Here is a 144,179-nt window from a genome sequence, read left to right as displayed (position 1 = left end):
CTGGATGTACTAGAATGTATCTTCTGCATGGAGTAAAGAGAGACTTTTATTCTTCTACTTCTAGCCCTATTCCTTATACCACATTTTATTGCACCGATCCCCAGGGAGCAGCGGCCTGAGGGAATACACAGTGACACATGATCTCATCAGGGTCACTACCACTCCCATCCTCTGCTCTGACTCCTCAGGGTTCGCTGAAGTAGGATCTGGATGAATGGAGCTGTATAGTTGCAGCTTCAGAGCTACTGCAGAACAGCTGATTGGCAAGGGTGTTGGATACCTGCCAATCAGAAAGTAAATCTGAAGACAGGCTATCACTTGTAAAGGGCTGGACAACCATTTTAAAGATTTTCTTTGTTTCTATTGCAGATAGTTGGCATTGGGGGGGGGGGGGGGTTCTGTTGCTGCAAGCTACCTTCTGGCTTTAGACAAAAACAACCAAAACAAAACTTTTTATATGCTTATCTTGTTGCATCTTCTCTCTCTCAACTGTAAGATTTTTCCCAAGCTGCACTATTATTACAGTGACAATAGTACTGTGTAAAGATTTATTTTGATCTACAATGACATGTATAAATATTGATTTATGTATATGTGTTATTCTTTTTGTATATAGGCAAATAGTCTGATGAAGGTCAAATAATTAACAACCAAAAATGCTCTCCTGTCTGTCTTATCATTGAGCATTATCCTCAATAATAAATAAAAAATATATATAATTAAGTAAATAATTTGATCTACACAGATTACTGGGTTGGAAATCTACAGCCAGCACCTTCACAAATGACCTAATGTTCTGTGATTAATTTCTTATCTTGCAATACCATACACAACCTGTGGACAAGAGTGGCACTGTTTTTGGAACAAAGCCGTTTAGGCTACTTTCACACTTGCATTCGGAGCGGATCCGTGGTGTCTGCACAGATGGATCCGCTCCTATAATGCAAACGATGGTATCCGTTCAGAACGGATCCGTCTGCATAACAGTTTTTTTCAGATCTGATTTTTCACTTAGTGAAAACTCAGATCCGACAGTATATTCTAACACAGAGGCGTTCCCATGGTGATGGGGACGCTTCAAGTTAGAATATACTAAAAGAACTGTGTACATGACGGCCCCGTGCTGCCTGGCAGCACCCGATCACTTACAGGGGGCTGTGATCCGCACAATTAACCCCTCAGGTGCGTATCATAGCCCCCTGTAAGAGATCAGGTGCTGCCAGGCAGCAGGGGCAGACCCCCCTCCCCCCCCAGTTTTAAATTCATTGGTGGCCAGTGCACCCCCCTCCCTCCCTCCCCTGTATTAAATTCTTTGGTGGCCGGTGCGGCCCCCCCCTCCCTCCCCAGTATTATATTCATTGGTGGCCAGTGCGGCCCGCCTCCCTCCCTCCCCAATATTATATTCATTGGTGGCCAGTGCGGCCCCCTCTCCCTCCCTCCCCTGTATTATATTCATTGGTGGCCAGTGCGGCCTCCCCTCTCCCCCCCCCCTAATTAAAATCACCCCCCCATCATTGGTGGCAGCGGAGAGTTCCGATCGGAGTCCCAGTTTAATCGCTGGGGCTCCGATCGGTTACCATGGCAGCCAAGACGCTACTGTAGTCCTGGCTGCCATGGTTACTTAGCAATTTTATTAGAAGCATTATACTTACCTGCGATGTCTGTGTCCGGCTGGGCGCTCCTCCTACTGGTAAGTGAAAGGTCTGTGCTATAAGCAATGCGCCGCACAGACCTTTCACTTACCAGTAGGAGGAGCGCCCGGCCGGTCACAGACATCGCAGGTAAGTATAATGCTTCTAAAATTTGAGTTAGATCGTGAAACTCAGATCCGACAGTATATTCTAACACAGAGGCGTTCCCATAGTGATGGGGACGCTTCAAGTTAGAATATTCTGAGAACTGTGTAATAACTGCCCCCTGCTGCCTGGCAGCACCTGATCTCTTACAGGGGGCTATGATACGCACAATTAACCCCTCAGGTGCGGCACCTGAGGGGTTAATTGTGCTGATCACAGCCCCCTGTAAGAGATCGGGTGCTGCCAGGCAGCAGGGGGCAGTTATTACACAGTTCTCAGAATATTCTAACTTGAAGCGTCCCCATCACTATGGGAACGCCTCTGTGTTAGAATATACTGTCGGATCTGAGTTTCACGATCTAACTCAAATCCAATGGTATATTCTAACATAGAGGCGTTCCCAAGGTGATGGGGACGCTTCAAGATAAAATATACCACCGGGTTGGAGAAAACTCTGATCCGATGGTATATTAATAGGTACTCCTGACTTTACATTGAAAGTCAATGGGGGACGGATCCGTTTGCAATTGCACCATATTGTGTCAACGTCAAACGGATCCTTCCCCATTGACTGGCATTGTAAGTCTGGACAGCTGCAAGCTGCGTTCAGGTGTCCGCCTGCTGAGCGGAACGGAGGCCAAACGGTGCCAAACTGAGACATTCTGAGCGGCTCCGCATCCACTCAGAATGCATTGGGGCTGTACGGATCCGTTCGGGTCCGCTTGTGAGAGCCTTCAAACGGAACTCACAAGCGGAACCCCGAACGCAAGTGCTAAAGTAGCCTAAATTTATCTAATTCTGTAAAACCCCTTTAAGTTTGGTGTTCTTTTTCTACAGCCTATACTTAATATAAATTATTCCCTATAATCCAAATCTCCTTTATCGTATTTTTTATAAAGTTATTTTTGTGTTAACTTATCAGGCTCCCTCATTTGGGCAGTAGTAAAATATTATGTTTCCAATAACCAGCACAAACTACATGACATTATGAACACCTGTAAATTAAATTTTTTAAATGGTCATTTTTGTGTAAGTTCTGCTGATCGCATTTTTTTTATTAGATCAAGGACAAATTCCTTTTTCCTGACTGATATTTTTGGCAAGAGAAATGAGCGTTCACTAGATAAAAACATCTGAAGTATGTGAAGAAAATAAACAGAGCATACAGCTACCAGCTACAAATATTATCCTAGTGCAGATTAGTAAAACTTCAAGAGCACATTCAACACATAGCAGCGTCAGCGGATCTTTATAGAAACATTTTCTCAGGTCAACAGAGCGAGAAACCCAATTTTCAACATGTCTTAGTTCAGTCTAAAATATTTGATAGAGATTCAGGAATCAAGCAAAACAATATCAAATCTTTGATCTATTTAGGCCTATATGTAATCTAATTAAATTTCCATATCACTTCTTGGCTCATCATACTTTTTTGTTTGTTCAGGCATTTGAAATTTTGGCTGTGGCATTGTTAGGATATTTGAAGCTTAGGGACACAAGCTCACGGAACACACTTTCTCCTCGCTGCAGGAGATGGAATCGAGATAGGCTCATAGACTTTCTGTTGAGCCCATGTCACGCCTTGACCTGTAAATGTGAGGAGGTCTGTCAGACTGGCTGCACATGTCTGACTTCTCTGTTTGTTTTGGTTTGGGTTTGAGCTGGATCCACCTTCCCTCAGGATCGTCTGCTCCAGCTCTGCTCAAGATAAGTCCTCTCCATTATTTCCTATTGTGTCTTTTATCTAGGCCTCTAGGGAGACGCTTGCTTACTCCGGGTTTGAAGAAGCAGGTTGCCTCTTCTCTTTTGCCTACAGCTTAGGGTTTGCCCAGGGTGTATAGGTTTAGGCACAAGGGCATGTGCATATCCACCATTAGGGCATGCACATGGGCACAGCAGATTAGGGAAAACTTTTAGGGATCGCTAGGAGGTGACCCTTTTCTCCTTAGCTTTTTGGCCTAGTCATTTGTTCTGTTTGTTTTCCTGTATTTGGTTATTTCCCCGCTTACCTACCTATCGTGCCATTATAACCCGCCAAAAACTGTCATTGCCCTGCTATTTGCGAAATGGAGGCTATGGATGCTTTGGTTGATTGCATACAGGGATTATCGCTGGAGGTTGCTGACCTCAGCAGTTCTGTTGCACGGTGTCAGAATGTTCTGGCGTCGGGCGCCGTTGAAGTAAATCAGGTCTGCTTAGATCCTACAGTCGCTCTCCCTGATAGGTTCTCAGGGGGTGGTGATGACTTTATTCGGATCAGGGAGTCCTACAGGCTGTATTTTCGTCTGCGGCCGAATTCATCTGGTGACGAGAATCAAAGAGTGGGGATCATTATATCTCTGCTCAAAGGGGACGCACAGTCCTGGGCTTTTTCTCTGCCGACCGGTTCACCATCCCTCTGGTCGGTGGATGAATTTTTCAGAGCCTTGGGCTTGATTTATGATGACCCAGACCGGGTCTCTATGGCTGAATCTAAGTTGCGCAGTTTGTTACAGGGAGAACGTACTGTAGAGTCGTATTGTGCAGAATTTAGAAGATGGGCAACTGACTCGGGTGGAATGATCCTGCACTCCGGAGTCAGTTTTGTCAGGGGCTATCTGAGAGATTGAAAGATGACCTTGCTTTTCATGAGTATCCTGATTCATTGGAGATGGCCATGTCTTTGGCAGTGAGGCTTGATACACATCTTAGAGGGAAGTATAAGATTCCTCACACTCTGCCTTCAGAATCCCTTCTTCCTTTGTCCATCCCGTCTCGTCCTTGGACGCATTTGTCCATGGACTTTATTACCGATTTTACGAGTTCGCGTGGGCAGTTATAAATGCAATCATGCCCAGTGCAAATGCTGTACCAGTATTTCCAACTGGACCAAAAAATTCAAGAGCAATGTAACAGGTAAAGAATTTCCAATAAAGAGCTTCATGAACTGTTCATCTTCATTTATCGTGTATCTCGCTGAATGCGAATGCGGCCTACAATATGTGGGCCGCACTATACAGTCACTCAGAGAACGCTTAAATAAGCACCGGTGGAACATCACACATGGCTTCCCAAAACATAGCATCTCGAGACATTTTCTCTTATGTCACGATAAAGATCCATCTAAGCTTAACATCATACCTATTGAATTTATTAATGATGCTTGCCCCGATAGATTCAGAACATTACAAAAGAGAGAAATGTTCTGGATCTTTAAACTTCAGACACTGTAACCACATGGTCTAAACGAGAGTCTGGAGTGTAAATGCTTTTGATATTATTTACAATCATTTTGGGACACTCCCTATTCGTCCCCGTCCTACCTCTCCCGCCCCCACCTCCCCTTTATCCCTTCCCCCCCATTCTTGGTCATTACGTCCCAATACACCTATATTGACATCTTTTCATGCTTAATCAGAATAATTAATACATTGTTAGTGACCACTATCCCCCAGTGTCATTTCCAATAACTTCATTCTCCCTCCATTCAGCCCCCAATTCATTATACATGCATTTAATTTGCATTTTTTCACTCATATATTTAATTATTCTGTCTACCTTAATACCAGAACAATTCTTTTTTCTTCAATCCTTTTTTTAATTATGTCCTACTCCCACACCAGTCACCCCTTCTCACTTTCCTCCAGCATTCATCATCACATCAGGTTCATCCCCCCCTCTCCCCACCAGTCAATTCCCTTCGCATCAACTCCCTCCGTTCTCCGCGAGTGTAGCCCCGCCCACTTGCTATGCTCTCTAATCAGCGTGCCCTTCGCCCCCCACGTTGGTCTATTTACTTCCTACAGCCAGCACGCTGTGAGCACACATCGATCCAAACGCCCCACGCACTGGTGAGCGAACGGCTGCGCCTGTCTCCGGCTTACCTTCAGGTAATTTTCTCTTCTGCACAGCCCTCCAGATATGACTTTTACCTTATTGCTAATCACAGGACAGTTCCCTCCTTTGCTCACCAGTGCATTCATAATGGTCTAACAATTTCAGTCATTATTTATTAATATAAATTTACACATATAATAGCCACATATATTAGTTTCTTTATACATTACTATCAAACCTAAATCCAGTTATAAGACACTCTTAGATGGCAAGTGACACAGGCTTGTTACCTACAGTGGGTGACATCCTGTGGGATTATTTTATTTATTTAATTGGCTTTCATATTTTCTTTTCTATACCTTTTATTCATATATATATATATATATATATATATATATATATATATATATTAGTTGCAAGAAAAAGTATGTGAACCCTTTGGAATAATATGGATTTCTGCACAAATTGGTCATAAAATGTGATCTGATCTTCATCTAAGTCACAACAATAGACAATCACAGTCTGCCTAAACTAATAACACACAAAGAATTAAATGTTACCATGTTTTTATTGAACACACCATGTAAACATTCAGTGCAGGTGGAAAAAGTATGTGAACCCCTAGACTAATGACATCTCCAAGAGCTAATTGGAGTGAGGTGTCAGTCAACTGGAGTACAATCAATGAGATGAGATTGGAGGTGTTGGTTACAGCTGCCCTGCCCTATAAAAACCACACACCAGTTCTGGGTTTGCTTTTTACAAGAAGCATTGCCTGATGTAAATGATGCCTCGCACAAAAGAGCTCTCAGAAGACCTACGAATAAAAATTGTTGACTTGCATAAAGCTGGAAAGGGTTATAAAAGTATCTCCAAAAGCCTTGCTGTTCATCAGTCCACGGTAAGACAAATTGTCTGGAGAAAGTTCAGCACTGCTGCTACTCTTCCTAAGAGTGTCCGTCCTGTAAAGATGACTGCAAGAACACAGCGCAGACTGCTCAATGAGCTGAAGAAGAATCCTAGAGTGTCAGCTAAAGACTTACAAAAGTCTCTGGCATATGTCTACATCCCTGTTAGCGAATCTACGATACGTAAAACACTAAACAAGAATGGATTTAATGGAAGAATACCACAGAGGAAGCCACTGCTGTCCAAAAAAAACATTGCTGCACATTTACAGTTTGCACAAGAGCACCTGGATATTCCACAGCAGTACTGGCAAAATATTCTGTGGACAGATGATACCAAAGTTGAGTTGTTTGGAAGAAACACACAACACTATGTGTGGAGAAAAAGAGGCTCAGCACACCAACATCAAAGCCTCATCCCAACTGTAAAGTATTGTGGTGGGGGCATCATGGTTTCGGGCTGCTTTGCTGCGTCAGGGCCTGGACGGGTTGTTATCATCGAAGGAAAAATGAATTCCCAAGTTTATCAAGACATTTTTCAGGAGAACTTAAGGCCATCTGTCCACCAGCTGAAGCTCAACAGAAGATGGGTGTTGCAACAGGACAACGACCCAAAGCATAGAATTAAATCAACAACAGAATTGAATTTACTTCTACCTTGGTTGTGGTTCTGCACCCTCCATTGTCCGCATATCAATTGGACTTCCATGGTCCAGCAACTCTACAGTTTTACACAAAAAATGGCAGTATGAAATACAAACATGGAGGCTGAGGACACAACATGGAGTCTTAACCCTCTTAGCCCTGACCTCTAGGGGCACAGATGAGCTAATCCCCACACTGGACATTTCCTTAGTCACCACATCAGCTTCATATTTTACAACAGTTTTGTCAACCTCAGGTTTCACTATCCTGCTTCCTCTTACACAGGTTAGCATCGAATCCTAGAGTTTAGCTATCCCACAGTTACCTTTTGTAACTGACAATTTAGGAAAAGCAGATAATTTCTCTCCACCCCACACCTGTGAGGGAGAAATCTCAGCTGGCTTACCTGCCATTTCACACATTGCTTTTATCTGATCAGGTTTTGTGCCTATTTCCTGAAACAAAGGCAGGTTAGACATAGTATGAAAAAGCCTGGACATTGTGTAATACAATGAAGGGAACTCGTGATGGCATGGTTCAGTTCATGGTATTTATTATTTAGTAAAGTTATTCTTACCTGACAACAGATGTCCTCATTGGCTGTGGTGTCGTCCTATGAAGTTCATGTGAAGTTGCAGGTGCCATCTTCTCTTCTTCTATTGGATGTCCGTCCAACGGTGATCTTGAGGTACCTATAAAAGAAATAGCATAATGGTTAAGGCGCATTCAACAGCTGGACCTATTTGGACCTATTTTACTGCCAAAGAATGGAGGAGCTTCTTAAACAACTAATTTTAAAGCAGAAGACAAAGGGGGAATAACCTGGTTGCAGAAATCCTTATCTGAGGATCCTACTACATTGGACGAAGCTCCTGTATCCTCTAATCAATCCTGCTGCGCAGTCTTATGTGTGAGCCCATAGCTGATGAATATTCCAGGTGTCATTGGAGCGCACATCCGCAGTGACAGTCCAGGTAATACTCTACCAGCGAAGCGGGATCAACTCGCATATTCTCCTCCTCCCCTTTTGGACAAGAAATCCAGGAATGAAAAGAAGCAGAAATTGTCTGAGTCGCATACAAGATCAACGATGGTGAGAAGACATCTATTAACTGTCAAGGTGGCAATTTAGTTATGCACACCTTTTCTCTACAGGTTCCCCACACTTCAGAAGAAAAACTTGTATTATTTAATGAATTTTTAAAATTCATGGCTTCTAATGTTAGGGAGGATTCTCCTTCTATCGCAAATATTTGGGTGGATCATTCAAATACTATTCAACAGAACAGTATGCTAATATAAGTACACCTCATGATTATACAGCGGATACTGTATCTGTGATTTAACCCTCAATTATCCAATCTGGAGGGTATTAACGAATCTTGCCTCAAATAAGCTTTAGTTTGTCAAGTGTCCCCTCTTGGTTATCATCTTTCTTCAGCAGTCAAAAATTTGAAACAGGGAGTTTATTGATTTATATTCTTTACCCCCGTCCTCAAAAGACTTGACTAAACCTGATAACAAAGATGCCAAATCTGAAGATAAATCAAAAAGTTTCAAAAACAAATCCATTTTTAATTGGATACAAACCTTCTCAATATTTACTGCAGTTTTAGGCGAAAAATTTTCAGAACTTTGCTGCAGCTTGTTTTATCGTATGGATTCCATACTTGAAGCTTATCGCAGTTTTGGTGGATTAGCATGAAATACATATGATGAAATGTTCAGAAAAAAGTTGTCAGTTTACCCCAACCTTCAATGGTTAAACCTTATGTTACCACAGAAGAACTCTAATTTTCATCAATTCAGAAATCCTTCCCAAAATCTTAAAAGAGGCCTATGTTTTGCATTCAATGAAAACCATTGTAAATGGGCAGCAAATACTCCTCTTGCAACAGGTCATACCCAGTCTTTAAATGTTACAAAAAACTCGGTTTGTCTGGCATCTCCAGTATTAAAGATTCTCATGGAAAAAGCTCTGACACCAGTAAAAATAACAAAATTAACCCCTTGGTTAAAATGTTATCCAGACAAAACAATGTCTAATTTATTACAGTCCTGATCAAAAGTTTAAGACCACTTAAAAAATGGCAAAAAAATCATATTTAGCATGGCTGGATCTTAACAAGGTTCCAAGTAGAGCTTCAACATGCAACAACAAGAAATGGGATTGAGACAAAACATTTTTTGAGCATTCAATTTAATGAAAACAACGAATAAACTGAAACAGTCTGTTTTTCAGCTGATCAAAAGTTTAGGGCCACACCTCCAAAAAAAAAACCAGAAATCCAACTTCCAAAGATGAACTCAGTAATGAGTAGCTCCACTGTTATTGTTTATCACTTTCAAAATTCGTTTCGGCATGCTTGATGCAAGCATTTCCATGAGGTGAGTGGGAACATTTCTCTAAGTGGTGAAGACGGCCGCACGAAGGCCATCTACTGTCTTGAACTGTTGTCCATTTTTGTAAACTTCCCTTGCCATCCATCCCCAAAGGTTCTCAATTGAATTTAGATCAGGGGAACACGCAGGATGGGCCAAAAGAGTGATGTTATTCTTCTGGAAGAAGTCCCTTGTCCTGCAGGCATTGTGTACTGTAGCGTTGTCCTGTTGAAAAACCCAGTCGTTACCACACAGACGAGGGCCCTCAGTCATGAGGAATGCTCTCTGCAACATCTGGACATAGCCAGCGGCCGTTTGACGCCCCTGCACTTCCTGAAGCTCCATTGTTCCACTGAAGGAAAAAGCACCCAAGACCATTATGGCGCCCCCTCCACTGTGGCGCATTGAAAACATCTCAGGTGGGATCTGCTTGTCATGCCAGTAACGTTGAAAACCATCAGGACTATTAAGGTAAAAAAAAAATCTCATCAGAGAATAAAACTTTCTTCCACCTTTGAATGTCCCATGTTTGGTGCTCTCTTGCAAAGTCCAAATGAGCAGTTCTGTGACGTTCAAGGAGACGAGGTCTTTGAAGACGTTTTTTGTTTTTGAAGCCCTTCAGTCTCAGATGCCGTCTGATGGTTATGGGGCTGCATTCAGCACCAGTAAGGGCCTTAATTTGGGTCGAGGATCGTCCAGTGTCTTGACGGACAGCCAATTGGATCCTCCAGCTCAGTGCTGATGACATTTTTTTGGGTCTTCCACTTGACTTTTTTGTTCCATAACCCTCAGGATCATTTAAGAAATTCCAAATGACTGTCTTACTGCGTCCCACCTCAGCAGCGATCGCGCACTGTGAGAGACCCTGCTTATGCAGTTCAACAACCCGACCACGTTCAAAAAGGGAGAGTTTTTTTGCCTTTGCCATCACAACGTGTGATAACCTGACAGAAAATGACAATGAATCCACATCTTTGCACAGATTTGGCCTTTTAAAGGCATGTGGTCCTAAAATTTTGATCAGCTGAAAAACAGCCTGTTTCAGTTTATTCGTTGTTTTCATTAAATTGAATGCTCAAAAAATGTTTTGTCTCACTCCCATTTCTTCTTGTTGCATGTTGAAGCTTTACTTGGAACCTTGTTAAGATCCAGCCATGCTAAATATGATTTTTTGCCATTTTTCAAGTGGTCTTAAACTTTTGATCAGGATTGTATTTAATGGTTTCTCATTTGGTTTCTTTGTTCCTGAATACAAAGGTTCAGAATGCATTTAGGTTGAAAATCTAAAATCTGTTAAAACAAATCCTGCTATCGCTCCATTTTCTTCCATTTTCTGTTAAAATAAATCTTGCCATCGCTCCATTTTCTTCCCCACATTAGTCAATTTTCATTTATCCTCTTTAGGTTTAGTTCCTAAAAAAAAAAAAAAATTCTTATCGTTTGATTCATAATTTATCTTATGCTTTAAATTCTTCATTAAACGATGAAATCGACAATGTTGTATCGGTTTCATATTCTTATTTCGATTTAGAGCTAAGTTGCACTAAGGAAGCTGGTCCGAATGCGCTTTTAGCTAAGACAGACATCAAATCTGCTTTTAGATTACTTCCCATTCACCCTTCTGGATTTAACTCTTTAGGATTTCAATTCAATGGCTTTTATTTGGGGTTTTACCCTTTCATGTTCTTATTTCAAAGCATTCTCATCCTTTTTACAATGGGTACTAGAACAATTTCCCATTGAGGGTAAAATAATCCACTACTTGGATGATTTCCTATTCATAGGGAAAAAAACGATACTGATGATTGTTTTTTATTACTCAATAAATTTTTTCCTTTAGCTTCGGAGAAAACAGTTTTCCCAGTGCATAAATTAAAGTTTTTGGGGAATTACAATTAATACCTTAAATATGGAATTTAGAATTCCCATGGACAAAATTATTAATATTAAATGTTAAATAAACAATTTATTATGAAAAAATACATATTTTTTTGTAAGGAACTACAATCTATTCTAGGTTCCTTGAATTTTATTTCTCGTGTCATTCCCATGGGAAGAGTGTTCTCAAAAAGACTTTATGCCTCTACAAAAGGTTTAACTTCTCAGTTTTCTCAGATTAACTAAGGAGTTAAAAGATGATTTGAAAATTAGGATTTTATTTTTGGAAAATTTTAACGGTAATATTCTATGGCAAAACAAATTTATTGATTCTGGTGGATTACATTTTTACACAGATGTCGCTGGCTCTATTGGCTATGGTGCATTTTTTTAATTCTTTTTGGTCTGCAGAAGTTTGGCTTCCAAAATGGAAAAGTTCTGGTTTTATTGAACTATTTCCATTTCTCGTTGCTTTGCACATTTGGGGGTCAAATTTCAAAGATAGAAGAATATCACTGTTATCTGATAATAAAGGAGTCGTCTTTGCTATAAATTGTCTTGCGTCAAAATATGAACCTGTTATTATCTTACTTCGAGAACTAGTCTTATTTTGTCTAGTTAACAACATTTGGCTCAAAGCAAAATATATTACTGGTAAATGTAATTTGATAGCAGATGCTTTGTCTCGCCAGAATTTCAACCTCTTCAATTTTTTTTATCATTCCATAAATAAAACATTAGCTGGACTTTCCTTTTTTTCAAAATATTAGGTTTTCAACCTATTAAAACAATTTTTAGCATAAACCAGGTTTTAAAGGGTTTAAATAAATAATCTGTTACCAAAGAAAGAATCAGACCGATTTCATTAAAATTTTTATTTCAATTATACCATAGGTTACCTTTTATTTGTTCTTCAAAATTCAAATCTGAACTTTTCTGTACAGTTTTTATTGTGGCCTTTTTTGCTGCTCTTCAGATCAGTGAGTTCACAGCTGTGAATAAAAATAGTACATCACCTATCCTATTTTCAGACACAATAGTCAATACTTCTTACATACGAATATATATATATATATATATATGTATATATATATATATATAATATGAAAATCTACCGGCAGCACCACTTGTGAAAAAAAAAGCGGGTGCAGAGTCCAAGCACGGTAACTGGAGCTTACCCACTAGTAGACAATGGAAAAAAAAATCGGACAGCACTCCAGACGGTTTCTTCAGTAAAGCAAGTGTCTTTAATCACCCATGTGGTGGCAGCAAAAAAAGCAACGTTTCGGCTCTACATGAGCCTTTCTCAAGCAATGACAAAAGGTGCTAAGCATACATATATCTATGAGCCAATTACACCAATTATATAACAATGTGATTAATACTTAATGAATACCAGTATAAAAACATATAAATACAGATACAAAATAGTCATCCTAATGATAATTATTAAAGTGCCAAGTGCTAACAGTGCATAAAATTTATGATCTAACAGACTGTCTTGTATTACAGTCTGAAAACCATAAGCATTATCAGCTGCTCATAATTAAACCATGATTATTCAAAAAACATTAATAGTGCACATGTGCGAAGGGGGTATATTAGTGAGGATTACCGGAGAAAGAGATGCGTCCCACATATACTATCGCGCCGTTCAGCGCGTCTCTCTGGTGTCAGTGCGCATGTTCCAGTCGCATATACTACGTCAGAGCGGCACCACGTTTGTTAGAGATGTCGCTCCTACATGATGTCACAGGCACGTCACCAGTGCTTCTCACTCTCCATGAGCGCTACCGTTGGAATAAGGAAGCGCATGCGCAATTCCACATTTGATGCCTATGATCACCATGTTATTAAAAGGAATGTGGCCAATATATGTATTTTTAACTACCGCATTTTCGGCTATCACTTGGCTGAAATCCATGTTAGGTCACAGTGGATGATTACCACCTAGTCGCAGCTAAGATGAAGGTCTCCACTTTTCCAAGATAGGGGCCATCCTCTAAGTATGGCCTCGATGCTGTCAGCACGCTAGTGTCACCAGCACCTTCGGTCAATTCCTCGCTGCATCTCATGACCTAGAGGATTCTCCTCTAATAATGGATCAGACCAAAAGAATTATGCGTTAGGTAATCAGCACTATATCTATATAATCCAAATTATGTCCAACGGGACAGTAACACCATTCCATAAGAGAGAAAAGATATACAAGAAAAAAACAAATAATTCTTGTACACAGGTTTGCAAAAACAAACGATTACTTAGTGGGATCCTCATCCACCTTCTCGGTTCATCCTTATTCTTTCTTGTCTTCCCCCAAAATTCCAATGTGTCTGAAATGATACATAATATTAGTGTTATATGTGACACTCAAAATTGATAATGACCTTGTTTTACACTTTTATGTTATATTTTTGTTGTTATTTTTTAAAAAGTTTACAATTTTTTTATAAGATATTTTTGTCAATGAACATGTCCTTCACAGGAGGTAATATTTGAGCACATCAAAGGTAGCACTTCAGAAGACACCCCTCCCACCTCATATCCCACCTCCATACCTGTAGTCAATATTCAGGCCATTAGGTTGTAAACTATTTAAAGTACGAATCCAATATGATTCTCTCTTTTTGAGCAGCAATACACGATCACCCCCCCTACGAGGCATTGGTATCTGGTCAATGATCCAGCATCTCAAATCCTTTTCGTTATGTTTTTTTTGTGAAAAATGTCTGGGCACAGGCAGATCAGTGCGACCCTTTCTGATGGTGAATCTATGGTTGTTGAGTCTAGTTTTTAAATCAGTGGAGGTTTCCCCTACATATAATACCTGGCAGGGGCAGGTGGAGGAATATGCGCAGTATAATGATGCACTACAAGTGCAGTTACAACAGCTGCAGATTGACCTCGAGGATGGAAAAAGGGTCAAATGGGCCCGTGATTTGGAGGACTATAAAAAAGGAGATATATACAACTGGCAACCGGTCAACATGGGATACAACAACCCTAGGGACTATAAAAAAGCAAGAAAAAATACACAGCCACAGAAAAGGAACAACAGAGCCTTTTTTAGGGCAAAAAATGGACATGGATCTGTCAAAAGGAGACGCACTAGGAGAGGCGGCCACCGATACCGACGTGGTCAAAAAAACCCGCAATGTAAAAACACGGACTCAATACACCAAAATCAAGAAGTAGCAGTCATTAATCTGTCTTCAAAAATTTTAACCCCTGCACAGTTAACTGTTTTGTCAAAAGGTTTATCGTTTTGTCCCAACTCACAGGTAAATTGGTTAGATTTGGAATCTGACTTGAATAACTTTTTTCGTTCTTTGAAACTTAAGGTTTGGTTCCATGGAACCAGTGGGGAGCAGATGAGAAAAGAGAGTGAGTTTACATGTCATATGTTTAATCTGTCTAACCAGAGTTCTTTTACTCCAATACTCAATGAGCCTGCTATAGAAGCCTATGCTTCGGCTGTTAAGGCGGAGATTGAGACTCTGAGGTTGCTCCCGCGGTCTGAGAGCTTCAGATTCCCTAATCTCACTGCAGCGGAAGCCTATGCACTTACTGAATTGAAAAGGGACAAAGAGCTAACAGTGAAACCCGCCGATAAAGGCGGAGCGGTCGTTGTAATGGATACGACCAAATACATCCAAGAAATTTTGAGGCAACTAGGAGACACTAAGGTATATAATATGGTATCACATGATCCCAAATTTCAGATTATACGATCAATTGAACAATGTGTTACTGATGCCCTGACTGCAGGGATTATAGATCAAAAATTGTCTGAATATTTGATTGTTCCTCATCCTATCACCCCGGTAATATATGTATTGCCTAAGGTCCACAAGACAATGGTGGACCCACCCGGGCGACCCATTGTCTCTGGGACCGATTCAGTATTTGGCCACGTTGCAACCTTTTTAGACAAGGTTCTGCGTGACTTTGCCATTGGAGGACAATCATATATCAGGGATACTTCTGATTTTTTGATAAAGCTAAAGGAGATCAATTTGATAGAAACAGAATCCATCACCTTAGTGTCTTTTGATGTGGTATCTCTATATACTTCGATTGAACACCAGAAGGGCATCACTGCAGTTCGGAGCATGCTTGAAATGTCCTCATTGACTCCTGAAGCTAGCTCATTCATTATTAATCTCCTTACTATAGTCCTTGAATTCAATTACTTTCTTTTTCAGGACACCTATTATGTCCAAAAAAGAGGCGTGGCAATGGGGTCCAATGTGGCCCCGACATATGCCAATATTTATATGCGCCGATTTGAGGAAGATGTCGTCTATGTCTCCCACCACGCCCAATATATCAAGGGGTGGTGGAGATACATAGACGACATCTTCCTCATCTGGACTGGAACTGTTCAGCAACTACTTGATTTTCATCGGTATTTAAACAGTGTGGATGATGAACTACAATTTACTATTACCTATTCAGATGTTTCTGTCCAGTTCTTGGATACTAATGTCTTCGTTTCCAATGGTTGTTTAAGTACGCAGCTATACACAAAACCTACGGACAGAAACATGACGTTACGATACGAGAGTTGCCATCCTCGCAGTATGATAAAACACCTGCCATACTCGCAGTTTTTGAGGGCAAAAAGGATAGTTACTGACAGGACCTCGTTGGATAAAACCATCGAGGAGATGACGGTTAAATTCAAACAAAGGGGGTATCCCAGTAAATTACTGGGGATACAAAAAGACAGAGTATTAGCTCTAGACAGAGACCTTCTGCTACAGACTAGTGACAAAAATAAGAAGATTGATAAGAGGGTGACATTCGTATCCACTTATTCTGAGTATAGTAATGATATCAACAAAATACTGAAACGACATTGGTCGGTATTAAGTGGTTGCAAAAAAGATGTGCCCGAGTTCAAGACACCACCCTTATGTGCATATCGGAGATGTAAAAATATCAGAGACCAATTAGTGAGGGCGGACGTGGGACCCAAAAATGTCACCAGACAAACTACATTGGCACCATCAGGCACTGGGTGTTTCCCGTGCCTGCATTGTGTCAATTGCCGCTTCATCTGCAGATCTAGGGCCTTTACACACCCCAATACAGGCAGTGTATACCCCATTAAATTCCATCTCACCTGTGACTCTACGTTTGTAGTGTATGTCCTCTCCTGCCCCTGCCAGGTATTATATGTAGGGGAAACCTCCACTGATTTAAAAACTAGACTCAACAACCATAGATTCACCATCAGAAAGGGTCGCACTGATCTGCCTGTGCCCAGACATTTTTCACAAAAAAAACATAACGAAAAGGATTTGAGATGCTGGATCATTGACCAGATACCAATGCCTCGTAGGGGGGGTGATCGTGTATTGCTGCTCAAAAAGAGAGAATCATATTGGATTCGTACTTTAAATAGTTTACAACCTAATGGCCTGAATATTGACTACAGGTATGGAGGTGGGATATGAGGTGGGAGGGGTGTCTTCTGAAGTGCTACCTTTGATGTGCTCAAATATTACCTCCTGTGAAGGACATGTTCATTGACAAAAATATCTTATAAAAAAATTGTAAACTTTTTAAAAAATAACAACAAAAATATAACATAAAAGTGTAAAACAAGGTCATTATCAATTTTGAGTGTCACATATAACACTAATATTATGTATCATTTCAGACACATTGGAATTTTGGGGGAAGACAAGAAAGAATAAGGATGAACCGAGAAGGTGGATGAGGATCCCACTAAGTAATCGTTTGTTTTTGCAAACCTGTGTACAAGAATTATTTGTTTTTTTCTTGTATATCTTTTCTCTCTTATGGAATGGTGTTACTGTCCCGTTGGACATAATTTGGATTATATAGATATAGTGCTGATTACCTAACGCATAATTCTTTTGGTCTGATCCATTATTAGAGGAGAATCCTCTAGGTCATGAGATGCAGCGAGGAATTGACCGAAGGTGCTGGTGACACTAGCGTGCTGACAGCATCGAGGCCATACTTAGAGGATGGCCCCTATCTTGGAAAAGTGGAGACCTTCATCTTAGCTGCGACTAGGTGGTAATCATCCACTGTGACCTAACATGGATTTCAGCCAAGTGATAGCCGAAAATGCGGTAGTTAAAAATACATATATTGGCCACATTCCTTTTAATAACATGGTGATCATAGGCATCAAATGTGGAATTGCGCATGCGCTTCCTTATTCCAACGGTAGCGCTCATGGAGAGTGAGAAGCACTGGTGACGTGCCTGTGACATCATGTAGGAGCGACATCTCTAACAAACGTGGTGCCGCTCTGACGTAGTATATGCGACTGGAACATGCGCACTGACACCAGAGAGACGCGCTGAACGGCGCGATAGTATATGTGGGACGCATCTCTTTCTCCGGTAATCCTCACTAATATACCCCCTTCGCACATGTGCACTATTAATGTTTTTTGAATAATCATGGTTTAATTATGAGCAGCTGATAATGCTTATGGTTTTCAGACTGTAATACAAGACAGTCTGTTAGATCATAAATTTTATGCACTGTTAGCACTTGGCACTTTAATAATTATCATTAGGATGACTATTTTGTATCTGTATTTATATGTTTTTATACTGGTATTCATTAAGTATTAATCACATTGTTATATAATTGGTGTAATTGGCTCATAGATATATGTATGCTTAGCACCTTTTGTCATTGCTTGAGAAAGGCTCATGTAGAGCCGAAACGTTGCTTTTTTGCTGCCACCACATGGGTGATTAAAGACACTTGCTTTACTGAAGAAACCGTCTGGAGTGCTGTCCGATTTTTTTTCCATTATAGATATATATATATATATATAAAAATCCAAGACAGATCAATTACATAAAGGTTATTGGATTACTTTAAAGGGAACCTGTCACCCAAAAATCGCCTATTAAGCTGTTTACAGTACCTTATAGTGCTGTATACTCGTTTCTTGATGCACTTTTTGTTCGTTTTCCCGCATGTCTGCTCATTCAGAAATCGTAGTTATATTCAGCTGCTGCCCCGTGCTGCAAGTCAGGCTTGAAGTCACGGGGGCAGCGGCCTCGGCGTCTTACATGGCCCTCTCCCCGCCCCCTGCCTCTGTTACTGACAGCCGAACTCCGAATCCGGGACCGCGCTCAACGGCCGCATGCGCAGTAAAGGGCGGCAGGAGCGCGGTCCCGGCTGCCGCGCGTACTACGCGCCGTCTTACTTTCGCCGCACTGCGCATGCGCCCGACATCCTGTATCAAACGCGCCCGCGCCCAGATGCCGGGCGCGGGCGCGTTTGATACAGGATGTCGGGCGCATGCGCAGTGCGGCGAAAGTAAGACGGCGCGTAGTACGCGCGGCAGCCGGGACCGCGCTCCTGCCGCCCTTTACTGCGCATGCGGCCGTTGAGCGCGGTCCCGGATTCGGAGTTCGGCTGTCAGTAACAGAGGCAGGGGGCGGGGAGAGGGCCATGTAAGACGCCGAGGCCGCTGCCCCCGTGACTTCAAGCCTGACTTGCAGCACGGGGCAGCAGCTGAATATAACTACGATTTCTGAATGAGCAGACATGCGGGAAAACGAACAAAAAGTGCATCAAGAACCGAGTATACAGCACTATAAGGTACTGTAAACAGCTTAATAGGCGATTTTTGGGTGACAGGTTCCCTTTAAATGCACTTAATGGCTTTCTCTTATGTCTGGTTTTAGCGTAAAAAAAAATTGGTTGGCTTCAAGACCTAATATGCAAGGTCCTTATTTTTACATTCAGTTTTTTCTCTAATTACAAAATTTCTATTTAATTCAGTTCTTAAAAAATACTTGTCTCATTTAGGTTATTCTGAATGTCATTTCTGATTACATTCATTCAGAATAGGAGCTGCCACATTAGCAGCTCAATCTAGTTTAGATGCTTTGCTAATAAAGAATATTGGGACATGGAAATCTGATAGATATACACTGAACAAAAATATAAATACAACACTTTCCCAGTTCTTGCATGGCCAGCATACTCACCGGACATGTCACTCATTGAGCATGTTTGGGATTCTCTGGATCAGCGTATAGGACAGTGTGTTCCAGTTCCTGCCACTATTCTGCAACTTCGCACAGCTATTGAAGAGGAGTGGACCAACATTCCACAGGCCGCAATCCACAACCTGATCAACTCTATGCGATGGAGATGTGTTGCACTGTGTGAGGCAAATGGTGGCCACACCAGATACTGACTGGTTTTCTGACCACCCCCCCCCCCCCCCCATTAAGGAAAAACTGTGCACATTTCAGAGTGGCGTTTATTGTGGTCAGTCTAAGGCACACCTGTGCAATATTCAGCACCTTGATATGCCACACCTGTGAGGTGGGATGGATTATCTTGGCAAAGGAGAAGTACTTACTAACACAGATTTAGACAGATTTGTGAACAATATTTGAGAGTAATGGGTCTTTTGTGTATGTAGAAAATGTTTCAGATCTTTGAGTTCAGCTCATGCAAAATGGGAGCAAAACCGAAAGTGTTATTTTTGTTCAGTGTAAGATTTATGTTAGACCAGACTTGTTATTAGAGTAGTTTTAATTGTATCTTGTAGGAGCTCACAAGATTTGGATTGTTGGAAATCCCTTCATTATTGGAGCAAAAAAACGGACATTGGAAAGAAATTATTTACAAAATGAATTCAAATATTTTAATATATTAGTCGGCTCTTGAATTAAAATATGTATGCTCTTTTTGTAATTCTTTAGCTTGTTACTAACCTTTCCCAAATATCCTGTATCACATGTGGGTGAAAATAAATTAGCTAACCTCTTTGCCAACCTCTACCTGGGCTGGTGGGAGAAAGATATTGTGTTTGGGGACCAGTGTGAGGAATTGTCATTGTGTATCCAGCTTTGGCTGCAATACATTAACCACCTCCCGACCGCCGTACGCGTATATGCGTCCGGGAGGTGGTTGTTTTACTCCTCCTGGACGCATATACGCGTCCTCTCGCGAGACACGAGATTTCCTGTGAACGCGCGCGCGCTCACAGGAACAGAAGGTAAGCGAGTGGATCTCCAGCCTGCCAGCGGCGATCGCTCGCTGGCAGGCTGGAGATCCGAATTTTTTAACCCCTAACAGGTATATTAGACGCTGTTTTCATAACAGCGTCTAATATACCTCCTACCTGGTCCTCTGGTGGTCCCTTTTGTTAGGATCGACCACCAGAGGACTCAGGTAGGTCAGTACAGTCCCACCAAACACTACACTACACTACACCCCCCCCCCCCCGTCACTTATTAACCCCTTATAAACCCCTGATCACCCCATATAAACTCCCTGATCACCCCCCTGTCATTGATCACCGCCCTGTCATTGATCACCCCCCTGTCAGGCTCCGTTCAGACGTCCGCATGATTTTTACGGATCCGATCCATGCATCCATGGATCCGTAAAAATCATGCGGAAGTCTGAATGGAGCCTTACAGGGGGGTGATCAATGACAGGCGGGTGATCACCCATATACACTCCCTGATCACCCCCTGTCATTGATCACCGCCCTGTCAGGCTCCATTCAGACGTCCGCATGATTTTTACGGATCCGATCCATGTATCCATGGATCCGTAAAAATCATGCGGACGTCTGAATGGAGCCTTACAGGGGGGTGATCAATGACAGGCGGGTGATCACCCATATACACTCCCTGATCACCCCCCTGTCATTGATCACCGCCCTGTCAGGCTCCATTCAGACGTCCGCATGATTTTTACGGATCCGATCCATGTATCCATGGATCCGTAAAAATCATGCGGACGTCTGAATGGAGCCTTACAGGGGGGTGATCAATGACAGGCGGGTGATCACCCATATACACTCCCTGATCACCCCCTGTCATTGATCACCCCCCTGTCATTGATCACCCCCCTGTCAGGCTCCATTCAGACGTCCGCATGATTTTTACGGATCCGATCCATGTATCCATGGATCCGTAAAAATCATGCGGACGTCTGAATGGAGCCTTACAGGGGGGGTGATCAGTGACAGGGGGGTGATCACCCTGATTACCCTGATCACCCCCTGTCATTGATAACCCCCCTGTAAGGCTCCATTCAGACGTCCGCATGCGTTCTGTGGATCCGATCCATGTATCCATGGATCCGTAAAAAATCATGCGGATGTCTGAATGGAGCCTTACAGGGGGGGTGATCAGTGACAGGGGGGTGATCACCCTGATTACCCTGATCACCCCCTGTCATTGATAACCCCCCTGTAAGGCTCCATTCAGACGTCCGCATGCGTTCTGTGGATCCGATCCATGTATCCATGGATCCGTAAAAATCATGCGGACGTCTGAATGGAGCCTTACAGGGGGGGTGATCAGTGACAGGGGGGTGATCACCCTGATTACCCTGATCACCCCCTGTCATTGATAACCCCCCTGTAAGGCTCCATTCAGACGTCCGCATGCGTTCTGTGGATCCGATCCATGTATCCATGGATCCGTAAAAAATCATGCGGATGTCTGAATGGAGCCTTACAGGGGGGGTGATCAGTGACAGGGGGGTGATCACCCTGATTACCCTGATCACCCCCTGTCATTGATAACCCCCCTGTAAGGCTCCATTCAGACGTCCGCATGCGTTCTGTGGATCCGATCCATGTATCCATGGATCCGTAAAAATCATGCGGACGTCTGAATGGAGCCTTACAGGGGGGGTGATCAGTGACAGGGGGGTGATCACCCTGATTACCCTGATCACCCCCTGTCATTGATAACCCCCCTGTAAGGCTCCATTCAGACGTCCGCATGCGTTCTGTGGATCCGATCCATGTATCCATGGATCCGTAAAAATCATGCGGACGTCTGAATGAAGCCTTACAGGGGGGGTGATCAGTGACAGGGGGGTGATCACCCTGATTACCCTGATCACCCCCTGTCATTGATAACCCCCCTGTAAGGCTCCATTCAGACGTCCGCATGCGTTCTGTGGATCCGATCCATGTATCCATGGATCCGTAAAAATCATGCGGACGTCTGAATGGAGCCTTACAGGGGGGGTGATCAATGACAGGGGGATGATCAGGGAGTCTATATGGGTGATCACCCCCCTGTCATTGATCACCCCCCCCTGGTAAGGCTCCATTCAGCCATTTTTTTGGGCACAAGTTAGCGGACATTTTTTTTTTGTTTTTGTTTTTTCTTACAAAGTCTCATATTCCACTAACTTGTGTCAAAAAATAAAATCTCCCATGAACTCGCCGTACCCCTCACGGAATCCAAATGCGTAAACATTTTTAGACATTTATATTCCAGACTTCTTCTCACGCTTTAGGGCCCCTAAAAAGCCAGGGCAGTATAAATACCCCACATGTGACCCCATTTCGGAAAGAAGACACCCCAAGGTATTCCGTGAGGGGCATATTGAGTCCATGAAAGATTGAAATTTTTGTCCTAAGTTAGCGGAAAGTGAGACTTTGTGAGAAAAAAAAACAAAAAAAATCAATATCCGCTAACTTATGCAAAAAAAAAAAAATTCTAGGAACTCGCCATGCCCCTCATTGAATACCTTGGGGTGTCTTCTTTCCAAAGTGGGGTCACATGTGGGGTATTTATACTGCCCTGGCTTTTTAGGGGCCCGAAAGTGTGAGAAGAAGTCTGGGATCCAAATGTCTAAAAATGCCCTCCTAAAAGGAATTTGGGCCCCTTTGCGCATCTAGGCTGCAAAAAAGTGTCACACATGTGGTATCGCCGTACTCAGGAGAAGTTGGGCAATGTGTTTTGGGGGGTCATTTTACATATACCCATGCTGGGTGAGAAAAATATCTTGGTCAAATGCCAACTTTGTATAAAAAAATGGGAAAAGTTGTCTTTTGCCAAGATATTTCTCTCACCCAGCATGGGTATATGTAAAATGACCCCCCAAAACACATTGCCCAACTTCTCCTGAGTACGGCGATACCAGATGTGTGACACTTTTTTGCAGCCAAGGTGGGCAAAGGGGCACCTTTCGGATTTCGCAGGCCATTTTTTACACATTTTGATTTCAAGGTACTTCTTACACATTTGGGCCCCTAAATTGCCAGGGCAGTATAACTACGCCACAAGTGACCCCATTTTGGAAAGAAGACACCTCAAGGTATTCCGTGGGGGGCACGGCGAGTTCCTAGAATTTTTTATTTTTTGTCACAATTTAGCGGAAAATGATGATTTTTCTTTTTTTTTCTTTTTTCCTTACAAAGTCTCATATTCCACTAACTTGCGACAAAAAATAAAAAATTCTAGGAACTCGCCATGCCCCTCACGGAATACCTTGGGGTGTCTTCTTTCCAAAATGGGGTCACTTGTGGCGTAGTTATACTGCCCTGGCAATTTAGGGGCCCAAATGTGTGAGAAGAACTTTGCAATCAAAATGTGTAAAAAATGCCCTGCAAAATCCGAAAGGTGCACTTTGGAATATGTGCCCCTTTGCCCACCTTGGCAGCAAAAAAGTGTGACACATCTGGTATCGCCGTACTCAGGAGAAGTTGGGCAATGTGTTTTGGGGTGTCATTTTACATATACCCATGCTGGGTGAGAAAAATATCTTGGTCAAATGCCAACTTTGTATAAAAAAATTGGAAAAGTTGTCTTTTGCCAAGATATTTCTCTCACCCAGCATGGGTATATGTAAAATGACAGCCCAAAACACATTCCCCAACTTCTCCTGAGTACGGCGATACCAGATGTGTGACGCTTTTTCGATGCCAAGGTGGGCAAAGGGGCACATATTCCAAAGTGCACCTTTCGGATTTCACCGGTCATTTCTTACACATTTTGATTGCAAAGTTCTTCTCACACATTTGGGCCCCTAAATTGCCAGGGCAGTATAACTACCCCACAAGTGACCCCATTTTGGAAAGAAGACACCCCAAGGTATTCTGTGAGGGGCATGGTGAGTTCCTAGAATTTTTTATTTTTTGTCGCAAGTTAGTGGAATATGAGACTTTGTAAGAAAAAAAAAAAAAATCATCATTTTCCGCTAACTTGTGACAAAAAATAAAAAGTTCTATGAACTCACTATGCCCATCAGCGAATACCTTAGGGTGTCTACTTTCCGAAATGGGGTCATTTGTGGGGGTTTTCTACTGTTTGGGCATTGTAGAACCTCAGGAAACATGACAGGTGCTCAGAAAATCAGAGCCGTTTCAAAAAGCGGAAATTCACATTTTTGTACCATAGTTTGTAAATGCTATAACTTTTACCCAAACCATTTTTTTTTTTGCCCAAACATTTTTTTTTTATCAAAGACATGTAGAACTATAAATTTAGCAAAAAATTTATATATGGATGTCGTTTTTTTTGCAAAATTTCACAGCTGAAAGTGAAAAATGTCATTTTTTTGCAAAGAAATCGTTACATTTTGATTAATAACAAAAAAAGTAAAAATGTCAGCAGCAATAAAATACCACCAAATGAAAGCTCTATTAGTGAGAAGAAAAGGAGGTAAAATTCATTTGGGTGGTAAGTTGCATGACCGAGCGATAAACGGTGAAAGGAGTGTAGTGCCGAAGTGTAAAAAGTGGCCTGGTCATGAAGGGGGTTTCACCTAGCGGGGCTGAAGTAGTTAATGACATACTTATACTTATTTTGTGAAAGGGAGATGCCCTGCAATTTCATTTTTTTTTTTTTAACAACTGAAAATGAATGATATAGGGCTGTTTTTCACTTCCACAATAGATCGCAACGCTATGACCTTCCTAGACATGACCATCACAAGGGGGAAGAGAGGGACGTCTCACGATTAATATTTTCAGAAAGCCCACAGCAACTAATAATCTTTTGCAGTGGGAGAGCTGGCACCTGTGGGCATTACGGAAAGGTATCCCCAAGAGCCAGTACCTTAGAGAAATACGTAATTTCTCTGATGCAATTGACTTGAAAACTGCTTCTGACAATCTGCGAGAGAAATTCAGATCCAGAGGCTACCCGGATACCGTCCTAAAAAATGCATACCATCACGCTCGATGCTGTGATAGGAAAACATTGCTGATCCCAAAACCAATAGACAAAAAAGATGAGGTAACAAGGATTATAGGCACATTTGATACAGACCACCATGAAGTAAGGGCAATACTCAATAGACATTGGGACATCCTCAAAACAGATCCGGATGTGGGTAACCTGGTTTGTGACTCCTCATCCATTACATTTTGGAGGGGACAGAATCTGAGGGACCGGCTAGTTCATAGCTTTACCAAACCAACTCAGACTTACACATGGCTATCTGCAAATGTCAGTGGTAACTACAGATGTAGTGGCTGCATTGCCTGCAGCTCTCTTAAAGTAACCAAGACATTTATCAGTACTGTCACATCTCAGCAATTTGACATCAGGTCCTTTATCAACTGTAGGACCATGGGAGTCATTTATCTCATGACTTGCTCCTGTGGCCTAGAGTATGTGGGCAAAACCACCCGTGAGTTTAGACGACATGTCGGAGAACATCTGGGGGATATACCCCAACAAGAGGGACACCTCCCTGGCCAGACACGTTGTCGAAATACATGACGGAGACTCAAATGCGATCAGCTTTCAAGGAATAGAACAAGTCCACCAATCACCCAGAGGAGGTGACATTGATAAAAGACTCAATGAGGAAGGAATTGGAGTGGATTTTTCATCTGAGGACTGAAAAACCAAAAGGTCTAAATGATAGGAGTAGTTATACGTGCTTTATTTAGACCCTCGCATGTAATGATCACCCTAATACCTATATCCCTAGACTACTAGACGCTCTGCATCATCTGTAGTTGTTTCCAAATGTGGCTGTACTAGTCCTTTATAAATAGTCCTGCCCTGATTTACCATTATAAGTGTGGGGACGTGAGAGCTTATGTTGCGCAATGTACACGTCAGTGCGACATGTTTCTGTCGCATACACTGCTTGTTGAAATCCCCGTTCTTAGTGTTCCTTGGCATTGGCATTTAGTTCTCCATTGATGTACTGCAGCCGCCTAAGGGTCCCCTTTTTGTGTGTATATTATATGGGAACAGAGGCGCATACCTGTGGGCAAACACGGCGCATCAGGACCTGGGACGTCACTTATAGTGATCACGCCCCTCTCTGTTGATTGGCCGCCTGAAACAGCTCCTCTGCCCATCCTCCAGGCTCATCCCTTCATATTGAGCGCATACTGGCGCCCGCTTACGGCCATACCAGGGCCGGTATGGCTGCACAATACACGTGCAGCGTCTTCCGCCAGTTATTAGGCAGCTTACCATTTACTCAGCATCCCTGTGCCTATTGCTCCTGACGAGGCGCCCGACACAGGGTAGCCAGAAACGCATTGAGTGAGGGCCGGGTATCTTTAGGTAGCTCTACTATTGAGGTAGCAAGGTGTCCTTTATTAATAACACAGGCACCAGCGGGCTCTTCCTTGAGGTCTGGTTGACAGAGACTCCTGCATTTGTAAAGTCTGATACCAACCTATATTCTCTAAGTTTTAGGGTTGGTATTGGCGTTAGTTGGTGGCATTACTGTGGCTTCTATGATATACACAAAAAAGCACAGCACATTGTCAACCGTAATGGTGTGGGATATTTGTGTGGATGGCTGTGTGATCACTGCAGACATCCATAAGCAGTGTATTATCAGCCCATAGCCATCGCATGAGGGTTAAACAAACCCATTTGAACCCTCATACAAGTGATATCTCAACTGCCTATCTCTCTATATCTAGAGAGGGATCAGCCAAGTTTTAACAAGTATTTATAATAACGTTTTGTTAGTTTCTATTACCGTCCTACTAGGCAGTGATTACAGTTTAAGTAGAGAGACGGAAACATTTGCACCTTAATTATTCTGTGACATGAAAATGAATTAGGTCGCATCAATTCTTTCGACCTGATTAGTAAATTGAAAAATACATTTATAAATATTTGTTCTTTATTCCCTAATTTCATACTTACCTTTTCCAAAATGATTCCAAAGTTGAGTTGGTCTCATAGAGATCTACGATTCCTGGAAAAAATTTGAAGGAAATTTTTGCCATCTTTAAGTGGCTATTCGTATAGACACGTTGACTTAGAGGGCTTTATCCAAGGTCCGCCGCTCTGACAGCTCCACTGCCACAATAGATGTAACTGTAAAGGTTAAGGGGAAAAAAGAGACGGGGGGGGGGGGGGGAGACCAATGTCTATAGAAATGCAATCTCTCTCTGAGGGAGTAGATTACATAAATAATATTATCTCATGGAATGTAAGGGGTCTTACAAATCCATTACAAAGAGAAAAGATGCTTAGACTCTTCCAAAGGTTATATGATGGTGTAAAAATAAGTAGCGGCACTCACCAGCATTTTACTGCAGCTTATTTTTTTCTTCAGTAAAATAGTCACTGGTGCAGGCACAAACACAGTTTCAAGCAACGGCCGTTGCTTTGTCAGGCCTCAGCAAGACTGGGAATTTAAAAGACTGGGAATTTAAAGTAAATAAATGGAATTGGTTCAAACAACGAACACACAGAGATAAGCCAATGCTTATTACCCACTGCAATCTACTACTCTCTCTAGCATTCATAGAGTTACTACATCACTATATTTAATACTTCTTTTGATGTCGTTTAGAACACAAGAAGGCTCTTATTAAAGTGAAGTTTTAAGATCCACAATTGGAGAAGTGCCCTCATGTTTCGCCTAAGGTCATATGATCCTGTTTGATGCGACCTGGTTGTGTTTGGGTGTGAGTGGTCAGGAGTGGTATTGTGTATGATGAGGGTATATGGATAGGAATCTTACTGTATTACCAATTGACTGTATAGTCCGATAGGTACTGTTATTTTCTTAACTGTATTCTTATATGATTGACCGAGGAGCGATGTATGGGGAAGCTCTGGTTCCTTTTTGTTTGTTTCTAGGTACACTGTAGCCTTCCTTTCCAAGTGACTGGATGAAGCTTTTGGATTCTCGGCTAACCCCAGTGGCGGGTTGTGTATCTCTTCCCACAGGCCTTATTTAGGTGTTGTAGTGGGACCTGCTTCTGGGGTGGCTGCTGTGCTGGGTGATACCTTGGAATGTTTGGGAAGAAATGTTGGGGGGAGGGGGGTGGGGGGGATGTTCTGTTTAACTTCAATGCACGTACTATATATGAAGGTAAAGGTATTAGTCTACTGTCTGAGTATGATAATATTCTCAGCTGGAATGTACGGGGGTTTAAGGATGTCATTAAAAGGCGGGCAGTCATGGACTGCATGAACCAACATCAACCATTGATCTGTTGTATTCAGGAGACTCATCTTACCCGGGACCAGACCAAGCTGCTTACCCCTAAGTGGGCAGGACACTGTTATCATTCCACTTTTTCGTCCTATGCAAGGGGGGTGAGTCTCTTAGTACACAAATCGATTGCGTTTTCCTGCATTGCTAAAAAGGTGGACAATGAGGGGAGATATGTCTGTTTGCACTGTGTGCTCTTCACAACTCCATGTGTCTTGGTGGGAGTGTACATTCCACTGCCATACTCACCGGCTGTACTTAAAGGTATACTACAATTTATAGCAGACGTGCCCGATATTCCAGTTCTGTTACTTGGGGACTTCAATAACATTCTTGATCATAGTCTAGATAGGATGGGGGCGGGACAAACACCTCAAGCAAATGGTTTAACGCCTTTTGGGGTTCTCATGCAAGAAGCTATGAAAAATCCGTTAGTGAGGCAGTTCTCTTGCTGCTCTAGCACTTACAACTCTCTATCCAGAATTGACCTTATTCTTGGGAATGCCCTTATGGGACAATTTGTGAGATATGTACAATATCTGCCGCGCAGGATCTCAGATCACTCACCAGTGATTGCGGAGCTTGACCTTCGTGCATCGCGAGTTCATAAATGTGGGGGTTGGAAGTTTAATCCTTATTGGCTACCTCTTTTACCAGACGCTGGCAGAATTGGAGAAAGGCTTAGGGAATTCTTCCAGTTTAACTTACCGTCCGCAACTAAATCAGTAGTGTGGAAGACTATGAAAGCGTTCCTGAGGGGCTTGCTCATAGCGGAAGTTAATAGGAAAAAAAGTGAATCTAGGGCGCACACGCAGAAGTTAATTCTGGAAGTTGAGGCAGCGGAGGAAGATTATATTTTGCACCCCCAAGACGTTACTAGAGACAAATGGAAAGAATCTCAACAAAAATTGAATGATAGGTTATTGGTGCAGGCGAAAAACAAGCGGTTCTTTTAGAAACAGACCTTCTATGAGGAAGGAGAGAGAGGTAGACTTTTGGCATTGATATCTAAGGCCCAATTGCAACCTACGTATATTGCAGCTTTGAGGCATGCACATGGCGTTATTCAAACTGAACTGCCACAGTTGCTCCAGGTCATGTACTCTTTTTATTCCACACTATATAAATCTAAACTGAGAGTTATGGATGCAGAGATTGATCAATTTTTGTTGCCCTTAGAACTACGTACCCTGTCAAGTGAACATAAGGCACTACTAGATGGTCCTATTAAGGTTCAAGAACTAGAGGTAGCATTAGGTACAATGTCTAATAATAAAGCCCCAGGAAGGGATGGCTTACCAGCTGAGGTATACAAACGTTATTCCAGCATTCTCCTTCCTCAATTACTAGCGGTCTGTAATGAGGCCAAGCGGCAGGGTCGGCTCCCTGACTCCATGAATGAGGCAGTCATTGCGCTGCTGTCTAAACCCGGTAAGGACGTCCTTGAAGCTGAATCTTATAGGCCCATTTCTCTGCTCCCAGTTGATATTAAACTTTTGGCAAAAGTATTAGCAAACCGCCTGAACTCAGTGATATCCACTCTGATATGTCAGGATCAAGCAGGCTTTATGCCCAATATGTCAACTGCGGTAAACCTCAGACGTTTGTTTCTAAATATTCAGGCAAACCATGTCCACGCCTCGACCGCGGCGGTCGCATCTCTTGATACGGCCAAAGCGTTTGATAGCGTGGAATGGCGTTATCTATGGTTGGTACTCAAGAGAATGGGCTTTGTAGTTGAATTAATATCATGGATTTAACTACTGTATTCATGCCCTAGAGCGGCTGTGAGGGTTAATGGCAATATGTCTGACCCGTTCATGCTGTTTAGGGGTACTAGACAGGGGTGTCCACTGTCACCACTGCTTTTAGCGGTGGCGGTGGAGCCCTTGGTGGAGGCTCTAAGAATGGCTGCCGCAGTCAAGGGTCTTCGGTATGGAACTAGGACAGAAAAAGTGGCCTTATATGCCGATGACTTGCTTTTGTTCTTGGATGACTGGGAGCAGTCTCTTCCTGCTGCAATGACAATCATTAATCACTTTGGGGTTATGTCTGGATTGGTGATTAACTGGTCAAAATCTGCTTTGTTACCCTTAGGTAGTAGTAATACACTACGTGCAGAATTATTAGGCAAATGAGTATTTTGACCACATCATCCTCTTTATGCATGTTGTCTTACTCCAAGCTGTATAGGCTCGAAAGCCTACTACCAATTAAGCATATTAGGTGATGTGCATCTCTGTAATGAGAAGGGGTGTGGTCTAATGACATCAACACCCTATATCAGGTGTGCATAATTATTAGGCAACTTCCTTTCCTTTGGCAAAATGGGGCAAAAGAAGGACTTGACAGGCTCAGAAAAGTCAAAAATAGTGAGATATCTTGCAGAGGGATGCAGCACTCTTAAAATTGCAAAGCTTCTGAAGCGTGATCATCGAACAATCAAGCGTTTCATTCAAAATAGTCAACAGGGTCGCAAGAAGCGTGTGGAAAAACCAAGGCGCAAAATAACTGCCCATGAACTGAGAAAAGTCAAGCGTGCAGCTGCCAAGATGCCACTTGCCACCAGTTTGGCCATATTTCAGAGCTGCAACATCACTGGAGTGCCCAAAAGCACAAGGTGTGCAATACTCAGAGACATGGCCAAGGTAAGAAAGGCTGAAAGACGACCACCACTGAATAAGACACACAAGCTGAAACGTCAAGACTGGGCCAAGAAATATCTCAAGACTGATTTTTCTAAGGTTTTATGGACTGATGAAATGAGAGTGAGTCTTGATGGGCCAGATGGCTGGATTGGTAAAGGGCAGTGAGCTCCAGTCCGACTCAGACGCCAGCAAGGTGGAGTACTGGTTTGGGCTGGTATCATCAAAGATGAGCTTGTGGGGCCTTTTTGGGTTGAGGATGGAGTCAAGCTCAACTCCCAGTCCTACTGCCAGTTTCTGGAAGACACCTTCTTCAAGCAGTGGTACAGGAAGAAGTCTGCAAGGTAAGAAAAACATGATTTTCATGCAGGACAATGCTCCATCACACGTGTCCAAGTACTCCACAACGTGGCTGGCAAGAAAGGGTATAAAAGAAGAAAATCTAATGACATGGCCTCCTTGTTCACCTGATCTGAACCCCATTGAGAACCTGTGGTCCATCATCAAATGTCTGATTTACAAGGAGGGAAAACAGTACACCTCTCTGAACAGTGTCTGGGAGGCTGTGGTTGCTGCTGCACGCAATGTTGATGGTGAACAGATCAAAACACTGACAGAATCCATGGATGGCAGGCTTTTGAGTGTCCTTGCAAAGAAAGGTGGCTATATTGGTCACTGATTTGTTTTTGTTTTGTTTTTGAATGTCAGAAATGTATATTTGTGAATGTTGAGATGTTATATTGGTTTCACTGGTAAAAATAAATAATTGAAATGGGTATATATTTGTTTTTTGTTAAGTTGCCTAATAATTATGCACAGTAATAGTAACCTGCACACACAGATATCCCCCTAAAATAGCTAAAACTAAAAACAAACTAAAAACTACTTCCAAAAATATTCAGCTTTGATATTAATGAGTTTTTTGGGTTCATTGAGAACATGGTTGTTGTTCAATAATAAAATTAATCCTCAAAAATACAACTTGCCTAATAATTCTGCACTCCCTGTAGTTTGCCGCCACCTACTGCGGGAGGACTACAAGTGGTCACATCCTTAAAGTATTTGGGGTGTGGGTAACTGCGGATTTAGGTGACTATGAACGTCTGAATCTGGTGCCAATGCTCGCTGAATTTCGGAAAAAGATACAAGCCTGGAGCAAACTACCCTTGTCTGTAATTGGTCAAGTCAATCTCTTGAAAATGATATTAATGCCAAAACTCTTATACCTTTTCCATAATGCACTAATCTGGATCCCGCTTAGGTTTTTGAATACTGTTAAAGCAGTTTTTAGAGACTTGATATTGAGGGGAGGTGTCCCTAGGATTAAGCTTTCAACCCTTCAACGGCCAAAAACACAGGGGGGGTTAGCAGTGCCGGACCCTTGGTCCTACTACATTGCAGCCCAGTTACAGCATTTCAGGGGATGGGGGGACGAGTCCCAATTGAACAATGCTGGTCGTATTATTCAATACTTAATTCACCATACTTGCTTATTGTCTGCTTTAGAAGATGGATCATTTCATACTCATGGTACCCAATATTCGCTGATAAGTATGATGCATAAAATATGGTGGAAAACTAAAGAAAGGATAAATATTAATGGGTATATTGCCCATACACCTATATGGCCTAATCACCTATACGCTGAATTAAACAAGGTTTGTGGAGTGCAACAATGGGATCAATATGGGTTGGGTAGAATGGCTCAGTTGTTCTCAGAAAAGTCATTAAAGAGTTTTGATATTCTGAGGCAGGAATTTGGCATTCTGCATAAGTATTTTTATATATATTTGCAACTGCGGCATGCTATTCAGACTCAAGAAAAACAGGGGAAGGTTCAACCGGCATCCAAATGTATTATCATTGATTACACAGCGAGAGCAGGTACCACAAGTTGGGTGATATCCCTTTATTATGACGCACTCAGGATAGAAGTTAATAAATCCAACCCGCTGAAACTGTATGAGACGTGGAAGACGGATATTGAGGACCTAACAGAGGAAAAATGGGAGGAAATCCTTGCTGACTTGCCGACGCTATCATTGAGCGAGTCATATAGAATTTCCCAATTGTATCTCTTACACAGGGTTTATAGAATGCCTGTGCTGCTATTCAAAATGGGCTATCGGAGGGATGATGTGTGCCCGCGCTGTAATGTCTCGCGAGCAAACTTGATCCATCTTATGTGGAACTGTCTGCGTTTGAGGAGGTATTGGGTGGAGATAGTGGAGCTTATAAATCAGGTTTTCCAATCTAGCCTAGAGGTTAACCCACTGACCTGTCTACTTGGCTTTGTGAAGGTGCCAAGAGTCATGCTGAATAAAAAGGTGGCTATTATGCGAATATTGTATCAGGCAAGGAAATGCATAGCATTTCATTGGATTGATGAATCAGCTCCTACAGTTCAGGAAGTAGTGAGTAGGGTACACACATTAGTTAAATTGGAAGAGTATGTTTACTTAACGAGAAACTCTATAAAAAAATTTGAAGCGATTTGGTCTTCATGGGTTTCACATTATAATCTGTCTTAGAATGTATTTGTGTGACTTGAATGTTGTGATAGGGGTGGGTTGTGATTGTTCATGAGTATGTCAGACGGTGGGTTTGCAGATGGTGAATGGATGCATGTGCATATGCATTATGTGAACATATTTTGAACTACAGAAGTACTTCAGCGACATATGCCATTTATCAGAAGAAGGACTGTGATGTCTTCAATCGGACTTACCAACAACTGATATGGACCGTACCTTTTGTCTTCTACATGGTCGTGCTTTGGGGAGGGGGGGAGGGGCAGGGGAGGGGTTGGGTGGGTTGTTGATGTACCTGTATTAATTTATTTTTTTAAATTTTATATAAATTATCTGATTTAAAAAAATGTGAAGTTTTAATATCCAAAGAACAGGGCGTACAAAAAATATAGTTATCAAAAAGCAAAAATACATAGACATACACATACAATGCAAAAATAACAGTTTGAAAATAAAGGGGATAGAAGAAACGGAACTTAATATGTTACGAGACAGTAGAAGTTCGATTGCCTGGGGGTAGCCGGAAAGTCAGCCAGTTCATCAAACAAGTTGTCACACAAAGAGATGTCAACTTGCTACAGTGACACATACACCTTAAGAAGGTGTCACGGACGTTCCCGCGTCAGGTGGCAGGAAATCGGTGAGACTGGCAACACGTGGTTAGATGTTTTCCGTTTGGATCAAATGACGTCTGTGTTGTTTTCGGGTCTTTACCACACCTTCTTTCCCCAGGTGTGGCTATTAGAATAATTTAACCTTCTCTATTTATAGTTGCTTCTCCCACAATGCTGTGCGGTTTACAGCTTCTGTTTGGACCTTTGGACAGATTGTGGTTGGATCTCGGCTAAGTTCCTGGTGCTTCCATTGCAGTTAAGTGTTTCCTTTCCCTTTTGTATTTTGTTTGGGTTCTGTGTGTTGCATTTCCCTATTGTTTGTATTAGGCCTGAAGGAGACTCCTGTTCGTTCTTTCTTTAAGAGGAACAGGTAGTCTCGTCCCTGCCATTAGTACCAGTGTCCTATAGAGCTTGATTGGACTCTAGGTATTACTGCATATAAACTTACCTACCTTTGGGGTTTGTTCATACTTGTACTCAGTCAGGATTTTGGTTAGGGTTTTCACTAGGAGGTGTCCAATTTCCTTCCCAGGCCTGATTCCCTGTTCCCCCCTTCCCTCCTATGCTCGGTGTGGTGTTTCCCTCCCAAACCAAAGCGCGACAGAAGGTCTGCAGAGGTCCCCACTAACCCCCTGCCTCTGATTTCAGGGAGAGGCTGGTGTGTATGCTAATGGGTTTTTACAACCAAGTTTTATGAGGTCAGTGTTTGCCTCAGAATCTGTCCACTAAGATAACTTCTGCTGCAGGCATCATAGTAGCGTTATACCACTTTCATTCAACCCGCCTTAATATTCTGCACACGTCCTTATCAAACATGGATGGATTAGAGAGAGTACATGGTGCGTTATTTAATTCCCCCCTCTTACAGAGCCCTGATTGAGGTGAGGTTCACACAGGTGATGCCAGTGGATGGCCTAATTCCAATCCTGAGGAGCACACGGCCAAGTTCTAAGTTAGGTCCAGTATTTCGTTGATGAATCTAAATCTGTATTGGTTTTGATACATGACCCCTACTGCAGGTCATCATTTCCTCTTCCTGACCATTTCAAATGGCACAAGGCCCAGGGGCTCTGAGAACATCTCAAAGGCTATGATAAGGTTTATGAAGTGCAATCTCCTTTGTGTGTGAACTTGTTCTGTGTCCCTGGTTTTGTATATACAGACCTGGTGTTCTGGTTTTGGGAATAAGGCATCAATGATTTTATGCCTGCCAAAAGAATGTCGGGGGTGGGGGGGTGTTCTCCTACTCTGATATGTATAATTATTATTCTATCTGTACCACCATAAATAGGTTCCCTACTCAACGGAGAACGGCAGATGTGCTGCGTCATGAAACATATATACAGACACCACATACATCATATATATGGTATACACACTTTAAGAAGGTATCTGGAATCATCGTAGATGGAAGGTACAGTACAGACCAAAAGTTTGGACACACCTTCTCATTCAAAGAGTTTTCTTTATTTTCATGACTATGAAAATTGTAGATTCACACTGAAGGCATCAAAACTATGAATTAACACATGTGGAATTATATACATAACAAAAAAGTGTGAAACAACTGAAAATATGTCATATTCTAGGTTCTTCAAAGTAGCCACCTTTTGCTTTGATTACTGCTTTGCACACTTGGCATTCTCTTGATGAGCGTCAAGAGGTAGTCACCTGAAATGGTTTTCACTTCACAGGTGTGCCCTGTCAGGTTTAATAAGTGGGATTTCTTGCCTTATAAATGGGGTTGGGACCATCAGTTGCATTGTGGAGAAGTCAGGTGGATACACAGCTGATAGTCCTACTTAATAGACTGTTAGAATTTGTATTATGGCAAGAAAAAAGCAGCTACGTAAAGAAAAACGAGTGGCTATCATTACTTTAAGAAATGAAGGTCAGTCAGTCCGAAAAATTGGGAAAACTTTGAAAGTGTCCCCAAGTGCAGTCACAAAAACAATCAAGCGCTACAAAGAAACTGGCTCACATGTGGACCGCCCCAGCAAAGGAAGACCAAGAGTCACCTCTGCTGTGGAGGACAAGTTCATCCGAGTCACCAGCCTCAGAAATCGCAGGTTAACAGCAGCTCAGAATAGAGACCAGGTCAATGCCACACAGAGTTCTAGCAGCAGACACATCTCTAGAACAACTGTTAAGAGGAGACTGTGTGAATCAGGCCTTCATGGTAGAATATCTGCTAGGAAACCACTGCTAACGACAGGCAACAAGCAGAAGAGACTTGTTTGGGCTAAAGAACACAAGGAATGGACATAAGACCAGTGGAAATCTGTGCTTTGGTCTGACGAGTCCAAACTTGAGATCTTTGGTTCCAACCACCGTGTCTTTGTGCGACGCAGAAAAGGTGAACAGATGGACTCTACATGCCTGGTTCCCACGTGAAGCATGGAGGAGGAGGTGTTATGGTGTGGGGGTGCTTTGCTGGTGACACTGTTGGGGATTTATTCAAAATTGAAGGCATACTGAACCAGCATGGATACCACAGCATCTTGCAGTGGCATGCTATTCCATCCGGTTTGCGTTTAGTTGGACCATCATTTATTTTTCAACAGGACAATGACCCCAAACACACCTCCAGGCTGTGTAAGGGCTATCTGACCATGAAGGAGAGTGATGGGGTGCTGCGCCAGATGACCTGGCCTCCACAGTCACCGGACCTGAACCCAATCGAGATGGTTTGGGGTGAGCTGGACCGCAAAGTGAAGGCAAAAGGGCCAACAAGTGCTAAGCATCTCTGGGAACTCCTTCAAGACTGTTGGAAGACCATTTCAGGTGACTATCTCTTGAAGCTCATCAAGAGAATGCCAAGAGTGTGCAAAGCAGTAATCAAAGCAAAAGGTGGCTACTTTGAAGAACCTAGAATACGACATATTTTCAGTTGTTTCACACTTTTTAGTTATGTATATAATTCCACATGTGTTAATTCATAGTTTTGATGCCTTCAGTGTGAATCTCCAATTTTCATAGTCCTGAAAATAAAGAAAACTCTTTGAATGAGAAGGTGTGTCCAAACTTTTGGTCTGTACTGTATGTGTCACCGAGGTTCTTGGCCTCGCTGAAGTAAGAGCCGTGTCAGCAGCAGCTATTGCCAATTGACACTGTGAGATTTAGCATGGCTGTCATAGCTGATCCGGGACAGGAGTTTATGGACTTTCCTTGTGTGTGAACAAACACCAAGTCACCTGCGTTTTGTGATACACCTTATCTGCATTTTGTTATACACTAGTGTGTGAATAAACACCGCTGTTTGATTCAAGAGCTGTGTACTTTGTCTCTATACTGCATCCACTAGTCTTAACTACCAAAGAGAATCCCCACAACACACATAAATGGCCATTAAAAATAGGAGAAATCCACAGCAACATTAACCCCTTAGTGACCACCCATACACCTTTTTACAGCGGTGACTAAGGGGCCTTAGGCTGGGCTGCCACTTTTTCACGGCGGCCCAGTCTAAGCACTGCATCGGTCGCCCATGCAGCAGGGAGCGGGGGGGTCAGCTCTCACATGACAACAACCTAGACTGGTAGGAGTGCTGATCCGGGCTGTTTAACGCTTTACATGCCGCCAGCCATGGCGCCCCCTGCATGTAAAGAGGTGACAGAGAGAGTGGACTCCCTCTGTCTCCCTATCGGTACTCGCAAATGTGATCGCGGGGTGCCAATGTTTTTAAAGGCTGGCTGGGGTCTTTTATAGGCCCCAAGCCAGCCTTGAGTATTTCCCAACAGCCTGCTGGTCAATGTCAGTATAGCACTGACATTAAAATGCAATGCACTATAGGGATTTAAAATCAATCAAAATGTTGTCTGTTATAGTCCCATTGTGGGACAGTTAAGTGGCAAAAAAATAATAATACGCTTTTCAATGAGAAAAATTGCAAAAAAAAAATCTCCCCCATATGTTTGGTATCACTGCATCAGTAAAGACCTGCACTACATAAATATCATGTAAATTATTCCCTACACCGTAAAAAATATTAAAAAAATTGCAGAATTGCTAATTTATTTCTTAGTTGCTACAGAATTTTTTTTATAACAAACAAAATTTACAAACAAAATTTACTCCAAAATGATACCAATGAAAACTGAAAGTTGTCCTGCAAAAATCAAGCCCTCACACCACTCCATAGAAAGAAAAGTAAACAAGTTATGGGTCTTGGGAAGTGGCGATGCAAAAAGATTTTCGTTTTAAAAAGAGGTTTTATTGCACAAAATTAGTAAAACATAAAAAAAACTATATGTATTTGGTATCGCTGTAATTGTATTGACCCTGACCCATAGAATAAAGATATTATGTTTTTTATACCGAAAAATGAATGCCATAAAATTTATAATTTAAAAACTCAATGGCAGTATTGTTGTTTTTCCCATCTCAGTCGTAGAAAGAGTTAATAAAAGTTAATCAGAAAGTTATGTGTACCCCAAAATGGCGCCATTAAAACTACAACTTGTCCCCAAAAAAATAAGCCCTCATACAGCTATATAGATGGAAAAATAAAAAAGTTATGGCTCATGGAAGGGGATGATGAAAAAGGGAAGAAAAAAGCTTGGCCAGTAAGGCCCAAAACAGGCTGGTCACTAAGGGGTTAAAGACATAAGAATTCCTTATTTTTAGTGCTTCATTGCAGGTATTACAAGAGAGACAAACACATGTTGATTGGCCTGCAAAATGCATCAGAGGACACGAAACAGCCACTGGCTTCCTACTGGCATGTGGAACTATTGATCTCAGCAGAGGAATTTGTGCATAATTACTGGCACTTCTGTAATGTTGACATTTCTGTTTTATGAATGTGACAAATATAAACACGTATACACCATGTATACTGTACATAAATAAAATACTCCCTCTGCAGAGGCAAATAAAATACTGCCGCCTTCATTGCAGTATTCAACTGTATCACTGTCCTGAGGTTTTTGCGATTTATGAATCTGGGAAGGCAAGGAGCGCAAAACGAAAACGCAAAAAGGAAAAAAAACTCTGGGGTAAAAAGGGTTAACATATGCGAATAACACAGGAGAAACGGGAGCATTGCCGTTATATCTACAGGCTCAGCTCTCTCTACAACTACTGTGCCCTCTGCACTTCTCTGACTGTCAAAGTCCTTCAAAGGACCCTGAGCTGTCTGTCCATATACAGGTGAAAAATTAGAATATCGCACAAAAGTCCATTTATTTCAGTAATGCAAATGAAAAGGAATTACATTAATGCAGCTTAAAATTCAAATTTTGTGAAAATGTTCAATATTCTAGGCTCAAAGTGTCACACTCTAGTCAGCTAATTAATCCATACCCCCTAAGCAAAGGGTACCTCAAAATTGTGACTTTGGGGTTTCATAAGCTGTAAGCCATAATCATCCAAATTATACCAAATAAAGGCCTGGAATATCTCGCTTTGCCTGTAATGAGTCTATCTCATATATTAGTTTCACCTTTTAAGTTGCATTACTGAAATAAATGAACTTTGCACAAAATTTTTGAGTTTCACCTGTATATATGGGCCCTGATCATGTCAAAGCAGTTACCTGTGATGTGATCAAAGGGGGTCTCTCTTGTGGTTCACTTTGAATGCTGGGGTGAGCATTGATCGCAGCTAAAAAGGGTTGAACAATGCTGTGATGGGAGATGGGAGATCTGTAATTAGAACAGGTTTGGGGCTACTGCAGCCACTGCCCCACATCTGATTGCACAGACATATTAGCAGTGACAGGTATGCTCATCATGATGTGGCAAGTGTCTGCTGCTCAGGACGAGCATCATCATGGATTGGCAAGTTACTAAACAATAATGGCTTCAATAGTCAGCTAATGGGTAACAGGCAGTTTGAAAATTAAAATGAAAGGTTTTGCCACAACTGGACAACCATTTATCCATAGTTGGATATATTTTAACATATTTAACCTGTAAAAAACATGAAAATTGCATTAAAAACGCACGTGAGCTTTTGTTGCAGTTTTTGCTGCATCAAAAATCAAAAAGTATACCCAGTCTGTGTGCCCAAAGCAGTTTTCTCTCTCTCCTACCCATTGGAAGTCATTTATCAGACCATTTTATGTGGTCTTTGATGTACTCTGTGTTGGCAGAGGATATGCCTAATTTATGAGGAAGAGCTCGCCTCGTCTTTAATTAGGAACATCCTCTGGCAGGCAGCCCATGCTGTGTGCCTAGATTGAAATCTACTGCAGCCCCCAGTTGGAGTAATTTCAATCTTTATTCACACCAGGAAACTGGTGTAAATGATTGTGAATTTGTGTGAGCTGCTGGCTCTTCCTCCACCACACCTCCACCTTGGACTGTGGCCTAACTATCTACTCTTCCTGGAGTCCTGTGCCTGCCCATAGAGTTGGTGCATGTGCTCTTTGTGTGAACACTTATCTTCCCTAGCTGGCCACCTCAGGGTACTTAAGTCAACTTCCCCTAGGGGAGGGTGCCTGAGAAATAGGTATTCTAGCTATCCAGAGGATAGATCATCAGCTAAAACAAACTGTAGAACCCCTTTAAGTTTATCAGTTTATTCCTTACTACAGCTCTCCCGGAGGTGTCGCAATGCCAACACTGTTTCTGAGGGTTAGATGGAGATTAAATTTATGTCACTAAATGTGAAAGGGTTAAACAACCCTCAAAAGAGAGCCTATGCTTGGAGGGAAGCATTAGCTTCAAAATCGGATGTCTTCTTTGTGCAAGAGTCACATTTGTTGCAAACAGACGCCTACCGTGTAAAGCATCACCTCTTTCCAACCATAGTGCATGCACACAACAACAAAAAAGCAAAAGGGGTCTTTATTGCTGTACGAAATATGTTGGCCTATTCAGAGGTTTCTCATTATATTGACCGTAAAGGTAGATACATTATATTGGTATGCTCGATCAACAATACAGTATATACCCTAGTAAAAGTATATGCCCATTATGCCCCTAATGCACATCCACTGAATTTCCCGAGAATAGTCATAAAGAAGGTAAATGGCATGAAAAAGGGCAGATTGATTATTTGTGGGGATTTCAATACAGTAGTGGACCCAACAATTGATTCTACCAACTCTTGTAGAATAGAGAAAGGCTTGTCCTCGGTGCTACATACAGAGGTACTCTTTGATATCTGGTGGGCGCAACACAGTACAGAAAGGGACTACGCTTATTTTTCCCCTACACATGTGTCCTACTCACATTTAGACCTGTTTTTGGTGGATTGCAATACCCTATTTTAGTCGCTGTCCACCACAATAGGTCTCATACAATGGTCGGACCATGCCTCGATAACCTTAGCTATAATGGAACAATCCCAAAGGGCTCCAGTATGAAGAAATAATACTTTTACAAAAAATACAGGGAGTGCAGAATTATTAGGCAAGTTGTATTTTTGAGGATTCATTTTATTATTGAACAACAACCATGTTCTCAATGAACCCAAAAAAACTCATTAATATCAAAGCTGAATATTTTTGGAAGTAGTTTTTAGTTTTAGCTATTTTAGGGGGATATCTGTGTGTGCAGGTGACTATTACTGTGCATAATTATTAGGCAACTTAACAAAAAACAAATATATACCCATTTCAATTATTTATTTTTACCAGTGAAACCAATATAACATCTCAACATTCACAAATATACATTTCTGACATTCAAAAACAAAACAAAAACAAAAACAAATCAGTGACCAATATAGCCACCTTTCTTTGCAAGGACACTCAAAAGCCTGCCATCCATGGATTCTGTCAGTGTTTTGATCTGTTCACCATCAACATTGCGTGCAGCAGCAACCACAGCCTCCCAGACACTGTTCAGAGAGGTGTACTGTTTTCCCTCCTTGTAAATCTCACATTTGATGATGGACCACAGGTTCTCAATGGGGTTCAGATCAGGTGAACAAGGAGGCCATGTCATTAGATTTTCTTCTTTTATACCCTTTCTTGCCAGTCACACTGTGGAGTACTTGGACGCGTGTGATGGAGCATTGTCCTGCATGAAAATCATGTTTTTCTTGAAGGATGCAGACTTCTTCCTGTACCACTGCTTGAAGAAGGTGTCTTCCAGAAACTGGCAGTAGGACTGGGAGTTGAGCTTGACTCCATCCTCAACCCGAAAAGGCCCCACAAGCTCATCTTTGATGATACCAGCCCAAACCAGTACTCCACCTCCACCTTGCTGGCGTCTGAGTCAGACTGGAGCTCTCTGCCCTTTACCAATCCAGCCACGGGCCCATCCATCTGGCCCATCAAGACTCACTCTCATTTCATCAGTCCATAAAACCTTAGAAAAATCAGTCTTGAGATATTTCTTGGCCCAGTCTTGACGTTTCAGCTTGTGTGTCTTGTTCAGTGGTGGTCGTCTTTCAGCCTTTCTTACCTTGGCCATGTCTCTGAGTATTGCACACCTTGTGCTTTTGGGCACTCCAGTGATGTTGCAGCTCTGAAATATGGCCAAACTGGTGGCAAGTGGCCTCTTGGCAGCTGCACGCTTGACTTTTCTCAGTTCATGGGCAGTTATTTTGCGCCTTGGTTTTTCCACACGCTTCTTGCGACCCTGTTGACTATTTTGAATGAAACGCTTGATTGTTCGATGATCACGCTTCAGAAGCTTTGCAATTTTAAGAGTGCTGCATCCCTCTGCAAGATATCTCACTATTTTTGACTTTTCTGAGCCTGTCAAGCCCATTTTGCCAAAGGAAAGGAAGTTGCCTAATAATTATGCACACCTGATATAGGGTGTTGATGTCATTAGACCACACCCCTTCTCATTACAGAGATGCACATCACCTAATATGCTTAATTGGTAGTAGGCTTTCGAGCCTATACAGCTTGGAGTAAGACAACATGCATAAAGAGGATGATGTGGTCAAAATACTCATTTGCCTAATAATTCTGCACTCCCTGTACTCAAGAAGAATACTTTAAATTTAATACAGACTCTGTTGCGGAGCCATACATAGTTTGGCAAGTGCATAAAGCATATATTATATTGGCCATCAGGAGAAAAAAAGCAAGAGAGAAAAACATGAATGATATCGTAACCAAAATAACCTCCCTGGAACAACTTAACAAACAGCAGCCAATAAGGGAACGAATAGCTGAAATTCCAACAGAGAGAGAGAAATGATATAATCTTTTCTCATTTAACTTTGAGAAGGCCTTATCTCGTACAAAAGCCAGATATTATTTACAAGGCAACAAGGCTGGTAGACTGCTAGCTGCAAAGCTGAAAACAACACAAGTCAGATCCCAGATCTCTCAATATTACACCCCCAAACCCAAGGGAAACTTACAGATCCTAGAGATATAGTGGATCAGTTCAGGTCATATTACCAGGGCTGTGGAGTCGGAGTCGGAGTCAATTTTGGGTACCTGGAGTCGGAGTCGGCAAAAAATGAACCGACTCCGACTCCTACTAAATTTAAATTGGAATAAAAAAAAAAGCAAGTTTAAATGTCCGAATTCATAAACAGTTATAATTAGTGACTTCTCTACTGTAAGAATAAAGGCCAATGCATGCAGTGCCTCACGTAACCGCAAAACAAACGCGTTCAGTGATGTGAAGAAGCATGCTTTTCATATGCTTCACTATATGGCACGCAATGCACAATTAGGAGTGGCAATACATATACTTTCCATTGTGTTGTGTTCTGATGTTACAGGGAACACAATGCCCATGGTTTACCTAGCCTCTCACTGATAAGGGATTAAGTAAATATGTGTTTTGCAGGACTAGAGACACTTGTATAAGTGAAGGGAATGGAGGGTCAATAGTTCAAGACTGAAGCTGTAAACCATTGGAAAAACTGCTGTCATTCAGCTAAGGCTATAAAACGTGTAAACTCAGAATGTTATCTTAAACTTTAAACATGACTCTGGGATTCTACTAGGGAAATCATGTTTTAAAATAAATGTCCCTTCCTGGATCCTCCCACTGCCCTATCTTCAGCAGAAGATCAGCACACAAAGGAGAAGGCAGCAGCTTCTGCCCAACTACCTCTCTGTGCTAGAAGAGCTTAGAAGAACTTCTTTCTTTCCTTCAAGGAATGTATAAAATACATTCGCATATTAAATACAGAGGAGTCGGAGTCGGGGAGTCGGAGTCGGAAGTACAAAAAACTGAGGAGTCTGAGTCGGAGTCGGAGCATTTATCTACCGACTCCACAGCCCTGCATATTACCAGCAACTTTATAACCTAAAAGACCAAATTCCATTACCCGAATCATTCCCCACGTTAGTTCATGACTTTTTAACTAATGCAAACCTTCCCTCTCTCTGAGACCCAGCTAGCAGATCTCAACAAGCCATCACGGAAGAGGAGATTGAGAAGGTGATCAAATCCCTACCAGCTGGAAAGTTCCCAGGCCTGTCAGGTGAATACTACAAACAATTTTCTTTAAGTGATGAGCGTAAATGTGACGCACAGGATCCCACAATGACCAAACAGAGGTGCACTCAGTAAAGTGGACTCACCCTGTCCACTCCGAATGACTGGGTAGATATAGTGAAAAAACTGGGCACTCTCAAGATATTAGAACCACACAGAAATGTATTGACCTACTAAACAACATTAATGGCAACAGTAATAAAAATACAATAAAAAGGATAATACCCTCGTGTTAAAAATGACTATAATGCTCGACAAATGATAGCATGTATTATAATAGCTGAATATATTGGTGGCATATAAGACTTCTGGTCTGGATAGTGCACCAGTATGTTAGATCCAAATGGCATAAAAAACAAATCAAGACATAAGGTTATGTGAATGCTATAAATCGATGAATAAATAGAAATGTTCGCATAAATAGCAGCACTAGTCGTGATATTTTCGAATATACAATACTCGCAGGGAACGTGATAGCTATAATAATCGTATAGCTCACTCCCTTCTCCATGCAGGCAGAAAAGGATTTTACTGTATGGGAAAGTTAGGGTATGGTACTTTTGTACGAAGAGTTTATATGAAAAAGTATTCCATATGCAAACTTCGATTTATTAGAATTTTTCCATTTTTAATTAGTGGTAGATGGCTCCATTTTTATAGAATCAAAGTCTAGTCCACAAGCTAATAGATATAGAGCAGCAAAAACAATTGATATGTGATGATTTTGAGAAAAAACACATGGGAACCGCATCAAAACCGCAAGGGTACCGATGCGTTTTTTAGTGTGGAAGAACCAACAGAGAAAGACATTTAATGTATTGGAAGCTTTTTTAGATATATTATTGCTTTATATGTTTTTAATTGTTTTACATGTTTTTTAAAGGCATATTTTATTTATATATCTGAATATTACTAATATACGGCAATGTATAATGGCTTGTATAAAGTTATTGTATTGGAAATGTAGGCTATAACTAAAAAGCACAATGAATTATAAGATTGAATGCAAATCCCAGAAAAAGTTATATTCCAAACAAAAAAAGATCCATGTCGGGTTTTGAGAATACATCCTCTCACTATAAAAGGAAGGAATTTATGGTGGACTGGTAGCTACTGAGGAAGGGGCGATTAAATGCCCCGAAACGCGTCTAGCTAAGACAGGACCCCGAACCTTTGAATACTGGAAATTGGAAGATATTGCCGGACTCTCACAGTAAATATTGTTCACCACCGCGTAAAGGGTAAATGACAAAGAGATTTAGAAAGACCACAGTTTACAGCAAAGATCGGTCTACACGTGTCAAACATTTACCAGCGTGGGAAGTGGAAACTACTACCGCTCGGACAATACTGGTTTCTACCTATATAGAATCATTCAGTAGAGCGACTTTGTGGTGAGAAGAGCAATACGGTAAGACTTTTTTCAAACTTTTCCGGCAGAACATTTATTAAAATCGCAGTGTTAATATTCCAGTGGGACGCCACTGGTTTGAATATATAGCGGGACGCCACTACATCTTGCTGGTTTACAACTTTCCAGTGTGGGACACAAAGCAATCGACGTTGCCAACTACATATTGTACTGGACTTATTTCGGGACATACGAAGTTTGTTGACATTATTCAAGTCTGGAACTATTTTGTGTCAGAAGGGAATGAGCTATACGATTATTATAGCTATCACATTCCCTGCGAGTATTGTATATTCGAAAATATCAAGACTAGTGCTGCTATTTAGGTGAACATTTCTATTTAGTCATCGATTTATAGCATTCACAGAACCTTATGTCTTTGTTTTTTTATGCCATTTGGATCTAACATACTGGTGCACTATCCAGACCAGAAGTCTTATATGCCACCAATATATTCAGCTATTATAATACATGCTATCATTTGTCGAGCATTATAATCATTTTTAACACGAGGGTATTATCCTTTTTATTGTATTTTTATTACTGTTGCCATTAATGTTGTTTAATAGGTCAATACATTTCTGTGTGGTTCTAAAATCTTGAGAGTACACAGTTTTTTCACTATAAATACAGATAAGTGTAGACAAGCTACAAATCCTCAAATCCAGGTATCAGTTAGACTGGGAGGACTCTAGTATTTTGTATCTGGGAATAAACCTTACGTACCCAACATCACTTTTATACAAAGAAAACTACTTACCATTACTAAATACCATACAAAAGGATTTTGATGGGTTTGCCACGAAAGAGATGTCATGTGTGGGCAGGGTGTCGTCTTTTCAAATGAGGACTCTTCCCAAGCCGATATACATTTTCCGCACCCTGCCTATCCAAGTTCCGAACTCCTTTTTCAATAAAGCCCAGACCCTTCTAAATAGATATATTTGGAATAGGAAAACACCCAGTATAGGGAACTCCATTTTGATTAGGAGGAAAAGAGCGGGTGGTATATGCTTATCATCAATCAATGACTACTATAGAGCAATAGGTCCGTCTTTTCTGAGAGAGTGGTGGATGGAGGAAAATCAGAAGCCTTGGGTGCGGATAGAGAATTCTGGTGGCCAGGAGCTCTTTGAGGGATTTCCTGATCAGCTCTATTTGGAGAAAAGAAGTCCTGAATATGACCCTGCACACGATACAGCACGCCCTGACCGTGTGGGCTCACATACATGCTTCACACTGGAAATCTGCATTGCCTCCAAAACACCTCATGAATACTTCAGTGTTGGAGAGGAGCATAGGGGATGCAGATTTGTCAAGGAGGCATGGGACATGGCTGAGGGATGTGTCACAATTGATGGAGTGGAACTCAGTGAAGCCTTTTGAAACGATTTGAACAACTTTCTCTTTACCACATAAGGAATTTTATAACTATTTGAGAATACGACACTTCCTGAATAAAACCCTTCTTTCCCCACCTAAGATTAACTTAAATGTAATACACAGGTTTGGGCAAATCCATACTCAATCCACTAACAGTATTAAAAAGATTTATAGTATTCTTGGGGACAAAAATATGTTCTTCAAAATTCCATCTATCCTGGCATGGGAAGCAGACCTCCACCAGAAATTTTCAGAAGAATGGATTAAAGCTTTAGCCTTCCTCTCCTCCGCATTTAAATGTACTACACATTTATGAGGCTGGGGTGAAGACACTCCTTCTTTGGTACTTCACTCCTAGCAAACTAAGTAAAATATACCCAGGGGCGTCAGCCTGTTGTTGGAGACAATGCGGCCAAACCGGCACCTTGTTACATATCTTAGGCCGAGTACACACAGGCGAGATTTCCGCGCGGGTGCAATGCGGGAGGTGAACGCATTACACCCGCACTGAATCCTGACCCATTCATTTCAATGGGGCTGTGTACATGAGCGTTGTTTTTCACGCATCAGTTCTGCGTTGCGTGAAAATCGCAGCATGTTCTATATTCAGCATTTTTCACGCAGCCCTGGCCCCATAGAAGCGAATGGGGCTGCGTGAAAAATGCATTGCATCCGCAAACAAGTGCGGGGGCGAAGCGTTTTTCACTGATGGTTGCTAAGAGATGTTGTTTGTAAACCTTCAGTTTTTTATCACGCGCGTGAAAAACGCATCAAAACGCATTGCACCCGCGCGGAAAAAACTGAACACAATCGCAGACAAAACTGCCTGACCTTGCTTGCAAAATGGTGCGAGTTTCACTGAACGCACCCTGAACGCATCCGGACCTAATCAGTCACGCCCGTGTGAACTCAGCCTTATGAAGTTGTCCGAAGTTACGTTCCCATTTACAATAATTTCAGATTTATACAATGAGAAAATTAGCCTGTCTCCAGCTCTGGTATTACTATTTATGAATGTCCACCAATTTCCGACCTCAATAAGACAACTAATTGGCCATATAGTGTTAAAGGGAACCTGTCACCGGGATTTTGTGTACAGAGCTGAGGACATGGGTTGCTAGATGGCCGCTAGCACATCCTCAATACCCAGTCCCCATAGCTCTCTGTGCTTTTATAGTGCAAAAAAAAACAAAAAACGATTTGATACATATGCAAATTAACCTGAGATGAGTCCTGTAGGTGAGATGAGTCAGGTACAGGACTCATCTCAGGTTAATTTGCATATGTATTAAATCGTTTTTTTTACACAATAAAAGCACACAGAGCTATGGTGACTGGATATTGAGGATGTGCTAGCGGCCATCTAGCAACCCATGTCCTCAGCTCTATACACAAAATCCCGGTGACAGGTTCATTTTAAGTGCCAAATTGGTGATCACTCGCCACTGGAAAGAGTTGGCTCCCCCAAAGTTAGAAGAAGTATACAGAAACCTTAATTTGACATGCCAATATGAACACGTTACCAGACGTTACCATTAATAAATAGAGGCAAGGTGGAGAGTGTGTGAGGACCATGGCTAAAACACCCTGGATATAAAAACTGAAACCCAAACAGTGGAGACATACTGTTTATTACCAAAATGAAACAAGCACACTGACAAGGAAAGAGTTGGTTTTTTGCTGTTATACTTTATTGTTCTCATTTTATATTTATTTTGTGGACATTTTGAAGACATCTGAACATACTTGAAGTTGTGGTCTAATGGCTGAGCTCCACGTTTGGCAGCATCCATACGGATGCCATTGAGCTTGACCCTGGGCTAACTGACATTTGTGATAAATCACTACTCCCTATGGTGTTCATGGGGAGTTTTGTTTTTTGAGGCTTAAATTGTACAACAATGTAATACTGTGGCTGCGTCCACTGAAATGTTGTTTGTTCTCTTTGTTACTGGAAAACAAAACCAATAAAAAAAAAAAAGATTGAGAAATAAAAAATATGGCTTTATTATGTGGGTCAGTACAATCAAAATAATGACAAATTTTTATATATTTTTAATTTTCCCCTCCCTGACGGCACCTTACTTGGAGATTATCCTCCTCCTACAGCCAGGCAGGGACAGGAAGTTTCAAAAGGGCCCGCCTCCTCACTTATCTTCAGTGTCTTCCTGTCCCTGCCAGGCGGAGGATAGGAGCTATCTTTGCACTCCAGTCGGGAGCTATCGCAGGATGGCGGGTGCATTGCGCCAGCCATGGGCTTACCTTGGGCAAGTAAGTTTGTTCCATGGAGTGCCTGCCGCTGTCCTTTTCGTTAAAACTTGCGCGTAGTGGCAGGCTGCGGCACCCGGACATTAAAAGGAGCACTTTCGGGTTCTAGGCCGTCCGCTGCCCGAGATTCTCGGCTCCGGCGGGTGACGTCATCCGGGGGCCTAATAGTGGTGGCTTGAGAATTGCCGGCCTGGATGACGTCGGAGGTCCTGGGGAGACTTCCGGCCATACGTCTTTTTAAAAAAACTGGCGCCCTGGTCAAGTCGGATGTCGGCCTCTGACCAGAGAAGTTACAAGCATTTTTGCAGCCTTGGTCATCCACACACATCGATCCGGAGGAAGCTATGGACCAACCTGTAGCACTGAGTTACATCCAGGTTGTGAGTATGGAATGCTGCTTGCACATGCTGTTAATAGGACTTTCTCATCTAAGATTCTTAGATGTCGCGTATGTTCCGTTAAACTCCCCAAAACTCATGCTAAAAAACTTTGTGAAAAATGCATTGATTGTCAGGGAGGAAGTCCCTTCTTTAAGACAGGAACTGCAGGGTCTGATTAAGCAAGAATCAAAGTCCGCTTTTTCAGATTTTTCTACAGCCGTTAGCGTACCATCAACATCAAAACAGGGGTCCAGGAAAAAATAAAAAAATAAAATAAAAATCGCCCTTAAAAGCCTCTACATCTTCTTCTTCCGATGTTTCTTCGGATAGCGATGAGAGTAGTAGTAACTCTGACGGCGATTTTAAAAATTACTTATTTTATTTTCATCTGACGATATAAACCATCTATTAAAAGCGGTCAGGGATACCATGGAAATTAAAGAAGAAAAAATACATAGATCTGCCCAGGATAGAATGTTTTCAGTATTAGAAACCAGGAAAAAAAAAGTGTGTTTCCGGTTCACAAAAATCTGCTGTCTCTTATTTTGAGGGAGTGGAAAAATCCAGACAGGAAAGTTTTCCTACCCAGAACAATTAAGAAAAGGCTCCCCTTCGATGAAGAAGAATTATCCCCGTTCTTAAATTGTCCTAAAATTGATGTATCACTCTACAAACTGGCTAAGGGTTCTTCCTTACCGTTTGAAGATATGTGGTCATTACGTGACCCTATGGATAAAAAGGTGGATGCTAACCTTAGAAGAACCTGGGATGCGGCCGCGGATTTATTTAAACCTAATAACAAATCCGTAGCTAGATCCCTAAAAAGTTGGCTGGTACAACTGGAAACATTACTAAAATCCAATACCCCATACAAAAACAAAAAGACTCCTTCCCTCTCCTATTAAAAGCCATACATTTTTTGTCAGACACACCAGCGAATTCCGTTAGGCTGACCGCAAGAGCTACAGCCCTAGCTAATAACTCTAGAAGGGCACTTTGGTTAAAAGCTTGGTCTGGAGACACAGGCTCCAAGGCAAAATTATGCAACATCCCGTTTTATGGTAATCTTCTCTTTGGTCAGGACTTAGATAAAATTCTTGAGAAAGCCTCCGATTCCAAAAAGAGTTTCCCGAAGGATAAAAAGAAAAAGGAAAACTAATTTTTTTCGTCCCCAAAAGAAGAGTAGTTTTCAAAATAAAAGGAGTAAAACAGAAAACTGAAGACCGGGAAAACAGAAAGGGAAGGGTTTTATGTTCTCTCTCCGTTCTGAGGAATCTTCCAAAAAAGGACGCCAGAGCCCCAGTGGGGGTGGGGGGGGTGGGGGGGGGGGGGTAGGGGGAGACTGGGAAAATTCGTGGAGTGCTGGGAAAAATACTCATGCAGCCGCTGGTTATTAAATACCCTCCACGAAGGGTACAGTATTCCCTTTGTCAAAAGTCCCCCCACTCTATTTGTTCAGACTCCAGTTTAAAGCTCGGAACATCTGCAGCTTTGCATGGAGCAAGAAATCGAACTGCTAGTTCAGATGAACGTTCTTGTTCCGGAACCGACGAAACAAGTCAATTCCAGGGCTGTTATTCCAGGGTTTTCTTGGTGAGAAAGGCGAACGGGAAAATGCGTCTTATCATAAATATGAAAATGCTGAACAAGTCCATAAAGTCAGAAAAATGGAATCAATAAAAACCACGGTCAAAGTTTTACAAGAAGGGGCGTTTCTAGCATCCATAGATTTAAAAGATGCGTATTTTCACGTACCCATTCATCCAGTCACAACAATTTTTGAGACTAGCGGTGTGGGTCCAAGGGCATCTAAAACATTTCCAGTTTCACGCACTGCCGTTTGGGATAACAACTGCCCCCAGGCTTTTTACAAAAATTATGCTAGCGATGATAACCCCTCTGAGAAAGGAGAAAGTAATGATAGTTCCATACCTGGACGACCTTTTGATAGTGGGGGGACTCCCAGAAAGACCTAGAAACCAATCTATCCAAAACGATAGACTGGAGGAACTGGGTTGGATTTTAAAATCGGGAGAAGTCTCACTTAGTTCCCACACAAAAAATAGTCTTTTTGGGAATTCTCAGACTCAGTGAGCCAAAAAAGCTTTTTACCAGTAGAGAAGGTCACAAAAATCCAATCCCAAGTAAAACAATTCAGACAACAGAAATCCAACACCATAAGGAAAACGATAGCCCTGATAGGATCTTTTACAGCTTGCATCCCGGCAGTGAAGTGGGAACAAATACATTCCCGTCTTCTTCAGAGATTTATGTTAAAAAAATGGAACCGGAAACAGGATTCCCTAGACAGACTTATAGCGATTCCGGATCACATTCTGTCCTCACTAAAATGGTGGGAATTAAGTTCAAACCTGCAGAAGGGAGTACCGTGGATAGTGAGAAATCAGTTGATCCTCACCACGGATGCCAGTCTCTGGGGCTGGGGAGCGCATCTCCAAGCATTGTCGGCCCCAGGGGAGTGGTCCCAATCCCAGGAAAAATACACCGGGAACTTCTGGCGGTGTGGGTGGCTCTAAGTTACTTCTCAGAGGAGCTAAAAAGGTTCCAATGTACAAATAAGATCCGACAACAAGACGGTTGTAGCGTATACAAGCCCTAACCAACAAAATTTTATTGTGGGCAGAGGAGAATATCCTCTCCCTCTCAGTGTTTTTTTTTTTAAAAAGGGACACAAAACATCCAAGAAGATTTCCTCAGCCGCAGGAAATTAGAACCGGGGGAGTGGAGTTTAAAAGAGGACATTTTTCAAGCCTTAACACAAAAATGGGGTCTTCCCCAGATAGACTTATTTGCAAACAAGTTAAATGCAAAATTACCAACTTATTTTTCACTAGATCCAAGGGATCCGAGGGGTGCAGGGACGGATGCACTGCCTCTTCCTTGGAAATTCCAACTGGCATATTGCTTCCCACCTCTGCCACTGATTCCAAGGGTACTCAGAAAAATAAAAGAAGAGAGGACCAATGTAATTCTAATTGTACCCAACTGTCAGAGTAGATCTTGGTTTCCTCTCCTTGCAAAAATGTCCACGGAGGAACCATGGATTCTACCCTGGTCAGAAGACCTCCTAAGTCAAGGGCCAGTTCTTCACCCAAAGACGCAAAGTATGCACCTCTCGGCTTGGATCCTGAAAAGGGCAGTCTTAAAATCTAAGGGTCTATTGGACAGAGTAATCAATACCATGCTAGCCAGCAAAAATGAAGTCACAAATAGAATTTACCGTAAAATCTGGAACAGATATGTTTCCTGGTGCTCAGAAAATCCTTCTAACTCAGCGGGAAGTATTTTGTCTATTCTAGACTTTCTCCAAGAAGGCTTTAATAAGGGTTTAAAACCTAGCACTCTTAGAGAACAAATTTTAGCATTAAGCGCCTATTTAGATGAAAAAATAGCATCTAACCCGTAGATCATTCGCTTTATGAAGGGAACCGACAGGCTCAGACCCAGAGATTACTGCGAAAAATTTGAAACAATACTTAATAAATGCTCGATGGACATTATTGTCCTCAGCATAGATTATTTACAAAAATCCATTCTTGAATCAAAAGATAAAATTGCGGCTATTGAGACACAGCTTTCAGCTACTATTTCCCCTCAGGAGCTCAGCGACCTCAAAAATCAAATTGAAAAAACCTTAGACGAGCATCGTAAATATATAGAACAAACCAAAAGGTCCAAATACATCCGTGATACAGAAGACTACCAGTTACACTGTGTATACAGATGGCAATGGCAAGAGCAGAATACATATGGACATTATCCCAATGCCGACTATGCATCCTCTTCCTCGGGCAGCGAAAGACCAAATTACCGCAGACAACGTTTTTTCAACCGGCGCGGGAATCGATCCCGCCGAAAACAAAGAGGATACGGAGGGGACGACACTCTAGCCGAAACAGAGATACCGTGAATGCAGACCAGGTCCCAGGTAGTGACCTAGTCATTAATATCTCTTCTAGAACTTTATCTCCCGCTGAGATATCGGTACTCTCAAAAGGTCTCTCCTTCTGTCCCATTTCCCCTTTACATCAGTTTGATCTTACCCAAGACCTACATAGATTTTATCGCTCATTGCGATTAAAAGCGTTTTTTGCATTATCAACCCCTACTGATAAGTCTATTAGCCATGACAATCTGTCTGTATTACACCTAGGTCTTAAATCCAGAAGCACTTTCATGCCCCCTAAATCTGATCATAGTGTCGAAGCCTATATTGACCTCGTTGACAAAGAAATACGACAGGTACTAGATGCCCAGAAAAAGGGTACATATCCAACATCGAAGAACCTATCTAATATTGAACATACAGCTCTCACGACTCTGACTAATGACTCCAACATTACAATCAAACCTGCTGATAAGGGGGGCGCCATAGTGGTGATGGACACCAAATATTATGTCCAAGAAATTCAAACCCAACTTTCAGATACAGCAACATATGAGCTAATTTCATCCAATCCTACTTTCAAAATTCAGAAAGAAATTAATTCATGTTTAGATTCTGCTTTACAACAGGGCATAATCGACAAGGCCACATTTGATTTTTTACACAATGATCACCCGATGATGCCAGTACTATATGCACTTCCCAAAATTCACAAAAACCTAGAAAAACCACCAGGCCGGCCAATCGTAGCCTCGACCAATTCACTACTTTCACCTCTATCTATTTATTTAGAAAAAATTCTGACACCACTGATTAAAAAAACGGACTCATTTCTTTTAGATACTAGCCATTTTCTGAATATCATCTCCACTATGGGTCCCTTACACCAGGATACATTCTTGGCAACCCTCGATGTTTGCAGCCTATATACCTCCATACCTCATGATGGGGGTATACAGGCTGTTCTCAATATCCTTCAGACCTCCTCTTTATCTCCTATACAACAAAAGTTCTGCATTGATTTATTACAATTAGTGCTACGATGTAACTATTTCATGTTTGGGGACGAATATTATATACAACGGAAGGGTACAGCAATGGGGGCCAACGTAGCCCCCCCTTACGCAAATGCGTTTATGGCAAACTTCGAGTCAACACATGTATATTCTTACCCTACCTTTCAACAACATTGTAAAATATGGCGCCGTTATATCGACGATATCTTCCTTGTGTGGGAAGGTACCCGCGATTCGTTCGACCAATTTTTTGACTTTCTTAACAACATCACAGCAGATTTACGATTTACGGTTACCATCAGTAAACATTCAGTTCACTTTCTTGATACACTAATAGTCAAGACTGATGGCAAACTTACAGTGGACTTATATAAGAAACCCACTGATAGAAACACCCTTCTTTTTTCTAGCAACCATCCTCAAAATACCAAAACATCCTTACCTAAGTCACAATTTATGCGGGTCGGACGAATCGTGAGTGAATCCCACACCAGGGAGACCCGTCTACAAGAAATGGCTCAAAGGTTCCGCACACGCGGTTATCCGCAATCACTTTTAGACAAGGAGCTAAAACAAATATCTTTACAGGCCGCCTCCATCGTTAGATCTAGCGACAAACCAAATCCCGTTCCACGAATACAGTTTATTACTACCTACCACTCTCTAGTACCAAAAATACATCAGATCATCCGTAAACACTGGCCATTGCTCAAAAAATTTCATCCAGAAATCTCAGAATTCTCTTATCCAATGAGAATGTGTTACAAGCGCCCACGTAACCTGAGAGATTCCTTGGTTCATGCTGACATTGGTCCACAAAAACCCAAATTTATACAGCCCACTCTGGCTCCTCGCAAAAATGGGACGTTTCCCTGTCTAAATTGTGCTCAATGTACCAATGTGAAAAAAGGCAACACATTCACTCATCCACATTCTGGTAAAATATACAACATTAAAGGCTACTACTCTTGTGCTACATCCTATGTAGTATACCTGATTAAATGCCCATGTGGTCAGGCATATATTGGTGAAACCTCCCAATCCATCCGTGACCGGATCAGCAAACATAAATCTGACATTAGGTGTAAAAAAACGGAACTCCCCATACCTCACCATTTTTTACAGTCACAGCATACAGTTAGCCAGCTACAATTCCAAGTTATCGATCACATACCAATGCCTAGACGGGGTGGCAATCGCAAACTGCTATTGCGGCAACGAGAGTCCTTCTGGATTTACGAACTAAAAACTATTACACCTTATGGATTAAACCGTGAATTTGATCTATTAATCTAAATTATATAATCTGTTATGACTAATTTGACACTTGTATTGATATATTCATTTGTATGCAGTGCTTGATCATAACTGTTTTCTTAATTATATACTTCTCTCGTTTTATCTCCTGTTTCTCCATTCAGACGCGCTGATACTTAGGTATAGGTAGGCCTATAAACGTAAATATATGTTGTTCTAATATCCCTAATTCCTTTATTTAACTTGTTTTGGATGTTGAGAGATATTATACAGACGTGGACAAAATTGTTGGTACCCTTTGGTCAATGAAAGAAAAAGTCACAATGGTCACAGAAATAACTTTAATCTGACAAAAGTAATAATAAATTAAAATTCTATAAATGTTAACCAATGAAAGTCAGACATTGTTTTTCAACCATGCTTCAACAGAATTATGTAAAAAAATAAACTCATGAAACAGGCATGGACAAAAATGATGGTACCCCTAGAAAACACAGAACATAATGTGACCAAAGGGACATGTTAATTCAAGGTGTGTCCACTAATTAGCATCACAGGTGTCTACAACCTTGTAATCAGCCATTGGGCCTATATATATGGCTCCAGGTAATCACTGTGTTGTTTGGTGATATGGTGTGTACCACACTCGACATGGACCAGAGGAAGCAAAGGAAAGAGCTGTCTCAAGAGATCAGAAAGAAAATTATAGACAAGCATGTTAAAGGTAAAGGCTATAAGACCATCTCCAAGCAACTAGATGTTCCTGTGAGTACAGTTGCACATATTATTCATAAGTTTAAGATCCATGGGACTGTAGCCAACCTCCCTGGACGTGGCCGCAGGAGGAAAATTGATGACAAATCTAAGAGACGGATAATCCGAATGGTAACAAAAGAGCCTAGAAAGACTTCTAAAGAGATTCAAGGTGAACTTCATGCTCAAGGAACATCAGTGTCAGATCGCACCATCCGTCGTTGTTTGAGCCAAAGTGGACTACATGGGAGACGACCAAGGAGGACACCATTGTTGAAAACGAATCATAAAAAAGCAAGACTGGAATATGCCAAACTACATGTTGACAAGCCACAAAGCTTCTGGGAGAATGTCCTGTGGACAGATGAGACAAAAATCGAAGTTTTTGCCAAGGCACATCAGCTGTATGTTCACAGACGAAAAAATGAAGCATATCAAGAAAAGAACACTGTCCCTACTGTGAAACATGGAGGAGGCTCTGTTATGTTCTGGGGCTGCTTTGCTGCGTCTGGCACAGGGTGTCTTGAATCTGTGCAGGGTACAATGAAATCTCAAGACTATCAAGGAATTCTAGAGAGAAATGTACTAGCCAGTGTCAGAAAGCTTGGTCTCAGTCGCAGGTCATGGGTCTTGCAACAGGACAATGACCCAAAACACACCGCTAAAAACACCCAAGAATGGCTAAGAGGAAAAAATTGGACTATTCTAAAGTGGCCTTCTATGAGCCCTGACCTCAATCCTATTGAGCATCTTTGGAAGGAGCTGAAACATGCAGTCTGGAAAAGGCACCCTTCAAACCGGACACAACTGGAGCAGTTTGCTCATGAGGAGTGGGCCAAAATACCTGCTGAGAGGTGCAGATGTCTCATTGACAGTTACAGGAAGCGTTTGATTGCAGTGATTGCCTCAAAAGGTTGCGCAACAAAATATTAAGTTAGGGGTACCATCATTTTTGTCCATGCCTGTTTCATGAGTTTATTTTTTTACATAATTCTGTTGAAGCATGGTTGAAAAACAATGTCTGACTTTCATTGGTTAACATTTATAGAATTTTAATTTATTATTACTTTTGTCAGATTAAAGTTATTTCTGTGACCATTGTGACTTTTTCTTTCATTGACCAAAGGGTACCAACAATTTTGTCCACGTCTGTATAATGATAATGAGGGCGACCGATATTATAGATTTTATTGGGTCTATTATCCAATAACAAATATACTTAAGTCTATCTTATATATATATATATATATTACCCTCATTTTCATACTATCTTCATATTATCCTATACTAACTTGTACTAATCTATTTCTGTAACTAATCCAGACATCTATAGTGATTTAGAAGAATTGACGATGGTACATAACACAATATCTCAAGATACAAGATGTATAACGATTTACCCCATGGAAAATGAACAACTGGACTATTTGCCAATTTTGATCATATTTTATTTTAATCACTGTCAAAGTTCTTCTACATCAGATGATATTGTTTATTTCGTTGTATACGCTGTTATTCTATATATTAATATGCCGCCATTTACTCCGTTGCCCAGTGTCTTGGAGCTATGTGTATTCCCTTGGATGAGATGACTGTTTATTTCCACGCATGCGCCATCTACTGATTCGCGCGTCTAGGCAACACCAGATGCCTAGTGATGACGCATTACCTATGCGCTCTGCGTTCCACACATATGCGACGCGATCTGATGACGCGGCGCGATGATGTCAGACGCCGCTTCCCACGTGTTAGCTCACTATAAACGAGCAACACATCGCCAGTTCATACTATACCACCAACGATTACACACAGCTCCAGAAGCACATTGGTAAGATACTTGACCATTTTCTCTACCTTGATCTTGGACTGCATTTTGAATGTCTAATATATGCAAACTTCCTTGATATATTACCTTGCTCTTCTGATAAGATATACATTAGAAGGCTCAATGTGTATTTATGATGGACTCATATATATTTTGGTGGTGGACTACTCGAGCTCCATGGCCGATAGCCGGTCATGTATGACCCCTATTTGCGCATTTTTTTTTGGATCATGTTCAAATATATATATACATAGTTACCTATATTTATAGGACTATTTGACCCTGGTGTCATTAATAACTTTCTAGTATCCATACTGATATTCTTTAATGTCTTAAGCGGATTTGGATCCCATGACCCGCCCTCGCCCTGGGCTCTTTTTTCCCCACCATCAAATATACTCATTCAGCTGTCCTGGTTATTTTTTCTTATTATGTGGATTGTTACTTTTCTTTGTTTTTCTTCAATGCTTGATGATTGTATTCCAACAACCTATTGATGGTATCTATATATTTCTCTGTATTGCCCACAGGCCGTGACCAAGGTCCGGTTAGGACCGAAACGTTGGCCCTACTTTTTCAGATTTCTCTGATACTAGATTTTGTTGGTGTTGGACACAATAAAAATACAATATTCTTTTGCAAACTAAACAATGGTTTGAGTGTGCCGTGGATTTACGTATTATATATTAGTGGCATTAACAGCCTCTCCGCTGAGCACCTCCATTTTTGGGATTTATCCCTTCATTAAACGGAGTGCCATTCCAATCTTTTTTGATACAGACCCAGAAGTAGACCTCTGTTAGCTTTGTGAGATTTAAACACTGTTCTTTCCGGTCTCACCAAACCCCCTTTTGAACCCTTGGAATCAGCAAATATCAGATATCTAACCCTTAAAACAGTATTCCTAGTTGCCATTACTTCTGCACGTAGGGTTAATGAGATACAGGCCTTCTCGGTTAAAAAAAACCCTTCATGATTATCAGGGATGATAGAATAGTCCTGAGATTTGATGATTCCTTTCTGCCTAAGGTGGTTTCGGAGTTCCATAGGATGGAGGAGGTAGTTCTTCCTTCATTTTGTGAAAATCCCAGATCTAAAAAAGAAGAAGTCTTTCACACTTTGGATGTCAGAAGGTGTGTTCTGAAGTATATATCGGAAACTAAAGATTGGAGAAAATCGAATAACCTCTTTATCCAATTCTTAGGGGGTAGAAAAGGATTAAAAGCGTCCAAACCTTCTATTGCACGCTGGCTAAAATCGGCCATCTCAGAAGCCTACATAGCAATAGGAGAACGACCCCCAGTAAATATCAAAGCTCATTCTACAAGGGCAGTATCGACTTCATGGGCAGAAGAAGCATCCGCTTCCTTGGATCAAATTTGTAGGGCAGCAAACTGGTAGAGTCCTCATACCTTTGTAAAACACTAAAGGATAGATATTGATTCTAAAAGAGACCTATCCTACGGTAGGAAAGTTTTACAAGCAGTTGTCCCTCCCTAATTCATTAATCTGTTAGCTCTTCAAGTAAGATGCAGTCATGGAGGGGAGGGGAAAATTTGAATTAGTGTTACCGGTAATTCCTTTTTTGGCAAATCCTCCATGACGGCACCGCTTATATTCCCCTCCCAAAAAAAAAAAAAAAAGACTAGTTATGAAACTAAATAATTGGTCTAGAGTTATATGCGAGCGATTTAATATGTATAACAAAGAATAGTTAAGTCACTGGTGAAGGTCATGAATGAGTGTGTAAGTTTAGGGCCTGTCAAGTCCAGAAGACACTGAAGATAAGTGAAGGGGCGGGCCCTTTTGAACCTTCCTGTCCCTGCCTGGCTGGAGGAGGAGGATAATCTCCAAGTAAGGTGCCGTCATGGAGGATTCGCGAAAAAGGAATTAGCGGTAAGACTAATTCAACTTTTTCTCTCCTGCAGGCTACCAACTCCCCAACTGCCTACCCCACCCACCTCCTCCAGACTCAAAGGAAGGGGGTGGGTCCTTTAGCTGCTAATATCTCTGGATAGGTAGCAGTTAGACTTATGCACTTTGTATAATTTGAAAGATGACATTCCAAGCTTTCAAACAATGCCAGTCACAGCATTATCTTCACTAAATGGGAAGATATCACTAATAGAATTTGGGTCGCAGTGAATACAGTTGAAAGTGAAAGTAAAAGCATGTTTACTGCGATAGCTCCTGCTTGTGTTGTGCCAATGCTGTCATACTGGTATGGCCTGATTTCAAACAAGACCCATGTCTCTAGCTGCTACCAATCCAGAGATATGAGCAGCAAAAGCAGCCCTCATTCCCCTTCTGCCCAAGCTGGGCTCAGGCACTACAGTTATGTGCTTTTCCCAAAGCCCAAGCTGAACTCCAGTAAAACTGTTAGCTGGTTAAAGTGGCCTTTGAAAAAACTTATATTGTAGGCTGGTCCAAATTGACAGAAGGTGGGTAACACAAGTAGATAAGGGCCAATGCAAATAGGCAGGGTCAGCAATACCAGCACAAAATACCACCACAGCAGAACAAAATACTACAATACAGCACAATATAGCACAAGTTATGGGGGTAAGAATATGGTGATGCAAAGAAACAATTTATTGTTCTAAAGTGTATTAATTTTTTCAGTATTAAAACAAGAAAAACTATACATGTGGGGTATCGTTCTAATCATAGTACCCAGAGAATGAAAGTAACAGGTCAGTTTTACCACAAAGGAAATGGTTGTGTTTTTTTTAGAATTCCACCTCATTTGAAATTTTCTTCCTGCTTCCCACTACACTGTATGCAACTGTAAATTATACAACTCGTCTCACAAAAAACAAGCCCTCATATGGCTATGTAAATGGAAAAATAAAAAAATATGGCTTTGGGAAGACTGGGAGTAAAAAACTAAAATGAAAAAAGGGAAAATTTCCCGGTCATTAAGGGAGTAATAGTAGGTAAGTACCTGATGCTCCCATCATTAATTAACACAGAAAATGTCAGATCATTATGTACTTGGTCAATAGAAAGTCTCAGGTAGCCACCTGGGTATCGGCCAACCAGGAAGTTTCCCAGTCAGGTCTATGGCCAGTCTACCCCTGAATGTATCTGGAGATGTTCCAATTCTTTTCTGATTGCAGATGTCAGAGGAGAAAAAAAATAAAATAAAATATATATATATTTATTAAAAGAGGTTATCCAATTTCTCAACCCTCCCCCTCCCTGGCTCCGCTCTTGGTTTCTGCACCGCCGCTGCTGCTTCTTCCTGCACACAGATGTAAACAGTCAATGGCAGGACTCCCTAGCGTCACCCGCAATGCTATGGAGGCTCATCCCCGTCCCTGCCTGCCATTGGCTGCCCCACAACACGGGTGTTTTCATCCATGTGCAGGGAGAAGCAGCATTGGCGGTGCAGGCACATGTGGGGGAGGGGGGGGGTTGAGAAATTGGATAATCCCTTTAACTGGGGAACAAACAGTTACCTGGTGACCTCCTTTTCATCTTTTCAGCTGCAGATCTGCAAGTTCCCATGCTCCTCTTCTGCCATCCAAGATCATCAGACAACATGATGCATACTATGCCTCCCACTCGTCCAGCCCTGCTCTTGGATTGGCCAACTACCGCTCACATGAGCAGTGCAGACCAATCTGAGGGCAGTAAAACATGTTTTGGACTAACAAATACACAGTATGTACAAGGTAATCTGAGAAGCAGTGAGGCCATCTTGGCAGCGCATGGAATTTGGGGGATGAGAAGCTGAAAAGATAAAAAAATAAAAAGGTTGGCAGGCAACTGTTCTGTTTGTTCCCCAGTTAATGTGAAATAGTTTTCTTGAACTGGAGGGTCGCTTTAAACTGATTAGCAAAGATGTGAATGTAAAAAGGGATTGTGGAGCAGATTCCATAATGTCTGAAGGTTTTGTGATCAAAGTCACATTAACAGAACTAAAATGCATAGTAGTCATTTATGAGAGCATCAGACTTCATTGTACAAGAAAGTTGACGAACTGTCCATCACGATGAATACACCAAGGTAGATAGGTCCAGAGTAGCATTCAGTGCAAGGGAAAGTTCTTGTTCTAAAATTTTATGAAGAGATACGCCATCATGCAAATATACCCAACTTTGTCCAGTCCAGTCATATCTTTTAGGTCCACTAAAAAAAAAAAAAAAAAAAAAAAAAAAAGATGAAATAGTCAGACATGGGTTTACATGCAATGGAGAAAGTTAACAGACAACTTTCATGGTCACTGAAATTAAAAGGTTTATCTAGCAGGAAAAAAATATTTTTTCTTGTGGCTAAAATGTTAACGGATTTGACTTAATGTCCCATCACTCTGATCTCCCACTGCCAGGTCCAGTCCTAGCACATCCACTTTCTGCTTATCTTCAGCACAGGACAACTTTCCTGTGGAGGCACATGACCAGTGATGTGTGTGAAGGGGCCTGCCTGACTGGCTCATTTCAATAGCAAAGCTCCCCTTTCTGTATATGCTTTAACTGTATCAGAAAAGGGGGCTTGCTTAGCTACCGAAATGAGCCAGTCAGCCAACCCCCTGCACACACATCACTGGTGATGTGCCTACTAATCAAGTGGATCAGCCAGGACCCAACCCCAATCATTTAACATTTTCCACAGAAGGGAAATATTTTATTCCTGTTGGACATCCAATTTACTTGAAATTAGGGCCTTGGAGAGAACAGGACAAGGAAGCCCCACCTTTGAAGCCAGGCGCAGTTACTGAAGAACATGTGCTTGAATGAGGGGATGGAAACCAGATATGTCAAAAAAGGCTGCAACTGCTGGAAAATGTTTGTAGAGGATTTATGCATTAATTCTATGAATGTCCATCTTATTCTTTATGAAAAATGGATGCTTAGGCGCAAGCAAGTGTACAACATGTGCTGTTCCATTGTGTCATAAGGACACGGTGTTGAGTACAATATGCAGTTAGAATCAACTGGGCAATGTCCTTACAGTCCTGCCTGGTTGCCATATTGATATGCAAAGTACAGGACTCATATGGGAGATCTGTGGAACGGCCAAGATTCACTAAGGCAGTCTACAGGTTCTGACCTATTTTTGAGGTGACAAAAAAGCCTCAAAGAATGACTAAACCTGCAAGAGCGACTAGAGCCTAAAACTTACAACAGAAGAGGACTTGTCAGACCTTGTGTTACCATGATATAGAAATTGTTATATTCCCACACTGTGCAGTTACTGATACTGCAGAATTACTAACATACTGGTAAATGGCCTTGTTAATATACAGCTGATGTTTAGTAACACGAGATCCCTGAATTAAAATATAAGTGGATGACAAGCCAAGAAGATCAGAAAGAATATCTAATGTATCTGCACTTACCTCTTGGGAGATGACAACCAGATCTGTTTGTTTGGTGTCTGCTTATTGATTACATAGGTCCCAATGTTCCCTCCGAGTTTAACTGTTAGGACCCCATTCTAGCAATGCAAGCAAAATAAAAAAATGGCATTAGAAATCCTATAGTAAGTATTATAAACATCAGGGCATCCTGTTGGTTATGTCAAAACAATCAACTGCTGATGCCAAGACCCCTTGATGTATTGTCCAGGGCTATTATTAATTAACGTATCCCGATAACCATAAGTCTTTAAAGGGTTAAGAAAAAAAAAAAAAAAAGAAGAGGTCCCAGGGACTGCAAAAGCTGTAAAAAATAAGTCAACTTATACTCACCAAGCTGATCCCCTGCCGAGCTCCACTTCCTGCTCCTGTCTCAACATGGCTGTGAAGACTGCTTAACCAATAAGGCAGCCAGTGATTAGATGAGCAGGATTCACAGCCATTTCCTGTTGTGTAGAGGCAGGAGCAGGATGTGGAGTACACTGGGGACCCAAGTACCATTGGATGAGCAGTAGTGGGAATGGGTAAAATAAGTTTAAGTTAACTTATTTTTGTACACCATGTGCAGCCCCTGGGATAGCCGTTTTCTTGCATTAGTATACCCATTAAGTGGGAATTCCGTTTCTGATATGTGATAGATACAGCCAAGAATGAGTTCTGATAGAACAGGTATTTTATTCTCTCCCCCTTAAAGGGAACCTGTCATGTGGATATTTGATTATAATCTAACTAATTATATACAATCATTAACTACTAAAAAGTGCCTTAGATGTATTCACTTACTGGTGTGACAGATGGTTACCTCATAATATACACACAAAGATGCCACATGCTAATGAGCTGATTTGAGTCCAACGTGATGTCATTGAGTCCGGCGTTTATTTAATTAAAAGCTATAGCCACTCCCCTGCCCACCTGCTGCTGATTCACATGGGAAATAACTGTCAATCAGCAGCAGGTAGGCGGGGAGAGTCAGGAGCTCATAAATATTCATGAATCATCATTATCAGCTGGAGCTTTTCAATACAAGATGTTGGCAGATTGACTGGGTCAATTAAAGAAAGTGACTCAGCATTTTGCTAAGAGAATCAGTCACTTATTTATGTTGCACTTAGTTAGGACACCATCAAACTGGTGACAGGTTCCCTTTAAACATGCCACAGTTGGTCAAACGTATCATTCCACTTAAACAAACACTTAATAATGGGACTCCTTAACGCTGAAAGGTATTAGCTCAAGGAGAAATAGCCCACTTATGCCCATCTTTCACAACTCTTCTTTCCACCTAGTGTCAGACGGCACTCTTTCCTTGGTCTTAAATACAAAATTCTGTCTCGTTGGTATAGGTACCCACCCGGTTAGGTTGCATAAAGTTTTCTCCACTGTACCATAGACATGTTGGCGTTGTGGGCAGGACAAGGGTACAATGTTACATACAGTACAGACCAAAAGTTTGGACACACCTTCTCATTCAAAGAGTTTTCTTTATTTTCATGACTATGAAAATTGTAGATTCACACTGAAGGCATCAAAACTATGAATTAACACATATGGAATTATATACATAACAAAAAAGTGTGAAACAACTGAAAATATGTAATTTTCTAGGTTCTTTAAATTAGCCACCTTTTGCTTTGATTACCGCTTTGCACACTCTTGGCATTCTCTTGATGAGCTTCAAGAGGTAGTCACCTGAAATGGTTTTCACTTCACAGGTGTGCCCCGTCAGGTTTAATAAGTGGGATTTCTTGCCTTATAAATGGGGTTGGGACCATCAGTTGCGTTGTGGAGAAGTCAGGTTGATACATAGCTGATAGTCCTACTGTTAGAATTTGTATTATGGCAAGAAAAAAGCAGCTAAGTAAAGAAAAACAAGTGGCCATCATTACTTTAAGAAATGAAGGTCAGTCAGTCCGAAAAATTGGGAAAAAACTTTGAAAGTGTCCCCAAGTGCAGTCACAAAAACCATCAAGCGCTACAAAGAAACTGGCTCACATGCGGACCGCCCCAGGAAAGAAAGACCAAGAATCACCTCTGCTGCGGAGGATAAGTTCATCCGAGTCACCAGCCTCAGAAATCGCAAGTTAACAGCAGCTCAGATTAGAGACCAGGTCAATGCCACACAGAGTTCTAGCAGCAGACACATCTCTAGAACAACTGTTAAGAGGAGACTGTGTGAATCAAGCCTTCATGGTAGAATATCTGCTAGGAAACCACTGCTAAGGACAGGCAACAAGCAGAAGAGACTTGTTTGGGCTAAAGAACACATTAGACCAGTGGAAATCTGTGCTTTGGTCTGATGAGTCCAAATTTGAGATCTTTGGTTCCAACCACCGTGTCTTTGTGCGACGCAGAAAAGGTGAACGGGTGAACTCTACATGCCTGGTTCCCACCGTGAAGCATGGAGGAGGAGGTGTGATGGTGTGGGGGTGCTTTGCTGGTGACACTGTTGGGGACTTATTCAAAATTGAAGGCATACTGAACCAGCATGGCTACCACAGCATCTTGCAGCGGCATGCTATTCCATCCGGTTTGCGTTTAGTTGGACCATCATTTATTTTTCAACAGGACAATGACCCCAAACACACCTCCAGGCTGTGTAAGGGCTATCTGACCATGAAGGAGAGTGATGGGGTGCTGCGCCAGATGACCTGGTCTCCACAGTCACCGGACCTGAACCCAATCGAGATGGTTTGGGGTGAGCTGGACTGCAGAATGAAGGCAAAAGGGCCAACAAGTGCTAAGCATCTCTGGGAACTCCTTCAAGACTGTTGGAAGACCATTTCAGGTGACTACCTCTTGAAGCTCATCAAGAGAATGCCAAGAGTGTGCAAAGCAGTAATCAAAGCAAAAGGTGGCTACTTTGAAGAATCTAGAATATGACATATTTTCAGTTGTTTCACACGTTTTTGTTATGTATATAATTCCATGTGTGTTAATTCATAGTTTTGATGCCTTCAGTGTGAATCTACAATTTTCATAGTCATGAAAATAAAGAAAACTCTTTGAATGAGAAGGTGTGTCCAAACTTTTGGTCTGTACTGTATGTAACATTGTACCCTTGTCCTGCCCGCAACGCCAACATGTCTATGGTACAGTGGAGAAAACTTTATGCAACCTAACCGGGTGGGTACCTATACCAACGAGACAGAATTTTGTATTGAAGACCAAGGAAAGAGTTCCGTCTGACACTAGGTGGAAAGAAGAGTCGTGAAAGATGGGCATAAGTGGGCTATTTCTCCTTGAGCTAATACCTTTCAGCGTTAAGGAGTCCCATTATTAAGTGTTTGTTTAAGTGGAATCATACGTTTGACCAACTGTGGCATGTTTAAAGGGAACCTGTCACCAGTTTTATGGTGTCCTAACTAAGTGCAACATAAATAAGTGACTGATTCTCTTAGCAAAATGCTATGACATATTTTCAGTTGTTTCACACTTTTTTGTTATGTATATAATTCCACATGTGTTAATTCATAGTTTTGATGCCTTCAGTGTGAATCTACAATTTTCATAGTCATGAAAATAAAGAAAACTCTTTGAATGAGAAGGTGTGTCCAAACTTTTGGTCTGTACTGTATGTGGTGGGGATGTTTCTTAATTAAGCCTTTTGGGGATAAGGTTCTAACAATTTACAGTGCAATTTCTAAGAAATCAGTCAATAATTCTCCTCAAGTAGTGCTCCTTTTCCATCCTACCCAGGTCAATCGCTACTCAGAAGAAAACCCTTCTAAGATTCTGTGTTTCAGCAGCCAAGACAGTAATACCTAGACATTAATACAAGACACATGTCCCTTCCATGTTGGAGTGGTATCAAGAGATATTGCACATCAGTCGGATGGAAGAGATCCGTAGGCTGGCATCGGATGCATGATTATGTAAGGGTGCCATATTGATCTCTAGTACATGGCTAAACAGCAGTGTCTACACTATTAAAATATTTTCCGGCACAGTGTACACCATAACTAAAAACAATAAAAACATGCAATTCGATATTTTTTGTAAAACAAATTGGCTGTGGGGCCCAGTCAGTTCTAGCTACGCCCCTGAATAGAAGATTAATTTGACAGGGTTTCCTATTCAAGATGGAATCTGAAAACAAACCTTCTAACATACATAACCCACTTTCAATTGCTATGTTGCTAATAATGCATTGGATTAGAAATAAACTGGGGCACCAGGAAACAAAACTAAATGATCAACTTGTAATGATGTCCAGAAAGACAAAGAAACTGCACTAAGGAGCATAGACGACACTTAAATTACCGACTACAGTTCATCTAATAAGTAACCATAAAGTGCTGCACTTAAAGGAAGCAAGAGTGACTCCAGACCTTACATTAATAACACAATGGCTTCTCTGTTCAGAAGAAGCTTGCCCATGGTTATTAACTATTTAATGCTGAGCTTCTATCCCGTGACTGAAGATGATTATGTAACACAGAGATTTGGAAAAACCTGCTCGATTAGCAGCCTTTACTGTGGTATGGGGATGAACAATCCTTACTACCATAAATCTACATGCAGACTCACAGGGGGAGATTTATCAAAACTGGTGTTAAGGAAAACTGACATAGTTGCCCATAGCAACCAATCAGATTTCCCCTTTTTTCAGAGCTCCTTTAGAAACTGTTAGGTGGAATCATCAGGTGAATAAATGGTTGTTTCTGGTCAGCAGATCGTGTGTGAACAGCATGAATTTGTATGAGGACGAGCGACAGCAGTAGCCATCACTCAGCTCCATGCAGAGGAGAAGATTGCTGCGTGTAAATGTAGCTCTTCACCTCCACTGACGAGTGTGCAGTTATCAGGAAGGAACGGTCCATTCCCGATAATTGCCTGCTCTGTGTGGCAGTGTAAATGCACCATAACATATGCACATACATACGCTCTAGTCTGCCAAGCCTACTTAACACAGCTTTTGTAAAAGAAATACTACATATAGATACAAACCATATTGTGGTCAAAATGATGCAGCTTTGAAGCTCTCTGAAGGAAGTGTCTAAGTCTATCGGCAGATACTTGTATAGTTGGGCTACAGCAGCACCTAGTGAAAAACTGGCCTACTGCAACGTAGGTTCTGAAAGAGATCACTCAATTGTGGACAGCGATTTCTCCCATACTCTTCACAAGGAGTTTCTACGACAGCTGATGTGTGCATTATAGTGTGCCCCTTTCTGTAATTGGAGTTCTGTGCCCTCTATAAATGCACTTCGTCTGCCGCTTCATGCTTTTATGTGGTCGTGGAACTCCTTGGTGACTTCTAATATCCCATATGTTATGCATTATGTACATCATCTATTCCATAAAGTCTCTACGGTGGAGAAAAAAAACTCTGCTTCTAAATCTTCGAGACAATAGAAGATTTTCATCAGCTCCTCCTGCTCTGAAAGTGAAATGCTAAACTGAATGTGGTAAGTATATAAACGTCAAATGTAAGTACAGACTTCAAATGCAGACAAACCCCTTAGATACTAATCTGAAAGCTGAACGATATAGCTTCTAAAACCCCCTGGCATCGGCTGCACCCCGATACACTCTTCTGCGGGCTGTGATGCTTAGCAGCTCTGCACACAGTCACGCATATATGCGTCATCTCGCGAGACGCGAGATTTCCTGTGAACGCGCGCACACAGGCGCGCGCGCTCACAGGACTGGAAGGTAAGCGAGTGGATCTCCAGCCTGCCAGCAGCGATCGCTCGCTGGCAGGCTGGAGATCTGATTTTTTTAACCCCTAACAGGTATATTAGACGCTGTTTTGATAACAGCGTCTAATATACCTGCTACCTGGTCCTCTGGTGGTCCCTTTTGTTAGGATCGACCACCAGAGGACACAGGTAGGTCAGTAAAGTCGCACACTACACTACACTACACCCCCCCCCCGTCACTTATTAACCCTTTATGAACCCCTGATCACCCATGATCACCCCATATAAACTCCCTGATCACCCCCCTGTCATTGATCACCCCCCTGTCATTGATCACCCCCCTTATCAGGCTCCGTTCAGACGTCCGTATGATTTTTACGGATCCATGGATACATGGATCGGATCCGCAAAACACATGCGGACGTCTGAATGAAGCCTTACAGGGGGGTGATCAATGACAGGCGGGTGATCACCCATATACACTCCCTGATCACCCCCCTGTCATTGATCACCCCCCTGTAAGGCTCCATTCAGACATCCGCATGATTTTTACGGATCCATGGATAGGATCCGCAAAACACATGCGGGCGTCTGAATGGAGCCTTACAGGGGGGTGATCAATGACAGGCGGGTGATCACCCATATACACTCCCTGATCACCCCCCTGTCATTGATCACCCCCCTGTCATTGATCACCCCCCCTGTCACTGATCACCCCCCCTGTCACTGATCACCCCCCTGTCACTGATCACCCCCCCTGTCACTGATCACCCCCCCTGTCACTGATCACCCCCCCTGTCACTGATCACCCCCCCTGTAAGGCTCCATTCAGACGGCCGCATGTGTTTTGCGGATCCGATCCATGTATCCATGGATCCGTAAAAATCATACGGACGTCTGAATGGAGCCTTACAGGGGGGGGTGATCAGTGACAGGGGGGTGATCACCCTGATCACCCCCTGTCATTGATAACCCCCCTGTAAGGCTCCATTCAGACGTCCGCATGTGTTTTGCGGATCCGATCCATGGATCCGTAAAAATCATACGGACGTCTGAATGGAGCCTTACAGGGGGGTGATCAATGACAGGGGGGTGATCCGGGAGTCTATATGGGTGATCACCCCCCTGTCATTGATCACCCCCCCTGTAAGGCTCCATTCAGACATTTTTTTTGGCCCAAGTTAGCGGAAATTTTTTGTTTGTTTTTGTTTTTTCTTACTAAGTCTCATATTCCACTAACTTGTGTCAAAAAATAAAATCTCACATGAACTCGCCATACCCCTCACGGAATCCAAATGCGTAAACATTTTTAGACATTTATATTCCAGACTTCTTCCCACGCTTTAGGGCCCCTAAAAAGCCAGGGCAGTATAAATACCCCACATGTGACCCCATTTCGGAAAGACACCCCAAGGTATTCCGTGAGGGGCATATTGAGTCCATGAAAAATTGAAATTTTTGTCCTAAGTTAGCGGAAAATGAGACTTTGAGAAAAAAACAAAAACAAAAAAAAAAATAAATCAATATCCGCTAACTTATGCAAAAAAAAAAAAAAAAATTCTATGAACTCGCCATGTTCCTCACGGAATACCTTGGGGTGTCTTCTTTCCAAAATGGGGTCACTTGTGGCGTAGTTATACTGACCTGGCAATTTAGGGGCCCAAATGTGTAAGAAGTACCTTGCAATCAAAATGTGTAAAAAAATGGCCTGCGAAATCCAAAAGGTGCACTTTGGAATATGTGCCCCTTTGCCCACCTTGGCTGCAAAAAAGTGTCACACATCTGGTATCGCCGTACTCAGGAGAAGTTGGGGAATGTGTTTTGGGGTGTCATTTTACATATACCCATGCTGGGTGAGAAAAATATCTTGGTCAAATGCCAACTTTGTATAAAAAAAATTGGAAAAGTTGTCTTTTGCCAAGATATTTCTCTCACCCAGCATGGGTATATGTAAAATGACACCCCAAAACACATTCCCCAACTTCTCCCGAGTACGGCGATACCAGATGTGTGACACTTTTTTGCAGCCAAGGTGGGCAAAGGGGCACATATTCCAAAGTGCACCTTTCGGATTTCACCGGTCATTTTTTACACATTTTGATTGCAAAGTACTTCTCACACATTTGGGCCCATAAAATGCCAGGGCAGTATAACTACCCCACAAGTGACCCCATTTTGGAAAGAAGACACCCCAAGGTATTCCGTGAGGGGCATGGCGAGTTCCTAGAATTTTTTATTTTTTGTTGCAAGTTAGTGGAATATGAGACTTTGTAAGAAAAAAATAAAAATAAAAAATCATCATCATTTTCCGCTAACTTGTGACAAAAAATAAAAAGTTCGATGAACTCACTATGCCCATCAGCGAATACCTTAGGGTGTCTACTTTCCGAAATGGGGTCAGTTGTGGGGGTTTTCTACTGTTTGGGCATTGTAGAACCTCAGGAAACATGACAGGTGCTCAGAAAATCAGAGCTGCTTCAAAAAGCGGAAATTCACATTTTTGTACCATAGTTTGTAAACGCTATAACTTTTACCCAAACCATTTTTTTTTTTTTGCCCAAACATTTTTTTTTTATCAAAGACATGTAGAACTATAAATTTAGCGAAAAATTTATATATGGATGTCGTTTTTTTTGCAAAATTTTACAGCTGAAAGTGAAAAATGTCATTTTTTTGCAAAAAAATCGTTACATTTCGATTAATAACAAAAAAAGTAAAAATGTCAGCAGCAATAAAATACCACCAAATGAAAGCTCTATTAGTGAGAAGAAAAGGAGGTAAAATTCATTTGGGTGGTAAGTTGCATGACCGAGCGATAAACGGTGAAAGTAGTGTAGTGCAGAAGTGTAAAAAGTGGCCTGGTCATTAAGGGGGTTTCAGCTAGCGGGGCTGAAGTGGTTAAAGAAAGTGACGATAATGGAGTAAGATACAGCACATACCCCAAAGGAAACATCATAATCACTTGGTGTGAATGGCTGATCAGCTAAATCCTCAAAGAACTCTGCGAGGGAATACAACGTATCTGCAGCCAACCTCTCATAGGTAGTTTCATCCAAAGTACTGTTAACAAAAAAAGTACATGTTCAGTACAAACACCAAACAATCCATCCATCCATGCAGCATGTAAAAGAACCTTAACCACCTCCAAGCAGGCCATTTACCCACCTTCCTGACCAGGCATATTTTCTGTATTTTCAGTAAAAGCGACTTTGAAGGCTTATTTTTACATGTTTGGTTATGCAAATCATTTGTGTGCCTTTTTTCAGTGATACAGTGGGGCATTATTTTTGCCGTTTTTATTTTCCATAACCAGAAAAAAAAAACAGGGGGGAAAAAATTAAGATTTTTGCGTTTACATTTTTTTTGTTAATAGCAAAACTTGCAACTAAAATATATATTTTTTTTATTATGTCCCCTTTCCATAACAGTCGTTTTGATATACTGGTATGGGATGTATGATTTATGGTAGCAAATTATGTTTTAATTTTTTACTTTGTCTTTATTTATTTTTAAATTTTTACACTTTGTGCCCCCCATAAGACCTTTGTGAGGCATTTTAAAAGGGTTTTCCAAAACATTTTTACTGATGCATCTGATCAGTGGGGGTCTGACACCCAGGACCCCCACTGATTAGCTGGTTCAGTAGCGCTGTGTCGTTTCCGCAGCTTTCATGCACAGCTCAGCCCCATTAAAAAATGAATGTGGCTGAGCTGCGATACCGAGCACAGAAGCTATACAATGTATGGCACTGTGCTTTGTAAGTTGAGAGAAGGCAGAGGCGCTACTAAGACCACTGGTGCCTTTTTTAAAGCAGCTTATCGGCAGGGGTCCCAGGTGTCAACACCCACCATTCAAGATACTAATGACCTATCTTGAGGATAGGTTATCAGTTCAAAAATCTTGGAAAACCCCTTTAGCATTCCTTTTTTGACATGACTGTTGGGACTGGAGCAGGAAAAAGCATTGCCGCTTCCCGATCTCTATACACAGTGCTACAGTCAGGTCCATAAATATTGGGACATCGCACAATTCTAACATTTTTGGCTCTAAACACCACCACAATGGATTTGAAATTAAGCAAACAAGATGTGCTTTAACTGCAGACTGTCAGCTTTAATTTGAGGGTATTTACATCGAAATCAGGTGAACAGTTTGCATATGTGCCTCCCACTTGTTAAGGAACCAAAAATAATGGGACAATTGGCTTCTCAGCTGGTCCATGGTCAGGTGTGTGTTATTCCCTCATTATCCCAATTACAATGAGCAGATAAAAGGTCCAGAGTTAATTTCAAGTGTGCTATTTGCATTTGGAATCTGTTGCTGTCAACTCTCAAGATGAGATCCAAAGAGCTGTCACTATTAGTGAAGCAAGCCATCATTAGGCTGAAAAAAAACAAAAAAAAAAAACACATCAGAGAGATAGAAAAAACATTAGGCGTGGCCAAAATAACCGTTTGGAACATTCTTAAAAAGAAGGAACGCACTGGTGAGCTCAGCAACACCTGAAGACCACGGAAAAATCTATGGTGGATGACCGAAGAATTATTTCCCTGGTGAAGAAAACACCCTTCACTACAGTTGGCCAGATCAAGAACACTCTCCAGGAGGTAGGTGTATGTGTGTCAAAGTCAACAATCAAGAGAAGACTTCACCAGAGTGAATACAGAGGGTTCACCACAAGATGTAAACCATTGGTGAGCCTCAAAAACAGGAAGGCCAGATTACAGTTTGCCAAACGACATCTAAAAAAGCCTTCACAGGTCTGGAACAACATCCTATGGACAGATGAGACCAAGATAACTTGTACCAGAGTGATGGGAAGAGAAGAGTATGGAGCAGTAAAGGAACTGCTCATGATCCTAAGCATACCACCTCATCAGTGAAGCATGGTGGTGGTAGTGTCATGGCGTGGGCATGTATGGCTGCCAATGGAACTGGCTCTCTTGTATTTATTGATGATGTGACTGCTGACAAAAGCAGCAGGATGAATTCTGAAGTGTTTCGGGCAATATTATCTACTCATATTCAGCCAAATGCTTCAGAACTCATTGGACGGCGCTTCACAGTGCAGATGGACAGAATGACCCAAAGCTTACTGCAAAAGCAACCAAAGAGTTTTTTAAGGGAAAGAAGTGGAATGTTATGCAATGGCCAAGTCAATAACCTGACCTGAATCCGATTGAGCATGCATTTCACTTGCTGAAGACAAAACTGAAGGGAAAATGCCCCAAGAACAAGCAGGAACTGAAGACAGTTGCAGTAGAGGCCTGGCAGAGCATCACCAGGGATGAAACCCAGCGTCTGGTGATGTCTATGCGTGCCAGACTTACAATTGACTGCAAAGGATTTGCAACCCAAGTATTAAAAAGTGAAAATTTGATTTACGATTATTATTACGTCCCTTTACTTTTTGGGAGGCACATATGCAAACTGTTGTAATTCCTACGCCGATCACCTGATTTGGATGTAAATACCATCAAATTAAAGCTGACAGTCTGCAGTTAAAGCACATCTTGTTTGTTTCATTTCAAATCCATTGTGGTGGTGTATAGAGCCAAAAATTATAGAATTGTGTTGATGTCCCAATATTTATGGACCTTACTGTATTTCAGTGTTGTGTATAGAGCGATGAGAAAGGCAGGGGCCGTAAAAACAAAAGTCCCTGGCTTCTCTATGGGGAGCCCTGCTGTCACTGACAGCTGCCAACCTGCTCCCGCAGCTGCATGATTAGCATCTGCGCAGAGATATATGCCTGGATGTTTATAGTCTTTGGGTGGTCAGCAAGTGGTTAATAAGCCCACCGTCTCTGTAATCACCCCTTTAGTTTCCTTCAGTATATAAAAAGGTTTGGCTTGACACGTGGGATTTACTGGCATCACTGAGCGGTGACGCGGGCTGCTAAGACAACTGACTGGCTGCACCAGCCATGTGCTGGCGGCTTGTAAACAAAGACCAACGGGGCCCAACGGAACATCTGCGCGGGATTGGAGGGGAGGTTGTCTTTTTATTTTAGAACATTTGCTGTTTGTTTCCTTCCTAAGGAATTGGAAAAGCTTGTAAATGGTCACTGTACCTGGTACTTGTCAGCGTTCCTGCTGGTCTGCTTATAGCTACTAAAATGGCTTTGTGGATAGTTTTTACTTGTAGATGTGAACATGCTTGACTCTAGAAAGAAAAAGAAATTGTAACTCATGTTTTTTTTTCAGTTTTATCAGGTTGTTAACACATTTCTGTGGTTGTAAAGATACATAAACTATACAAATTGACCCACATAAACTAGAGGGGCAGATTTAAAGACTATGGACACCTTTGCACTTCAGTAACTATTCGGTATGCTACCATTTTTAAGAGGCAAAAAAGCCCTGCCCGCATGCCAGGAAAAACAGGTGGAAAGATTAGATAGATAGTAACTACCGCTGTAGTACGGGGCTCCCCAAGCCCACCATACTACAATCTGACTCCTATGTCCAATTCTGCGCTACACAAAAGAATCTATTAATACCTGCAGGAGCCAGGTAGCGGCCGGGGCCCAGCATACTCCAGCGCTGCCCTGGACAGAGAAGTCTATTGATAACTGCATGAGCCAGGTAGCGGTTAGGTCAGGCCCAGCAGGCCTTCTCCCTCCTTCTCGAGGCCCCCATTTAGTTGCAGCTTGTAAAGGACCTGGAGCCCTGGCCGCAGTCACAGGAGGCCCAGTGAGGAGTCTTCAGCCGGGCTGTTAACATCTACTACATTATCTGTACTTAGACAGTCATCACTGTGTCATCTGTATTGTAACCTAGGACTGCAGGTAACATCCACTGTCTGTACTCAGAGAGATCACTGTGGTATCTGTGGTGTTACATAGGACTGCATGTAGCATCTACTAGATTATCTGTACCCAGGGTGATCACTTTGGTATCTGCGGTGTTACACAGGACTGCAGCGACATCTATCTGTACTCAGAGTTATCTGTGTTGTTACATAGGACTGCATGTAGCATCGACTAGATTATCTGTACTCAGGGAGATCACTGTGTCATCCCCTTTCCTCTATGTTAAGGTCCCTCCATTTATAATCCTGCTGCCTGTGCAGCATATCGACATCCAGTGGAATTTAGGTCATAATTGTTTGAATAGTGAGAGTCCATGCTGAAGGGGCCATGCTGCTTCTGTGAGTTCTGCATTCCCTTCATCCATGTACAGTATCTCACAAAAGTAAGTGCACCCTTCAAATTTTTGTAAATATTTTATTATATCTTTTCCTAGGACAACACTGACGATATGACATTTTGATACGATGTAAAGTAGTCAGTGTGCAGCTTGTATAACAGTGTAAATGTGGTGTGCCCTCAAAATAACACAACACACAGCCATTAACCCCTTAAGGACCCATGACGTACATGTACGTAATTTCTGTCCGGGACTTAAAGACCCGTGACTTACATGTACTTCATGGTGATCGGGCGGGCGCAGGAGCTGCGCCCGTCCGATCAGCGGCAGGGGTCCGGCAGTCACTGATAGCCAGACCCCTGCCGGATGCGTCAGGATCGGTGAAATCATCGATGCCGGCGCATTAACCCTTGATGTGCCACGTGCAATGTCGGGCGGGGATCAGCGCCTGCTGCTGTGACGGGGACATGACAGCAGGGAAGGCAGCGCAATGCCTTCCTTAGGCATCGGGGCTGCCTTCTGGGGGAGAGTCTGTGAGATCCAGTCCCCTGGATCTCACAGGCAGGAAGCTGTATGTGTAATACACACTGTATTACACTTACAGCCAATGCATTCCAATACAGAAGTATTGGAATGCATTGTAAAGGGGATCAGACCCCCAAAAGTTGAAGTCCAAAAGTGGGACAAAAAACAAAGTGAAATAAAAGTTGAAAAAATAAAGTCATCCCCCCAAATAGAAAATGAAAAGTTTCAAGTAAAAAACAAACAAATGTAATTTTCCCCAAATAAAAGTAAAAAAAGGTTTGAAAAAATAGGGAAAAAAAAAGAAAAGCAGACATATTAGGTATCGCCGCGTCCATATCGACCGATTGTATAAACATATCACATGACCTAACCCCTCAGATGAACACCGTCAAAAAAAAAAAAAAAAAAAAAAAAACTGTGCTAAACCCCTCAATATGTGGTCGTAAACTGCTGTATAGCCACACGGCAGGGAGCAGAATGGAAGGAATACAACATGATTTTTGGAAGGCAGATTTTGCTGGATTGGTTTTTTGACACCATGTCCCATTTGAAGCCCCCCTGATGCACCCCTAGAGTAGGAACTCCCAAAAAATGGATTAAAATGGAAAATTTGCCAAAAAAGTGCAATTCTGAAATTTCATCTCCATTTGCCATTAACTGTTGTGGAACACCTAAAGGGTTAACCAGGTTTGTAAAATGAGTTTTGAATACCTTGAGGGGTGTAGTTTCTTAAATGGGGTCACTTTTTTGGAGTTTTTACTCTAGTGGTGCATCGGGGGGGGGGGGGGGGCTTCAAATGGGACATGGTGTAAAAAAAAAACAAAAAAACAGTCCAGCAAAATCTGCCTTCCAAAAACCATATGGTGTTCATTTCCTTCTGCGCCCTGCCATGTGCCTGTACAGCAGTTTACAACCACATATGGGGTGTTTCTGTAAACTACAGAATCAGGGCAATAAATATTGAGTTTTGTTTGGCTGTTAACCCTTGCTTTGTTAGCGGACAAAAAAAATGCTTAAAATGGAAAATCTGCCAAAAATGTGAAATTCTGAAATCTCATCTCCATTTTCCATTAATTCTTGTGAAACACCTAAAGGGTTAACAATGTTTGTAAAATCAGTTTCTAAAATGGGGTAATTTTTGGGTGCTTTCTATTATGTAAGCCTCACAAAGTGACTTCAGACCTGAACTGGTCCTTAAAAAGTGGGTTTTGAAAATTTTCTGAAAAACTTTAAGATTTGCTTCTAAACTTCTAATCCTTCTAACGTCCCCCAAAAATAAAATGGCATCCATAAAAGGATCCAAACATGAAGTAGACATATGAGGAATGTAAAGTAATAACTATTTTTGGAGGTATTACTATCTATTATAAAAGTAGAGAAATTGAAATTTGGAAATTTTCTAACTTTTCCAAAGTTTTGGTAAAATTTGTTCAATTTTTTACTCAATTTTACCACTATCATCAAGTACAATATGCGACGAGAAAACAATCTCAGAATGGCCTGGATAAGTAAAAGTGTTTTAAAGTTATCACCACATAAAGTGACGCATGTCAGATATGCATAAAATGGCCGGGTCCTTAAGGTTAAATATGGCAGGGTCCTTAACCCCTTAAGGACATGGCCATATTTCACCTTAAGAACAAGGCCATTTTTTGCAAATCTGACCAGTGTCACTTTATGTGGTAATAACTTTAAAACGCTTTTACTTATCCAGGCCATTCTGAAATTGTTTTTCCGTTACATATTGTACTTCATGACACTGGTAAAATGGAGTTAAAAAAAATCATTTTTATTTATAAAAATAAATAAAAATTGTACCAAAAATTTGGAAAAATTTCCAAATTTCAATTTATTTACTTTTATAAATCGATAGTAATACCTCCAAAAATAGTTATTATTTTACATTCCCCATATCTCTACTTCATGTTTGGATCATTTTAGGAATGCCATTTTTTTTGGGGGGGGGGGAAATGTTACAAGGCTTAGAACTTTAGAAGCAAATCTAAAACCCACTTTTTCAGGACCAGTTCAGGTCTGGTCACTTTGTGAGGCTTACATAATAGAAACCACCCAAAAATTACCCCATTTTATAAACTAGACCCCTCAAGGTATTCAAAACTGATTTTAGAAACTCCAAAAAAGTAGCCCCATTTTTGAAACTACGGGATAGGGTGGCAGTTTTATTGGTACTATTTTAGGGTACATATGATTTTTGGTTGCTCTATATTACATGTTTTGTGAGGCAAGGTAACAAGAAATAGCTTTTTTGACACAGTTTTTAATTCATTTTTTTACGGTATTCACCTGAGGGGTTAGGTCATGTGATAATTTTATAGAAAAAGGTTATTACGGACTTGGCGATACATTAATAAAAAATAAAAAGTAGACATATTGGGTAAGTTTTACACAATGATTTCATTTTTTAAACAAAAAAAAAATCATGTTTTAGTGTCTTCATAGTCTGAGAGCCATAGTTTTTTTCAGTTTTCGGGCGATTATCTTAGGTAAGGTATGATTTTTGCGGGATGAGATTACGGTTTGATTGGCACTATTTTGGGGTGCGTATGACTTTTTGATCGCTTGCTATTACACTTTTTGTGATGTAAGGTGAGAAAAAAAAATTTCTTTTTTTTTTTTACACAGTGTTCATCTGATGGGTTAGGTCACGTGACATTTTTATAGAGCAGGTTCTTACGGACGCAGCGATACCTATCCTTTTTTTATTTACACAATACCAGCATTTTTTAAACAAAAAAAATAATGTTTTAGTGTCTCCATATTCTGAGCCATATTTTTTTGGGTGATTGGCTTAGGTATTTTTTTTTTTTTAGGGTATTTATCAGACAGGGTGGATCATGTGATACAGTTGCAATAAAAAGTATGTGAACCCTTTGGAATTATATGGATTTCTGCACAAATTGGTCATAAAACGTGATCTGATCTTCATATAAGTCACAACAATAGACAATCACTGTCTGCTTAAACTAATAACACACAAATAATTAAATGTTACCATGTTTTTATTGAACACACCATGTAAACATTCACAGTGCAGGTAGAAAAAGTGTGTGAACCCTTAAACTAATGACATATTCAAGAGCTAATTGGAGTGAGGTGTCAGCCTACTGGAGTCCAATCAATGAGATGAGATTGGAGGTGTTGGTTACAGCTGCCCTACCCTATAAAAAATAAAACACACACCAGTTCTGGGTTTGCTTTTCACAAGAAGCATTGCCTGATGTGAATAATGCCTTGCACAAAAGAGCTCTCAGAAGACCTACGATTAAGAATTGTTGACTTGCATAAAGCTGGAAAGGGTTATAAAAGTATCTTCAAAAGCCTTGCTGTTCATCAGTCCACGGTAAGACAAATTGTCTATAAATGGAGAAAGTTCAGCACTACTGCTACTCTCACTAGGAGTGGCTGTCCTGTAAAGATGACTGCAAGAGCACAGCGCAAACTGCTCAATGAGGTGAAGAAGAATTCTAGAGTGTCAGCTAGGGCTGCAGCTAACGATTATTTGAATAATCGATTAGTTGCCGATTAATTTCTACGATTAATCGATTAATCGGCAAAAACGACAAAATTACAAAACAGAGGTTTATATGATCTTACTTGAAAAAATATGTTCAAAGGCCATATTAAAACAAATTGTGGACGACACTTATGGGGGATCTGTGGGCGGCGCAGTTATGGAGAGGGGGATCTGTGGGCGGCGCAGTTATGGAGAGGGGGATCTGTGGGCGGCGCAGTTATGGAGAGGGGGATCTGTGGGCGGCGCAGTTATGGAGAGGGGGATCTGTGGGCGGCGCAGTTATGGAGAGGGGGATCTGTGGGCGGCGCAGTTATGGAGAGGGGGATCTGTGGGCGGCGCAGTTATGGAGAGGGGGATCTGTGGGCGGCGCAGTTATGGAGAGGGGGATCTGTGGGCGGCGCAGTTATGGAGAGGGGGATCTGTGGGCGGCGCAGTTATGGAGAGGGGGATCTGTGGGCGGCGCAGTTATGGAGAGGGGGATCTGTGGGCGGCGCAGTTATGGAGAGGGGGATATGTGCACTGTTATGGGCATAACAGTGCACAGATCCCTTTCCTCATAACAGTGCACAGATCCCCCTTCCCATAGCAGTGCCATACACAGACCCCCCCTCCCCATAGCAGTGCCATACACAGACCCCCCCTCCCCATAGCAGTGCCATACACAGACCCCCCCTCCCCATAGCAGTGCCATAGACAGATCCTCCCCCCTCCCCATAGCAGTGCTATACACAGACCCCCCTCCCCATAGCAGTGCCATAGACAGATCCTCCCCCCTCCCCATAACAGCCCCGGCCCCGATGCTTATAAGTCGGACTAATCACGTCTGCATCTTTATTTTACCTTTTTACAATGACGCTCCTGTAACAGCCAGGCAGAGCGGACGGCGGCGTAACGTCACTCACTCACGTGACGCACCTGCTCCGCCCACCTCATGAATGAAGGAGGCGGAGCAGGCGTGTCACGTGAGTGAGTGACGTTACGCCGCCGTCCGCTCTGCCTGGCTGTTACAGGAGCGTCATTGTAAAAAGGTAAAATAAAGATGCAGCGACCGCCCGCATAGCAACGAATCGGCGATTATTCGATAACTGGATTCGTCGACAACGAATCCAGTTATCGAATATAATCGATTACATCGATTAATCGTTGCAGCCCTAGTGTCAGCTAAAGACTTACAAAAGTCTCTGACATATGCTAACATCCCTGTTAGAGAAGCTACGATACGTAAAACACTAAACAATAATGGATTTCATGGGGGGATACCACAGAGGAAGCCACTACTGTCCAAAAATCATTGCTGCACATTTAGGCCTCTTTCACACGAGTGTGGCGTGTGAGGGCCCGATAAGATACGGCTGCGTTGCAGTAAAATGCGCAATTTTTCCACGTGAGTGCAAAGCGTTTTAATGCGTTTTGCACCCGCGTGAGAAAAATCGCCATGTTTGGTACCCAGACCCAAACCCGGACTTCATCACTGAAGTTCAGGTTTGAGTTAGGTGTTGTGCAGATTTTATTATTTTCCCTTATAATATGGTTATAAGGGAAAATAATAGCATTCTTAATACAGAATGCAAAGTAAATTAGGGATGGAGGGGTTAAAAAAAAAAAAAAAAAAGTTAACTTGCCTGCCGGTCTCTGTTCTATCTTCAGGACCTGGCAAAAGACCTGTGGTGACATCACTATGGTGAGGGACCATGTGATTGGATCATGTGATGTGACGTCACCACAGGTCCTTAGCCGGCAGCTCAACATTACAGAAGAAGAGAGAGATCCGCAACTACGCGATCAAGTGGACTCGGTGAGTTTTATTTTTATTTTTAACCCCGCCATCACTATTTTACTTTGCATTCTGTATTCAGAATGCTATTATTTTCCCTTATAACCATGTTATAAGGGGAAATAATACAGATCGGGTCCCCAGCCCGATCGTCACCTAGCAACCATGCGTGAAAATCGCACCGCATCCGCACTTGCTTGCGGATGCTTGTGATTTTCAAGCGGCCCCATTCACTTCTATGGGGCCTGCGTTGCGTGAAAAACGCAGAATATAGAGCATGCTGCGACTTTCACCCAACACACAAGTGATGCGTGAAAATCACCGCTCATGTGCACAGCCCCATAGAAAAGAATGGGTCAGGATTCAGTGCGGGTGCAATGTGTTCACCTCACGCATTGCACCCGCGCGGAATACTCGTCCGTGTGAAAGGGGCCTTACAGTTTGCACAAGAGCACCTGGATGTTCAACAGCAGTACTGGCAAAATATTCTGTGGACAGATGAAACCAAAGTTGAGTTGTTTGGAAGAAACACACAACACTATGTGTGGAGAAAAAGAGGCACAGCACTCCAACATCAAAACCTCATCCCAACTGTGAAGTATGGTGGTGGGGGCATCATGGTTTGGGGCTGCTTTGTTGTGTCAGGGCCTGGACGGATTGCTATCATCGAAGGAAAAATGAATTCCCAAGTTTATCAAGACATTTTGCAGGAGAACTTAAGGCCATCTGTCCACCAGCTGAAGCTCAACAGAAGATGGGTGTTGCAACAGGACACCGGCCCAAGCATAGAAGTAAATCAACAACAGAATGGCTTAAACAGAAGAAAATACGCCTTCTGGAGGGCCCAGTCAGAGTCCTGACCTCAACCCGATTAAGGCTACTTTCACACTAGCGTTCGGGCGGATCCGTTCAGAACGGATCCGCCCATAATAATGCAGACGGAGGCTCCGTTCAGTACGGATCCGTCTGCATTATTTTAGCAAAAAAAAGCTAAGTGTGAAAATAGCCTAGTACGGATCCGTCCAGACTTTCAATGTAAAGTCAATGGGGGACGGATCCGCTTGAAGATTGAGCCACATTGTGGCATCTTCAAACGGATCCGTCCCCATTGACTTACATTGAAAGTCTGGACGGATCCGTACGGATCCGCACGCCTCCGCACGGCCAGGCGGACACCCGAACGCTGCAAGCAGCGTTCAGCTGTCCGCCTGTCCGTGCGGAGGCGAGCGGAGCGGAGGCTGAACGCCGCCAGACTGATGCAGTCTGAGCGGATCCGCCTCCATTCAGACTGCATCAGGGCTGGACGGCTGCGTTCGGGTCCGCTCGTGAGCTCCTTCAAACGGAGCTCACGAACGGAATACCGAACGCTAGTGTGAAAGTAGCCTAAGATGCTGTGGTATGACCTCAAGAAAGTGATTCACACCAGACATCCCAAGAATATTGCTGACCTGAAACAGTTCTGTAAAGAGGAATGGTCAAGAATTACTCCTGACCGTTGTGCACGTCTGATCTGCAACTACAGGAAACGTTTGGTTGAAGTTATTGCTGCCAAAGGAGGTTCAACCAGTTATTAAATCCAAGGGTTCACATACTTTTTCCACCTACACTGTGATTGTTTACATGGTGTGTTCAATAAAAACATGGTAACATTTAATTCTTTGTGTGTTATTAGTTTAGGCAGACTGTGATTGTCTATTGTTGTGACTTAGATGAAGATCAGATCACATTTTATGACCAATTTGTGCAGAAATCCATATCATTCCAAAGGGTTCACATACTTTTTCTTGCAACTGTATATTTATAGAGCCAGTCATTACTTTATACATTTTATTACTTTATTAATTTTATTAAAAACACTTTTTTTTTTCCTTTACTTTATTTGTGACGTTCACTTTTGGGAGTCTGATCCCCTCTGCAATGCATTACAATACATCTGTATTGTAATGCATTGCCTGTTAGTGTATTACTCTGTGTAATACACTAACAGGTTGCCTAGGAGACAAAGCCTGAGGCTGGATCTCCTCGGCTCCTGTAGGAGGCAGTTCCTGATGCCGTGGAAGGCATTGGGCAGCCTCTGTACGCATCAGGCCTCATGCACACGACCGTTTGTTTTTTTAAGGTCTGCAAAAACGGGGTCCGTAGGTCCGTGATCCGTGTCTGTTTTTTCTTCCGTGGGTCTTCCTTGATTTTTGGAGGATCCACGGACATGAAGAAAAAATCGTTTTGGTGTCCGCCTGGCCGTGCGGACCCAAACGGATCCGTCCTGACTTACAATGCAAGTCAATGGGGACGGATCCGTTTGACGTTGACACAATATGGTGTAATTGCAAACGGATCCGTCCCCCTTGACTTTCAATGTAAAGTCAGGAGTCCCTATTATACCATCGGATCGGAGTTTTCTCCAATCCGATGATATCTTTTAACTTGAAGCGTCCCCATCACCATGGGAACGACTCTATGTTAGAATATACTGTCGGATAGGAGTTAGATCGTGAAGATCCGAAAGTATATTCTAACACAAAGGTGTTCCCATGGTGATGGGGACGCTTCAAGTTAGAATATACTAAGAACTGTGTACATGACTGCCCCCTGCTGCCTGGCAGCACCCGATCTCTTACACGGGGCTTCGACCAGCACAATTAACCCCTCAGGTGCCGCATCTGAGGGGGGTTAATTGTGTGTATCATAGTCCCCTGTAAGAGATCAGGGGCTGCCAGGCAGCAGGGGACAGACCCCCCTCCCTCCCCAGTTTTAATTTCATTGGTGGCCAGTGCGGCCCCCCTCCCTCTATTGTATTAATTTCATTGGTGGCCAGTGTGCGGCCCCCCTCCCTCCCTCCCTCTAATGTACTAATTTCATTGGTGGCCAGTGCGGGCCCCCTCCCTCTATTGTATTAATTTCATTGGTGGTCAGTGTGCGCACCCCCCCCCCCTTCCCCGGCCTCCCTCCCTCCCTCTATTGTATTCGTTTCATTGGTGGCCAGTGTGCGCCCCCCCCCCCCGATCATTGGGGGCAGGGGAGAGTTCCAAACGGAGTCCCAGTTTAATCGCTGGGGCTCCGATCGGTAACCATGGCAACCAGGACGCTACTGCAGTCCTGGTTTCCATGGTTACTTAGCAATATTAGAAGCATCATACTTACCTGCTGCGCTGTCTGTGACCGGCCGGGAGCTCCTCCTACTGGTAAGTGACCGGTCTGTGCAGCGCATTGCTTAATGATCTGTCACCAGTAGGAGGAGCTCCCGGCCGGTCACAGACAGCGCAGCAGGTAAGTATGATGCTTCTAATATTGCTAAGTAACCATGGCAACCAGGACTGCAGTAGCGATTAAACTGGGACTCTGATCGGAACTCTCCGCTGCCACCAATGATCAGGAGGGGGGGGGGGGGGCGCCGGGGGAGGCTGCACACTGGCCACCAATGAAACTAATACGATAGAGGGAGGGAGGAAGGGGGGGGGGTCGCACACTGGCCACCAATGAAATTAATACAATGGAGGGAGGGGGGGGGGGGGGAAGGGCCGGGGGGGGCGCACTGGCCACCAATGAAATTAAAACTGGGGAGGGAGGGGGGTCTGCCCCCTGCTGCCTGGCAGCCCCTGATCTCTTATAGGGGGCTATGATATGCACAATTAACCCCTCAGGTGCGGCACCTGAGGGGTTAATTGTACGGATCACAGCCGCCCCCTGTAAGAGATCGGGTGCTGTCAGGCAGCAGGGGGCAGTCATGTACACAGTTCGTAGTATATTCTAACCTTAAGCGTCCCCATCACTATGAGAACGCCTCTGTGTTAGAATATACTGTCGGATCTGAGTTTTCCCAGGGTGAAAACTCAGCTCTGAAAAAGCTTTTATGCAGACAGCTATTCGGATCAGTCTGTATGGAAGTAACCTACGGACACGGATGCCAATCTTGTGTGCATCTGTGTTCTTTCACGAACCCATTGACTTGAATAGGTCCGTGAACCGTTGTAGGACAGGTCATATTTTTTTTGACGGACAGGAAACACGGATCACGGCCGCTGATGAACAATGGTGCACTTTCCGAGTTTTCAACTGACCTATTGAAAGTCAATGGGTCCGCAGAAAATCACGGAAAACGGAACAACGGCCACGGATGCACACAACGGTCATGTGCATGAGGCCTCAGGCTGCCTTCTGAGACATCGAGTCCCTGCCACAGCAGCGCGGGGACTCGATGCACTCCCTCAAACACAAACCCCTTCTATGCCACAGTAGCGGCATAGAAAGGGGTTAATCCGCAGCGATCGCCGATAGGGGGGGGTCACAGGACCCCCCTCGGCATTGACCCAGGGTGCTTGCTGATTGATTTCAGCAGGCACCCAGTTCCAATCACCGCCCGCCGAGTCTGTAAGAGGTTAAGGGGTTAATGTCTAAACCGCTGGCAACAAAAGTGAGTACACCCCTAAGTGACATATGACTCGTTAGTGGTACAAGGTCTCAGGTGTGAAAGTTGGTGTTATCGCTCTCACACTCTCTCATACTAGTCACTGAAAGTTCAACATGGCACCTCATGGTAAAGAACTCTCTGAGGATCTGAAAACAAGACAGGATCCACTCAGAACAGGCCTCGCCATGGTCGACCAAAGAAGTTGAGTGCACGTACTCAGCGTCATAGCCAGAGGTTGTCTTTTAAAAATAGACATATGAGTGCTGCCAGCATTACTGCAGAGGTTAAAGGCAGTGTTGGAAAATAAAGGTGGTCACACAAAATATTGACAGTTTGGCCATTTTCACTTGGGGGTGTAGTACTCACTTTTGTTGCCAGTGGTTCAGACATTAATGGCTTTGTGGTGAATTATTTTGGGGGCACGCAAAATTTACACTGTTAGGCCTCATGCACACGACAGTATTTTTTCACTGTCCGCAAAACGGGGTTCCGTTGGTCCGTGATCCGTGACCGTTTTTTCGTCCGTGGGTCTTCCTTGTTTTTTGGAGGATCCACGGACATGAAAAATGAAAAGAAAATCTAAGTCAAGTTTGCCATTGAAATGATAGGAAAAAACGGACACGGATCACGGACACGGATCACGGACACGGATGACAATCTTGTGTGCATCCGTGATTTTCACGGACCCATTGACTTGAATGGGTCCGTGAACCGTTGGCCGTGAAAAAAATAGGACAGGTCATATTTTTTTCACGGCCAGGAAAAACGGATCACGGATGCGGCTGCCAAACGGTGCAGTTTCCGATTTTTCCACGGACCCATTGAAAGTCAATGGGTCCGCAAAAAAAAACGGAAAACGGCACAACGGCCACGGATGCACACAACGGTTGTGTGCATGAGGCCTTAGGCTACTTTCACACTAGCGTTTTGGCTTTCGGTTTGTGAGAGCCATTCAGGCCTTTCACAAGCGGTCCAAAACGGATCAGTTTTGCCTTAATGCATTCTGAATGGATAAGGGTCCGCTCAGAATGCATCAGTTTGCCTCCATTCCGCTCTGGAGGCGGACACCAAAATGCTGCCTGTAGCGTTTTTCTGTCCGCCATGTGGTGCGGAGCAAGATGGATCCGTCCTGACACACAATGTAAGTCAATGGGGATGGAACCATTTCTCCGACAATAGAAAATGGATCCGTCCCCCATTGACTTTCAATGGTGTCCATGACAGATCTGTCATGGCTATAGAAGACATAATACAACCGGATCCGTTCATGACGGATGCATGCGGTTCTATTATTGTAACAGAAGCGGTTTTGCAGATCCATGACAAATCCGTCCAAAACGCCAATGTGAAAGTAGCCTTATACAAGCTGTACAGTACAGTGACTACATTACATTGTATTAAAGTGTCACATCTTCAGTGTTGTCCCAGGAAAAGATATAATAAAATATTTACAAAAATGTGAGGGGTGCACTCACTTTTGTGAGACACTCACTGTACATATTGCTGCATCTGTACTTTTTTAAACAGTACATGATGCAATGGTTAACTCAGCCTTTTTATGGAGGGGCTACTGTGTCTGTGTACACAAAACAGAAAAAAAAGGGGGAGGGGGTGATTTGCAGGAATGTGTAGCTCCTTTCACTGTGATAATTGGTGGAGGACCTGGAGTTCAGTATGATGGCCTACAACAGGGATCAGCAACCTCTATTGCTCTACTTGCTCTGAAACTACAACTCCCAGAATCCTCTTTTCACTTCTTTGGGCGTTTCAAGAACAGCTTAGTAAGTGTGCATGCTGGGAGTTGTAGTTTCACAGCAGCTGGAGTGCTGAGGGTTGCTGATCCCTAGCCTACAATACTGATGTATAGGAGTGCACATTGTTCGGAGCAATGTTCGTGTGTTTGGCTGGGGCTACATGGAGATCTTGTGCACGACCATGGATTGCAATGTAGCAGTGCAGCCATAGAAATGAATGGGGTCACCGCGCCACTAGCAGGTTGCTGCAACCCCAGAATTGCAAAAAAAAAAAAAAAAAAATGTTTTTGTTTCATATTTGTAATATGATTAAGTGGGTGGGGCGTAGTATAGCAAGTGTGGGCGATCTTCACTAGCTGCAGGAGTGGGGTTGTGGGGAAGGAGGGGGTTCAAAAACTTGCTGTGGGGCCCAGCCACTTCTAGTTATGACTATGATTCCCAGTCATGTGATCTGGTGCCACACAAAGCTGTCACCTCGGCCAGTGGCGCCCCCTGTAAGTTCAGCATGCCTTCCCATGTGCGTACTGTATGTTCTTACATAATGCCTGGACTCACCTTCAGAGTAATACAGCGTCCCACACCATTAACTGCAGCTCTAGCCCGGCAGGGCACCCTCATTGAGCAGGAGACTGCTCTCGACGCCCTAAACAGAGCCCACATACTCCCAAGAACACACGGTGTCTCATGCACTCTTTATGTCACTCAGTCTCTTATCGGTAATGGATTGCTTTTCCCGAACGCTGTCAAACGCTATCATACTCGATTTATCACGCCTGAGTATGGGAACAGCACAGAGCCTTTTTCTCTGATGACATCTAGTGGCTGGCTGCGGAGTTGCACGGTAGCCTTATAAAAATGGCAAATAATTGGATGGCGCTGATAAAAAGTAGCTTATCGCCACATAAATTGGTAGGAGGAGCCAGCAGAGATTTAACGACCCTCATTGGCAAAAAAAGTTACCAATTCCAACCAGTCCATTTTTTTATATTTTGTAATATGAAAACTGGAATGAATTAAGTTCCTCTAGTTTTTGCCATTATTGGTTTTATAAATGCAGATCAGCTGTTTGAAGTGACGGCGCGTGCTGTTCACTGCTGCTGTACTATAGACATACAGCAGCAGAGCAGGAAGAGAGAAGGGAGACGGCACGTGCACTGGGCGCGCGCTGTCTCCTCAAACAGCTGATCATTGGGGGTGCTGGGTGTCAGACCTCCGCCGATCTAATATTGATGACTAGAGATGAGCGAACGTCTGTTTTAAGTTCGGCGTCTAAAGTTCGGGTTTGGATTAGCGGAGAATCCCGATCTGGAACCGGATATGGATTCCGACTTCCGTTGTGGTCCGTGGTAGCGGAATCAATAATGGCCGATTATTGATTCCGCTACCACGGACCACAACTGAAGTCGGAATCCATATCCGGTTCCAGATCGGGATTCTCCGCTAATCCAAACCCGAACTTTAGACGCCGAACTTAAAACAGAAGTTCGCTCATCTCTATTGATGACCAATCCTAAGGATAGGTCATCAATATGAAAAAACCTGCAGAACCTCTTGAAGCTACCCCCAAAACTGTGCCTGTTTTGCTCCCCCCCCCCCATGTCCACAAACACTCTACTATACACCCAGACTGCCCTCATTAGTAATGGTTCCCCCAATAGTGATAACTCCAAAAAACTTCAAAAGTCCAGCTTCAATTGGCAAGGTAAGAGACCTTGTCATGATGAATGACCCATATTGAGAGTGGTCGGAAACACATCACAAGATTATCCGTGTACAGGAAGTTTTAAAACCGATATAAAGTTCTCTTACCTTGCCAATTGAAGCTGGACTTTTGGGAGTTTTCTACTAATAGTGCAGTCAAGGTGCTATGTCCATGCTCATTGCAAGGAGGTGCAGGTGAGAGCTGCCTTTTTTTTCTGTTCCCCCAATAGTTATAATACACCCCAAGATAGCACCCATTAGTATCAATGCCCTCCATATTGCGTCAAATAATAATGCCCCTACAGTACTCTATTAATAATAATAAAACCATAATCCCAGTGGCTCTAATGTCCCCCTGTAGTGCCCCCCACTAGTTCCAATATATAATGCTCTCCCCTATAGTGGCAGTATATATATAATGTTCCACCGTAGTACCAGTATGTATATAATGCTCCTCCATTCCTCCCCAGTAGTGCCAAGTATATATAATTGTCTCCTTCCCCCCATCCCTAGTGCCCCCCGCCACTGTCTGTGATGCAGACCACAGTTTTATCTGTGGCTTGTGTTGCTGCGTCCTGATGCATGTGGTCCCAATGACATCAGCACTCCTGCTTCAGGTCTCACATAATGACGTCATCATGCGAGAACCAGAGCAGGAGGTTGCAGTAATGTCATTTCAGCTTCTTGCTCTGTTCTAACGCCTTAGCATTAGAGGTATAAGAGAAGACTACAACTTCCAGCATGTCCAAGCAGGTAATATGTAATAGCAGAGTACATTATAAGAGGAAATATACAACTCCCAGCATATCCAGGGTTTTGTAATATACCCTGATATTATATAATAATGGCCTGGACATGCTGAGAGTTGTAGTCCTCTCCTCTTTTACCTCCTCTTGTAATGTACTTTGATACTACATAACAAGCTGGACATGCTGGGAGTAGGGTTGGACAATATAAAAAATATTCCCACGATAACGATAGTAAGAAATTTGTCGCAATAACGATATATATCGCGTTAAATGCCCATTTAAAAGAAAAAAACACTTGGCCACAAAGAGACATTATACTGTATTGGGGCAGCTACTAGGAGACGCTATACTGTATGGGGGAAGCCACAAGGAGACGTTATACTGTATGGGGGAAGCCACAAGGAGACGTTATACTGTATGGGGGCAGCCACAAGGAGACGTTATACTGTATGGGGGCAGCTACAAGGAGACGCTATACTGTATGGGGCAGCTACAAGGAGACGCTATACTGTATGGGGCAGCCACAAGGAGACGTTATACTGTATGGGGGCAGCTACAAGGAGACGCTATACTGTATGGGGGAAGCCACAAGGAGACGTTATACTCTATGGGGGCAGCCACAAGGAGACGTTATACTGTATTGGGGCAGCTACAAGGAGACGCTATACTGTATGGGGGCAGCTACAAGGAGACGTTATACTGTATGGGGCAGCCACAAGGAGACGTTATACTGTATAGGGCAGCCACAAGGAGACGTTATACTGTATGGGGCAGCCACAAGGAGACGTTACACTGTATGGGGCAGCCACAAGGAGATGTTATACTGTATGGGGCAGCCACAAGGTGACGTTATACTGTATGGGGCAGCCACAAGGAGAGGTTATACTGTATGGGGGCAGCCACAAGGAGAGGTTATGCTGTATGGGGGCAGCCACAAGGAGAGGTTATACTCTATGGGGGCAGCCACAAGGAGAGGTTATACTGTATGGGGGCAGCCACAAGGTGAAGTTAGTATAAGTTAAATCCACGGCACTCCAAGAGTTGATGCAAAAAAAGTAATCTCATTTAATTCTCAATAAACAGAATGCTGTTTAGTATACATCCAGTGCAAATAAATATACATCTAGTATTTATGCCATATCAGATAAAGAAATATATCCCGAACGTTTCGGTCTGTGCGACCTTCTTCAGCGGGATCTGAAGGCAAGGAGAGTGTAGGCATGCGCTGGATGTGACATCCAGCGCATGCCTACACTCTCCTTGCCTTCAGATCCCGCTGAAGAAGGTCGCACAGACCGAAACGTTCGGGATATATTTCTTTATCTGATATGGCATAAATACTAGATGTATATTTATTTGCACTGGATGTATACTAAACAGCATTCTGTTTATTGAGAATTAAATGAGATTACTTTTTTTGCATCAACTCTTGGAGTGCCGTGGATTTAACTTATACTGTCTAAACCACTCTCACAGGCACCCACACTGGATCCAAGGTGTGCAGAGTACACAATTATTCTACACTGTATGGGGCAGCCACAAGGAGACGTTATACTGTATGGGGGCAGCCACAAGGAGAGGTTATACTGTATGGGGGCAGCCACAAGGAGACGTTATACTGTATGGAGGCAGCCTCAAGGAGACGTTATACTGTATGGGGGCAGCCACAAGAAGACGCTATACTGTATAGGGGCAGCCACAAGGAGACGTTATACTGTATGGAGGCAGCCTCAAGGAGAGGTTATACTGTATGGGGGCAGCCACAAGTAGACGTTATACTATATAGGGGCAGCCACAAGGAGACGTTATACTGCATGGAGGCAGCCACAAGAAGACATTATACTCTATGGGGGCAGCCACAAGGAGACATTAAACTGTATGGGGGCAGCCACAAGGAGACGTTGTACTGTATGGGGGCAGCCACAAGGAGACGTTATAATGTATGGGGCAGCCACAAGGAGACGTTATAATGTATGGGGCAGCCTCAAGGAGAGGTTATACTGTATGGGGGCAGCCTCAAGGAGACGTTATACTGTATGGGGGCAGCCAAAAGCAGACGTTATACTCTATGGGGGCCACAAGGAGACATTATACTCTATGGGGGCAGCCACAAGGAGACATTAAACTGTATTGGGGCAGCCACGAGGAGACGTTATACTGTATGGGGGCCACAAGGAGACATTATACTCTATGGGGGCAGCCACAAGGAAACATTACTGTATGGGGGCAGCCACAAGGAGACATTATACTGTATGGGGGCAGCCACAAGGTGACGTTATACTGTATGGGGCAGCCACAAGGAGACGTTATACTGTATGGGGGCAGCCACAAGAAGACGTTATACTGTATGGGGCAGCCACAAGGAGACGTTATACTGTATGGGGCAGCCATAAGGAGACATTATACTGTATGGGGCAGCCATAAGGAGACATTATACTATATGGGGCCACAAGGAGACATTATACTGTATGAGGCAACCACAAGGAAACATTACTGTATGGGGGCAGACACAAGGTGACATTATACTGACATATGGTGGGCCCCAATAAAACAATGTCTTGTGGCCACCATACAGTAATGTCTTCTTGTTGGTCATGTCATGTATGGGGGAGTGGGGAGGGACTCATGATGACTCATTCCCTAATGCCTGCTATTTCAATGTGCAGTAGTGCGGTGCAGCTTGCAGGCAGGAAGGAGTAGGCAGCCAGAGTCAGACAGGGTCACAGTAGAACACATACATGGTCACCGTTATAGGCAGACATTACACCTTTATTCACTTGGGCCGGGGCGGCTGTAATATATATATATTAGGGTCTCTCTCTCCACTCGCATGTGAATTTGTGAACTCTGTTGGGGTCGGACTCGGTCTCGAAGTAACTTGAGAGACTTTCCTGCCACTCGCTCTTGTCCTGTGATGCTCGGAGACCTCGCTCATCATCTGATTCCAACATCAGAGACCGGTATATGACCCAACCCTAGCTGGGAGTTGTAGTCCTCTCCTCATACCTCCTTTTGTAATGTACTCTGATATTACATAACAGGAGGTATAAGAGGAGAGGACTACAACTCCCAGCATTTCCCTGGCACTTACATTGAATCCATACTTCTTCACATGCATGGCTGGTCTTCTTCATTACTTTACTGCACTGCTGAGCTCCTCTTCCTGTTCTGGTCACATCATGGTGAGGTCATCGCAGGTCCTTCATCCCCTCTTCTCTGCTGTCAGCACTGTGGTAATGATTTCTCTTATATGTGAGGGAGGGGACCTTATACTGCATACACTGCTGTCCGCCCGTTTGCTTCCTCGGGCATTCAGCTGAACAGCAGCACTGAACAGTTGAAATACGGACAAGAACTCTAATATGTAGCTACTTATCATTTTCAAGATCTCCTGTAGATCGACAATAGTGGAAACATGCTTATTTACATGCCAAAGCTATCCTGATCATGTCCAACTGTTGGATAAGATCTGTATGGGTTTTTAGCCTCCAGATGTTGAAGGGCATCTGTCAGCAGATTTTTACCTATGAAATTGGCTGACCTGTTACATGTGCACTTGGCAGCTAAAGGCATCTGTGTTGGTCCCATGTTTATATGTGCTAGCATTGCTGAGAAAAATGATGTTTCAATATATACAAATGAGCCTTTAAGAGCAATGGGGCGTTACCGTTACACCTAGAGGCTCTGCTCTCTGTGCAACTGCTGCACCCTCTGCATTTTGATTGACAGGCCCAGGAAGTGAAAACATCTTCACACCCAGCGCCAGGGTTACCAACCGTCCAGAAATTTCTGGACAGTCCGTAAAAATAGGCGACTTTTTTCTCCTGTCCTTGAAAAAAAATAGATGTGTCTGTGATTTTTTTTTTTTAGGCTGGTGGTACTTGACTAGAATATTTTGGTGGTAATTATCATCATTTTACAGCTCACTGTAAATGCTGATAATGAGGTGTTATCAGTATATCGAGCTATAGACATGTATTACTTAGAATCTTTATCATTCATTATGGTTTTACAATTTGTCCGTGAAAAATGTTGGCTGTCCGTGATTTTGGAATAGTTTATCTAGAAAAAAGAAAAATTCTGGTGGAGAAGTGGAGAGGGCGTGGCAGTTGTAGAGAGAGCCGAGTCTCTAGGACTTAGCAGAGATGCCCCTGTTGCTCCTAGAGCAGAGGTATATATAGGCTTTCCAGCACCCAGGGCAAGGATTTAGCATTACGCACCTCTTTCCCGCACTTGCCATCCAAGTGTACATAAAGAGGGAAAATTTCACCTATGCGCGCTGCAGCAATGTTTTTTACACTAAGCCATGCCTGTAACTCCGCCCAATGCATTACTATACCCCTCAAGTCCCACTCACCTGATAAAATCTGTCATAGGGTACACGGCGGTTCCAATATACCTTGCAATAAATGAAAGCCAGGGTGTCACTGGTGTGTCGGCGTGATGTAGGCTGGATCCAGAACAAGGTCACTGTGGTGATAGAGAAAAAAGAAAAAAGGGATGGTAATTGCCCCTGTGAAATCCCTAGTGGGGGGGGTGCTGTGCTCACCCTGGAAGACAGAGCCATCCCAATGTATGACAGGGTAATCTAGGGCATTGCTTTACCCTTAGTGCTACCACACAGTACTAATTCCCACATTGTAGTTGTAGTTCCCACATTGTAGTTATGTTCATCTTGTGGCCCCTTCACAGTAGTTATGTCCTCCTTGTGCCCCCCTCACTGTAGTTATGTCCGTCTTGTTGCCCCCTTTACAGTAGTTATGTCCTCCTTGTGGTCCCTTCACAGTAGTTATATCCTCCTTGTGCCCCCTGACTGTAGTTAGGTCCATTTTGTGCCCCCCTTGCAGCAGTAATACCCACCTCTGGCCCCTAGCAATGTGGGTGCCTATGAACATGGGACCAACATAAATGCCTTCAGCTGCCAAGTGCACGTGTAAAAGATCAGCCAGTTTCATAGGTACAACTCTGCTGCAGATGCCCTTTAAATAAAACTGTTATTTTAGAAGAGTTTATGGTGATGCAATTTTAAGTTTCCAATTTCACTATATTAAAAATACTGACCACTAATAATGTGATGATACTTTCTGTTCTGTAGAGATCACTCTTCAGCAGTCATCTCATTATCATAATTTGCAGGATTACCATTCACAATAGGTTATCGGCTGTAGGAAGGCGCAAGGGACCGTCGTTGATGGAAGGTATGTGTCACTGAGGTTCCTGGCCTCGGTGGAGTAAGAGCCAGTTTTCATGTGTCAGCAGCAGTTGCTCTTTGACACCTTGCTATTTAGTATAGCTGTAATAGCTGATCTGGGATGGCTCTTACTGGGAGTAGTCAAAGTGCTGGGTGGGTGACTACTCCCCACGTTCCAGGCCGGGTCTTGACTGGCTTATATAAAAAATCCAGCCAGCAGTGTCAGCTGGTGGTAATTACCTCTCGCTCTGACAATCGCTGGATTGAGATCTGAGCCGTGTGCTACGCTGGAGGCCTGAGTTTGGGAGGTCTGCTCTGTCCTGGGCAATGCCGATTGGGTGTGAACTAACACCTAGGATAACAGATGACTGTTTTGCTGTATGAACTGTCTAGGTGTGAATGAACACCAAAACTGCGAATGGACTGTCGTACTGTTTTGTTGTCGTAAGTGTGAATAAAAACACTGAAGTTTTTGAGTTGCAAACTGGTCTTTGCCTCTATACTGTGTCAGCTTGTCCTGTCTACCAGAGCGAATCCCCACAATTGGTGGAGGATGCGGGCAAGAGCAGTGAGGCTGGCGTTCACTCTGCTTTTTGGTTTGCATTTTTGGGCACGGTTGTATGTCAAACATCAAACCAGCCGTATTACAACCCATGTCCCATGACAAAATGAAGGTTGTTGTGAAGGCCCTCATGGAGGCTAATCGGCAGCAGCGAGAGACAAACCTGCATCAATGGGAGGCTAACAAACAGTAGCAAGAGACCAACCAGTTGCTGCTACAACACGTGATGAAGTTGCAGACAGTAGAAGCAACCCCGAGCATCCACGATGCCCGGAAGGCAGTCCGTGCGGCGATTCCTAAGATGATACCCGCAGATGACATCGAAACCTACCTGGCGATATACGAGAAAGTGGCCACAAGGGAGAAGCTACCTTGAGACCAGTGGACTGATGTCGTCGCTCCGTTTCTGGCATCCGATTCCCAGAGGGTGTATTTCGACTTGCCGGACGATCACTCGGCTGACTACCACAAAGTAAAGGGTGATATTCTGGCAAGACTGGGGGTGAATGTGTAGGTCCGGGCCCAGCGGGTACATCAGTGGGGGTTTAAGCCGGCTGAGCCCACGAGACCCCAGTATTATGACTTACTCCACCTTTTGCAAAATTGGCTACAGCCTGATGTGCTGAGTCCCATGGTTATGCTGGACAGAATATTGGCTGATATGTTCTGGAGGTCTTTGCCATCCCCTGTCCAGCAATGGATCGGCCAGGTCTCTCCAGGTAATGCCCCTGAGATGGTTGACCTGGTGGAACGCTATGTCTACCTGAAATATACAGGGGGATTCTTTTGGGAGGGAAGCAGTCAAATCCCGTAAATGTCCACCCCAGACCCGGTTACTTGTGCCAACCAAACCCGCCCGGGATGTACCTGCTGGACTCCACTGGTACGGTCTTCTGAGTATACTGGCCGGAAAGTCTGGGTAATGTGCATTCATGGGGACTTAAAAGACTATCCCACCGCCCTAGTGTCTCTAACTACGGGGGCTGACAGGTGGACTCACGAAGTGGCAGTTGCCACAAACTTACACTACGAACTTATAATCAGGAGAGACTTCCTGGCACTGTGGCCTGCTACGAAAGTGACTGGTACCCATGAGACAGGGGTAACCACAGCAGAGTGGCCTTACTCCGGGGGAGGCCAGAACCCTGGGAACCCGAGACCAAAGGTCCAGTGGTAGGGGCGACCGCCACTTTGGTGGAAGAGGGGGAGACAACCCTACTGAGTGTAATGGTGGGAGACAAGGAGGACTTGCCGCCGGGACCTGAGCTGGCAGACCTCAATGTCTCCGGGGATAATTTTGGTACTGCCCCACACCGGGACCCAACCCTATCCCGAGACTAGGAAAATGTATTAATAGTAGATGGTGAACCACAACAAGCTGGGGCAGAGTCGGTGTTCCCCCATTTTGTGGTTCATCAGGATATGTTGTATCGGGTAAACCAGCTGCGGGGTGAACCCATTGAACAGTTGGTGGTTCCCCAGGCTTATCGCAAACTCGTGTTTTCAACGGCTCATGGACATTGTGCTGCGTCCACATTGTCAGTACGCTTCGGCTTACCTGGATCATATTGTCATCCACCGTACCGACTGGGAAAGTCATCTACCCAAAGTGCAGGCTGTAGTTAACTCCCTTAGGAGGGCTGGACTGACCGCTAACCCAAAGAAATGCGCAATAGGGTTAGAGGAGACTAGGTACCTGGGGTATGTCATTGGACGTGGAGTTATCAAAGTGAATAAAATAGAGGCGATTCGGAATTGGCCCCGACCTGTCACCACGAGGCAAGTAAAGTCGTTCCTGGGAATGGTGGGCTATTATATGAGGTTCGTTACCAATTTTGCCACTTTAGCGGCTCAGTTATTAGGGCTCTTCAAGGGACGGAAGTCTGTTATAGTCCGCTGGAATGACCAGGTGGAAGTCGGTCCTATGCGGGTCACCGGTTTTGGTGACGCCTGACTTCAAGAGGGAGTTTGTGGTACAGACCGATGCCTCTGAAGTAGGCCTCGGAGCTGTACTCTCTCAGGAAATCAATGGGGAGGAACATCCTGTTGTTTTCCTGAGCTGCAAACTCACCCCAGCCGAGACCAGGTACAGTATAGTGGAGAGAGTGTGCCTGATCATTAACCACTTCAACCCCCCTAGCTGAAACCCCCTTAATGACCAGGCCACTTTTTACACTTCTGCACTACACTACTTTCTCCGTTTATTGCTCGGTCATGCAACTTACCACCCAAATGAATTTTACCTCCTTTTCTTCTCACTAATAGAGCTTTCATTTGGTGGTATTTCATTGCTGCTGACATTTTTACTTTTTTTGTTATTAATTGAAATGTAACGATTTTTTTGCAAAAAAAATGACATCCATATATACATTTTTCGCTAAATTTATACATGTCTTTGATAAAAAAAAAATGTTTGGGCAAAAGAAAAAAAAATGGTTTGGGTAAAAGTTATAGCGTTTACAAACTATGGTACAAAAATGTGAATTTCCGCTTTTTGAAGCAGCTCTGACTTTCTGAGCACCTGTCATGTTTCCTGAGGTTCTACAATGCCCAGACAGTAGAAAACCCCCACAAATGACCCCATTTCGGAAAGTAGACACCCTAAGGTATTCGCTGATGGGCATAGTGAGTTCATAGAACTTTTTATTTTTTGTCACAAGTTAGCGGAAAATGATGATTTATTTTTTTATTTTATTTTTTCTTACAAAGTCTCATATTCCACTAACTTGTGACAAAAAATAAAAACTTCCATGAACTCACTATGCCCATCACAAAATACCTTGGGGTGTCTTCTTTCCAAAATGGGGTCACTTGTGGGGTAGTTATACTGCCCTGGCATTTTAGGGGCCCATATGCGTGAGAAGTAGTTTGCAATCAAAATCTGTAAAAAATGACCGGTGAAATCCGAAAGGTGCTCTTTGGAATGTGTGCCCCTTTGCCCACCTAGGCTGCAATAAAGTGTCACACATCTGGTATCGCCGTACTCAGGAGAAGTTGGGGAATATGTTTTGGGGTGTCATTTTACATATACCCATGCTGGGTGAGAGAAATATCTTGGCAAAAGACAACTTTTCCCATTTTTTTATACAAAGTTGGCATTTGACCAAGATATTTATCTCACCCAGCATGGGTATATGTAAAATGACACCCCAAAACACATTGCCCAACTTCTCCTGAGTACGGCGATACCACATGTGTGACACTTTTTTGCAGCCTAGATGCGCAAAGGTGCCCAAATTCCTTTTAGGAGGGCATTTTTAGACATTTGGATCCCAGACTTCTTCTCACGCTTTAGGGCCCCTAAAAAGCCAGCGCAGTATAAATGTGACCCCACTTTGGAAAGAAGACACCCCAAGGTATTCAATGAGGGGCCTGGCGAGTTCATAGCAATTTTTTTTTTGGGCATAAGTTAGCGGAAATTGATATTTTTTTAGTTTTTTCTCACAAAGTCTCACTTTCCGCTAACTTGGGACAAAAATTTCAATCTTTCATGGACTCAATATGCCCCTCAGCGAATACCTTGGGGTGTCTTCTTTCCAAAATGGGGTCATTTGTGGGGTGTTTGTACTGCCCTGGCATTTGAGGGTCTCCGCAATCATTACATGTATGGCCAGCATTAGGAGTTTCTGCTATTCTCCTTATATTGAGCATACAGGTAATGAGATTTTTTTTTTCCGTTCAGCCTCTGGGCTGAAAGAAAAAAATGAACGGCACAGATTTCTTCATTTGCATCTATCAATGTGGATGAAAAAAACCTTTGCCAAAAACTATACCTAGCCAGTGCTTGTGTTTCTGGACTCTGCTACATTGTTTAAAGGAAACCTGTTATGTGGGTATTTGATTATAATATAACTAATTTTATACAATTATTAACTATTAAAAAGTACCTTAGTTTTATTCACTTAGTGGTGTGACAACCGGTTAGCCTCATAATATACACACAAAGAAGCCACGCGCCGCATGCTAATGAGCTGATTTGGGTCCAGCGTGACGCATAACTTTGATTTGAGTCCAGTGTTTTTTCTATTCAGCACTGTAGCCACTTCCCTATTCACTTGTTCAGACGCTCAAAATCCTGCGCATGCGCACTGTCTGACTAGTGTAATGACACCCATTCAAACATCATAAAGTAAACTGCGCATGCGTCGGGTATATTTTGGCGTAGACTTCCGGTAAACCAGTAGAAGCGTGACGAAACAACAACTTGAAGCTTCTGGAAGGAAAATAACTGGCGCATGCGCGTTGTATAAGAAAGAAGGTCGGGAGAGTGGCATTACTGCGCGCATGCGCGGGATTTGAAACGAGACTTCGGAGCCACAAGAAAAATAAAAAAAGAGCTGTAGATAATAAGATGATGAAAAACGGGGCGTGATTTGTGACGTCATTCGTTCATTTTAATAATTGGCGGGAAAATGAATAACGAGGAATGCAAAGGTACTATATTTCACATTATTTATGTGAAAGAAAGGGGGAGGAATATACTATTGAAATTAGTAATTATAATAAGGGCTAGTTTGTTCATTTGGTGATAAACACATGACAGGTTCCCTTTAAACTGTGCCTGCTTTGCCTCGACTCTCCTGTTGCTGACCTGGATTTCCCGACCTGTACCTGAGCTGTCTGCTCTGACCCATTGCTTGTTTGACTTTGCCTCTGCCTCATCCTTCGCTCTTGGTTACGACTCTGCCTGCTGACAACTGTAACTTTGGTACCTTGCACAGCCATCTGCCTTGTGTGCCAATCCTCCTCAAGAGGTAGTGACCTGGTCTTCGCCTCAGGAAAGTCTATCCCCACCTTCAGGGGTACTGCGAAGAATGAGGGGTTCACTTAGACAACGCCCTTAGAGGAGGTTCACACCCGCTGGTTCGTGACAATGATGTACACAGTAATCATGTTTACAGTGTATTATTACACAAGGATAATGCACAAAATGATGTAACACATTCACGTTTCTGGATGCAGTTTTGGAAGCTAAAATCAGAGAACATCATGAAAGGAGACAAAGTATAAAGGACAAATCCGACTTTGAATTCACTCCTGGTTTTGGCTTCCAAAACTGCATCAGGAAACTTGAATGTGTGGCCGTACCCTAACTTTGAAGTCAGAGTATATGGAAAATGATGGTCTGGAATAATCCTAAGGATATGGCCACATGTAGCATAAATGCTGTGGACTTTCCACAGCAGAATTGCCAAGGGAAAACCTGCAGCATTTTCAGTAAGGCCTCTTTCACACGGGCGTCATGTTTTAGGGCCGGATAAGATGCGGATGCGTTGAGGGAAAATGCGCGATTTTTCAGCGCGAGTGCAAAACATTGTAATGCATTTTGCACGCGCGTGAGAAAACTCGCCATGTTTGGTAGCCAAACCCGAACTTCTTCACAGAAGTTCGGGTTTGGGTCAGGTGTTGTGTAGATTTTATTATTTTCCCTTATAACATGGTTACAAGGGAAAATAATAGCATTCTGAATACAGAATGCATAGTACACAATACCGCATCCGCACTTGCTTGCAGATGCTTGCGATTTTCACGCAGCCCCATTCACTTCTATGGGGCCTGCGTTTGTGTGGAATACGCACAATATAGAGCATGCTGCGATTTTCACGCAACGCACAAGTGATGCGAGAAAATCACCGCTCATCTGCACAGCCCCATAGAAATTAATAGGTCCGGATTCAGTGCGGGTGCAATGCGTTCACCTTACACATCGCACCCGCGCGGAAATCTCACCCGTCTGAAAGAGGCCTAACAGTTTAGTGAATGAGAATATTAAAAAAAAATTATGTAACTGCTGCAGAACTATTCTGCAACAATATCTGCACATAACCTGATGTGGTGCACATTATAAATCCACAGCATGTCAATTTATGTTGTGGATATCTGCTGTGGATTTCATTCTTTGCCATGCAGAGCGTGAAATCTGGCAATATATCCATGACATTTTCTCAACAAAGTTTACATAGTCCCATGTTGGATAAAGAAGAAAATTTGTGCTATAATAAAACTTAGAATAACGAAAAAAGATGAAAATGACCTAATGGCATGGTGCTGGCAGGAAGCAATCCTCTGAGACAGGCAGCAATCACGTTTGTACTGTATATGCCTAAGTGCTACCATGGATCTTAGAGTGCACTAAATACAATACATGAATGGGGGCCACTATGGGTTTAATTAGCCTACATTACGGCAACACCAGCGCTAGTGATGACACATAATAGCGGCATTGGCTGTTACCCTATTTAATGAACCTAAATAGGATAACACAAAATACTATAGGATCATTTATAAGACAAGAAGTCATATTCACCAGTGATTTCTGAAGAACAAAATACTGAGAACAAAATATTTATTTTTTTCATCCATAAAACTATAGTATACAGTTAATTTTGTCTAAATAAATTATAGAATTTGTCATTTACAAGCAATAAACTAGATCACAATATTTCAAAGACAGTATGTACACAACATAAGGCTTAGTTATAAAGAGCACATAGTCTTCAGTGTCTATAGTAAACATATTGGAAACATCTTTACTGAAGCAGATCGTCAGGATGTATAAGTACACAGAAGCTGCATGAAATTATACTGCAACCCAACAAGACAGATCTCAGTCTAGATTTCAGAAGGAAGAAGGAAAAACGACTTCATTTACTTCGCATTTATGATCTTTTGTATGGAGTTTTAGAAGGTCAACAGGTCATGTGTCATGCCACTCACAGCGGAAAACATGCAAAGGAAACACCATGTGGTCACTCCAAGGTCCAAGGTGGTTTGCAGCAATGGAAGCAGAAATGTTAATGCTTTGTAAGAGTTCTTCACAGTTCCATAAGCAAAGTGCAACTAACTGTCCTCTCCCGTTTCCACCAGCAAAGTATGTCAGATCAAGGCAGATGACGTAACTGCGCTCTCGTGTCCACAGAAATGTCAGTGAATCTCCTCTTCACATAAAACCCACTTAGAAAACTGTGTTTTACAGCAAGCTGTCTCTCACAAGAAGAATCCTGCACGTCTTTTTACTGTAAATAAGAAAGGAGAAGACATTGAGCATTTCATAGGTTAGGTGATTGAATTTACAAAGTTAGCATATCCAGTCATTAAGATAGGCGGCCATACCAGTTCAGTAAAAATATGGAAGAGAGGGGGGTGTGATGATGTCTTATATCAGTCACTCTCTATGTAGAACATCTAGCCCCTAAATGCACAGTCATTGGAGTTACCACAACTTTCTCAAGTAATTGTGTTCATTACTTTCACTAAATTACTAATAAAAAATGACCATACTTTTGTATTTTTGTTAATATGCGTTTCATAAGCGGTGGACTTGTAGATGTTGTCATTATTTAGGGTGGTTTCACACATACTATATTTTTGGGGGGAAAAAGCTAAAGTTTGTGGCAGATTTTCATACAGTTGTTTGATGTAAAGCCAGAAGTGGTTTCAAAAGGAATGGAAAATCTCTCCTTCCTGCTGCATCTACCTCTGCTTTGGGTCAAAAAACTGCATAAAAAATGGAGGTATTTCTCTTGAAACTGTGTGAAACCACACTCAATGAGAAACTGTCAAAACAAAATACATGGTAATCTACAGGAAGCATGTTATAGGACGTTAGGAGCTGAGCAGATTGATATATAGTTTAATTGGAAAAATAAAGTAAAATGTTCTGCAATAAAATCTACCGCATGTGAAAGTATCCTTATAGCTCTGCTCATTCTAAGGCTAGTTTTACACTAGCGGCAAGGGACTCCGGCAGGCTGTTCCGGCGGGTGAACAGCCTGTCGGATCCGTGCTGCCACTAGTGCACGCGTGCCCCTGGACTACCGCTCCGACCCCATTGACTATAATGGGGGCTGGGGCGGAGTTCCAGCGGCAGCACGTCAGCGCATGCCGAGAGGTGGCTGGAGCCATGCTGCCGCCGGAACTCCACCCCGCCCATATTATAGTCAATGGGGCCAGAGCGGTAGTCTAGGGGCACGCGTGCACTAGCAGCAGCACGGATCCAACAGGCTGTTCACCCGCCGGAACAGCCTGCTGGAGGCCCTTGCCGCTAGTGTGAAACTAGCCTAACTTCAGTTGTGCACGGGGGAGGTGTTTTCAGTGATTGAAAGCATTCTCTGTGTAAGTGTGTATACATAGATAGCTGTCAGTCACTGATAGTTGTACACAGGGGATGTGTTATCAGTGATTGATAGCATTCTCTGTGTAAGTGTGTATACATAGATAGCTGTCAGTCACTGATAGCTGTACACAGGGGAGGTGTTATCAGTGATTAATAGCATTCTCTGTGTAAGTATGTATACATAGATAGCTGTCAGTCACTGATAGCTGTACATGGGGGAGGTGTTATCAGTGATAGCATTCTCTGTGTAAGTGTGTATACATAGATAGCTGTCAGTCACTGATAGTTGTACATGGGGGAGGTGTTATCAATGATTGATAGCATTCTCTGTGTAAGTGTGCATACACAGATAGCTGTCAGTCACTGATAGTTGTACACAGGGGAGGTGTTTTCAGTGCTTGATAGTATTCTCTGTGTAAGTGTGTATACATAGATAGCTGTCAGTCACTGATAGTTATACAAGGGGGAGGTGTTATCAGTGATTGATAGCATTCTCTGTGTAAGTGTGTATACATAGATAGCTGTCAGACACGGATAGTTATACACGGGGGAGGTGTTATCAGTGATTGATAGCATTCTCTGTGTAAGTGTGTATACATAGATAGCTGTCAGTCACTGATAGTTATACACGGGGTGGTGTTATCAGTGAATGATAGCATTCTCTGTGTAAGTGAATATACACAGATTGTTGTTAGTCACTGATAGTTGTACACAGGGGAGGTATTATCAGTGATTGATAGCATTCTCTGTGTAAGTGTGTATACATAGCTGTCAGTCACTGATAGTTGTACACAGGGGAGGTGTTTTCAGTGCTTGATAGTATTCTCTGTGTAAGTGTGTATACATAGATAGCTGTCAGTCACTGATAGTTATACAAGGGGGAGGTGTTATCAGTGATTGATAGCATTCTCTGTGTAAGTGTGTATACACAGATAGCTGTCAGACACGGATAGTTATACACGGGGGAGGTGTTATCAGTGATTGATAGCATTCTCTGTGTAAGTGTGTATACATAGATAGCTGTCAGTCACTGATAGTTATACACGGGGTGGTGTTATCAGTGAATGATAGCATTCTCTGTGTAAGTGAATATACACAGATTGTTGTTAGTCACTGATAGCTGTACACAGAGCGGTGTTGTTAGTGATTGATAGCATTCTCTGTGTAAGTGTGTATACATAGTTAGCTGTCAGTCACTGATACCTGTATACAGGGGAAGTGTTATAAGTGATTGATAGCATTCTCTGTGTAAGTGTGTATTAAAAGATAGCTGTCAGTCACTGAAAATGGCCGATGGAGGTTCTGTCCATCAGTGACCTCCATTCATTTACACAAGGTCGGACTGCACATGTACTCTTTACCCTGTCTGTCCCAGTGTAAATGAATGGAGGCCGCTGGAGGATGGAACTACTATTCCATTATTCATATTAAACTATCGGACATCAGTACTGATAGTTTAATGTTTACTACTAGCTGCATGCATGTACTGTTATCAGCACATAGGCAGCTATCAATATAAACTAGCCAACTCCTTTAAACTTTCTTCCACAGACACGGTTTAACTAGGGTGCTATATAGCTTTGCCATGATGGTTGCCAACCTACTCAAACAGGTAGAGCTCCTTTATCAAATTTCAAGTAAACTGAGGCATACATCATGCCTCTTATCAGAACAAGGGACCTTTGTATTCTACAAAAACCTCAAATTACATAATGTGACGCAGACTCTCAAAACATTTACTGTCTGTCTATCTAATATATATATATATATATATATATATATATATCTGTCTGTCTATCCGTCCATCTTTACCTTATTGCCATAACGTATACATGAACACAATTGGCTGTAACAGTAGTATCAAATAAAAAAGCTAACATGGCATTTTAACCAGGTGAAGGTTAGTTACAGCATTTACCATAAGTCTGACTCTACAAGTATACCTGTGCAGTGAATAAATTTTGGCTGACAGCTATGGCTAACGACAATGCATGGGTCCTGAATGGGGTGAAGGGAAAAAGTTTCTGCTAGACTCCTCTGACATAAGAATCCCCAGAACAAAAGGATTGGCCATGTTCAAGTCCAACAGCCCGATCCTTAACCCCTTGACATCTCCCGTCAGGGGAGAGTCAGGAGGCTAATATAGAGCTAACGAGAACATCAGAACAGCACCAAAACTAGCACACAAGCAGAGAGAGAACAGTTGGTACAAGAAGACATATAGCTGGGAGTGGACCTATCAAGAGGGATAACTACGATTGTTATCTTTTTAACAAATAGGAGAATATTAAGTGTCTTTTACACTACAGTACAATTCAGTCTAAAAAAATATATATTGTCCAAACGTATGCCAAAAATCTCCTGGTATATGTTGGGAGCAATATTGACCACAGACAAATTAGGCATATATGTCGGAAGCATTTTATGCCATATACTTGCTGCACATGAATGTGTGAGCAAAGAATGAAGCAATTATGAGGGTCATTTATCCCCCTTCTGGGGAAGATATCCCAAACCCACCCACACCCTTGCCCCCTTTCCAGAAAGTAGACAGTTACCAGTAGGGTCTATTTCTTTGAATAAAACCCTATTAGACATTATTGTTGCTGAGGTTTGGGCCCGATGAATAATTTCCTCTGGTGGGCCCAAGGAACCCCAGTGCGATCCTGTAATAAATGAACCCACCGAGTTTCCCTTTAAATGGATTATCTGGAAATACTGCCACCTGGTGGCCAGCAGTGGTTCTTTTTCACTCTTTCTTCTTGCTACTCAACTAATTGCTATAGAATGTAAAAAAAAAAAATCAAAACAGCGTAGTACAACTATTTCCATACAGCCACACAACATGTATTACTGCGAGGCAGCAGACTTGGTTAATTGTAAGCCTAAATCAGTTTGTCTTTAGCCATTACATCTACTTCTGTCGTTTAAGATGCACAAACACGTTTGTTGCAATTCAAAGACTCCCACCCATACAGCTAGACGCTGGGGTTCAGCATCAGTGGGTGTTTAATCAGTGACTGCCAAGGGAAACTCAGAGCATGTGACAATGTGCCGAGAACATGCAGAACCAGGGAGAGGAGTGCAATTGGGATTTCTTCCTTCATTGCCCCAGAGCAAATGCAGAAACATTTACATATGGAAATGGCTCATTTCTGCTTTATTCCCCAAACTAGATGAGGGAATTTATGAATTATGAATTTCCCCAAAACTTTGATTTCCAATGACTCCAAGTTTTTTGAGATTCGTCCCACATACAGAAGGCACCTTTCACCAACAAGGAATACTTTTTGGACCATTTTAGAATTACTGCAGCAGGGGCTACCATCCCTATACCCACAAAAATATATGTCACTGTCAATTTGACATTACTAATGCTGTTTTGGCTTTAAAGAGCTTGAAATGGATCAGATACATTGCTAGGAGAGAAGTTTAATCTGACAGCCGGAATGGACCCAAAACAAATTTTGGGAAATATGCTCCTCTCTATTCACAGCGCTGTACTCTGGTGCTCCCACAGAGAATAAATGGAGCGGCAGTGCGCATGCTCGACCTGTCCCTCCATCAGAAGGGGGGAACGCGACCCCCGTTCTTGTGATCGTGGGCGGCCCTGTGGTCAGACCCCCAGCAGCTAGTCGTCCCCTATTCTGTCAATGGGGGGTAACGTAAAAACATGGCACAACCCCTTTAAATAATTTCTTAAAATATATGTATATGCAGCTATTTCTATCTATTGCCTATGTAATAACAAAAATCACCAAAGACAGGTTGTTGTCTATGGCGGAGTAGTTGTCCACCAAATACGGAAATCTGAGTCTGGGACTCTCATCTATTAGGCTAGTTTCACCTGAGCTTAAGGCCTCATGCACACGACCGTTGTTGTGTCCCGTGTCCGTTGTTCCGTTTTCCATGATTTTCTGCAGACCCATTGACTTTCAATGGGTCCGCAGAATTCGGAAAATGCACCGTTTGTCATCCGCATCCGTGTTTCCAGTCCGTGAAAAAAATATGACCTGTCCTATTTTTTTCACGGACAACGGTTAGCGGACCCATTCAAGTCAATGGGTCCGTGAAAAAACACGGGAGGCACACAAGATTGTCATCCACGTCCGTGATCCGTGTCCGTTTTTTTTCCTATCATTTGCAAGGCAAACTTGACTTAGATTTTTTTTCTATTTCCTTCATGTCTGGTGATCCTCCAAAAATCAAGGAAGACACACGGAAACAAAAACGGACACGGATCACGGAACAACGGAACCCCGTTTTGCAGACCGTGAAAAAATACTGTCGTGTGCATGAGGCCTAATACATATTACTTCTGAATGTCCACCTGTCAAATGACCTGAACTAACTCAGTTTGGGTCATTAGACCCGGTGTTAGGCCAGGATGTTCAGCCATAACACTGGCTGAGAAATGGATCCATATTATATTCACGTGAAACTAGCCAAAGGACAGTTTTACACGGGCTTTGTGTGTGAGCTGTATTTTCTGCACTGAACATTGCTCCACTGAAGTGAACGTGCAGCATCATAGGGACTTATGCGCTGCACAATATGTCAGCCCTATATAAGTGAGCAAAATAATAATTTAGGATGCTGTGAATTTCCATCTCACCACGGGTCTACTGAACTGTAGTCAGGGCACAATGAGAGTAAAGTTCAGTAAACCCTTGGTGAGATGGAAATTCACAGAATCATAAATCACTATGATGCTGCGAGTTCACAGTCAGCCTGTGCAATGCCTCACTTCACCTGTGGGGGCACTGCAGGGCAGCTGCACACTTTCTGCTGGGTTCCTCAGCAGATTCTAACTAATCACTGAGGGTCCCTGTGATGTCTTTATTGTTAAAGGGGCTGTGTACCTTTGGGGGGAGGGCTGCATTCCCAAAAAGGTTTCTTGTCCATCACTTGGTTTCATTGAACATGTATGGGCAGCCAATATGGACAAAAAACGTGTACGGTCCTGTCGTGTGAAAGGATTGCTCACTAGATGACTGTTTGTTCAATGATCAACCTACTTCCATTTAATGTCTATGGCTACTTTAATTCAGAGACTATTGTAGTATATTGTCACCAATGATAGTGTGATCGTTAACGCCATGTCAAAAGCCTGGTAGCTGTGATGGCAAAGCAGATGCCATTCATTAACTGAGTTTTATGTTGTAAGTATTTTATATTAAATGATAATTCGACAGCAGATTAGATTTATTTCTATGGCATTCATGTTCTCTCTGGCAGAGGGCTTGTGTGTAGGTACTCATTTGTAGTGTTCACAGTATGGTAAGAAGCCAATTCACAGCGGATAAACATCATTTATTTCTGGTGCTTGATGATCACCAAGATGTAGTTGGAATGCCTGTTGTCAGAGGGGCACGTGTATCACCTGAAAGTGGGACTGAGACCGCCCTATTCACTGCCGGAGACACCAAATGGAAAGGAACTTGAACCATGTTTTACAAGTTTGGTTAAAGTTTTTTTTCAAGATATAGGCCTTCTCTGTTCTCTATGTATATCATAGCATTCTTCAAAATGTCCAAAAATAACTGATGCTTATGCTTTTCAGCAGAGCTGCAGATAAGTCAAGCACTGCTTACAAATCCCACCAGTAATGGACAATGTTACCAATAGATGGCGCCAATGCATTACTAGAGATGACAAGCCATAATGTTTTTTACTATAGAAAAATACAATGTAAACTAATGCCTACAGCTCAGACATATTACATAGTAGAGATACGTCATGGGTCTGCTTGTCAGCTTACTTCCCAGTACATCACATCTGGGGTCGCTTTATGGTACAGCATATTCTCCCCTAGACGAAATTCTACTATAGGAGGATTCCTGCATAACAGGGCGTGCAATGAATGTTTATCACATTGTCTGTCCCATGATCACCACCGCTGAGAGGAGACATTACATTTATGACAAGGCGCAGTCTGAAATCTACGGCAATTCCTAGCTAAATGATGATAAATGTGCTGGGGCATTTGAATGCCAAAAAACAGGCTTAGGCCTCTTACACACGACTGTATGGCTTTTTCATTATTTTGCGGTCCGCAAAAAATATGGATGACGTCCATGTGTATTCTGTTTTTTGCAGGAAGGAACAGCTGGCCCCTGATATAACAGCACTATCCTTTTCCGTTATGCGGACAATAATTGGACATGTTCTATCTTTGAACGGAAAAACGGAAATGGAATGGATTCAATTTTTTTTGCGGACCCATTGAAATGAATGGATCCGTATACGGACCGTATACGGAACGCCAAAAACGGAACTTACACGGGAAAAAAAACGTTTGTGTGCAAGAGGCCTTAGGGAGATGATAAATTTCCCATGTTTTCTATTGCACTGGGGTATGAAGACAGTTTCTTAGCAAAATAGCGACATATTCTGGCTGTGGTGTTTTCACCATTTCCTATAGACTTCTCTTTCGGAAAAAAAAGTTTGACTAAACAGGTGACTTAAAACAACGGCATACCAAAACTCTGGAAAAAATGCATGAATATAATGGATTTTTTTTACAAGCCCAAAAAATCAATATAGTGTCACAGCAGCCTTAAAGGGGCTTTCTGGTTATAATATTTTTAAACAAGTGTCCACAGCCTGTCTGCTGAAACAGAAGATACTTACCAGATGCACACTGCTGTGCTGGTGCGCCTCCATTGTCTCCATTCTGCGGTCCCTGCACTGTTTACATCTGGCTGGCTATGGTCGTGCTCCCATGCAACACTCCAGCCAATGACTGGCTTCAGCGGTAAAAATGCTGCTTGACGCCACATCACCACTGAAGCCAGTCATTGGCTGGAGTCTTGCATGTGACCGTGCTCATGCGTCACCGGATGCAAACAGTGCCGGGACTGAAAGATGGAGACAGCGGAGGACCACAGTGGTGTGGAGCAGGTAAGTATGAATCTTCTGTTTCACGGGGCCATGCTGTGGGAACTTGATTAAAAATCATTATAATCAGAAAACCCCTTCAAAGGGGTTGTATTCCCACTGTTTCCACACTGTAGTTCCATTCCTTGTTGGACTACACGTGGCTTCTGTGGTCTCAGAGGTCACACGCACTAGAGCAGCAAGTTAGAGACTGCTTGTGACGTACTGACCGCTGAGGCCACTTGTGGTCTGGTGGAGAACTTGAGGTAGCCAGGAACGTGGCAGGACTGCAGACAGATTTGGGTTGGTCGGCTCCTAGGCCAGACAACCTTTTTCAGCACTGAAGGACAGAACAGCAGGCCATGCTAGATATGAGGGGGAGTACAATATTGTGGGGCCTACAGCTTTAATAATATTTTTGTAATAACCCACCCACCTACACACTTCCATTTGCTTGTATTACAAAAATATTATCACAAAAAAAAAAAGGAATAAAATCTGAAGTAAAGGCTATGCCTTCCAGGAGCTACATGGTTATCTTGGAGCAGACCGCTGGAGTATGAAGTCATTTTCACGTGACACGGGAGCGTACAGTATTTGACTAATGCTTTTTTTCTGGCCTTTATTTGTTATTCAAACTTGACTTCATGCTAGTGAAAATAAGGAAGGAACATGACTGCCAACACCCAGCATATCCTGGAACACACGTAGACATGGAGCCAGAGCAGATTAACAGCAGGGCTGCGGTTAACGTTTGCTGTGACATCTCACTGTATTATCTCTCAGCTCCAACTGTAGCACAGTATGGACATTACTGACTAAGCGAACATACAGGAAGAGCGCACAACTGAAAAGATAAGCGGCGGCCAGAGCAAGGCTGCTTCAATAGTCCACCTAGCACAGCATGTTTGAATGTAAAAAAAGCTAGGTCAGGATGAAAGCTGTTGGTGTGCACAGCACTTTATCAAGGCTCTGTTTTGTTATATAGGTCACTAATCAGAGTCCTGTTAGCTTTTTGGATTAACTGCCTCAACAAACTGGCGTTCCATCATTCGGGAAGGGATCCACGATAATGCAGTGCTGTACTGAATACTGAAGGGATATATTTCACTTGTCACAGCCACACAATTTAAAGGGAACCTGTCACGTTGATCATGGCATTTGAGCTGCAGGCAGCATGTTATAGAGCAGGAGGAGCTGAGCAGATTGATATATAGTTTTATGGGAAAAGATACAGTATACCGTATTTTTCGCCTCATAAGACACATTTTTCCCCCCAAAGTGGGGGAAAATGTCACTGCGTCTTATGGGGCAAATACTAATGAGTGGAAGCACTCATTAGGACTGGATGACCAGGAAGCGGTAAATGCAGTGCTCCCTGGGCTCTGTACTCACCGCTTCCTGGTCCTCTGCTGTCGGCTGTTTGAGGATCTTATTGAGGGTCTTATTGACATTTGCCGTCTGATTGGGGCTGTGAGCTGCGGTCTGATTAACATTGGTGGTGTGAACACTGGTCTGATCTGAGGTCTAATAAACAATAGTTTTTTCTTATTGTCCTCCTCTAAAACCTAGGTGCGTCTTATGGGTTGGTGCGTCTTATAAGGGCGAAAAATATGGTAACTTGTATTTCATCCATTTAAATACCTGTTCATCCTGGGTTTTGAAGTCAAGGAGGTGGTCCTATTCACAGCCTTCCCTGTATGACTGTGTACACAGAGATAGCTGTCAATCACTGATAGGACCACCTCCTTGACTGCAAAGCCCAGAAGGAGTAGAAATGTAAATGAATAAAACACAAAACTATATACCATTCTGCCCAGCTCCTCCTGATATGTAACATGCTGTCTGTAGCAAACATTGCGTTTTCATGGTGATAGGTTCCTTTGAAGCTGGGGCTACTTGACATCACGTGTCACATGAAATTAAGATCGCAATGTTGCATTGCGAAATCACATCTAATGATTGACACGCCATGATTACAGAGCAACAGTCGCAAAAAATCCATCACTGTTGGCAAGGTCACAGGGTGCCCTAAACTTTGTCACCATGGACCACAATGAGACTTGCCTGAAAGTTTCCTGCAATTTGGCTGTGTTTTCACAGCCGTATCACAGTTCTAAAATACTTGTGTGACAACAAGCTGCAGACAAGACACACAAAGGTTTTTGGGTTGTGTAACTTTGCTGAGACTTGCTGTCACCATGTAGTCCCAGCCTTAAAGAATATGGGTGACTTACATGCCAGTAAGAATATGGAATGACTGTATGGAATTTCATTGTCCCGATACGGACTTCCCCATTAACCTAATCTCTCCCATATCTAAATGCAGTAATTTCAGCTGCTAGGTATATATTAAGATTCTGCTGTGAATGCAGTTTTCTAGCACATAAACTAAGGTATGGGTGTGCTTTTCCTAAGCATTGATTTGTAAAACATTTTGGAAATTTCTGGCGGGTGGAACTTGGAACTCTTGCAGATCCGCTGTTGTCACCAGTGATAGCTGTCCACATTTCTCCTGTAGTGTCTTACATGCAGTCTGAGCTTCCAGAGCAAGAAACATTTTTTGAAGTTGTTTAATAATATGAGAATCCAAGTGAAGACACCTCATGTATGTGGCCACATCATTAAAGAGGACCTTTCGTGTCCTCATAGAACTGCAACTGGCTGCATACTTGATGGCGCATGACTTCCAAAACTATGAGGATGTGACAGGTCCTAATTAATGTTTTTCTTTGGGGTCCAGAGAACCGGTAGAGATGTTGCAATATCATAATTGTGGGAACTATTTAGTTCACTAACTCTTTAAGCTGGATTGTCTGCTTTTTCCACAATTCCTTTCGGTTAGAGCAGCCCACTGAGCATAGGCTTGTTACAGGATCTCTGCTGCGACCCTCCTTGGTGATCAGCTGCAGTACCACCCTAAGGAAAATTATAGGGGTTGGCCACTTTATGGCTACACTTGACTATCTGACACTTACTAATATAGCCTTTGATGATATTCTGTGCCGTCTGCTATGACCCCTAGTTAGGCAAATCTTCTGTGCCGTCCACATAAAGGTCCTGTCCATAAGCTGGCCGCTGATGGAGGGTCATGTGACCAGGCAAATATCTTCCATGTGATGTCTTCTCCATTCAAATACACTGCATCTTCTCTAAACTCCCAGCAGTGCAAGTGCAGATGGCAGGTGCAGTGTATCTGATCAGACGAGACTTTACATGGAGGTGATTTGCCTGGTCATATGACCATCCATCAGCAGCGATTTCATGCACAAGACCTCGTGTGGAAAGCACAAACAAGGGGGCATGCCTTATGAAATATAGAAAATATAGAATCAGATATTGCAGTCTTCTAAAGTGCATACATAGGCGGTGTAAAGTGACTTACTAAGTAGACATCAAAGGCATCATTGTCATTGTCCATTTCTATTGTGCTCTGCTCAGATGTTTGGTACGCACTGTCTTCTAGCGTGAACGTAGAACTTGACGGTAGTCCTCTCCTGTAGATAGAACAGAAGCCAGGAATAAGAAAAACAGTTGATCCCACAAGCAGTTGTAGGACATATGTTGCAGTATCATCTATGTATTGTAAAAGCATAGTAAACTGGACTGATATGTTTTGCCGTGGATACTCCCAGCAGTTGAGCTTATTATATAATCACAATTGTGGCTTCAGCAATTGATCCCATTAAAGCCGTGCTAACAAGTGATCACTGTTTGTCACATCCTCCCCAAGCAGGCATTAGTTTTTACCAATGCTTATATGGTTTCTAAATCATGGGTGCAGCTAGGGCCACTTAGATGTGTGAGTGGGTGGATCAGGGATGTGCCTGGGTGGATCAAAAGCAGTATCGCGAATTGTGAGGTATGAACCACATATGACAATTAGGCCTCATGCACACGACCGTTCCGTTCTTTGCGGTCCGCAAAAAATGGAAGCTGCGCGTGTGCGTTCCGCAATTTGCTAAACGGAACGGGCGGGCCATTGTAGAAATACCTATTCTTGTCCGCAAAACAGACAAGAATAGGACATGCTATATTTTTTTTGCGGAGCCACGGAACGGAGCAACGGATGCGGACAGCACAAGGAGTGCTGTCCGCATCTTTTGCTGCCCCATTGAAGTGAATGGGTCCGCACTTGATGCGGACCACAACAACGGTCGTGTGCATGAGGTCTTAACATGTACAATCTGTTACAGTATTGTTTTTCCATGTAATATCTGTTGTATACTACACAGGTAGGCCAGGTATTGTCTTTCCATGTAATATCTGTTATATACTACACAGGCCGGCCAGGTATTGTCTTTTCATATAATATCTGTTATATACTACACAGGCCGGCCAGGTATTGTCTTTCTATGTAATATCTGTTATATACTACACAGGCCGGCCAGGTATTGTCTTTTCATGTAATATCTGTTATATACTACACAGGCCGGCCAGGTATTGTCTTTATATGCAATATCTGTTATATACTACACAGGCCGGCCAGGTATTGTCTTTCCCTGTAATATCTGTTATATACTACACAGGCCGGCCAGGTATTGTCTTTCCCTGTAATATCTGTTATATACTACACAGGCCGGCCAGGTATTGTCTTTTCATATAATATCTGTTATATACTACACAGGCCGGCCAGGTATTGTCTTTCTATGTAATATCTGTTATATACTACACAGGCCGGCCAGGTATTGTCTTTCCCTGTAATATCTGTTATATACTACACAGGCCGGCCAGGTATTGTCTTTCCCTGTAATATCTGTTATATACTACACAGGCCGGCCAGGTATTGTCTTTCCATGTAATATGTGTTATATACTACACAGGCCGGCCAGGTATTGTCTTTCCATGTAATATCTGTTATATACTACACAGGCCGGCCAGGTATTGTCTATTCATGTAATATCTGTTATATACTACACAGGCCGGCCAGGTATTGTCTTTCCATGTAATATCTGTTATATACTACACAGGCCGGCCAGGTATTGTCTTTCCATGTAATATGTGTTATATACTACACAGGCCGGCCAGGTATTGTCTTTCCATGTAATATCTGTTATATACTACACAGGCCGGCCAGGTATTGTCTTTCCATGTAATATCTGTTATATACTACACAGGCCGGCCAGGTATTGTCTATCCATGTAATATCTGTTAGGCCTCTTGCACACAAACATTTTTTTTTTCCGTTTTGTATACGGACCGTATACGGGACCATTCATTTCAATGGATCCGCAAAAAAACTGAAGGTACTCCGTATGCCTTCCATTTCCGTTCAAAGATTGAACATGTTCTATTATTGTCCGCATAACTGACAAGGATAGTACTGTTCTATCAGGGGCCGGCTGTACGGAATGCACACGGACGTCATCCGTATTTTTTGCGGATCCGTTTTTTGCGGACCGCAAAATACTGAAAAAGCCATATGGTCATGTGCAAGAGGCCTTATACAGTATACTACACAGGCCAGTCAGGTATTGTCTTTCCATGTAATATCTGTTATATACTACACAGGCCGGCCAGGTATTGTCTTTCCATGTAATATCTGTTATATACTACACAGGCCGGCCAGGTATTGTCTTTCTATGTAATATCTGTTATATACTACACAGGCCAGCCAGGTATTGTCTTTATATGTAATATCTGTTATATACTACACAGGCCGGCCAGGTATTGTCTTTCCATGTAATATCTGTTATATACTACACAGGCCAGTCAGGTATTGTCTTTCCATGTAATATCTGTTATATACTGCACAGGCCGGCCAGGTATTGTCTTTATATGTAATATCTGTTATATACTACACAGGCCAGCCAGGTATTGTCTATATATGTAATATCTGTTATATACTACACAGGCCAGTCAGGTATTGTCTTTCCATGTAATATCTGTTATATACTACACAGGCCGGCCAGGTATTGTCTTTATATGTAATATCTGTTATATATTACACAGGCCGGCCAGGTATTGTCTTTATATGTAATATCTGTTATATACTACACAGGCCGGCCAGGTATTGTCTTTATATGTAATATCTGTTATATACTACACAGGCCAGTCCAGGTATTGTCTTTATCATGTAATATCTGTTATATACTACACAGGCCAGGCCAGGTATTGTCTTTCTATGTAATATCTGTTATATATACACAGGCCGGCCAGGTATTGTCTTTATATGCAATATCTGTTATATATTACACAGGCCGGCCAGGTATTGTCTTTATATGTAATATCTGTTATATACTACACAGGCCGGCCAGGTATTGTCTTTATATGTAATATCTGTTATATACTACACAGGCCGGCCAGGTATTGTCTTTATATGTAATATCTGTTATATACTACACAGGCCAGGCCAGGTATTGTCTTTATATGTAATATCTGTTATATACTACACAGGCCGGCCAGGTATTGTCTTTATATGCAATATCTGTTATATATTACACAGGCCGGCCAGGTATTGTCTTTATATGCAATATCTGTTATATATTACACAGGCCGGCCAGGTATTGTCTTTATATGTAATATCTGTTATATACTACACAGGCCGGCCAGGTATTGTCTTTATATGTAATATCTGTTATATACTACACAGGCCGGCCAGGTATTGTCTTTATATGTAATATCTGTTATATACTACACAGGCCGGCCAGGTATTGTCTTTCCATGTAATATCTGTTATATACTACACAGGCCGGCCAGGTATTGTCTTTATATGCAATATCTGTTATATATTACACAGGCCGGCCAGGTATTGTCTTTATACTGCTGTAAGGAATGGCTATTGGAAAGTTCCTTGTAAGCCATACAGGTGACATTAAAGTAAATGTGGCTATACAAGAGGCAACAATAATACAGCGTCCTAAGCACAATAGATATTGATCTTTTTCTCTTTGGATTTGTCAGCCCCATCTCAAAAATGTATACAGTTCCTACTCACTTGGTGACCACGGACATAATAAGCCTCTGACCATAATGAAGGCAAAACAAGAGCAATAATATCAGTCCACACAATTACACTGCTCGGTCACTTACAGCTCCATTTACCGCCATGAGGCAACACAAAAGCTTCAGCCCCAGCAAATGTCACCAAGACTGATAACTGATTTCCTGGCAGGAATGGATCAATAAGCTCTTCCATCTGACTCTCAATGACAAATTGTTCTAAAAACCACCCGAGGCCTGTATTGTTTCTGCTTCATAGAGATGGGTGTTCGGAGGCCAAATCGCACAGGTCATCATACGAGAACTACGGCCAATGATCAATACATTTATCATCATCTCCATACAAAGTGGATCCACAATATCACCACTGCCAGTGTAACATGAAGGTATATTCACAGACAGCAGGATCTATTCTATATGGGTTTTTCTGCAGCAGGTGAATCAGACAGTCGCATAAATGTATGGAACAAATCTGCATTTCACAGGCTACCTGCAAAGGTTCACAAACAGAAAATCCGCAAAGATTTCCATGTGGATTTCTGTGCGGTTCCGCACCAAATACCACGTGTTAGGCTACTTTCACACCCGCGTTTGGTGCTGATCCGTCTTGTATCTGCACAGACTGATCCGCACCGATAAAGCAAATGCTTGTATCCGTTAATAACGTTTAATAACGTTGAAAGTCAATGGGGGACGGATCCGTTTTCAATTGCTCCGCATAATCAGATGGTCACCAAAACGTTGCAAGCTGCGTTTTAGTGACTGTTTAAAAAACGCAATGGAGACCAAACGCAGCCAAATTGATGCATTCTGAACGGATCCTTATCCATTCAAAATGCATTGGGGCTGAACTGATCCGTTTTGGTCCGCTTATGAGAGCCCTGAAACAGATCTCACAAGCGGACCGAGAAACGCCAGTGTGAAAGTAGCCTTACTTGCAGTTTTTGGTGCGGTTTTACATCAGAGCTCACACTTGCAAAGGGTGAAATCTGCACAAAGAATTGATGTGCTGTGGGTTTTAAAATGGTCCCGGCAGCTCAATTACCACATGGAACGAAAAAATGTAAGCGTACATGAGATCTGTCTAATCTCATAAACTTTGCTGGTACTGTATTACGCTGCCACCCATAAACCCTTTCGAGAGGTCAGAGAATCCTCCAACAGTCACTTTTATTGCCAGAAAGTTACTAATATAACGTGCGTTATTCTAAGATATGTTCCTTTATTAATAGTAGTAGATACCTAACTAATACTAGCGAGTCATTTTTATAGACGATAACAGTAACTATACTGGAAGCCCGTAGACCTTTCTCATTGTGTGACATTAATGTAAAGTGCCCCACCTTACTTTTATAGTTACTTAGTTAGTGGGTGGAAAAAAAGAGATTGTCAAGTTCGACATGTATACATATGGCAGAAATGTAAAGCACGTACACATTTGCCAAACTCAACCAAACTCCTTACTGTCCTGCAGGGGTAGACCGCTACCAGAGGTGTCTGGCAGTGGCTTATTCCTCCCCACAGCTCATGTGTATGGCCATCTTAAAGGGGTTGTCCCAATCACTAGAACAGGGGTCCATGTTCCCATCTATTAAGGGAGTTGCAGACACAAATGCATGTACGCTGCTCTACTAAACTCTATGGGACTGCCGAGTAAAAGCGCCCATAGAGGAATGGATGGCAGACATGCATGCCCCTGTTCCAGTACCATGCTGATCAGACACTTATCCCCTACCCTATATCAACCCACTTTAACAGTCCTTCAGTTCTAAATTATGACTTTTCCCCCCACCGACTTTTTATTCATGCATTCCACAAAGTTACGTTAGTATTGCTTTCCACCTAGCTACAGTGGGTGTTGTTCATGATGACAAGGTTAAAGAAGTACTCCCACAAAAAAATGTATTCTCTGACCTGTTAGAAAGGTACATGATGTAAACTGTAGTGAAGGTAATCTTCTCATCAGTGACTGTATTTGTGAGTTATAACCTCCCTTCTGATTCTCAGCTGTGTCATGTGATCAGCACTCTGATCTCCAACTGACACAGGACAGGAGGTCAATTACTTCTCTTTTCATTCCTATGAGACTGACATTAGGCTCCCCTAGGAATACAAAGATAAAGTGGCTTCCTGTTATTTTCAAAGTTAGAGTGTTGGTCACATGACACAGCTAAGGATTAGAAGGAAGTGGATAACTCACAAATACAGTCACTGGTAAAAAAAGACCTATCCGACAGATTACATCATGTACCTTCCTAACAGGTCAGAGTATAAAAGTTTCTGTGGGAGTGCTTCTTTAAGTTGGCTATGCTCATCTCTGTTAATGATTTCCATTGTTCTGCTCCTATGATAGAAGTACAGGCACATAACTGAGACCAACTGCGCCCCCAACACACGTCACTGACTATAATGGGGTCTCCCAGAGTATTACCGAACAAAATAGCACACCATTGACAGAATCTCCAAAGAAGACACCTAATGGGGCATCCAACACAGATGAAGAAGCCTAAAACCCAACCATGTGCAAAGAGGTGGTTGTGTTGGAGAAATGATAATGGATGATGATTTAGGATAAGGGTCAGTGTAGCCCTTTGAGCTGTAGTCTGCTTCTATGAACCAAGCGATTTTGTCAACCAGCAGGCACAATATAAGATAATCCCAAAATGAGCAAAGTGCTGCTCCTCTGACTTCCCACTGAATTAGGTCGCTTTTACACAGTCAGTCGGTGATTGTGAACCAGAACCAGGCGTGGGTCTAAACACGGAACAGGTGCAGATCTTTCCATTACACCTTATCTCTGTGTAGCCTCCACTCCTGGCTTTGGCTCACAATCACTGATGGAAATCGCTGATCAAATACTGACGTGTGAAAGTGGCCTGAGGTTGTTTCAGCTTCACTTTTACTAAAATGCAATACAAAATGCACCAATATTGTAACTGGGTGTGAAACTCTTGGGGTACGAGCACACAATCTGGTTTCTTGATGCAGTTTTGGAAGCCAAAACCAGGAGGGAATTCTTAAAGAGGAGAAGTCGTATCTTGCCTGTATACCTTCTCTCCTTTTATGATCTACTCCTGAATTTGGTTTCCAAATCTGTATCAGGAAACCTGACCGTGTGGCCGAACCCTACAAGCAGGATTGTGCTTCACTCACAGCCCGTCAGTAACATAATTCTTAGCTCTGAATATATTCCCAGCTGGTACAATGTTTCCTTAAGGCAAAAGGTCTCTATTTATGGGCTGTTTTCAGACCCTCCCTTAGTAAACAGAACCTTATAGCTCAGCAGCAACTGAAAGTAAATGTCATTGTTTGCTACTGTGTACTGGGAATGGTTTCTATCAAAGGTGATCTATCTAGCTAATATTTATCTATTTAAACTAATATTTTTCTATATCTGTGTCTATCTATCTATCAAAGAAAAAAATCAGCAGCACTATCAAATTGAAGTCAGGTACAATCCCTTCGAAGACCGTAGTAATAGGTTCCATAATGTCAATTCACAAAGAAGAGTCAGCACTCCAGATATTGTGAAGGGTGGTGGACCAAACATTAAAGGATTGGTAGCATGCCACGTCAGACTGGTTCCTTGGGCCCACCTGAGGATATCATTTTGTGGGCTCATCTGGTGTGAATACAGTAAATCATGCCCACTTTTAGGTAATTTTTATTGTTGCACATGCAAGACTTATCAGTAAGGTTTTATAAGAAATCTGCTGGTTACTGGTTCCAAGGTAAGCTCCAAACTATCTTCTGCTAGACCTTAGGGATATTGTTCTATTAGGGGTCCATTATGGTGTTAGTGCTTGGGCCCACCAAAGGATCCTCTGGTGCTCCAATAGGCCAGTCCAATCCTGGTAGCCATATATACAGGGGGTGCAAAGTGAAGTTTAGCAGTTGTACCTGGGCCTTGCTTTCTGAGGACCACATAAAACGACTGTCTATCTATCTATCTATCTACTAAAATCTTTCTTGGCTTGTTCTGTATTAGCATAACTTGATTTCTTTCATAAGCACAGCATCCAGTAATCATAACTGGGTCCAAGTAAATGTAAGGAATACAAAAGGCACTGAAAAGACTGTAAGTTATGAAGTGTTCTTAACTAGGGACAGCTACATTAGGCCACTTTCATACTGGCGTTTTGGCTTTCCGTTTGTGTGATCCGTTCAAGGCTCTCACAAGCGGTCCAAAACGGATCAGTTTGCAATCTAACGCATTCTGAATAGTAAAGGATCCGCTCAGTGTGCATCAGTTCAGTCTCCATTCCGCTCTGGAGGCGGACACCAAAACACTGCCTGCAGCGTTTTGGTGTCCGTCTGACAAAACTGAGCCAAAACTTTATTTGACACAATCTGGCACAATAGAAAACGGATCTGTCCTCCATTGACTTTCAATGGTGTTCAAGACGGATCCGTGTTGGCTATGTTGCAGATAATACAAACGGATCCGTTCTGAACGGATGCAGACGGTTGTATTATCTGAACGCAAGTGTAAAAGTAGCCTTACATATCTGACGAAAGGTTTGTTCCCTTTAAGTGCCCCCTTGAATCCCCCTTTCTATGTCTGTACGTGTTGCTCCCATCACTTGACACACATTTGACAGTGATTCTTATCCCCAGCACAAATGATTCTGTGTCATAGATTCTCACTATATGGTTACCATGCCAACTACTTAGGTATTCAGCAAAAAGGAGAACATTTTGTTTCAGGAGTCTTTTCTTTCCTAAAGGATTAGGTCTGCGATGCTAATTTCATTTGGATAATAAGCAGCGTCCCTTTGAGGGCTGCTGTCAGGTAGTCTCTATCTCAGGAGTGTTTCTTAGACAGCCCAGTGTTTTTTGGAAATGTATCATGATTAATGCCTTGCAGTCTGGAGGTGGATTTTACATCATCTTTGGTGCACTATCCAGCGTTTTAGGCAGTCAGTAGTCATTCTGAGTCAAGCAAAAAGACAACACACTACACATTTCACCTGCTTGGTTGGCAACTAAATAGTAATGCACCTGGGGCGTAAAAACCCAAAAGCAGAATATAAAATCAGTGATACAGTCCTAACCTCAATATCTGAGGAAAGGGATTTAGGGGTCATTATTTCAGAAGACTTAAAGGTAGACAGACAATGTCATAGAGCAGCAGGAAATGCTAGCAGAATGCTTGGGTGTATAGGGAGAGGCATTACCAGTAGAAAGAGGGAGGTGCTCATGCCGCTCTACAGAGCACTAGTGAGACCTCATTTGGAGTATTGTGCTCAGTACTGGAGGCCATATCTCCAGAAGGATATTGATACTTTGGAGAGAGTTCAGAGAAGAGCTACTAAACTGGTACATGGATTGCAGGATAAAACTTACCAGGAAAGATTAAAGGACCTTAACATGTATAGCTTGGAAGAAAGACGAGACAGAGGGGATATGATAGAAACTTTGAAATACATAAAGGGAATCAACAAGGTAAAAGAGGAGAGAATATTTAAAAGAAGAAAAACTGCTACAAGAGGACATAGTTTTAAATTAGAGGGGCAAAGGGTTAAAAGTAATATCAGGAAGTATTACTTTACTGAGAGAGTAGTGGATGCATGGAATAGCCTTCCTGCAGATGTGGTAGCTGCAAATACAGTGAAGGAGTTTAAGCATGCATGGGATAGGCATAAGGCCATCCTTCATATAAGATAGGGCCAGGGACTATTCATAGGATTCAGTATATTGGGCAGACTAGATGGGCCAAACGGTTCTTATCTTCTTATCTGCCGACACATTCTATGTTTCTATGTGTTGTCCTTAAAGGCTATGGACACCTTTAGGGGCAATTATTTAATATTGCATTTTACTCATTTTGGATTAAAAATCATTTTTTTTAATTGAATTTTTCGACAGCTTTCACTTGAAGTGCATTAGCAGACTAGCAGGCTCTGTGCTTCACATTGAATCAGTCAGAGAGCGGCTGTGACGGCTCAATGTGACGCCCTTATGTCTGCCCTCCTGACTGTTGATAAACACTCATTATAACTATACTCTTATCCATTTCATATGAGTGTAGCTATAATGGGTGTTTATGAGTTGTCAGGAGTTCAGACATAAGGGCTTTATATTCAGCCATCACAGCAGTTCTCTGACTGATTCAACGGGAAGCACAGAGCCTGCTAGTCTGCAAATGCACTAAAGTGAAAGCTGTTGAAAAATTTTCACGAGCACCAATAGCCCAAAAATTGCCCCTAAAGGTGTCCTCAGCCTTTAAGGACAACACAAACAAGCACGTGAAAAAATTATTTTTAAGCCCAAAATGAGTAAAATGGTAACATAAAAAACTTGCCCCAAAAGGTATCCTAATGGAATCTGTCACCAGCGACCTCCCTATCGAGCTGTTTGCATAGACACAAAGCTGTGGTTCACCTGATTATAACACTATCTTTTGTTGATTTGAGTCTCCGTTCCTGAGTTCTGATAGGTTTTCTTCATATGCAAATTAGTCTGTTGGTGCCACGAGGGCATCACCATTGCTCTTGTTGCACCCAAGCTGCTCTCATTTCTGCGACCAGCCCCTCCCTGGATCCTTTGCCACTGCCTGACCCTGTCACTCAAAGCTGTGAGGGAGGGGCCTGGCCACAGAAAGGAGTGGAGCTTGGGTGCAACAAGGGGAATGGTGATGCCCACATTGCTACAAAAGCTTAATGTGCATATTAAATATCATAACTCTGGAACGGAGCCTCAGATCAACAAAAGAAAAACTGTGTTTTAGTCAGCTTTGTGTCTATGCAAACCGTTGGATAGGGAGGTCGCTGGTGGCAGATTCCCTTTGAAATCAGTAAATGCATGTATGTAATCATCATTCTTTGTCCACTTCACATTATATACAGTTATTAATTTAAAAAAATATCACTTCATGCCTTGGTCCAGTTAAAAGGAATGGACGCGTTTGACAAGATCCTAAAAAGCAAATTCTCCCGCATTTTCTGATGGTATTATACGTTACATCATTACTAACAAAATATCACCGAATTTCACGGTCTCAGGAGAATGCAAACATGTGATGTTATTACATATTACAGTGTACTGCAAAGATATTTTATTCCAGTTATTTTGGAATATGAATGGACACAGCTTATATGAATGGGGATCATGAAACCCTGCAAGTGTGAGCACATGTACGATTGTCTACCACCATTACTTTCTCTGTTTAGAACGTGGCCATGCATGGCTTTGTCTCCACAGAGATCAGGGAGAAGGTATTCCACTCAGTGCGTGTCCCAGATATGGTAAGTGAAAAACTTGTAATTTATTCATTGATATCTGTGATATCAGGCAGCACAGTGGCTCAGTGGCTAGCATTGGTGCCTAGCAGCGGGGTCCTAGGTTCGAATCCGACCAAGAACAACATCTGCATGGAGTTTGTATGTTCTCCCCGTGTTTGCGTGGGTTTCCTCCAGGTTCTCCGGTTTCCTCCCACATTCCAAAGACATACTTAGATTGTGAGCCCCATTGAGGACAATTGGATGCTAATGTCTGTAAAGCGCTGCGGAATAAATAAATTTATCAACGAAAATAATAGCGCAGCATTTTTCCTTCTTAAAACAAAGGGCACCTCTGTAGAACCTGAAGGACAGCACTGTAAGGCAATGGGGTCCATCGGCCTCCGTTGTGCAATGGATCTGGCAGAGAGCTATGGCTTCTGTTATAAAGCCGAGCCTTATTCGTTCGGCTGATTTAGACTCTACTTTCTGTAATAAATACAACTAAATGCTTTCATTTCTAAGGGTCTATCATGGTGACATTCTGTTGCTTCATACTTCCATATGTGTAGGATCAGGATATTAAAGTATAGGTTTGTTACCTGCTAGAATAGCGAATTGTGTCTTCATGGTGATACTGATCATCTGCAAACAGTGATGAAGAGGATATTGTCGTTGCTAGGGAAGCAGCTTCAAATAAGGATGGCGTGCTTGGCACAAGGTCAGGCCGGTGCCTTGAATTTATTGCTGGGGAGATAAAGAAAGGCATTTGAATATATGTGTTGGTATGCTGCTTGATATTACCCCAATATTACTGTGTAATCATCTGTTAATTATTTATCCTTCCTCCTAGTAATAGTCTACTGAAAACCTTGGTACTTTACTGTCCACTCTTCAGTATGTGACAGAGTGGACAGTCAGAAGACAGGCCCAATTTATTACAGGGGTTCACAGTATCCTGCCATTCTCCAACCGCTGATCTACTTCCTGCGACCAATGCAGCCACTAGCTGGCCTCAGAAGTCATGTGTCGTTCATGTCGGCTTCATCATTTGTATGTTTGGACAGCGATACGTATTCGGCTCTCATTCTCACATGAAACCATGGGATACTATGTATGGCTGTATTTGCCAGGGTCATTCATCTTCCTTCATACTGTTTCATACTGTATTGTTTGCCTCATGTATCAGGACACAAATGCATTAAGGGTACTTTCACACTAGCGTTAAAGTTTTCCGGCACTGAGTTCCATCCTATGGGCTCAATACCGGAAAAAAACTCTTCAGTTTTATCCCAATGCATTCTGAATGGAGAGCAATCCGTTCAGTATGCATCAGGAGGTCTTCAGTTCAGTCACTTTTATGGTATTTGCCATAACACTTGCCGGAATGCCGGATCTGGCATTAATTCCCATTGAAATGTATTAGTGCCGGATCCAGCATTAAAATTGCCGCATTGACTGATCCAGTCAGACTTTTAACAATAATAAATACTGGATCCATTTTTCCGGATGACACCGGAGAGACGGATCTGGTATTTCAATGCATTTGTCAAATGGATCCGCATCCGCAAATGGTTTCCGTTTGCACACGTTTTTCCGGATCCGGCAGGAAGTTCCAGAAACGGAACTGCCTGCCGGATTCCCCCAACGCAAGTGTGAAAGTACCCTAATTTACACGTCAACTTTATATATTTATATTTTTGTGACACTGGTATTTTCCTATGTTGTATTATACTTTTTATTATCCATATGGGGTATGGTTCTTAAAGGCTATGTACACCTTTGGGGGCAATTATTATTGCATTGTACTCATTTTGAGCAATTTTTTTTTTTATTAGTCTTTATTAAACACAGAGCCCTTTTTTGTGTACAGAACTGACATGCTGTAGTAGCACCCTTTGGATTTTCTGTCTTTTCCATCATCTGGGGAGCAGGCGGACTCCTTATCTCTGCTCTCTGACATTATAAACACTCATTATATTTTAATAAAGGTCAATCGAAAAAATGATTGTTAGCTAAAAATGAGTAACATGCAATCATAATAAAAAATTGCCTATAAAGATGTACATAGCCATTAACGCAACCAGAGGTTAGGAGCTGGATATTACGCTGTTTTTTTAGACGTTATTATGAATGTCTATTGTTTGCCTTATTTCATAATGTAGATTATCATTTGTCTTAAAGAGAACCGGTCACTGATCCTGACATTTCTGTTTTGCATTCCCCATGAAATAAGAATTCTGAAGCATCCTTTAATATAAATCTATGCTGTGACATTCCTCTAATATTTCTACTAGACGTTTGTTACTAAATTGCAAGGAGTCTGCAATAAAGGTCCTACTGGATGTTACCAGCTGGGTGTGTGTCCCTGCACAATCTGACACTGATTGGATAGTGTCAGACTGTGCAGGGACACACCTCAACTGGTAACATCCAGTAGGACCTTTATTGTACACTGCTGGCAATTCATTTATAAACTTCTAGTAGGAAATATACAGGAATGGAACAACAGAGTTATATGAAAAGACGCTACAGAATTGTTACTAAATGGGGAATGCAAGCAGATAGTAAAACAGACATGTCAGGATAGAGGTGAAAGGTGCAATTTGTGATGTTTGGTGTCTTTGTATGTTGCCTGTTGACTTGCACTCTGTTTGATCTTTTGAGGTGGTCTCCGCCCATGTTCCTAGTGTATACCATAAACTTAAAGGGAGTCTGTCACCAAGTTTTCATGTTTTGGACTGCTTATGTAGCGTTCTTGCGCACACACACACACACACATGATTATAACAGTACCTTTGTTGTTTTTGTCCCATCTAGTAAGGCTAAAAAAAACAGTTTATGAAGTTATGCAAATGAGGGCACACATGTGCCTAGGGGCGGCTTTCTGGCTGCAAGTGCCCAGGTCCTTCATTGATCTGCACGTCTAACCCCTCCTCAATGTACCCTCTGGCACACCCTGTCATGATCTAACGTCATCCTCTTCAGTTCTCGTCTGCACACTATGTGCAGTGCGCATGCGCCAGTTAATGCCATGGCTCGATAGCAGTGCCGTCACTGAAGTGTGAAGGCAAGAACTGAAGAGGATGACGCAAGATCATTACAGGGTCAGCCAGAGAATACAATGAGGAGGGGTTAGGCATGCAGATTGGTGACAGACTTTCTTTAAATCTAGCTCCGTGTTTCCCAACCACGGGTCCCTGGAATTGTACAGTCCTTTAAAACCAGGTCAGGAGCTCTCCGGAAGAAAGCCATTGTAAGAGCTGTCAATTTTACAGTAGAGCTGTTAAACTGATTTTATCCTGGCTAAAGATGCTTGGCACTGGGGTTTATCAAATCTAAGACAGAATATAGGAGTATAATGCTTTAGTTGTCCTAACCCTAAGGCCGCTTTCACACAGGCAGTGATCTTCATCAGTGATTGTGAGCCAAAACCAGATGCAAAACACAGAACGGGCAAATCTTTCCATTACACCTGATCTCTGTGTAACCACAACTCTTGGTTCTGGCTCACAATCACTGATGGAAATCACTGATCAAACACTGACCAAACACTGACTGTGTGAAGACGGCCTTAGTTTTATTTGAGGTCGGAATGTGAGTAGGGGTTTCCTGGGAGTGGAAAGGAGTACTAAGTAATACGGTTGGGAATCAATTGCCCAGGACAAAAAAAATTATTGGAATTTGGCATGTGACACCCAATGTTTCTTACCCTCTTCATCCAGACTGGTGAAACTCTGACCTTCTGTCAGTTTTTTGTTTTTCTCCTTCTCTTCCAAAGACTCATGGGTGTTGGCAGACAGAATCTCCTGTGATGAAGACTTCAAAGCTGGGATAGAATTGCATCGTCGCTTAGAGGGTGATGACTTTAAAGCTGAAAAATAAGAATCCAACGTTACCAACTTTTCCGTCCAGTTTTGAACTGTCGTGTATCGGAGTCTCAGAAGGTAATATCCTTGGTTACAACTTACCATGCAATTCCTATTGGTGATTTATTTCTTTTATAATTTAATATAACAATGTGTTAGGTAACTGATTGAAAAAATATGAATGTAAGGCAGTGAGGCTCTAATAGAAGACTGACTGGCCAAATATAAAGGTCACTAATGCCAATCGTAAAGTTGGCATAAGCACAGGGCCGGTGCTACCATAAGGCAGACCAAGCGGCTGCCTTAGGGCGCACCCTGGCGGAGGGCGGAAAAATGTGACATGGAGGGGGAGAAATGTGACATGGGGGGTAATTTGACATGGAGGGGGAAAAATGTGACATGGGGGTCTGATGGCTGACATGGTCTGATGGCTGACATGGGGGTCTGATGGCTGACATGGGGGGCATGATGGCTTAGATGGGGGCATGATGGCTTACAAGGGGGCATGATGGCTTACATGGGGGGCTGATGTCTGACATGGGGGTCTGATCTGAGGTCTGATTAACATTGGGGTCTGATTGGGGCTGTTAGGTGAGGTCTGATTAACATTGGGGGTCTGATTGCTGGTCTGACCTGAGGTGTAATGGAAAATATTTTTTTCTTATTATCCTCCTCTAAAACCTAGGTGCGTCTTAGAGGGTGAAAAATATGGTCCTCAAACCAGCAATTGTCTGAAGCAGAGAGAAGATACCAGGACCACACAGAGGCCAGCTGCTGCAGACGGGACCAGGGCCATATGAGATGCGAGGGGGGGGCACCAAAATGTAGCTTCGCTTGTGTTGGCAAAAATCCTTGCACCGGCTCTGCATAAGCATTAATGAGGAACATGTGCTTATCTAGTCTGTTCACAATTCATTTAACTAATGATCTATAATGAACACATTTTTCCTATGACATCAGCAGTTTGTGCACTTAATGAATATCAGTCAAATTCATCTTCTCTCCGCTAGTGAGAAAGACGTCAAACGTGACAGGCAGAAGAAATTGTAGAAAATTGCAAATAAGCATTCAAATCTGAAAACTGGACACGCAGAACAATAATATAGTTTTATATGGAAAATGAGGAAAAAATGCTCCATAGAATTCCATATTACAGATGTATTCTCCCCTAGTAGATATCTCCACAATATGTCGCACACAGAGCACCTACAGCTATGTAGAACAGAACCTTAGGGTCTCTCTGTGCCACTGTCATTGCTCTATTGTGTATATGATGCCTATGGATTACTTCTAGAAGAAAGTCAAGAGAGCATTACTTCAGGGATGTGCAATCTTATGCAACCAGTGTGTTATTATTTACTTAAAATATCATATCGTTTTCATTTAAAGGGGTTTTCTGAGATTTTGATACTAATGATCTATCCTCAGGATAAGTCATCAGTATATGATCGGTGGGGTACTACACCCGCAACCCCCACAGACGAGCTGTTTGAGAAGGCACCAGCACTCCTGTAGGCACTGCGGCCTTCTCACAGCTTACCAAGCACAACGCCGTACATTGTATAATAGCTGTGCTTGGTATCGCATTCAACCCTATTCACTTCAATGGAACTGAGAGCGATACCAAGTACAGCCGCTATACAATGTACGGTGCTGTACTTGGTAAGCGGGGAGAAGGCTGCGGTGCTCGCAGGAGTGCTGGTGCCTTCTCAAACTGCTGATCTGCAGAGTCCTGGGTGTGGGACCCCCACCGATCAGATACTGATAACCTATCCTGGGAATAGATCATCAGTATCAAAATCTCAGAAAACCCCTTTAAAGATATAACAATATATGTAATGGTAGAGTAAAAAATAATGGTCCAAGGTAGATAGCAGATCTTAAAGGGATTGTCCGCTTTTGTAATATTCATGACCTATCCTCAGGATAGGCCGTCAGTATTAAAAAAGGGGGCAACCCTGTTAGGTTTTAATGCAAAATTAAGTAACATGGCCCTCCACTGTCCATATGTCATTTCTAACACGGATGTCTTATGTGGCACAGGGGACTTTGTGCCCCCTCAGACAGCAAGGTCTGCATGTGTCTGTTTTCTCTCCTCTTTGGACACAAAGCTCTAGAACTAGTTTTGTCCAGTCCTTTTATGCTAAAAGATAATAATTCTCAGATACTTAATGCAATAAAATGTTTTCCCTAATGCTGATATTTGGGTGAAATCTGCAGTACAAATCTGCACGTGTGAATGAGATTGGTTCAATTCTTATCTACTTGGCTGGTACTGTAAACTGCTGCAGGATCTGACACACATAAATCTGCAGCATGGCCTAAAGCTATGGTAAATTCCAGTATTAGGGCTGATTCACATGACCGTGATCGGCCTGGGAAACAAAGGCTGTGTTTTGGCTTCCCTGACACAAACTGACTGCATCATAGTAATTTATTATATTGGATGGAGGGGCTTTCGCAGTGTACTCGCATGTTGGTGTGAGTACGCAGCAATAGCCCCATAATCAGATACAAACTGACTATATAATACATTTCCGTGATACAGTCAGTTGAGGACAGGGAGGCCGCGGTTATGCTGGGAGATGCGGTCGATCAGAGTGAAGTGCATGAGCCCTTACAAGTTGGAATATGGAAAGCATACATTGTTGCGCATAGCATCTTTCCATTTAGATCTTTTAGATCTGTTTGTCTCATATTTTCAAAGTCCTTCTTTGGACATAAAAACACAAGCAACAATCATAGGCTCCTTTTTTTTTTTACCTTGGACTTTCTTGAAGACCCTGGAATTCATAAACTTCAAAAATCTATCTGCATAAAAACTTGGCCTATGAACCGACACTGTGTCCTAGAAAGAAAATAACAAGCGCTCATGTTATAAAACAGTAAATCCTGCTGATGCAAATTCCTCTGATAAGCCTATGAGAACAGTCCCTCCCCATGAAATTCTTCTGAAAGCAAATCCTGTTATACAAGATTTTCTCTCAGTTCCCTAGGGGATTTTTATCAAGTAAATCCAGTGTGCTGATTTAAAGGGGGAATAAAACCCATCTGCCCCGCAAGAAGAAGAAAATCTTATATTGGCTTGCACGACTGGAGAACATAAGATATGACTAAATATAAAATACGTTCCAAATAATATTATAGAATGGTCAAGCAGAATGGAAACTACGTTATAAGCTTTAAGTTTACATGCAAACCCTTCAAAAGAAACCCTTCTAGCAACCTGAAGGTATGTTGTCCTACAAGGCGTGCGTTGAGAATAAATGTTTGCCCATTTCTGCTACATAATTGAAAGCTTGGCCCTTTTTGTTCCTTTTGTTTGCAGCCATCTCCGCACCCTGCATGGGCTGCTGCAGTGCAATTGTGGCATTACAAGGCTGTCATTCATAATGCAAACTGGGCTATATTCACATGTTGGAGACTCCATTAAAAAAGCAGGACAAAATAGCACAGCGGTAAAAAACGTGCTCCCTAGTGGAAACTCAAAAGACCCCATTATGGTCAATGGGACTGTTTGTTTCGGTCATATGACGGATCCTGCTTGGCTATTTTTCTTGTATTTCTGTTCTCAGAATGGAACATAAAAATGGAAAAACGTGCTACAGATGTGAACATAGCCTTAGCTCTCCTTCAGAAGGAAGAAAACTGTTTCTGTAGTCTAAACTATTGAGGATAGCTAGTCTATAAGTTAATGTCTGACCCTTCAATAAGTGTTATAACATGAATAAAAATATATTATTAACCAAACAGAATCTCCTATCTGTAGACAGTTGTCACAAGGTTCTTACCCCTCATCTGGTACTGGAGTGGGTATTCTTTCACTTTGAGGAGACCACCAGCTAACATAGAGAGACATACAAGCCCCGCAGTGCTCACTGGGAAAATTAGGCCAGTAGTTCTCCTCCAGAAGGAAGAAAATTGTTTCTTTAGTGGCAGCTATTGGAGGTAGCCTATAAGTCATCCTTTAGTGAGTCTTGCAATATGAATGAGGATATTAGCTAAACCAGCATCTCCTCCAAATGAATGAGACACCTATTTGTAGTCAACAATCTACAGTTTTATGAAATAGAGAAAACTCACCCCATCATAAACTAATGCTTTCCATGAATGTTCCAATTTCTTTATCAGCCTAAAAATGAAACAATACACGATTACATGAAGCCAATGCGTATAATAGATAATTGTCACCACTCTTTGTTCTGCTTGCTTCGAGTACATAGAACTATTATGACCTATGATGGTTGCCCTAAACACAGCATAATTTCAGTAAAACAAAGTGACTAACGTACTTCATTTACCTGTAAGACTGGAGAATATCGATAATACCCATGAAAAGCAGCATTCTTTCTCCTTTATGGTTCTTTGCAGGGATACCTCCCATTCTATTTAAAAAGGGAGAACGTTAGGTTGCCATATTGTATACAGTAGCTTTTAGCCTTAAAGATGTTATCCAAATTTTACAGTAACTATGTATAAACTGAATATGCCTAAAAATAACATAAAATTCATAGACTCACAGTTTAATCCCTTGCCGACCTCCTGTTCACTGTATACATGCAGGTGGGCGGCACATATCTCTGCACTGACATTTTAAAACATACGTGCAGAGACTGCAGCTGTACACTAATCGTGCAACTGCAGGAGCGGGGAGCCTGCTGTCAATGACTCCCCATAGAGAAGGCACGGACAGTTGTTCTCTGTCCTTGCTTTCCTTTTCGCTCTATACACCGCTGTGTATAGGGATCAAGAAGAAGAAATGCCACTGTAACACCTGTAGGTAGGGACAGACATGGACAGTGAGCCCTAACCTAGAACCCAGCCCACTTTCCCTACCTACTTGCAGTACAAGCCCTAGGTAGCAAGACCGCAACTGGACGACAGCCCCTGCGCTACTTACGTGCAGAGACGGGAAAACACCAAGAGACAAAACTACAAAAAAACAGGGTTGTATGTAAAAGAGTCAGGACCAGACAGGCTATGGAGTACCAAATGAGAGACAGAGAGTGGTCAGAAGATAAGCCAAGGTCAGAACCAGACGGACAACAGAGCACCAAACAAGAGACAGAGAGTGGTTAGAAGTCAAGCCGGGGACAGAGGAACAAGCAGTCCAATAAGCACAGGAACCAGGGCTATATTACTTACAACCATTATCATTCACTTTTATTTTCCAATTTGTCTATCATAATTTGGTCAGTTTGCCCATTTAAAACCAAAAGTAGGGTGCTAGTCCTGGAGCCCTATTTTCCTCTTTGCTTCTCCTAAGTTCTGTCTGATCAAACCATGCATTGTATGTTTGGTCATATGAAGTTCTGTCTGTAGAGCTTTATAATTTTTACCAAACACTTAAAAAAACCTACGTGTTCTCCTTTGTGACAGCATCCACAGCCTTCCCAGGACCCTGTATAGACTCCAAGGCAGTGGAGTACAGAACTTTCTGCACTGACGGCCGTTTATTGTCTATGGAATAGTGAGACGTCTCTCCCTCTTTTTCTTTGGGTGGACGGTCGAGTACATGAACTCCAAGCAGCAGGCTATAGTCCATAATCTTGAAACTTTCTAACACCTGTTAAAATAGACAAAATGTTCATTAATGGTTGCAGATACTGGCGCCCGAACCTGTTAATGTGTGATCTATATAAGAATGTGTATAAATGATGTTCTGGTTGGGTTGGACAGGATATTACACTGAATTATTAAATAAGAAACTGGAAGACTCTTATCGAAAATGTACCTTTTAGTGATTTTATATACTAGGCATTATGTCAAATCTAAAAGAGCATATTAAAAATAGGTTTCTAACAGAACCCTGATGACCTAGAAGGAAGCAATATGGCCTGAGCATGTTGCTCTTTCCAGGCAGATGCCCTAGCAGAAACATGTTAGATAGGGGACGCCTGGTGATAAAGCATGTGACTACATTACATTATGTTAACAGTTCTTAATACATTTTTTGGCTTCTCCATAATTGAAGCTATGAAGTGCTCCACTGATTATTATGAGTGGCAGCTGGTAAGTGTGAAGGAGAAAACTCAATATTGTACATATCTTAGAAGGACACTCTGAAACTCCCCCAAACTAGACAAAGTGGCGTAAAGTGTCAATGACGCTAATTACGAGTCCAGTTATGTAATTTTCATCTTCATATGCCGTGCTCCCAGAAACCAGCAGTAAGATGCATTGAGAGGACTCCCCAGCTCATGCACATCATGGAGAGGACTCCTTTGAATACATTTTACTGTTGGTTTGCGGGAAGAGTGTCGGAGTGCAAACGAGTATGAAGATAAAAATGACATCATTAGACTCAGCGTCACTTACACTATACCAGTGATGGCAAACCTATGGCACGGGTGCCAGAGGCAGCACTCAGAGCCCTCTCTGTGGGCACCCGCACTCTGGAAAAAGTCTATGGTGTACAACATGCCTTAGACTTTGCCATTCATCAGAGCAGGACACACTATGAACAGCGCAGGCAGGGCACTGAATGTAGGCAGGGTATTATAGCTAATTGATAAAGTATATGGAAGATATACTATACTGGACTGTAGTATTCAGGTTAAATTGCTTTGTTGGCACTTTGTAATAAATAAGTGGGTTTTGGGTTGCAGTTTGGGCGCTCAGCCTTTAAAAGGTTCGCCATCACTTGCACTATACACTGCTTGTGTTAGTTTGGGGGGTGTTTTTGAGCTCATAGGAGCTGTGCTGCAGTATGCCAACACCACGAACCTCTGCTTCCTCTCTCTATCCTGTAAAGTTTCCAGCGCTGTAGCTGCCTGAAAGAGCTGACCATGGGGGTGCCAGGCCCTCACAGATCTGATTTTAATGACCAATCCTGAGAATTAATCACCAATATCTGTAGCCCAGACAACCCCTTTAACCTATATGTGAATAATCTATGCAATGTATTTTTATAAAAAATGGGTGGATTTATTGATTTGGACTTTTAGCATGGCAAACAGTCTCCCTTGAAGGGGTTGTCCGGGTTTCTCATATTGATGACCAATCTCATTGCTGTTTACCTGCTCGCCATCGACATTACAGCATCGCCTCGCATAAGCGTTGCATTCTCCAGCTGATCAGTGGGGGTGTTCTCCAGCGATCTGATATTGATAACCTATCCTGAGAATAGGTCTTCAATAAGAGAAAACATGAAGCCCCTTTAACGTTTTTTCAGTCAGACCATCATTGCAGCCAGACAGAACCTCCTGTGGTGACTCCATCAGAGCATCACACATTACCTTAATCAGTTTACAGTCATTTTGGGATCATTTAAAGCCAGGTAACTCCAGTAGTCTGTTCCAGGAGAGGAGCAGACTGCTGGAGTTAATGTATTCAGGATAGCCAGACATGGTCGCTCACTGCCAGATCCCCATTCACTATAATGCAGTGGTATTTTTCCAGCAAAATGCCAGCATTTATACAAGAAATCAGCCATATCCCACCATAATGAATGGGGATCCAGCGGTGCCTGCCCTGTCCGACTATGTCAGTAGTCTGCTTCTCCTCGAATTATTCTCAAAAGATACTTCTAAGGATGGATTGGCCAAGGAGGACATTAACCCCCTTAATGACTACTTCAACCATAAAACAACAAGGCAGCACTGAGTAATCACAGTAACAGTGACACATGACATTTGGGAACAGGGTGATAGAAAGGGTGTGCACATCTTTCTTCTCAGAACTTTTATGTCTTATCATAGACCAGGCAAACACTCGAGACGTTGCTTTCCTTTTATCACTGTACTATTCGTTTCAAGGAATAAAGGCTACATGGAACCCAGAAAAAATAACACACCAGTATGTATTACACCATCCTCAGCTAGCCAGGCAGGCCGCAAACATGTTGTCAATTCCAGTGGCGTCAGGTAAGCACTCAGTCTAAGTGAAGCATGTACACTACTACAATACATTGCTTTCCAATATATAGGAGGGTTGTGTACTCCCCTTCTGCTTGTGTTTATAGGACTACTTCGGAAGGAACTGGTAATGTTGCCTGTTTCAGTCATCTTGCAATGTATGCCACTCTTTATCTATATATCTATCTAATATATATATATATATAGTGTTTTGATTTACAGTTTATGATTGTCACCATTCAAGACTATTATTTAAAATGCTTGTATGATTACTGTCTATACGCTTATGTTAGGCGTTTTGTGATACAATGATATGTACAATCTGCCCTTTATGACAAAACAATAAAATTGTTTATAAAAAAAAAAAAAAAAAAAATATATATATATATATATAAAAAATATAATTTATCTAGCTATCTCATATCTATCTATTTATCTATCTATCTACCTATTCATATACAAAGAAGGAAAACAGAAAAGCTGGATGCCAATGACCCGGGCTTAGAATATCAGCCCATGCTATACAGTAGACAAAAAGTCACAGCATTCCACAGAGATCCATTGTACACGGGTTTATTTGCCCCTATGAGCAAGGCAACATTTCAGCTCTCTCCAGAGTCATTTGCAAGGCTATCTAGATTGTTCACTTCACTAGGCCCATTCAAAGGGTCATGTATTCAGGTCACGCCTGTTCAAAAGGCTTCAAAGTGCTAAAAGCGTCAAAATGCATTTCAATGGAAAAATTGCAAAAATAAAATCCCCTTCATATATCTGGTATCGCCACATCCGTAACGACCTGCACTATACAATTATCATGTAAGGCTTCTTTCACAGCGTTAATATTATCCGGTATTGATATCCGTCTTAGGGTCTCAATACCGGAAAAAAAAGCTTCAGTTTTGTCCCCATTCATTGTCAATAGGGACAAAACGTAACTGAACAGAACAGAATTCTCCAAAATGCATTCCGTTCCGTTCTCATACCGGAGAGCAAACCACAGCATGCTGCGGTTTGCTTTCCATCTTGGGGGGGATGCGGAGCAAGATGGATCAGTCATGACCCACAATGCAAGTCAATGGGGACGGATCAGTTTTCTCTGACACAATCTGACACTATAGAAAATTGATCCGTTCCCTATTGACTTTCATTGGAGGTCATAATGGATCCGTCTTGGCTATGTTAAATATAATACAACCGGATCTATTCATAACAGATGCAGATGGTTGTATTATCAGTACTGGAAGCGTTTATGCTGAACCCTGCCGGATGCAGCAAAAACGCTAGTGTGAAAGTAGCCTTTCCCGTATAGTGAATGCCATAACAAACAAACAAAAAAACAAAACTATTCTGGAATTTCTGCTTATTGGTAACCAAAAAACCCTAAATATAAAGTGATCAAAAAGTCTTATGTACCCCAAAATGATACCAATGAAAACTACAAGGTATCCCACAAAAACCAATCCCTTAGACAGCTCCATAAAAAGAAAAAAGTTATGCTTCTTGCGATGCAAAAAATGTTTTTCTTAAAAAAATGGTTGTTTTTTTTTTTCCCTAGAAAGAGTTATGGTAATAAAAGTTGATCAGTAAGTTATTTGTACCCCCAAAATGGTGCTAATTAAAACTACAACTTGTCCTGCAAGAAACAAGCCATCATATGGCTACATTGATGAAAAAATAGCATTGATTCCTCATCCCCATATAGCAGAGGTGATTGCTGCATGTAAATGCAGCTCTCACCTCCTCTGGCAAGCAGGCAATTATCGGAAACGAATGGTTAATTTCCGATAATTTCCTGGAGTGCTGGCCCTTGTAAAGGGGCTTTTAGTATGTCTGTTGGGGCAATCCTAATACTTTTAGGTTGTCCTGGTGCCTGGCTGGGTGTGCCTGGTATCAGCCACATGGCTGTTGATAATCTCTGTAAACACGAGCAGTGCTATTCTCTCTGCCATAAGGAATTCAGTCTGCAATGTCATGTTTATGAAACTGCAAGTGTCCCAATACAGGGACATGGTTGCAGTATACAGTGCATACATCTGTCATGTAGTAACTAGGAACTTTAAAGGGCTTCTGTACTTCTTTTAAACTGATGATCTATCCTCTGGATAGATCATCAGCATCTGATCGGCGGGGGTCCGACACCTGGGACCCCCGCTGATCAGCTGTTTAAGAAGGCAGCGGTGCTCCAGCAGCGCCGTGGCCTTCTTACTGTTTACCGCAGGCCCAGTGACGTCACGTCTAGTATCAACTGGCCTGGGTGGGGCTAAGCTCCATTCAAGGGAACGGGGCTTAGCCGCGCCCAGGTCAGTGATACTAGTCGTGACTTCACTGGGCCGGCGGTAAACAGTGAGAAGGCCGCGCCGCTGCTGGAACGCCGCTGCCTTCTCAAACAGCTGATAGGCGGGGGTCCCAGGTGTCGGACCCCCGCCGATCAGATGCTGATGATCTATCCAGAGGATAGATCATCAGTTTAAACAAAGTGCAGAACCCCTTTAAGAATATTCTCTATATAATTCTGTGTCAAATGTTTGTTATTCAAAATAGCACCTGCTGAAATGCGGACACAGCCACATTTGCATGTAATTTTCATACAGGAACATAGGACACTTCTTCTACACCAGAAAAGGCTGATCCTTATGGGTTACTCATGATAACTGTAGTAATATTTTTAACAGAAAATCAAAAAAATGTTGAGAAAAATAATGGCTACATTTACTAATGTGAATGCACCTAGATACTAGCGTACATTGTCCCAAAATGCGGAGCAATTTGATGCATCTAGGTTTAGATGTGCCTAGTCAAGGGAGCTAGGCTTAACTGGAAAGGAGCAGTGCTTTGTGGGAAAGGTAGCCTCGCCTAATGTGCAAAATTTGGCATGAAAAATGAGCTGCAAAATTCGGTCTCCATCTAAGCCAGCCAATAGTTGGCATAAAATTAGACAATTGTGTCTATTCCTTTGCTACATTTATAATCTCGCCTGAACCACTGTGATAAATTTGGTGCCATACACATCGGTCTAAAGTTGATCAAAATGGATGATTTCAATCAAAATGATCATTTGTTGGGCGATATTTAACAATAAGTGTTTTAGCCAACTGATAACAGATCATCATCGCCTGAAAAGAAGTTTGAAGAATTTTTAAAATTTTGGTAGTCAGATGGAAGTTTTAAAGAAATCTTGTTCGTGGACGAAACCTCTTCCTTTGAAAGAACGTTGCCAGAAAGATCTTTCGTACATCTCCTGGTTTCATTGAACATGTATTGATCAACTGTAACAGCCAATATGGACAAAAATGTGTACGACCATGACTGTGAAACGTTCACCAGATGATTGTAAGTTCTATTCAATTTCTATGGCCACCTTAAGTTTACCCATTCTACAGGGTTAGTAAATATTCCCCAATGTTTTCTCTAGAAATCTAATATATATAGAATAGAGTGCTATAATACAATTTCCCTTTGATTTAGCCAAAAGTTTATTCCATACTAATAAATTGTTGGTTATACTTATTTTTATATTTTTTCAAAAATACACTTTAAAATGTTCTTCTAGGGCAGGGTTTCTCAACTCCGGTCCTCGGGACCCACCTACCAGTCTGGATTTGAGAATATCCCACAGAATGAATACCTGTGGTAAGTCCTGATGCATTGACACTAATTATATCACCTGCTCAATACTAAGGAAATCCTGAAAACATGACTGGTAGGTGGGTCCCGAGGACCGGAGTTGAGAAACCCTGTTCTAGGGGCTGATTTGATAACCTCTGTACAGTGCTGCAGAAAATGTACTATATATACTGCACAGTTACCAGGCAGAATCACCACCCAGATCAGTATATAAAAAGTTACTACTCCAAATAATATCACAATTGTGAAGTAACAATATGCTGTGGCTTCTTCATAGTCATCTTGTTGTTCATGTTTTATTTAGGACAGAAAAGCCTTAGGCTACATGCACACATGACAGTGAAAAAAAAAACATCAGTTAAAAATGGACATTTTTGATGGACTTTTTTTCACTGATGCCTTTTTGAGAACCGGACATTAAAAATGGACCCATTTAATTGTATGTAGGCAGTCTGTCAGTGAAAAACTGACAAGATGGAGCATGTTCTATTTTTTTACCTCCGTTTTTCACTAAAATAAAAAAAAAACTGTTGTGTGAATAACCCCATAGATGACCATTGGTCTTAAAATGGAAGTGTAATGGCTGTTAAAAAAATGTACATCACGTGTCCGTTTTTCACTGTCGTGTACATGTAGCCTTAGGGTCCATTCAGACGTCCGCATGATGGGTCCGGATCCGTTCCGCAATTATGCGGAACGGGTGTGGACCCATTCATTTTCAATAGGGACGAAAAAGATGCTGTCCTCATTTCCGGTCCACGGCCCCGCACTTCTGGTCCGCGGCTCCACAAAAAAATAGAGCATGTCCTATTCTTGTCCGCAGCTGCACAGGTCTCCCGTGGAGAGAAGAGCAGAGGCTTAGCTCTAATGACTGCAGCATCTAAGTGGTCTGGAGAGAGGGAGCTCCCTCTGTCTCCCATTGGAACCCTGTGAATGAGATTGTGGGGTGCAGATGTCTTCGTATGGCAGCCTGAGGCCTAATGACTGCGAACGAATGTATCAGAGAAGCGATAAAAGGATTGCCTTGTAAAGTCCTCTTGTGGGACTAGTAAATAGTTAAAAAAAAGCTTTTTAATAGAAAAAAAATTCAAAAATTTAATCTCCTCCACATATTTGGTGTCATCTGTAATGAACCACCCTAAGCAATTATTATGCAAAATTTTCCGTATGGTGAACGCTGTGGAAAAAAGTGCCAGAATTGCTGTTTTTTGCTTATTCGCCACAAAAAAAACCCTGAATAAATATGATCAAAAAGTGTTATGTATCCCAAAATGGTATCAATAAAAACTACAAAATAAATAAGGGGCTCATTTCTTTATTTTCCCCTAAAAAAGGGTTATTGTGCAAAAGTATTAAAATGTAAAAAAAACGATTTGGTATCACTGTAATCATACTGAGCTAGAGAATAAAGTTATATAATGCCAAAAAAGAATGCTGCAAAATTTACAAGATAAAAAAGCTTCTAGCAACTACACCTGCTCACCTCTGCGATGTCGAAGGCAAGCAGGTAAACAATGAAAGGCCGCGGGTGATCAGCGGGTGTGCCAGGTGTCGGACCCCCGCCGCTCTGATATTGATGACCTACCCTGAGAATAGGTCATCAATATTATAATCCTGGAAAAACCCCTTTAAGAAGCTCATTGGTCTTAATAAATTTGATCCATCTCCTGCTCTCCGTGCTCCAGACTGAAATCTGTCAGGAGGTGGAGTAGATTTCAGTTGTAACATAGTCCAGTCTTCTGGCGCACGTGCTGTTATATCGGTGGAGCCATGGAGCTCCCGCCCGCAGCCTGCCTCCGCCTGCTCATGACCCACTAACTTTTTGGTAAAGCGGTGAGGTGGCTAAAAAGTCAAAAATTTTGTCACAAAACTTAACTTACGACAAAATTTGTGATTTTCGTGAGCCAGAAAACTGGCGTACAGCCATAATGGATATCCCCCATAGTATGTCTCTTTTATGTAGAAATTCCATACAATTACTGTGACAGATTATAGTATTACAAGAGGTTTTACATTTAGAAACACGAATATAAGACACAAATGGGCTCATCAGATTACATTCAAGATGCAATGTGGCAGGGCACAGGTGACTTGCTGGCTGAGAGTAATAAGAACAGTCACATCCGGCTGCTTTTGAAGGAAATGAAATGCCTCTGCATACTGGGTAGAGCTCTTTCTGTTGCCTTTTCACATTCATCTGCCTTGACAAAATACAATCAACTATGTATTGATTCACTTTACTGTACAGCAATGATAGTCAACAATCATTGCGTATAAAGGGCGAACAAACCTCCTCTCCGTACTATGGTTAAAGGGGTGG

General features: G+C 42.4%; 2 protein-coding genes across 2 annotated transcripts; both read right to left on the bottom strand.

The window, feature by feature from the left end:
* Window positions 1–61,565: 61,565 nt before the first annotated feature.
* On the bottom strand, window positions 61,566–89,865 carry FXN (frataxin). Its single transcript, XM_044287234.1, has 5 exons — window positions 89,706–89,865; window positions 76,077–76,168; window positions 72,943–73,063; window positions 64,341–64,438; window positions 61,566–63,130 (listed from the first exon to the last, which is right to left on the bottom strand). The coding sequence occupies exons 1-5, from the start codon at window positions 89,808–89,810 to the stop codon at window positions 62,989–62,991; spliced, it is 558 nt and encodes a 185-aa protein (XP_044143169.1). The 5' UTR covers window positions 89,811–89,865; the 3' UTR covers window positions 61,566–62,988.
* Window positions 89,866–103,682: 13,817 nt separating this feature from the next.
* LOC122922211 (phosphatidylinositol 4-phosphate 5-kinase type-1 beta-like) lies at window positions 103,683–135,945 on the bottom strand. The gene is made up of 8 exons (XM_044272745.1): window positions 135,740–135,945; window positions 134,681–134,764; window positions 134,463–134,511; window positions 133,143–133,227; window positions 130,223–130,384; window positions 127,113–127,257; window positions 115,734–115,845; window positions 103,683–104,369 (listed from the first exon to the last, which is right to left on the bottom strand). Exons 1-8 carry the CDS (start codon window positions 135,922–135,924, stop codon window positions 104,367–104,369), a joined length of 825 nt encoding a protein of 274 aa, XP_044128680.1. The 5' UTR covers window positions 135,925–135,945; the 3' UTR covers window positions 103,683–104,366.
* Between the last annotated feature and the right edge of the window lie 8,234 nt (window positions 135,946–144,179).

The sequence above is a fragment of the Bufo gargarizans genome, chromosome 1 (genome assembly GCF_014858855.1).
Source record: "Bufo gargarizans isolate SCDJY-AF-19 chromosome 1, ASM1485885v1, whole genome shotgun sequence".
Classification (NCBI taxonomy): Eukaryota; Metazoa; Chordata; class Amphibia; order Anura; family Bufonidae; genus Bufo; species Bufo gargarizans.
Note: the sequence above shows the minus strand (reverse complement) of the source record. Positions and strands in the feature narration are given on the sequence as shown.

Bases quoted from the DNA above. Each gene is read 5' to 3' on its own strand.
- LOC122922211 (XM_044272745.1), bottom strand. From the start codon at position 135,924: ATGGACTATAGCCTGCTGCTTGGAGTTCATGTACTCGACCGTCCACCC. The intron at 133,228-134,462 runs GTGAGTTTTCTC...TTTTCTTTCTAG, and splicing joins AAGCATTAGTTTATGATGGG to GACACAGTGTCGGTTCATAG. The intron at 130,385-133,142 runs GTAAAAAAAAAA...CTTATTTTTCAG, and splicing joins GGTCTTCAAGAAAGTCCAAG to CTTTAAAGTCATCACCCTCT.
- FXN (XM_044287234.1), bottom strand. From the start codon at position 89,810: ATGTGGGCTCTGTTTAGGGCGTCGAGAGCAGTCTCCTGCTCAATGAGG. The intron at 76,169-89,705 runs GTGAGTCCAGGC...TTTTCTTTCTAG, and splicing joins GACGCTGTATTACTCTGAAG to AGTCAAGCATGTTCACATCT. The intron at 73,064-76,076 runs GTACAGTGACCA...TTTTGTTAACAG, and splicing joins GGAACGCTGACAAGTACCAG to TACTTTGGATGAAACTACCT.